Source organism: Juglans microcarpa x Juglans regia, chromosome 3S, assembly GCF_004785595.1.
Source record: "Juglans microcarpa x Juglans regia isolate MS1-56 chromosome 3S, Jm3101_v1.0, whole genome shotgun sequence".
In the NCBI taxonomy this organism is placed as follows: Eukaryota; Viridiplantae; Streptophyta; class Magnoliopsida; order Fagales; family Juglandaceae; genus Juglans; species Juglans microcarpa x Juglans regia.
The window spans coordinates 19,680,450-19,820,380 of NC_054599.1; the positions used below are offsets into that span (position 1 = coordinate 19,680,450).

The 139,931-nt window shown below is 35.4% G+C and overlaps 17 protein-coding genes and 1 pseudogene across 30 annotated transcripts; 6 read left to right on the plus strand and 12 right to left on the minus strand.

The window, feature by feature from the left end:
* Positions 1-411: 411 nt before the first annotated feature.
* On the plus strand, positions 412-1,311 carry LOC121258762. The gene is made up of 2 exons (XM_041160301.1): positions 412-465; positions 561-1,311. The coding sequence occupies exons 1-2, from the start codon at positions 412-414 to the stop codon at positions 975-977; spliced, it is 471 nt and encodes a 156-aa protein (XP_041016235.1). The 3' UTR covers positions 978-1,311.
* A 2,607-nt stretch (positions 1,312-3,918) lies between these two features.
* On the minus strand, positions 3,919-8,556 carry LOC121258210. Of its 2 annotated transcripts, none has more exons than XM_041159611.1 (7): positions 8,372-8,556; positions 6,777-6,897; positions 6,582-6,641; positions 6,445-6,492; positions 6,258-6,311; positions 4,355-4,412; positions 3,919-4,217 (listed from the first exon to the last, which is right to left on the minus strand). In XM_041159611.1, the coding sequence occupies exons 2-7, from the start codon at positions 6,867-6,869 to the stop codon at positions 4,174-4,176; spliced, it is 357 nt and encodes a 118-aa protein (XP_041015545.1). In that variant the 5' UTR covers positions 6,870-6,897; positions 8,372-8,556; the 3' UTR covers positions 3,919-4,173. The 2 variants fall into 2 exon arrangements, with proteins under 2 accessions (XP_041015545.1, XP_041015546.1); XM_041159612.1 differs by having other exon boundaries at positions 8,395-8,551.
* A 1,328-nt stretch (positions 8,557-9,884) lies between these two features.
* LOC121258295 (rhamnogalacturonan I rhamnosyltransferase 1-like) lies at positions 9,885-16,098 on the minus strand. Its single transcript, XM_041159762.1, has 9 exons — positions 15,877-16,098; positions 15,390-15,784; positions 14,690-14,757; positions 14,520-14,608; positions 14,197-14,359; positions 12,659-12,948; positions 11,118-11,322; positions 10,405-10,562; positions 9,885-10,324 (listed from the first exon to the last, which is right to left on the minus strand). Exons 2-9 carry the CDS (start codon positions 15,640-15,642, stop codon positions 10,051-10,053), a joined length of 1,500 nt encoding a protein of 499 aa, XP_041015696.1. The 5' UTR covers positions 15,643-15,784; positions 15,877-16,098; the 3' UTR covers positions 9,885-10,050.
* A 12,680-nt stretch (positions 16,099-28,778) lies between these two features.
* On the plus strand, positions 28,779-31,113 carry LOC121258427 (transmembrane emp24 domain-containing protein p24delta9-like). Its single transcript, XM_041159937.1, has 4 exons — positions 28,779-29,130; positions 29,236-29,445; positions 30,674-30,750; positions 30,858-31,113. Exons 1-4 carry the CDS (start codon positions 28,924-28,926, stop codon positions 31,000-31,002), a joined length of 639 nt encoding a protein of 212 aa, XP_041015871.1. The 5' UTR covers positions 28,779-28,923; the 3' UTR covers positions 31,003-31,113.
* A 695-nt stretch (positions 31,114-31,808) lies between these two features.
* On the minus strand, positions 31,809-40,116 carry LOC121258054 (integrin-linked protein kinase 1-like). The gene is made up of 11 exons (XM_041159399.1): positions 39,656-40,116; positions 38,991-39,065; positions 36,170-36,286; positions 35,452-35,546; positions 34,598-34,718; positions 34,396-34,475; positions 33,999-34,058; positions 33,628-33,749; positions 33,438-33,523; positions 33,236-33,351; positions 31,809-32,270 (listed from the first exon to the last, which is right to left on the minus strand). Exons 1-11 carry the CDS (start codon positions 39,950-39,952, stop codon positions 32,144-32,146), a joined length of 1,296 nt encoding a protein of 431 aa, XP_041015333.1. The 5' UTR covers positions 39,953-40,116; the 3' UTR covers positions 31,809-32,143.
* A 1,407-nt stretch (positions 40,117-41,523) lies between these two features.
* On the minus strand, positions 41,524-43,935 carry LOC121258462 (vesicle transport v-SNARE 12). Of its 3 annotated transcripts, none has more exons than XM_041159968.1 (6): positions 43,718-43,935; positions 43,458-43,567; positions 42,707-42,765; positions 42,424-42,612; positions 42,052-42,222; positions 41,524-41,807 (listed from the first exon to the last, which is right to left on the minus strand). In XM_041159968.1, exons 2-6 carry the CDS (start codon positions 43,552-43,554, stop codon positions 41,652-41,654), a joined length of 672 nt encoding a protein of 223 aa, XP_041015902.1. In that variant the 5' UTR covers positions 43,555-43,567; positions 43,718-43,935; the 3' UTR covers positions 41,524-41,651. The 3 variants fall into 3 exon arrangements, with proteins under 3 accessions (XP_041015902.1, XP_041015905.1, XP_041015904.1); XM_041159971.1 differs by having other exon boundaries at positions 43,458-43,621; positions 43,718-43,918; XM_041159970.1 differs by having other exon boundaries at positions 43,458-43,586; positions 43,718-43,917.
* Positions 43,936-45,457: 1,522 nt separating this feature from the next.
* LOC121257938 (26S proteasome non-ATPase regulatory subunit 11 homolog) lies at positions 45,458-49,362 on the minus strand. The gene is made up of 3 exons (XM_041159222.1): positions 49,205-49,362; positions 45,621-46,923; positions 45,458-45,506 (listed from the first exon to the last, which is right to left on the minus strand). The coding sequence occupies exon 2, from the start codon at positions 46,896-46,898 to the stop codon at positions 45,630-45,632; it is 1,269 nt and encodes a 422-aa protein (XP_041015156.1). The 5' UTR covers positions 46,899-46,923; positions 49,205-49,362; the 3' UTR covers positions 45,458-45,506; positions 45,621-45,629.
* A 2,664-nt stretch (positions 49,363-52,026) lies between these two features.
* On the plus strand, positions 52,027-53,883 carry LOC121257698 (probable xyloglucan 6-xylosyltransferase 5). Its single transcript, XM_041158861.1, has one exon. It carries the CDS (start codon positions 52,280-52,282, stop codon positions 53,648-53,650), a length of 1,371 nt encoding a protein of 456 aa, XP_041014795.1. The 5' UTR covers positions 52,027-52,279; the 3' UTR covers positions 53,651-53,883.
* Positions 53,884-55,902: 2,019 nt separating this feature from the next.
* Positions 55,903-58,811, minus strand: LOC121257699. Its single transcript, XM_041158862.1, has 2 exons — positions 58,096-58,811; positions 55,903-56,157 (listed from the first exon to the last, which is right to left on the minus strand). Exons 1-2 carry the CDS (start codon positions 58,624-58,626, stop codon positions 56,071-56,073), a joined length of 618 nt encoding a protein of 205 aa, XP_041014796.1. The 5' UTR covers positions 58,627-58,811; the 3' UTR covers positions 55,903-56,070.
* A 987-nt stretch (positions 58,812-59,798) lies between these two features.
* LOC121257740 (CSC1-like protein At1g69450) lies at positions 59,799-76,957 on the plus strand. 9 transcript variants are annotated; one of them, XM_041158924.1, is made up of 12 exons: positions 59,799-60,167; positions 60,256-60,343; positions 61,718-62,050; positions 62,871-63,026; positions 63,804-63,867; positions 64,260-64,469; positions 71,673-71,864; positions 72,188-72,486; positions 74,001-74,277; positions 75,302-75,577; positions 76,162-76,395; positions 76,531-76,957. In XM_041158924.1, exons 3-12 carry the CDS (start codon positions 61,770-61,772, stop codon positions 76,684-76,686), a joined length of 2,145 nt encoding a protein of 714 aa, XP_041014858.1. In that variant the 5' UTR covers positions 59,799-60,167; positions 60,256-60,343; positions 61,718-61,769; the 3' UTR covers positions 76,687-76,957. The 9 variants fall into 9 exon arrangements, with proteins under 9 accessions (XP_041014858.1, XP_041014857.1, XP_041014855.1 ...); XM_041158923.1 differs by having other exon boundaries at positions 59,800-60,167; positions 61,690-62,050; XM_041158921.1 differs by lacking the exon at positions 60,256-60,343 and having other exon boundaries at positions 59,800-60,167; positions 61,690-62,050.
* Positions 76,958-81,034: 4,077 nt separating this feature from the next.
* On the plus strand, positions 81,035-82,150 carry LOC121258763 (ethylene-responsive transcription factor ERN1-like; the record flags this gene model as incomplete). The annotated part of the gene is made up of 1 exon (XM_041160302.1): positions 81,035-82,150. A coding segment is annotated over exon 1 (1,116 nt), but the record flags the coding sequence as incomplete, so codon positions are not given.
* A 1,245-nt stretch (positions 82,151-83,395) lies between these two features.
* LOC121258633 (protein UXT homolog) lies at positions 83,396-87,811 on the minus strand. The gene is made up of 7 exons (XM_041160177.1): positions 87,613-87,811; positions 86,938-87,036; positions 86,468-86,497; positions 85,951-86,052; positions 84,989-85,096; positions 83,990-84,044; positions 83,396-83,674 (listed from the first exon to the last, which is right to left on the minus strand). The coding sequence occupies exons 2-7, from the start codon at positions 87,027-87,029 to the stop codon at positions 83,606-83,608; spliced, it is 456 nt and encodes a 151-aa protein (XP_041016111.1). The 5' UTR covers positions 87,030-87,036; positions 87,613-87,811; the 3' UTR covers positions 83,396-83,605.
* A 1,610-nt stretch (positions 87,812-89,421) lies between these two features.
* On the minus strand, positions 89,422-91,564 carry LOC121258485. Of its 2 annotated transcripts, none has more exons than XM_041160009.1 (2): positions 90,196-91,564; positions 89,422-89,546 (listed from the first exon to the last, which is right to left on the minus strand). In XM_041160009.1, exons 1-2 carry the CDS (start codon positions 91,123-91,125, stop codon positions 89,535-89,537), a joined length of 942 nt encoding a protein of 313 aa, XP_041015943.1. In that variant the 5' UTR covers positions 91,126-91,564; the 3' UTR covers positions 89,422-89,534. The 2 variants fall into 2 exon arrangements, with proteins under 2 accessions (XP_041015943.1, XP_041015942.1); XM_041160008.1 differs by lacking the exon at positions 89,422-89,546 and having other exon boundaries at positions 89,601-91,159; positions 91,269-91,563.
* Positions 91,565-97,218: 5,654 nt separating this feature from the next.
* On the minus strand, positions 97,219-100,886 carry LOC121258484 (probable WRKY transcription factor 4). The gene is made up of 4 exons (XM_041160007.1): positions 100,234-100,886; positions 99,064-99,692; positions 98,801-98,959; positions 97,219-97,913 (listed from the first exon to the last, which is right to left on the minus strand). The coding sequence occupies exons 1-4, from the start codon at positions 100,714-100,716 to the stop codon at positions 97,631-97,633; spliced, it is 1,554 nt and encodes a 517-aa protein (XP_041015941.1). The 5' UTR covers positions 100,717-100,886; the 3' UTR covers positions 97,219-97,630.
* A 7,993-nt stretch (positions 100,887-108,879) lies between these two features.
* LOC121257914 (isopentenyl phosphate kinase) lies at positions 108,880-117,218 on the plus strand. Of its 2 annotated transcripts, XM_041159185.1 has the most exons (12): positions 108,883-109,122; positions 109,580-109,813; positions 112,332-112,429; positions 113,083-113,125; positions 113,859-113,920; positions 114,056-114,112; positions 114,816-114,851; positions 114,930-115,007; positions 115,590-115,656; positions 115,761-115,820; positions 116,693-116,796; positions 116,880-117,218. In XM_041159185.1, the coding sequence occupies exons 1-12, from the start codon at positions 109,065-109,067 to the stop codon at positions 116,973-116,975; spliced, it is 993 nt and encodes a 330-aa protein (XP_041015119.1). In that variant the 5' UTR covers positions 108,883-109,064; the 3' UTR covers positions 116,976-117,218. The 2 variants fall into 2 exon arrangements, with proteins under 2 accessions (XP_041015120.1, XP_041015119.1); XM_041159186.1 differs by lacking the exon at positions 115,761-115,820 and having other exon boundaries at positions 108,880-109,122.
* A 2,377-nt stretch (positions 117,219-119,595) lies between these two features.
* On the minus strand, positions 119,596-121,575 carry LOC121258261 (cell division topological specificity factor homolog, chloroplastic-like). The gene is made up of 3 exons (XM_041159715.1): positions 121,440-121,575; positions 120,977-121,286; positions 119,596-120,355 (listed from the first exon to the last, which is right to left on the minus strand). The coding sequence occupies exons 2-3, from the start codon at positions 121,061-121,063 to the stop codon at positions 119,762-119,764; spliced, it is 681 nt and encodes a 226-aa protein (XP_041015649.1). The 5' UTR covers positions 121,064-121,286; positions 121,440-121,575; the 3' UTR covers positions 119,596-119,761.
* Positions 121,576-128,395: 6,820 nt separating this feature from the next.
* LOC121258439 (uncharacterized protein At5g01610-like) lies at positions 128,396-131,424 on the minus strand. Its single transcript, XM_041159949.1, has 3 exons — positions 131,241-131,424; positions 130,149-130,203; positions 128,396-129,040 (listed from the first exon to the last, which is right to left on the minus strand). Exons 1-3 carry the CDS (start codon positions 131,340-131,342, stop codon positions 128,661-128,663), a joined length of 537 nt encoding a protein of 178 aa, XP_041015883.1. The 5' UTR covers positions 131,343-131,424; the 3' UTR covers positions 128,396-128,660.
* A 5,680-nt stretch (positions 131,425-137,104) lies between these two features.
* LOC121258632 overlaps positions 137,105-139,931 on the minus strand; it is a 4,914-nt pseudogene continuing 2,087 nt past the window's right edge.

Below are 139,931 nucleotides of genomic sequence, written 5' to 3' on the forward strand. Positions count from 1 at the left end.
AGGGAATCCGAGTATCCAGGTTCCGAACCGGGCCAAGAAAAAATTCGGCCCGAATATACATAACCGATTAATCTAATCACTTTTAAAATTACAATATATCATATTTTTCATAGGAGTTTCCGTCCAATCTCTTAGTCCTAAATGGGAGAAACATATAAAGTAGATTTTCAAGCATTTAGAATTGTAAGTGAATTTATCGAACAACATTAAAATTAAAGTACGTAAATCTCCTCTCGAAGTTCCGACAAAACTCCAAGAAATCTAAATCAGGAGTTTAACAGTTAACGAATTTACAAGGCAAAGAAAATTAAAAAAAAGAAAAAAAAAAAAAAAAAAAAAAAAAAAAAAAAAAAAGGAAAAAAAGCAGAGCTCGAAGGGTTTTAGTAGGAGCCAGGAGGTTTTTAATCAGCCATGGGGGGTGCGCTCTCTTCCACAGCAACGAGCCGCAGCAACGCTACAACCACTGTTACTCGTCTTCTAACTCTGCGATTCTCAAAACCTCGACTGATCGCCGAACTCAGCAAAGTCCAGCATGTCCGGTTCTGATTCTAAAACCCTAGACCACGAATCGACAACCCCCAAAACCGACGACCTGGAAAACTCAGCTTCAAACAAGCCCTCGATCCCTCAATCGGAGGTGCCGAAGCCATCCAAAAGGATTTGGGCCAAGCGGAGATGGAAAATGGGGAGGAAGGGGAAGAAGAGGAGAGTGTGGGTTTTGCTTGTTCATGAAGGCGGGCGGTTGCAAGGAGAGCTTTATAGCGTGGGAGCAATGCATCGAGAAGGCTGAGAAGATGAAGGAGGACATTGTCGAAAAGTGCGTCGAGGTGACGGGGGCGTTGAAGAAGTGTATGGAGGCTCACGCCGACTACTACGAGCCGATACTCAGGGCCGAGAAAATGGCCGAGGAGGAGGCCATTAGGGAGTTGGACATTGAAAAGGAGAAGGAGAGGGAAGCTTCTTCCGAGGGTTCGTAGCAATATGTGGTTTTGGAGTCAATGGGCTTCTGACTGAATTGAGACAATAGGTGCTTTTTTCTCTTCTTTAAATCATGATTTATCAGGCATAAAAAACTTCTTATCTGCGGCTATGAACGGCGGTGAAAGAGAATAATTTTGGACTTTTCTGCTCTCTAGTTTTGTTTTTCTTAAGAAATTAATTTGCGGATAAGGAGGCCTGCTTACAGGCAATTAAGCAACCCTGTTCAATGTATGGGTGTCAGCTTATATCATTTTTTGCTTCATAATAATTGGTTGATGAATTCTTACCTGTACCAACTGTTCCATGATTACGTTCTCTATTTCAGTGTCAGATTCTTCATCTTACCTTATTTCCGCTTCTCTGTTGGAGTGTTCTGTTACTATTTCCTAATCGGAATTGTTGTATTTGTATCTATGGAATTCTTAGTCTCGGTTGGGCTGACCTTGAATAATGAAAAGTTCGATTATCAACATCTGTTTTCATTTCTTCTCCTAGATATTTTGGAGTGTTGAGGGTTGTAAAAATTGAGCTGAACGTGTATAGTTTGGGACTGCTGCCAGACTGCTAATCCTGGTATTTTATCAGAAATTCTTCAAAATGTCAACCAAGAAACACATCATCTACTCTCCATTATGTTAACAACAATTCTATTTGAACCTCATCATCTACTCTCCCATTATCTTATGAAATAAAATTTTAATAATATTTTTAATATAAGTTACAGTTATTAGATGAAAAATAGTATATCTATGAAGTTAGTACTTTCATTAAGTTAGTAAAAGTCTTTTAGTTTTCCTAATGCATTTCTTCTTGGTTTCTCAACTCATGCCTTTTAGTATTGTAATCAATAGATTCATAAACAATAGGTTCATGAAGGTCAATGAATCATTATTGTGATGAATTTTTACTTCTACCAATTATTACAATACATTCTCTCCAGCAGCCTCGGATTTTTTAAGCTTACCTTATTATCGCTTCTCTGCTTAAATGTTCTATTATTTTCCTTCCCACTTTTTTGGTGATTTCCTTTGGATTACTGAAAGGAGCTTCTTTTTTTAATAAAGGAACAAAAACTTTATTGATAGTCAGAATAGGCAAGCCCCAAGTACATAAAACCTAGACAAGAGTGTCACCTATGCATGTTGATCTAGTGATACAAGAAATTCATGAAAATTCATGCCATTAAAATAAATTATAATTAACAAATGGGGTAAAATATTAAAAAAGAAACTTCTAAGCTCTTCCATTGACCGCGCATGATCTTCAAAGCTTCTTTCATTCCTCTCCCGCCAAAGACACCACCATAGGCAAAGTGCAACCATCTTCTAGATTGCTGCAACCTGTGAATTACCATAAAGGCCTCTCCAAGATGCTACAAGATTGATCACCCTTCTCGGCATCACCCAAGCTAGTCCCACCCTAGCAAATAATTCGTTCCAAAGGGTCATGCCAATCTCACCGTGAAGTAACAGGTGATCAACAGACTTCCAACTCTTTTGCATATGCAAGTTTGCAACACCAATCCATGACAATGATTTGGAGGTGGTCTATACTAAGAAGATTGCCTTTAGGGGAGCCTTTGTCTTCCAAATTCTCTTCCATGGAAATGGACTTGCATTTTGCATACCAAGGACTTTTAGAATTAGCAGACAGTGAACTTCCCTTTTTTAGAAGGGTGCCACAAGAAATCTTATCTCTGTCTCCCCCCCCCCCCGCGGTGTAATAAAAGGTCCGCATAGTTTGGTTGCTACATTGTGGCAATTCGCTTTCCCCGGCTAGTCGATACATCTTCTTGTTCTGTGCATTGACACAACTCCCTTGATACTTTTATGATGTTCTTCCATGTTAATTGAGTTTTTGGTTATGGTGTGTGGTTTTGGGTATTCTATTGTGCAATTGTTTGATTGAATATTAGATGTCCACTTAGTAGAGATTAGTATGTGTTTTTTTTTTTCAAAAAATTTCAAACAGCACACTTCACCCGTTTGCTGGATTTTATGTGGTCCTTCTGCCGCTTTCTGGACATGGTGGTTTACACAAATTTTCAAGTTGACCTTTATTTATTTTATACATAACGTTTCAACCTGAATTTGTTATCGAAGACTCTAGTTAGTTCATGAATTTGTGCGAACCTTTCCGGTTCCTTCCATTATAGTTGGAAGTATGATTAATATGGTGCTCATTGTACTGATCTGGATTCGGGTAGATATGACTACAGTTATAGGATGGGTTTTTGCATGACAGCACTAGCATGTCTCTCTTTTTCCCCCACCAAATGTTCTCCTTTTAGGTTGAAACTAAGACAGACTTAGCTTGGGTATTTAAGGGCATAATTTGTTGAAGGGGTTCTGAAATTAGTCTATTATGCCATATTGCTTCCCTCTGATAGTCTTTGCAAGGACTCGGAAGATCTCTAACGGGCTGTTTCCATTTGGGAGTGTTTTTAATATCATTCTAGATTGTGAAAAGATGCGTGTCCCCTTTAAATTTGAGTCGATGCATTTGTTTGTAGCAACAAGAAGTTCTTGTTGGCATTGTCGAGAATGTTATATGCTTGTTGGTTTGACATACCCTTTAGGAAATCTTGGCGTTTGGGGTTTTCGGGGTTTTGAGAATGATCTGTCAAGGCCTCTTTTTTTTTTAAATGTTAGTGAATTAATTACCCTTTGTGTGTGCTAATTAATTAATGTAATGTTTTGATGGGAATGCAAATACTTTATAGTAAGAACGCAATCAGCTTGATTTGAGAGATTGTAATAAAGTTCCTCTAACCTGTTCGGAACATCTAGGATTATGTGATTTGAAAAAATCTCTCAAATTCAATATCAAAAGAAGGGATGTAGAGGATTGTTCATTTGATACGATCAGACACCCCAATAACATGCAAGAGCAGCACGAAAAAACAATAATTTATCTTGCAAGTCATTAGTAAGCCTCTTTTTCTTTTTTCCTTTTTTTCTTCATTTACCAAAAAATAGGCAACAATGTCCCGCATCAGGAAAACACGTTACAGCCGAAAATAAAGCTCCATAAATCTCAACTGCATCATTGTTGTTTGATCCTTTAGGCTTACAACGAAATATTTCACCAACTTTATTCTCTAGAACAACATAAACGTACACATTACCTATGTAGGTATCAGAATAACAATCAGCAGTCCTTACAAGATTATAAGAGCACCAGCAGTCTCTTTCATACATTGGCAGTTCCATCCTCAGACGGAGCACTTGCTCCATCTACAAAAAGAGAACAAGAGTTTATATATATATATATATATATATATATATATATACACACACATATATAATATGGTAAAGGGGAGTTCTTAGAATGAGCCGTAGAGCTTAACGGAATTTCAGCAATCAATGCATACCTTCCCCATCTGATGGAGCATAAGGAGATTTCCGGTATCTTGTTTGCTGTTGTGTGGGCTACACCACATAGAGCACCGAGAATAACATGTCATCAGCAGTGTGTATATATATATATATATATATATATATATATCATATATATTATATGTTGCGTACAAATTTCAAAACCAAAATTATTTCACTCATTTTAGACGCTAGCTTCTATACATGGTCGGTAGATTGCAAAGTATTTTTTTGTCATGAGGTAGACCTATATCAAATTAAGCCACCTCCATTTATTTATTAAGTGTCTTTTTGAAAGATCACTTTGTAAATCTAGCACTTCCTATAATTCTAATACCATCATAGATGCATGCTCAGTAGCCTCAACGCCATTGGACCTACCACCTTGCATTGCTTGAAGCAAGTCTTGTATGCTTGACGCATCCTGTGCCTCGAGTACGAGCTTGTACATGTATGTGTGCATGCATCACAAACACCCTTCCCAAAGGATGGTCCATTTCCTTTCAACTAGACTGCGGCTGAATGCTAGAATAACTTCCAAACTCTAGGAATCATTCAAGAGTCATGAATAGAATGAAATTGACACCGTAGAAGTAGGGGAGTGCATCCAAACCATCAATCTGACCGACTCAACCCATGGGTTGGTTTTCCTTGGGTGCATGGGTTGCTTTTGAACCAAAACTTCAAAAACTGAGGGGGCTATCCCTTTTTGTTGGCGACTTTGCACAACTTGATGAAACTGAACTAATATGACACTTTATTTATGTATTTTAAAATATTTCCAACCAAAATAGGGACATTTGCTTTCTTTTCATTAACCAATATTCTAATGTCCTCCTCTGCACTTGTTTTTTTTGCCTAATTGATCTAAAATGGTAATACTGAAAGTTATGATTGTTAGCGAAAATGATTCATTTCTGTAACAAAATAATTCAAGTTGGAATCAGCAATAAAAAGCACGAATGGACTGGACAGTACTTTCCCAAACCAACGACCAAATGCGAACCAACCACTTGCGAACTAGTGATTTGGTTATTCAATACCAGTTTCTTTTGGTAAGGATATTTCTCTCAACTGGTTAGATTAGTTTAGCTTGAACACCCCCACCCCCCCCCCCCCCCCCCCCCCCCCCCCCCCCCCCCTCTTCTCTTTCTTCCACACACCCCAAAAAATAGTTAAAAAAAGGAACCAACCTAGCCCGCGCATACCCCTAACTGGAACCAAGAAGAACAAAGTAGCATCGTCAGAGGGCTCCCCATGGCTTAGTAAACAGAGAGATTTTCTCTTCGTCCTTGTCTCAGAACTCAATCCTTCCCTTTGATTGAGTATGCAATTTTTTTTTATTCATCAGTCACGGTATTTGTGAATAAAAGAATGATTTTCAAAGTGGTGCAACTTCATCAGGGAATCACTCCCTCAGTATGCCTTTCTACCAAGAAACCAGTTAGTTTTAGTTGGTTACAATTATATTATATATTGATTAACATGTAATAACTGCATAATAAGATTAACGGCATAATTGATTTTGCCAAAACTTGTATGCTGATACTGAATTATTATACATTACTTCAATACTCTATATACTCCAAAATTGGTGATTCAAGGCCGCCTAAGGTGTAATTAGCTTTACGAATTATAACCAAAATATACTATACTTAGGTATCAGCAAGCAACTCACAAAACTCAAGTCTGACAGCAATTTAATGAATCAAAAAGGTCAATGCCAATGCAGTGTAGCAAGTAGTAGCAGCAGTAACTATGTATTATTGTCCATGACATATACATACATACATACATACATACATACATACATACATATATGTATTGAGAGAGAGCGAGAGAGAACAACAATCATAGCAATCAAAGCACAACCATAAAATAAGTCAAATAAATTAGCACCTGCAATTTGGGCCGAAGGGCTTCAAGTGGTCCTTTGGGCTTCTCAACACCTTGCTGTTCTCGAAAAAAGCATAGAAGTTTTTTTTAAAAGTCCAAAGCATTCAAGATATTAGTTGAATAACTTAAATCTGCTCCCCAATGCTGTAAAGGACAAGTAAAACTGAATTAAAATACAAGTGCAAAGTACCTTTCCCAGAGCCCAATCAGCAGAATCAAAGTAAGCACGTTCATGGTCCTGGCATCAAAGCCAAATATAGATGAAAACCAACTCAAATAAACAACCAGACAGAGCAAAACAATCACAATTTTAAAAAACAAAATCACCTTCGAAATAAGTGGCGGCTTCTTGGGCACTATTCCCCCATATTTCTTCTTTAATACATCCTACATATAAACAGAGTAAACTACGAATTTTGAGTAATTGCTGCAATTGTAAGTTAGAAACTTTCCAAGAATACAACACAAGTCTTAAAAGATCAACTGTGTACAGAAATCCAAAAAAAGAAAACAAAAAACAACCTCCTCTTGAGATGAGAGTGTGGGTTTTTCAGACTCCTCATGGACATGTCCATCCACCCGTTCTTGCTCTTTGATATCCTCCACACCTGACATAATGACCTTGCAGCACCCAACCAAACAGCTGCAGCAGCAAAACACTTATCCACATTAACATTTTGGTAGACTTATTTATTTATTCTGATTGGTAAGTTTCACACTGATACAGGAGCAACTAAGCCCAAAGCAAAGAAGGCCCCTAGTTTTTTTATCCTGCCAATTAGCTAATACAAGATCAGTCTTTTATTAGTATAATTTATACTATAATCTTTTTAGTATTTTTATAATGTTATGTGACTTCTAATGAAGTTGGATGGTAAAGATTTATTTTTTCTATAAAAGATGAAGGGCTATGATTCTAGGATTAATCAAGGATATTATGATATCCTCTTTTGAGTCATTGTACGTGCCCTTTTTCTTTAATAATAGATGAAATTTCATATTCTCATTTTTTGGACTCTTTGGAGCCTCAAAAGTAATAATTTATTGTTACTACTTCGGTCCTACATTCTCTCTCTTTGATATAATCTTTTTCATTGTTGGGATTTCTTCTGAACTCCTACGTAAGCATCATCAGGTTGGTAGTAAAAGCAACAAATGATGATAGACACAATACCATGGCTTCCTTAACGAGCTAAAACGTCAACTTGCTCAAGTTTCTCGTAAATTTCCACATTGAAAGAGGTTCTATATACAGATGTGTGTGTGTGTGTGTGTGTGTGTGTGTGTGTGTGTGTGTGTGTGACTTCTTAACAGCTAACACATCAACTTGCTTTCATAATAAGACTAATGAAATTAAAAAAATGTAATATATTCCAGGTTATAATATGTAATATTTTCAAGTAAAAGTCATTCAAAGTCCCTGGAGAAGGTCGCTAGAACAGACCAAAGAAGTACAGCCTAATAAATTGATCACATCACAGTTTATCTTTTTTTTTTTTTGTAAGTATATCACAGTTTATCTTTCTGGTACCACAACAGCCATCCTTCTTTTTCTACCCATACAGCCCAATAAATTGATATAAATCGATTATTGCAGTAACTATATTATCTTTACCAGAGCATTTCCAAAATTGTTTAAGCAATATATGATATCATATCAAATTAGTGTATCCATCAATGTCTTCCAGTTGTCAAATGCTCTTAGAAAAGTAAAGACATACAACTAAGTTCCCAACAGTTTGACATTAATTGGGTGCAATCAAACTTCTCATTCGATAAATCATCTACGAGTCACAAAATAAACGTGGAAAGAAATCCAAACAAGAACTTATCAAGAAGAAAAAAAAAAAGAACTCGAAACAAGAAAAAAGGACCAAAAAAAAAAACAAAAAAACACGAAAGACATTCGAATTCTGTAACATTCAATAAATTCAATAGAGAAATTCCGAGCAGTCAGCTAAGTCAAAAAATCTTTTGCCATATAATTTCATTACTAATATTTCATAAACAAAACAGCAATTGAGCTGAGATAGCGCAAGATCTAGAGATTATCCGATGTCACAATTCCAAACAGGAAAACAATTATCGGAAAATATCGAATAAAAGAAACTACTGACCGTGGAAACCCTAGGGCTCGTACCTTCAATTGAACTAGATCGAAACCTTGAGAGAGAAACCAAAATCTAGATAGAGATCGAAAGAAATGGATTGTGTAATATTACCGTTCAGACAGAGCGCGATAGACGGCCACGCGATTTCTTATATAGGGTTGGATGCAAGGAGAAATGCTCAGCTGGTGAGAGCTACATTAATAGATTAGTGGTCCTGGGTAAAATCGACGTCGCCTATCAGTAAATGGCGTGTGATATATCATAAACAGCCGTTAAAATAATGATAAAAGTTTTATCAACGCTAAAAATTTTACAAAAATAAATTTATAAATTAACGTAATTTAATATAAAATATTAAATTATAAAATTAATAAAAAGTGCTACAATTACAAAAAGATCTCACAAAAGTAAACCTACAAATTGATATGACTTTATATGATACATTATATTTATTTTATAATAAAAATAATTTACAATATGACGTATTATATCAAGTCGCATTAATTTATAAGTTTAGTTTTGTTAAATCTATTTACGACTAAAACATTTCAATCCTTTATTTTATCTATTAGGTCTCATTTGGATTCAGAAAGTGTTTCATTTCATTATTACAATTTTTTTAAATTTTCACACAAAATATAATATACAATTCAACTTTTTAAAATTTTAAAAAAATAATAATATTAAAAAATAATATTTTAATAATATTTTTTAAAACTTTTATCTAAAATCATCCCATATCAGAATCCAAACCAGCATTTAATCATTTTACTTATCTTAGGTCATTTTATAACATCAAAAGTAGTACTTTTTATTTTTTTTTTAAAAAAATGAGTTGAGCACAGGAACATATGATATATGATATATCTAGGTTTTTGCACATTTTTTGTATCTTAGTTTTTCAATCTTACCAAATCTTAATTATTGTTTTTCAAATAAAAGACTGTCAAATTTTCGTTAAATCTCGCATGGATCTTAGAAGACGTGATCTCTGGTGGGGTAAAGACCAAATAAATTATAGCTTTTCAATAATAATAGTAATAAAGGATAAATCAAATTCCGTCCACGCGAAACATAGAACCCCACCCCCCCCCCCCCCCCCCCCCCCCCCCCCCCCCCCCCCCCCAACCCAAAATGAAATATTCCATCATACGCACTACGCAGCATTTATTGGCTGAGCACTTTTAAGAGTTTTCCTTCGAACAATGATCTACCGCAAACTTGCCTTTTTATTTTTTTCTTCCCTTTTTTTATATTTTTTTAACATATTTAAATATTTTTAAAAATTAAAAAAATGCAACAATACACTAAAATCACTTCTTTAATCACCAAGTAAAAAAAATAAAAAATAAAATTTAAATACACGAGGGCAAAGTTAGTGGGCAAACTAGCATTTTCCATCTTTCTACTGTACAATTATATCAAGCCAATGAACACATCAAGCAGACAAAAGAACCAATAAATATATATATAAATAAATAAATAATTAATTAAATAAATAATAATAATAATAATAAAGGCAAAACTCTCCTTATCAGTGGGGTGGGGCCCGTGGGGTATGCATGGGCATTTTAAAATGCCTTCTCTTATGAATGTAACGCTCACCATATTCTCTCTGAAAAATACCGTGGTTTAATCAATGTCCAAGATAATCTGATCTATCTCTCTATGTTGAACGATTGCAGTCACCTTATTCTACTTGAGTTGCCAGGGCCTAGCAAGTCATCACAATTTGTACCCTTGCAAAGGCACTCCTGCGGATTTGCATAGAAGTAATCTTCCTCCTTCGGCTTGTCGATAATAACCTTTCGACGCATTGGCTGTCCCATTCTTTTCTCATGAGCCAACCGCACAGCAACTACAAACTCAGTCCATGAAAGTGTTCTATTCTGATGCATGTCCAGCAAGTCTACAAGCCTTTTCCGATCCAATAGGATGGTCTTTTTAAACCCGAGATACCTGCATGAGATTAATCAGATATGTCATCAACATCTTCCAAACGAAGATAATTTAGCCTTTGTAAGAGCGGGTATACAAACCTGCGGTGACCTTCCACAACTTTTGCCATGTTTCCATCATAGGTGGGAATAAAAGTGCTACTTGCTACCGAAACCATAAAATCTAAAGCTGCCATTTGTGATGAATGATTCTGGAATTGTTGCAACTCCTCTGGGGCTAGCAACATTTCTTTTTTCACCTGAAATTTTAATGGGGTCGCAAATATTAGAAGAATTCTATGCAAACAGACGTGCAAGAAGCCAACAAACTACTGTAAAGAAAGCTTCTTATGAAAACAGAAAGGGAGATGACACAGGCATTATTTTTTCTTGGGTAATGCGTAAAAACAAAAAAGCGTATTCTAGGGTTAGGTATAGCCATTGATGGGGCCTCAATGGCTTTCTCTAACAATAATATGTGCTGGGAAAAATCATCTAAATTATCAAACTGTATATCATTTATCTGGGTAAATCTTACTTACCAAAAAAAAAAAAAAATTATCTGGGTAAATCTGACAGATCACCTTAGGCAATAACCTAATAAAGCACCATGACTTAGGAAGAGTAGTGATAGAAACACAACCCTTTTCACAACATGTGAAAAACACCATGACTTTTGAGAAGATTTCAATTCGTTATTACTCACACCATCTTAACTAAAATAACAACCGGACACTGGACAACAGTGGAGTGTTCCACTACCAGAGAGACAGAACAAAAAAGAAAGGAAAGATGTAGAATAGCAGTAGACTCACAATCTGCGGAAATGCAGCTCTTAGCGCCACAAGCCTCCGTTCACTGCCATAAATCTCACCAGCTGCAATATAAATCTGTGTGTCCTTACCGAAACCCAATGCCTGTAAAACTAACGCTATCTCCTCTGGTGTCAGAGGACACAAACCTTGTGATCTTCTCGCTTCCGACACTATCTCTTTCTCTCTCCACCAAGGGTAAGCATATCTGAACGAAAGGTGAATAAGATGAATACCATTTGTGAGCATGTGTTAAAATAAGTGGTTGAGTAAAAACTAGACTTAACATAATATATCCTTATAGATTTGAAGGAAAACAGTAGACAAGCTTTGGTCAGAATTGATCAAAATAGGGCTGGGAAACAAGGGCCCACATCTTGGCTAACCCCTCAAAGTCACCCAGCTCGTAGGGCAGATTTTCCACCCATTATCCCGAGTGGACAGGCAGATCCGGCCCCTCAGTTATAGATATGATATTATTTTAATATCTATATATATATATATATATATATATATATATATATATATATATAAAGAAAGAAAAACGTTTCATTCAGAACATACATTTTCTTTCTTGAGTTTGCGACACTGAATTCTCCTCATTCTTCTCAAGTTCAAGATTTCTTAGGCTTTCAAATTTTCGAAAGCTCCTTCACCCAGCCTGACTCTGCATCTCTTTCTCTTTCCTCCGTCTCTCTTTCTCTACCTTCGTCTCAATCTCTCCCTTGTTTTGGGTTTATATTTTGCTTGGTTGGTGATGGTGAGAAAACAGGAATTTTGCGTCTCAAACCCCCCCAGACAAAGACAAAACGAATAGATTTCACAACAGATCTAATTCAAGGGAGAAACAAGCTCTGATGTGCTTATTGCACCCGACCATGGATTCCTTGGTAATATTTGTGCTCTTCTTTCTGTTACTGTTTTTGGTTTTGGTTTGGAGTGGTTCAAGGCTTATGTTTTGGGCAGTATAAATGTAGTTTGTGGGTGACAAGCTCAGGAGGAATGAATGCCACACCTGTCCACTTGTAGGACGGGTGGGGGCAAAATTGTGTGGCAGTGGGGCTGATACACCCCGGCGCGTCCACCCGCTAGGGGTGTGTAGCAGCCCTAGATAGTAGGTAAACTCTTTCCTCTGCCAAGTGCTAAAACCGTGAGTTCAATTCAGAATCAAACAAGGCAGGAACGAACCATATTACACTGGCCAGGAAGTTGCTTGATTAGGCCATTTCAGATTATCCCATGCAATCATCACATATTTGGCATCCTTTCTAAATGCATGAGGTATTACAGTAAAGCAAAATTTCCTGATCCTTTGACAATAACTATGACTATTTCTATATCTTTCCTTCTCCTTTAATCTATATGTAAGACATATCTTTCCTTCTCCTTTAATCTATATGTAAACAAGCAAGCATTCAATGGATGGGTCCCTTCTACAAGTCAAGCAGTTCCTAAACAAAATATACTTATAAAGAACATTTCTCAGGTTCTTCAAATGGGCATTCAGAAGTGACAATAAATTTTAATTTTTGAACACAACAAACCTCATCCGCTTGAGGTCCTCAGCTTCTTCCTTGGTGCAGCCATGAGTGCAACCTGAGAAAGCCAACATGTCCATCTCATATCTAAGATGCAGAGCCACGAAAGGTCCCTTTTCTTGAAGCATACGAACCAATTTGTATCCCAAAGTCTCAATCTGAGGAGTAAATTTCAGTGCCTGGAAATTAACACGACACCTGAGTTTCTGAAGATCAGGTGGGATCCCGTTGTTTGCCAAACGTGCATCCGTTTTGTTGAAGTGCAACACCTTATACTTGCCAAAAAGTGGAAGAATCTGCAGAATGGGATCAACAGTGTAGGATCAGGATGCATGACTCAAACAAAATGGATCACCTCAGTCATTCATCAAAAGAATTTGTACTTTTTACTCGGCACTCATTTTTTTAGAGGGTTATAATGATATCCCATTTTTTGGTTCTCAAGAATTCATGCCTTTAATACTGAATATAAACTTAATAGGTGTTCACACCATAACTTGGTAATGTAAGTCCTACTGATACAAATTAAGTGCATAGAAAAACAAAATATGTGATAAATGATCTCGCCACTGTTAGAGGACCTCCTCAAAACTATCTTTTGCAGCTCTAAAAAATTGAGAAGAGAAAAGAAACTTTCAAAAGTTTAAAATCATCCTTTTCAGAGTGTAATGATTCAAACTATCAATGTAATCCTTAACTAGTTGCTTTCTCTTATATACATCCCGTGCACTTGGGCAAGGCCTTCTTATTTTTATCAATGAGGTTTCTGTTTAACTATCAAAAAAATCATTCAAATTATTGATGTCCATGCATGTCCATGCATTGTACATCTGTTTTCTTTTTTATTACAGAAATCAACCTAAGTAAATTGTAATTATGTAATCAGTTAAGCACTGCATTAGAAAGATTGACAGGTATCTTCATCGCTTCTTTTCCTTTTCTCTGGGAGACAGGTAGCCAAAAAGCAACTACAGAAAAGCCATGATAAAAAGGGACTAAAGCTACCCTTAATTCCTTTTAAGCAGCATCCCCCTTCCACGTTCATTATGCAACATCTTTCATTCAGCAGAACAAACTGATAAAATCTATAATCAAAACAAAAAATTTCAGTATTGGCACTAAGAACATGACATAATATGATGTCTGTTGCATGAACATAAAAGCAACACAAGTCAAGGGGGCCTCCTCCTTTTCAAAGAACCTTTAAGATAGTTGCCCCCTTCCCCAAAAAAATTAAGTGACTTCTCATATTTTCAGCACTCATCAAGAGCCTTGGTCATATAAATTCATATCAAATAAGGGAAGTCAAGCTCAAGTTTCAAATTCAATTCTCCTCTCTTTTTCATAAGTAATTGAAGATTTTATTAAAAAATGCAAAATGCATAGCCCAGTTTCAAATTAAATTCTTAAAAAACCTAGAGGCAGAAATATCTTCAGTAACCTAATATAAGACAAATCTACATACAAGCTGTGAAGCCAGTGAAGTTGATAAGTAACATAAATTTTCATTGCTCAAGTACAAACTAATAAAAAAGTACACAAACCTGTTGTAAGTAGTATTTTTCATTTGACCAGCTAACGGGAGGCATCTTGAGTGGAATGAGTCCATGTTTCCTATTAAACCTCTTTGGCACCCTTTTTATGATTCGAACTTCATCTCTTAGTGAATTAATGAAATGTCTCACATCAAAGATGTCCTCAAAATTACTGCAGAAAAAAAAAATATTAACGGTTAGAATTTTTAAAACAGCAATAAAAGCAGGTAACAAAGTCTAAAGTACTGCAGACAGAATGCTAAGACTTCAAAGTTTTGATATAAGCATAAAAGAAGAAAAATAAGCCAGTTCTTTCAGAACAATGAATGCACCTAGGGTCAGCCCAGAAAGACATCTTGTCGAGCTCTGGAACAACCAAAGTGAGATTCAAAAGCCGAGCAACAGTCACCATATCACATATCTGAAATTCCAAAGTAGTTGAATCAGCAATTTGACATATGGAAACAAAAACAGGCAAAGAAACAGAACAAAAGGTACCAACCGCTGCACGCATTTGATTCAGGCCTCCATTGCAGGACACTCTTAGATAACCATTACTTTTATACTTTCCTGCAAGATTTCAGGGCTTAAGGTTCTATTAAGCAAGAGAAATATATCTTAACTTTCACCGGTCAAAAGCATTTCATATGCCATAACACCACATAATTTACTAGTTGATTATGGTCTTGAAGTAAACCTCCTAGAAGAGAGTATTTTGGACTTTCAAATTGCACCTGAACATGTTTAGAAATTAATTAAGACATTCGATCAAGAATGATTATTTGGCATTATTAATATGTTGAATGCATGCAATAGACAAAAAGGATTGTTTTTCTTTATCCAACTTGGCAGAGCTTTCAAGGGAGAAGAAACTAGATGACTGCATGACTACTTGAACTTTTGGCCCCTGGGGGGGGGGGGGGGGGGGGTGGACGGTTTCCCGAGGATTAACTCTCAAATGAGATGGTGCTGTAACGTTCTTTTTCTCTAATCAAATCAAACTGCACATCCATTTTTTATAAGTAACTATACATCCAAAATTTACGTTACACCAAAGTGAAATAGAAGTTTATTGTCTTCTACAACTTTCTACTGTCCAAATACGCAATATATTGCCTGTAATACTAAACTGAGGCAAATTAAGTAGCGACTATATTATGATCCAATAACATTATTGTGGCTTTGGGGGATCAAGAACTCACTTGCGGGAAGAAAAGGTGGCGGCGATTGCACCTGTTCGGCACGAAGCTGAGCAACCTGCGTCATCCGATTGGTAATCCCGGCCAGCAAATGCGGATGCCATAGCTCCCCGACCGCCGCCAGCTGAACCAAGCACGTCCAGAGCACAATGCTCGAGCAGACGCGTATGAACCACACCTGCAATCGCGTCCTCGGAATCACCGGAGCCGGTAGCTTATCGCACCGCACCTGTACATTCTCCGATCTAACCTCCATTTCCCCGCCGCACACCTCATTGCCGCTTCATCGAACCTCTCCGCCACACCAATTTTTACGCACCCCAATTTTCGCCACTCAATGGTAAGACCACACCACCAGCATGAATTTCACAAACCACTACGCATTAGCACTGTAAACCCTAAGATAAGCTAAAAAAAAATTGAATGTAGGTAACAGGATAATGCGATTAGGATGCTGTGAAACAATCAAGAAAAATAACAGGATGAAAACCTTAAGAGAGCAAGAATCACGGGCGGAGAAAAGGGTGGAACAAAAATTAAATAACTCTCAACAAACCCCGCACAAACCGGCCAAGTCATGTGCTTCTTTCTGAACCCTTTTGGTTTTCCTTTTCTCCATTGTTTTTCAGGGAAAATTTCCTTTTCTTTATTTTCTCTCGCTTTCTCTCGCTTTCCTTCTCGATCTCTTTATGATTATATTCATAAGACTCCGAATCAAAGATACAGTTGGAAGATTCTGAGGCTTTTGAATTGATATTGATGGTTACAATACTTTTACTTTTTTTGTAGATTAATATGGTTATTTTTATTTGAAAAATATCTTTCACATAAGACATTTTAATGAAATGCTAGGATGACTACTAAATATCCCATCAAATGTACACACTAGTATAAATAAGTATTTTTATTTTCTTTTTCTTTTTTTTTTTAAGTTTTTTTTAAACATCCTTAACCATGAAGAAAAAAAAAATAAAAATTCAATAATAATCACTTCACTAACCATTAAGAAAAAATAAGAAAATAAAAATAAAAATAAAAATATATGAGATGACACATTTGGTAGGCATATTTGATAATCATACTATCATTTTCTCATTTTAATAGACTGAATTGTAGGAGACTTAGGGCCTATATTATGAGCCTTAGGAAACCCTAGATATTCAGCTATTGTCTATGGGTTACGTGGGCTTGGATAATTCCGAATGAATGGGCCATTTATGTAATTTATATTTATTGCAGTTTATTTGGTTGCAGTTGAATTGTGGGTCACTACGTGGGCTCATTTGTCGTGGGTAGTTGTCTGCTTAGTGGGTCAGTAAGTATTATGGGTTTGTTATTTGCTTTAAGCGTTATTAATATTTTGACTGAGTCCAATCTCATTTCCTATAAGTATTGTATTCTGTTTATCAATGAAGGCAGTCATTTATTATCAATTATTTGAGTGTTGGAAGAAGGGCCCTTCGAAGTGCCTTAGTTACAATTCACTTTGCATAAATACAAAATACAAGATACAAACAGGACCATAACAGTAGTCTCAGAGCCACGTTCCTGCGGAACTCGGCATGCTTAGTTGGCCGAGGCTGTGTCGGCGTTGAAAGGGGAATCATTGCATTTGAGAGAAGAACGTGAGAGACAGAAGCAGATGTTGGAGGCGGTCTTGCAGCAGCTCAAAAATCTGGCAGCAAGTTATGATCAACTAGCAGTAGCAACTGGAAATCAGAATATGGGAGAGAGCTCATCAGGTAATGCATTTAAGCTAAATGGGAATTCGTTGTTTGATAGTCATGGGGGGATTCATGTTAGAACCCTTAGGCTAAAATTTCCTAAATTTGATGGGTCTGAACCAATGGAGTGGGTCCTTAAGGCCCAGTAGTTTTCCACTTACTTTAATACACCTGGTGACCAGAAATTACAAATAACATTCTTCCACATGGAAGGCAAGGCCCTTTCTTGGTACTGTTGGTTAATAGAATCTAGGCCTATACACAATTGGGAGGAATTTGTTTCAGCACTTAAAGTGCGTTTTGGTCCCTCTACTTATGACGATCCAATAGAGGCATTTACTAAGTTAAGACAAACAACCACTGTGGAGGAGTACCAGGCCCAATTTGAGGCCCTATCCATTAAGATTAGTGGGTTAACAAAAGAATTCTGTATTAGTACATTTATCAGTAGATTAAAGGATGACCTTAGACTTATAGTAACCATGTTTAAACCTACCACCCTCTCAGCTAATCTACCCAATTACAACTCCACAAATCTACCAAGAAAACCCAACATACCTATTAGAAGGATCACACCAGCACAACTGCAAGAGAGGCGCGAAATGGGCCTCTGTTATTATTGTGATGATAGGTTTCAGCCAGGACATAGATGTAGTAGGCCAAGGATATTTTATTGGAAGGATTGGAGGGAGAAACAGAAGAGGCTGAAGCACCTGAATGGACCTTAGCCATGAGAGTGGATCCATATGTAGCAAGGAAATTGAGGCTGCCAGTGGGAGAAAGCCAGCTGACAGTTAAGGTGACCAATGGGGATAACTTTCCTTGCCAAGGTTTCTATAAGACAGTGTCTATTCAACTACAAAACCTAAGGGTTAAGTCTAATCTCTATTTATTAACATTGGGAGAATGCGATGTGGTTTTGGGACTAGACTGGCTAAGGAGCCTTGGCTCTATTTTGTGAAATTTTGTTAACCTTGCTATACAATTCAATTTCAATGGTGTAGTGATTCAATTAGAGGGATTACAACCCCCAAACGAGACTTTAGAAGAAGGAAACCATTTTCCCAAGTTAACTAAAGGGTCGGTGAAAGGCATTTGGTTGCAATTGATACGAGAGGGCGCTATGGAGACAAAGATGACCATTGACCCTAATGTACAGCAAGTTATAAATGAATTTGGAGCATTTTTTGCTGGTCTACCCCCACTTAGGAGCCACGACCGCAAGATAGAATTTCAAGAAGGATCCAAACCAACTTGTGTACATCCTTATAGATACCCCTATTATAAAAAGGCAAAGATTGAACAACTAGTGGTAGAAATATTGAGAAGTTGCATTATTAGAGGCAGTCAAAGCCTCTACTCTTCTCATGTCCTCTTGGTCAAGAAGGCGGATAAAAGTTAGAGGATATGTGGATTACCGTGCCCTCAATAAAGATACGGTGAAAGATAAGTACCATATCCCGAATATTGATGAATTGCTAGATGAATTACATGGGCTGAAATTTTTTCTAAATTAGATTTGCACTCTAGTTTTCACCAAATCAGAATACATTCGAAGGATATACCCAAAACAACATTTAGGACCCATGAGGGTTACTATGAATTTTTGTCAAATATGAATTTTTGGTGATGCAGCTTTTTGCAAAGTGGTCTAAATGTGTGTTTGGTAGCAAGGAGGTGGAGTATTTAGGGCATCTAATATCTTGGGACAGAGCCAAAGTTGATCCCAGAAAATTGCAGCTATGCAGAGTTGGCCACTGCCAAAAACCTTAAGGCACTACGAGGTTTCTTGGGACTTACAGGGTATTATTGCAAGTTTGTACAGAATCATGGTACTATAGTAGCTCCTTTGACTGCACTACTCAAAAAGAACTCTTTCATTTGGTCTAACAAGGCACATGCAACATTTGAAAAACTCAAGGAATCCATGGTTAGTCCACCAATTTTAAGGTTACCTAATTTTACTAAATTTTTTATTGTGGAGTGTGATACTTCAGGGGAAGGATTGAGAGTTGTTTTAATGCAGGAATGACAACCAATTGTCTATCTCAACCAGGGATTAAAAGGAAAAAGTTTGGCTCTATCCATTTACGAGAAAGAGCTACTATCCTTGTTGATGGCTATAAGGAAATGGAGGCACTATCTAGTGGGACAACACTTCACTGTCCTCACTGATAAGCAAGCCCTGAAGTACCTATTGGAACAAAGGGTAGGAACCCTTGCACAACAGAAGTGGGTCTCAAAGTTGCTAGGCTACGACTTTTATGTGGAGTACAAGAGTGAGAAAACCAACACAATAGCTAATGCCCTATCCCGTATACCCTATGTCAACCAACCAGAACCAACAATCCAGCCAATATCCCAAACAGAACCCAGTCTCCCAACTCAACCACAAACCATACAACCTAACACTACCATCAGTCATACCAATACCACCAACTTCTAGTTGCAAGTAGTAAGTCTTATACAAACACAATGGATAAAGGAGTTATAGAAGTCTTACCCCAAGATCCACAGTTGAAGGAGCTTATTCGCAACTACCATCAGGGAATCTTGGACCTAACTCAGTACCAAATCCACAATGAGTTGGTATTCTACAAGGGTAAACTACACCTTAGGAGTTTGGTGTCATTACAACAACAGATCCTGCATCAATTCCACAACAGTCCATTAGGGGGCCACACAAGTGTGTAGGAAACTTATTCAAGAATTAAAAAGGAGTTTTTATGGCTTGGTTTACGTAGGGATGTCAAGGCCTTTGTTCGTGAATGTGACACATGTCAAAGAAACAAAATGGAGGCCATACAACCCACTGGACTGTTTCAGCCACTACCCATTCCTACAAAGAATTGGGAAGACATCAGTATGGATTTCATCGAAGGACTACCACCTTCTAGAGGGTGAACTGTGATTATGGTTGTAATTGACAGATTGAGCAAATATGCCAATTTCATGTCACTTTCACATCCATATGCAGCTCTCACAATAGCACGTATTTTTCTTGACAATGTTTTCAAATTACATGGTTTGCCTCAATCTATTATCAGTGACCTGGACCTAGTTTTTACAAGTCAATTTTGGAATGAGTTATTTAGGATTAGTGGCACGGAGTTACTTCTCAGTTCGGTTTACCACCTTCAAACCGATGGTCAGATCAAAATCATGAACAAGGGTTTAAAATGCTACCTGAGATGCTTTTCTGGAGACAGACCACGTGCCTGGGCACGATGGCTATCACTAGCTGAGTATGCATATAAACTTTAGAGCATACCTCATCACAGGTCTCACCTTATGAGGTCGTTTATGGGCAACCACCACCTCGGATGCTTCCTTATGAACCGGGATCCACCAAGGTACAAACGATATAGGAAGAACTCAAGAGCAGGGAATTCATCAACAGGTTAGTTCGAGAAAACTTACAAGAGGCACAAGAAAAAAAATGAAGATGTTCACAGATCAAAAGCGTACTGACAGAGAGTTCCAAATCAGGGATAGAGTTTACCTAAGGTTACGCCCATACCAACAAATATCAGTTGCCTTGCGAATGAACCTCAAGCTCAGTCCCATTATTATGGGCCTTTTATTGTGTTGCAACGGGTAAGGAAAGTGGCATATCAGATAGATCTATCGAAGCAATCATTATTCAACCTTTCATGTTTCGTGCCTTAAGAAGATGCTGGGAACACACATACAGCTCTTGACAGAATTTCCCAAACTCACATCAGAATGAACCCTAATTCCTGAGCCCAAGAAGGTCTTGGTAAAGAGGTTAGTCAAGAAGGGTCGTAGAGCAGGAGTGGAGCTTTTGATTCAATGGAAAAGAATGGCTATGGAGGATGCAACTTGGGAAGATCGTGAGAACTTGCAGTGGTGATACCCAGACCTTGCGGACAAGGTCTTCTGAAGAGGGGAGATGTGTTATGAGCCTTAGGAAGCTCTAGATATTCAGCTATTGTCTATGGGTTACGTGGGCTTGGATAATTCCATATGAATGGGCCATTTATGTAATTTATCTTTATTGCAGTTTATTTCGTTATAGTTGAGTCATGGGTACGTGGGCCCATTTGTTGTGGGTAGTTGTTTGCTTAGCTGGTTAGTAAGTATTATGGGTCTGTTATTTACTTTAACCGTTATTAGTGTTTTGACAGAGTCTAGTCTCATTTGCTATAAGTATTGTATTTTGTTTATCAATGAAGGCAGTCAGTTATCATTCATTATTTAAGTGTTGGACCCTCGAAGTTCCTTAGTTACAATTCACTTTGCAAAAATATAAAATACAAGTAGGACCATAACAACCTATTTAGGATTACGGTAGGAATTCTAAAACGTGCTTAAAAAACGTTAAAAACTCTTTAATGAAAAAATTAGATTGTTTGAGTGTTACATATTAAAGCATATTTAACTCAAATAAGCTAAAAAATACGTTTGAGCTCAAACATAATTTTCCGGATAATGCGGAATGTAATTAGAATTTTAAAAAGATTGTCAATGAATGAAAATATTCATACAACTGTAAGATAATTACAGCTTTCAAACTTTTAAGAATACGGTCATAATCTTTAAAAATTCAAATAATCGTTATTTCTACTTCAAAAAGTATTTTTTTAATTTTTTTTAAACAAACGTAATATGTTTGAAAGTGTTTTAAACATATAGTTATTAAACAGTAAATAATTTTTTAATAGTAGAACTTATTACTTAAGTTATAAGCCATAAGCTATAAAGCTATAAGCTATATTTCTGACCGCAATCTCAAACATGCACTAAGGGCCTACTTGGGGTTGGTTAGGAGTTTTAAAAAGTGCTTAAATAGTCTTAAGTTCTTTAATGAAAAAATTAGGTTGTTTAGGTGTTACATATTAAAGTACTTTTTAATCTCAAATAAGCTAAAAAGTCTATTTGGTGCTTTTCCTCAGACATGTTTTTTTGTAATGCAGAATGTAATTCAAATTTTAAAAAAACTGACAATGAGCGAAAATATCCTTAAAAATTTAAGATAATTACAACTTTTAAACTTGATATGGTCATAATCTTAAAAAAATCAATCATTTCAAAAAAATCAAATGATCATCTTTTCTACATCATAAAACACTTTTTAATTTATTTCCAAACAAATATAACATATTTGAAAGTACTTTAAACACATGGTTACTAAGCAGTAAATAAGTTTTTAATAGTAAAACTTTTTACTTAACCTATATACTATAAGCCCTAAAAGTATAAGTTATATTTTTCACCACAATTCTAAGCATATTATGGTGTGCTTGGGTGAGAATAAAATAATTATTTGCCCTATCTTGACGTGATTTTGTCATTTATTTTTTTCTATTTAAATAAAAGAGTGTGGAGACGAATAATAACTTAAGAATAGTCAACACATTGTTATAAGAAACATTTAAAAATTTTAAATTGACCTAAAAATTTAAAAAGTATATATTCTGTTAATACTAAAAAGTTTATTTTTCTATATATTAATTTAATCTTGAATTTTAATACATTTCCTCCTTTTTCGTTTGATTACTATGAAATGGTCTCATGATTTATCTATTCGAGTTATTTGCTTATATGAATCCTCCGCTAAGTTGAAAATAGATATGTCGTAGTGGCAATGACTTCCTAGATCTAGATTATCCTTATTATTTTACTTCGGAAATAATTTTGTAACGTGATGTCGGAAAGAATTTAGATTAATTTTGGCAACTAATTTTAACAGATGATCAACAAGGATTCACCTAAAACACATAGAAAACTCTGAATAATATTGATTAATAGTAAAATTTAAAATTATTTTATGAAACCAACAAGTCGGACTTAAATAGCTGAAAAATTTGAAATTATGATTTTTTTTAAAAAAATAGAAAAATCTAAATTATTGTATGAGATATAAATACATATATAAACAAGAACTCAACAAAAAATTTGGTCAAAATCGAAATTAGAATCACTTTCAAACTTGAAACCAAATATTTGCTAACAAGTCAAGAATGAGTATAAATATATGATTTGATGGAAAATAAGTAATATTGCCCTATTCCAAGGAAGATATTAAGTTTTTCATTCCATATTTGTACAGATTCATTTTCTTAAAGAAGTACTTCAATGTAGTCAACATAGAATCTGGATCTAGATACCCATATTAATTTGAGTTTGCACCATTCTCACCAGGTTGGAGAGAATTTATCCTCGAATTCTAAACTTTCTTGCATCGATCTTTTAGATGTCCAATTAGACCAATTTTTCTTTCATTTTGTTGTATTGTCCTGATGATTATGGAAAAATTAAAATTGATTTGATCTGCTCAAAATAAAATAATATTGAGCATTTTATACTCCAAATTTAAGTTTCTTTCCCACATCTCAAATCAAAAAAAAAATATATATATTTTGCATATGAGGATTTGAAAAAGAAAAATCTTCAACTCCAAGAAAATCAACATAGTTAATTATCTCAAAAGTTGTTTCATGATCTTCAAACTTCAAAACTTCACCACCATTTTCTTTTTCCAAATTTTCTATGTTTTCAATAAAAATAGTTACCCCATCCACTAAGTTACCTTCATCAAAATAAGTATCGTAGATTGGTATAGAGTTTCATCCTATGAAAGAAGGTTCATCATCAAACTCTTCTTCATTAGAGTAGTAAATCCATTCAACCTCATGCAATAAATCAATGAAACCTTCAGCTTGAAGAGTACTAGGAAATTCTAGTAAATCGACTTTAAAACCGAGGTTTCCATGACGTTCCTTCTTACCACGATACTCCCAAAATAAAGCATGATTGTGATACTGGTTCTCAAAACTGGAATCGAAATAGTGATATTTTATCCCACCATCATCGATATCCTACGTCGTTAGACGCCAGGTTAACTCTGTCATTTGTCTATGCAAACTTTCAATCATCATATCTTGAACGCTACGATCATGGTACGGGACTTCCTCCTTTGGAACCTGCCCATGACGACCACGACCACAACTACTAGTCATGGAAACTGATGAGATATAACCCCAAGAAATATGCTTAAGCTATGATGCCAAACAAAATTTAGATTAATTTTGGCAGCTAATTCCAACAAATGATCAATACAGAGAAGATAAGAGATTCGCCCAAAACATATATAAAACTATGAATAATATTGATTAATAGTAAATTTCTAAATTATTTTTTAAAACCCACAAGCTAGATTTAAATAGCTACAAAGTTCAAAATTATGAAGATTTTTCCCAAAAAAAAAATCTAAATAATTGTATAAGAAATAAATACATAAATAAAGAAGAATCCTACCAAAAAATTGGTCAAAATCAAAATCAAAATCACTTCCAAACTTGAAACTAAATATTTACTAATAAGGCAAGAATGAGTATAAATATATGATTTGATGAAAAATAACTAATATTGCCATAGTCCAAGGAAGATATTAAGCTTTTCCTTCCATATTTGTATAGATTCATCTTCTTAAAGTAGTACTTAAATGCAGCTAACGTAGAATCTGGACCTAGATACCCCATATCAATTTAGGTTTGCACCATAACGTGATATACCACACTCACTTTTCATTTTCATTTTACCATGACGAGATGGTATTGCCCATCAATTTTCTTTATTGTTTATTAAAAAATAAAGAATAAACCAAATGTGATAAAAATGTCACATTTTATATATGAGAAATGTTTTAATTATAAAGAGATGTCACAAAAGTAAACTCACAAATTGATATAATTTAATATGATATGTTAGATCTAACGTATCACATGAAGTCACATCAATTTATGAGTTTACATTTATAAAATCTCTTTATGATTATAACACTTCTCTATGTATATTAGGATAAAAACAAGATAAGAATATGATATACAACATTACTGTGTTTGTCTCTTTTGTAATTTATAATTTTTTTTTTTTGTTTCTTCCACTTTTAACTTTTATTATATTTTGAGACTAGAATTTATGACTTGTCCAAAACCAATATGACAAGATAATGCCATTGTTATTTTACTCTATTTCAAGGAATCCTAGAGATTTCAGTTTGGTTTCTTGGATATGATTGAGGTGTGTAAGCTCCTTTCAACTCTTGTAAGTATGTTATGTTTTCAATGATTTTTCAGTTTATTAAATTTTTTTTTCAAATTCTTCTATTTATAAGTAAGCGTTAACCACTTGTTGTAAAATCTATTATAGCTAAATAAAAAATAAAATAAACAATATTTACATCAATACTATATTGACTGTATCTTTAAACAAACTTGCCATTATGTCATCAATTACGGTCCTGTAATTTTTTTATTTAAAACAAATGAGCAAATGGTCTTGTAATTGAGGAGTTTATCTCATCTTCTAATAAAAGGAAAAGAAAATTGTGAATTAATTTTAGAATTTCAAGTGAAAAAGACATAGACACGTTAATTAAGAAGGTTCTATAACATTTTGTTAATACCTGTATGAATTTTTCGAACAAAATTAAATACTCAATAACTATTATAGTTTAGTTTGTATGTTTATCTTTCTCTCACTTAAAACATTTAGATTCAAGTAAAAATTTAGAAAAATCTGAATCTCTTATAAAAATAAATATTCGAAGATTGAGTTTTCATATCCCTTAAAGTTTAATCCATTTATAAATAAGAAAATAATAAACGACGTGTCCATGTACATCACTTATGACAGATATTTTTTCCCATTTACTATCCAATTTTTCCTTTCTCACATGAAACTTCATCTTCAAGCAAAGTTTGCAGCAAAAGGGGGAGAAACTATTGAATGGTCTTCTTGGGAGTCATAAAGATTGACGTTGAAAAAAACAATATAAAGGAAGAAGAGTCAAGCGAAGGGAACGAGAAGGTAGAACAAGAAGAGACAAGAATGTGCAGAAGGTGGGAAAAAGAGGGCAGAACTGTATTTATATAAAGAGGAAGCGACAGTTGCCCTTCCATACCCACGTAACAGAACAGGGGATACGAAAGGGCTTAGATCCCATAAAACGCGCAACACGATACGATGTGAGAAACAAAATGGTAGCTCCAGACAAGTCTAAGGGGTCTAGTTGCTAGGATATGAAAGGCAAAAACGTAAAAGAATGAAGGAGAAAGGCAAAAAAGGGGGCCCCGATGACAAGGGAAAATTTAAATAAACGGTACCAACGATTAACATCCTAAAGTTGTGGGAACGCACGTGCTCAACAGAGTTGGCAAGGCGTGGTTGCATACCAAAGTACGTACTGTGCGATGCGACATGGAGAGAAGAAACCGCCTGACACCAATAATGATGAGAGAATTGGAAGGACCCTACCAAGTATGAACCCAACCGTCCGAAAATGTGCCAATAAAATTGGGAGGAGAACTATCACCCGGCATCATTAAAATAACGAAAAAGTCGTATGAGCATAATCTTGAGCTGGGGACCTCACAAGTAGAAGAATCGGGAGAGTAATGACTGCCCATTTCTAGGGAAGAGGATCTCAATAACAAAAACAACAGGAGAGTATACAACATGGAGACCAAGGCAAAAAGGAATTCTTATTGGACTAGTCCGATAAGAATTGGCGAGATAAATGTAAGGAGGTTCTTTCTCCCTATTGGCCCACAGGGCAAGCCCACGAGAAGCCACTAGGATGTAAGTCAGAGAGCCCGACCTGGGCCAAAGACCCTCCTCTAAAAGGAGTCACTTGGTTTTTACAGAGTACACGGTCCATGAGCGAAACCCACCCACGAAGTAACTCGCACTTGGGAAAAGCGGAAGGTAGGGGTAGATGAGACTCGCCGCTCTGACACATCCCGATGATCTACTCTCGAGAACCTACACAGGCAGGTGAGCGAGAAATACAAGGAACCCTTGATCTCCTAACAGCAGGCATGGAAGGGCTTAACAGGAAGCGTCCAAGGGAAAAGTGAGTCAGAGAGCCGCATTAATGATGTCGCTCTAGAAGCCACACCGCATTGAAGGATTCTGACAGAACGAACAGTGGAAAAGACATAGGCTCCTCTAAGCCAAGTACGAGCTATCCCTACCAGAAACTCAGTATAAAAGTCAATTCCCTGGTACGAAGAACTCTTTTTGATTCTTCTAAATTTACGCACAAATTATTAAAGAGATATACTAATTTTAATATTGGAGACTCCCTGGCCACTACCAAGGACCCCCTTTCTCAGTGTTTTTTTTTACATGTGTAGGTGAAAGCTCTAAAACTCGAGTTGTTGGAACTCAGTCCAAAGGCGTGCGAAACACGACGTTAAGGTAGTGGATTGAGACTTTGTACAATATTCTTATTCAAACATTCTTTATAATTTGGGAAAATATATGCATAATATGTAGATTTTGTTGCATTAAATGATGCCTAGGAGGCTAGGAGCAAGATATATTCTAATATTTATGCAGTGTAGTTAATATGCTATGTTAGTGGGGAAAATTTTTCAATCTGAATTGGAAAAACTGATTGGATTGGACCAAAAATAATGTTGGTCGGTCTCGATCCATGGTGTCTGAGAAATTCAATTCTCGATTCAATCTTGAGATGTATTTTTTTAAACCGAACCGGATCAAAATGTTTACATAAAATATTTGTATAAATTAATTATGTAATTTTCATCTAATCTATCACTATTGTCCATATAAAATATAAAATAATATATTCTATTAATTAAGTAATATATTATATAATAATATATGTTATTATATGTAGATACATAATCTACTATTTATACCTAATTAAAGTAATTAGGTAATTTTTTGGTAAGATACCTAAATTGCAAGTAAGTATGAATAATCTATAGATGATAAAATTATTTAATATTCATTAACAATATATAAAATGTTAGAATTTTTAATATAGGCCATTATGAATACTAAAGAACTATGTTAGTAACTATTAACATAATAAATATAAATATAATTAATTATTTCTAATGAGTTAGTTACATAATTCACATTAAAGAGCTCACTTAATTTTAATTTTACTAATTTAATTAATATTTTGTATTAACTTATTTGCCAAAAAAAGAAAAGATGAAAAAAATGTTCCTAGCTCATATAGACTGATTTGACCGATCGGATTGATAGCTAGCGATCCGATCTAAAAGGATAATCAGTCTGGTCTGGTAAAAAAAAAAATATAGATCAAGATTTTCAGTCCATGACCCCCTAGACCAGACCCATCACACCTATAGTTGTGTTTATCTCTTTTTAAATTATCTAAAATACTTGATTAGAAAACTCAATTTTGCAAGCGGTTATATGAATAACCTTCCATGCCATGATAACATGATTTGATTTGTAAGAAAATCTAAATTTAAATATTGTAAATCAAATCTTATCAGAAGTGAATGACTTGTCTCTATTCTTACAAATAGAAAAGTTTTAAAAAATTATAGAAAAATCTACCATGATACAAAATTAATTTGATAAAGAAGATAATGTTAAGTTTATAATTATTTTACAATTCATTTTAAATCAATTGTCACTTCATTAAAAAATAATTACAATTTTATATACTAAGTATAAAGTTATCATTTTACTCCGATACATGTACTGAATGTCTCGTGAGATTTTTATTAGAGAAATTTTATTTACAGTCTCTAAATGAAAACTGTATTTACAGGCAAATTATTAAATGAGAGAAAATTTTATTTTAGGGGGATAGTTTTGTAATTATTATTATTATATTTTTTGTTTTTGGGGTAAAAAGTCATTTTAATACGTAGAATCGTTAATCGGGATGCATTAACATCAGTACCTACATCCCATCCCCTCTAGCTCGCTCACTCCGATTGAGATTTCTCTTCCAAAGTCCAAAGGTCGCTCTCTCTCTCTCCCCGCATGACCCAATGTTTCAATTCCAGAACCTACATTTTCTTCTGATCTTATGGCTTTTGTTTTCTACATCGGAATCGGTTCGATTCGACCTGCAATCGGGTCACACAAAGTGCATCGCCGAAGACATTAAGAGCAAATCCATGACGGTGGGCAAGTACAGCGTCGTTAACCCCAACGAGGGTCATCCAATACCTGATTCCCACAAAATCACCGTTCGGGTATTTCTTTCTCCTGTGCTTGGCGTTGGGGGTTTGGGGTTCTTGGATTTGATTTTACTGCTTGTCATAATTTCGCGAATATTTTGTTTCTGCTATGTATTATAGGTGACTTCGGCTCATGGGAACAGTTTCCATAACGCGGAGCACGTGGAATCGGGGCAGTTCGCGTTTGAGTCGGCGGAGGCTGGGGATTACATGGCCTGCTTCTGGGCACCCGATCACAAGCCCCAGATCACGTTGACGGTGGATTTTGATTGGAAGACCGGTGTGGCCGCCAAGGATTGGTCTAAGGTTGCTAAGAAAGGCCAAGTCGATGTGAGTTTTCTTTTTTCGTTATTATTCTGCCTATCACTTCCGGGCCTCCGGCAGTTTATATCTGCGATAATTAACCTTTTAATGTGATCATGATTGATTTTTTTGTCTTTGGGCGATGAAATTATAGAATTATTTCCTTTGCAATAGAGTGTCTAGAAGCCTGTCTACCGCTTGTGGAATCTTGAATTCTAGAATTTTATGATGTGGTATTTAGGAGGAACTTGTTAAATTTTGGGAAAAAGAGCTTCAAAATGTAAGCATTGATTTTCGAGGCAACAGAACTTAATTTCTAAGGCTTATTAATTCGTTAGGATATCAATTCGATGAATTTTACTTTCAGATAGATAAATAGAGAACCCCATTGTTTTACTGATTATACCCTAAATCTCTAAGAATGAATGAAGAAGTGATCTCTAATAAATTCGAGCTGTGCAAAACGACTGAAGACACTCACTAAAAATTCTGCCTGCATCTGAAATATTGTGGTGGTACAATTGAGGTTTGGCTTGTTCTCGGTCTTCTCAAGTTCCTGAAAAAGTGAAAGGGATGAAAGAAAATGGGACTTATCAAAATTAAGGAAACAAAAAGGAGAAAATAGCATTATGGTAGTGGCAACTTTCGGTGTCCATCGTTGCGATGAAGTTGTATTGCAAGTGTTCCAGAAGTAGAGACTCTGAGCTACTTGTTTGGTTTGTGAGTGTTGCCAAATGCATTAAGAGTGCGTACTTGTCTCTCATTTGAGAGCAAGTATAATAGAAAAAACATCAGATGCAATCTTCGAAACATTTGTTGGTTATAGGCTCAGAGCTCACTTTTGATAGTTCAACAACAAAGGTCCAGTTGGTGCTCTTTATGTGTTGGTACTGGAGGGATTATACATTGGTAGCTCAATAATGAAATAGGTGATGAGGTATGGTTTTCTTAGCAGGAGTCACTGCCCTTTAAGTGGCATGCCCGTAAGGTAGTAAACTTTATTGTTGTTTTATTCTTATGCTTATAAAAATGATTGAAATGATTGTTTCGATATAAAGTTTTGGAAAATACTTTCAAAACAAAATGCTTCTTTTTAGGGAAAAGTGATTTAGTTTTCCTTAGTTTGCTTGAGACAAGCGATTTAGTTTTCCTTAGTTTGCTGGAGACATTGAAAATAAACCTTTTTCCACGTTTCTCAACTGTCAGGGTTGAGAATTGAAAAAAAACCTTACATTGCCATTGTTTTATATGCCAGGCCATGGAACTAGAACTGAAGAAGCTGTATGATACTGTTATTTCCATCCAAGATGAAATGTTTTATCTCCGCGAAAGGTTAGGAAGCATCTTTTTATCTTGAACAAGTCATAAAAAAGATACACACACACGTGTCTGTATGTATGTTTGTATTTAAGCAGAGCTTTTTTTGCTTGATGTTTCAGAGAAGAAGAAATGCAGGAGCTCAATAAAAAAACCAATTCCAGGATGGGCTGGTTGAGTGTTCTTTCACTGTTTGTGTGCTTATCAGTGGCAGGCTTGCAGCTATGGCACTTGAAAACCTTTTTTGAGAAAAAGAAGCTCATCTAATCTTATTATTGGCAATTTGTACCATTTTTTTTTTTTTTTTTTTTTGTCTCGGTTGTGCTTATGTAGAATATAGAACGTTGTACTTTTTCAAATAGATTAATTTTCAGATCACATTGTTAGATGAAGTGGAACTTTGAACAATTGAATCTTTGTTACAGTGTGCGTATCCTACATTACTTAAACCTTAGGGTAGATATGGGAGCAGCAAACCTTAACTATCAGTTATTTCGTTTCTGTTGAAGTTGGAGCTGTTAGAGGCTTAGATTAATGTTCACTATTTCGCTCGTGATATGTTCACAGCTGCTAATTATACTTAGGAGTCATTTGGATTGAGAAATGCTCTCAACCCATCTCATCGCATCTTATTATTATAAATTTTCACACAAAATATAATAACCAATTCAACATTTTCAAATATCAAAATAATAATAATATTAAAAAATAATATTTTAACAATATTCTATTTAATTTTCATCTAATACTATTTCATCTCATCTCAATATCTAAATAACTCCATAAAATGAATGTCAAAGAGACATGCTAACGTGTGCAAATTATTAGGTATTCCATAATACTGATGTAATACTCTTTATCTTATCACAAGATGACATGTCATACAAAGAAAAACTAGTACTTATGCGGGCAATTCGAATGACATTATCGGCAAAAATACAATTTTTTTTTTTTTTTTTTGGAAATTAATAGAAATACACAAAATCTTTAAGATCAGCAAATACATCCTCTACATAAAAGGATAGGAGGAGCTTGAAAGCCTCACCCAACTGTTCAAAGAGAACAAAAAGAGAGCAGATAAACGTAAGTGCTTCATAAAGATCTATTCTCAAATTCACTTCGGGACCAGAACGAAATTACAACAAATAGATGAACGAGAGAAGAAAGTTCCTGTCAAAAGATGAACGTTTTACACATGTCAATTTGGATGAGACTCTTAAACAGGGTTGTTCAGATCAAGATTCCGAGCAGAATATTGGTAAAGCAGTCGGAGAGATATTTTCCTAGCATATTACCAGTTGAGTCCCATTCACAATCCCCTATGCTCGACTGGAAGTACAGGAGATTTGCCGGCAGAAATGGCAAATATATCATCCACATTCTGATCATATAACATTTGTCTTGAATATTATGTATTGAAGAGACTCCAGTGATGGTCGGTTGGTAGATTTTCCTTTATCTTTTCAAGCCTCTTGAGGATTTCCAAGAAAGAAGGTCTTTGGTTCATGTCAGCGGCCCAGCACTGCTCGGTTAACCTAAAACCATTCGAAACTAATGGAGATTAGCAGTTTGATTCTTCAGCTCTGTATATTAAAGATGGATAATTTCCTAAATAGGTTTTTGATTAATCTAATTAATCTATAGCACAGCACTGCTCTTCCATACAATAATTAGTGATCAAACTAACAGAAATCGGCATACAATAATTGCATGTTGAACAACATGAACAGTTTTGGTCGAAAAGATTACATCCATGTTGAATATGACGACAAAATGTATTGAGATACCCAATCTTGAAAATGGCCAATTAGCTGAGTGCCATCTCTTACAGATTCTCCTCCCAAAGGAAAGTGGGGGCCCGCAAGGGGGGGGGGGGGGGGGGGATTTATAGGAAGAAAAAAATAACGTGTTATAAATTGTATGATTCATCTGATATCTTATAAAAAAAGTTCATCCGATATTTTTATACCAAATGAAACTTGCAATTTGAGTTGTGGGAAAACAAGGAGAAAAGAAGAGAATCTGGAAGCAATCCTCAGTTAATTAGCACCAATGGAAGACAAGATGAGAGAATATCAACAACGGTTTCTTGTATGTGCAACATGATTAATCGATGCATAAGGAGAGATTACTCAAGTCAAAGGCATTATAAGGATGAGAGGTGAAAAATAACATGGAGCAAGGCTGTGAAGACGAGATGGCTGACAGTTTTTAAAGTAAATATGCAAAGAATTATATATATATATATATATATATATATAGAGAGAGAGAGAGAGAGAGAGAGAGGCAAAAATATTTTGTGCAGCTGAAGAGTAGTTTGCATATATCTTTGTTAAGTTAATTTCTTATCGCTCACACTGCTGAAAATTCCAAATTGAATTCCATTCATCAGAGATTAAAGAAACAAAAGAAAAAAAGATTCAATTTTTTTAAGTGGGTCATGCATGCATGAGAAAAAAAGCAATCTTTTGATCAACAGAAAAATTTAGACCTAACTTACTCTCTCAGTTCAGGGATGTATCCCTTTGAGCGAAATGAAGGTCTGCGTCCTTCAGCCACATATTTGGCTGCTTCATAAGCCTCATAATGTGCAAGTGGTGGTTCTGCTTCAAGCATCTGACCAGTTGGGAATGCCACAGATTAGAACTGATTTTAAATATTTTTACATCTTATCTTGAACTCCATATAGAAACCAGCATTACCTCATATAGTATCATTGCGAAAGAGAAAACATCAACCTTCTTATCATATCTCCGATGCTTGAAAACTTCAGGAGCCATATAACGGTCTTTTATTTTGTTCCATCCCAAAGAAAAGAAAAAATAAAAAATCATTCAGTATTAAATTCACATTCACTTAAAAAAAAAAAAAAACTTTAATAGAGATATTTACAGCTTCCGGTCTCTCCGGTCATTTTGTACACATCATGGGAATTCTGAACCTTGATGAGCTTGCTTAGTCCAAAATCTCCAACTTTTAAATGGTCTGCACTGGAATTGACTAGAAGAACATTCCTGAAATTGATAACAAAAGAATCAATGGGTAAGAAGGAAAACCCAATATGAAGGCCACTTCCAAGTTCCATCAGAGAAAGAAATGGAAGGTGCCTTTTCACTCGGGTAAAGAAGCATTTCATCCTAAGCAGAGTAATCTCGTTTTTAAGAGGATATATTAATGGTACTCATTAAAGAATATCATCATAAGTTACCAGTACAACATGACAATAGAATAGACCTGGAAAATTTAAATACAAATAAATTCACCTTGGTTTTAGGTCCCGGTGAATAATGACATTTGGCTCATTGTGAAGATAAGCCATGCCTCTGCCCACATAAGATTTACAGAAAATTAGCATCACAATTGAATACCCTTAGGCTATGTCTTGCTCTCAGTAAAGAAAAAAATCGAGCTGTAATAAATGAGTCAAGCAATGCTCCAGTAAGATTGCATAAACTTAGATTGGGCATTCATCAATACACAACTGATTCTAAATATGTACATTTACTCTCAATTTAGCCCCTTACCTTTCCAGGGAAGATATCTCTGAACATCTATCTCTCCATAAAAAATTATTTCATACGGCTTAAAAGACTATTGCTTAAATGAATTTCGCCACTTATTTTACAGCTTAGAATTACAGATGATAAGACCTAAAAGTACCTCGCTATGTCCAGTGCGAAGTTGATAGCCGTTGAAGTACTAAGTGAACTTTTTTCCTTGAGGTATTGATGAAGATCACCCTATAACAGCGTATAAATGTAGCATTTAAGTCTCTTCAAGTACATTTTTCAGATCACTTACAAGGACTTCAGCGAACATAAATCACAATACAAAACATAAAACAACTACTGCATTTACTCACCCCTCGTAAGTATTCAGTAATTAACATAAGGGGCTTCTTCTCTGTGACAGCTCCGAGAAATTGGACTATATTAGGGTGGCGGAGCTTCACAAGCAAATTAACCTCATGCCTGAAGTCCTGACTGAAATAAAGAGAACAGGTAAGCCCTTTGCATTCTTGATTAATTATAAGCTGGATCAGAAAGGAAAATATGATTATAGGCAAAAAGCACCACATTAGTAATTTTCTTGAGTACGCTGGCCCTCTGTTTATGTGGATATATAAATAGTAAAGGCCTTTCCAAATCTAATGGACTCACCAACTCTTAAGAAAGAATGCTGAGTGAATCATTAAAGAAAATCTTTTGTGCTCCAAATAAAATATATCATCCATTATTTTGGTTCTGATTCTGTTGGTATATCAGAACAGTTCCTAACACGTACACAACCATAGCTCAACTCAACTAAACCTTACTCCCATCCAATTGAGGTTATTAAAACAATCTTTTTATGCCACTTGGTCCATCTAGGAGCATATCCCTAGTTACTTCTTAAACAATCATTGATTTTCTATGTTAGTTGGGAATGCTTCAACTCATATCCAAATAGGATCCCTGTTTTGCAAGATGTGACAAAAGATATGCACAGGCAATCAACCTGCCATTACTGCCTGCCTTTATCCAGGCTTGGGACTGGCTATCTAAAAGGATATAACAATAAAGTATGACATAAGCAAAGTTAGCTCATAACTAAAACATACACTTATACAGGAAAGCATATACGATTCCTCCAAAATAATCAGCTTACAAATTAAAAAACGCAATCAACAAATAACAAACCCCTCATAGGAAAAAGTTATAAGAAAATGGATCTTACATCACCAATCTGTCATCTGAAAGTGATGGAAGAATGCGTTTGATAGCTACAGGTGTTCCACGCCAATAGGCTTTTAAAATCTCACCAAAAGATCCCTGCTAGCATCAGCCATCATCAGTTAAAGCAACCCTGCATATGGACTAAAAAAGTACACCAAGAGCCAAATGCTGACACCCAGATTTTTAGCAGCATATTCAAGTTCCAAACTAAATGACCGACAAGTGAAAGGCACAACAGACCAACAGAGCAAAACAACAGTGAGAAACTACCAAGTAAAGATGGAATTACTTTTTCCAAAAGAAACTACCCTCTCTTACAAAGAATCAAAGATCAACTTCAGAGGTACTGTATATACTGTTTCTGTGGTAAAAATCATCTCGGCATTTTACCTAACCAGGGGAAACGAAGTATACGGTATATAGGTGGCACACTTGTAATGGGAAGGAAGTTGTGTGATCAGTAATTGCATAATCCCTAAATCAAAATATCACAGAACGGGCAGAATCTAGAAACTCTTAAATTAAAATTAGATTCTGGAGGGAGCAAAATAGGAGACAGAAAATCCTAGTGACAGTATTTGAATGGTAACATCAGACTCCGTTACACTCAAACAAGAGACTTCATAAATCACAGTGTAACTACTCAGAATAGATTGCATGACTTGCCCTTATACAGTTTGTTTACTACCAATCTTTAAAAAAAAAATAAAAAATCATACCTTCCCAATAATAGCTGAGTTTGAAAAGTCCAACTCAGAAGGGTCAATTTCCCAGTCACACTTGTTTGGCAGTGGGGGTGGAACGGGCTTTGGTTCAAAATGGCTTCCATTTTGGCCCTGCAAATGAAGAATCATAATTAGAGCCTGCAAAAGCAAATAAAACAAAAAACTCACAAAATGTAAACAAGTCTTCATAAAGAAATCTTATTTACTTGGCATCGATAGCCAAGTCATGAGATGCTAGTGCATAAATAACAAACAAAGAATATATTTTCATGTTGAAACAAATGAATCATTTATGACTTATAAATCGTTTCCATATCTACAAACAAAACACGTGTATACATATTGAAATTGAAGCTCCGCACATATACAGTACCTTGCCATGATACCCAAATTCTATTTGACAACCACTACATGGAAACTGTAAACACTATATGATTACTTCTTTAAGAGTCACAGCCAATCACCACTTGACATGTTTTTCTAAGAGTAATCAATAATTTATTAAAAATGCAAAGCATAGCCCAAGCGCATGGGTTGCATACAAGAGAAACACCTAGCTAGAGTTAGAAGTGGCATTATTACATGTTCATTCTAGAGAAAGACAATCTGAAGCGGTCCAAAGTCTAACTATTGTGGACCAAATACAAAACAGAGCTACTCTCACAGCCCCCTTTGGCAACAAGCATAGCTAAGTTCTCTCTCCCCCCCCCCCCCCCCCCCCCCCCCCCCCAAAAAAAAAAAAATCATAAATTATCTAACCTTGAAACATGTGTAATGTCCAATTATCAGCAACTCCATGGGATGAAATAATTAAAATGGTGTTATGCCACACTACAAGGGCTTAATAGAAGCTAAAATCCCTAAAACCCATGTCCTCAATTTATCGCTCATACTGAAACCAGGGTTAAAACTTATGGTTCTCTCATGTTATGTTATGAGAGAACTTAGACTCTCTGTCAATCCATTAATAAAGTCCCCATTTCTTTTACTGATATTGATTACCGACTGTTAGCTATTATTTGAAGAAGCAAATGTCATTATCACATTGTTTATTAAGATTAAACAAATAAAAATCTCCATTGTAAAAGAGGTTTTGTAAGCTCATTAGCGCAACAGTATACAACGTTCTCATACTAGAAATAGAAATAGAATATATCTATTTGCAAGCATATTTATTGACACGGCAAACAAACCGTTGATGTGGAGGCCTGCCACATCAGCTTACCTAAAAAGTATTGGTGTTTTGAATCTCTTTTTCATGAACTAGCCCTACACCCACGCGAGGCATAGAAAATTATTAAGTTTTTAATTCTATTATATTCCCCTATCTCTCTCATAGTTATGAGAAACTCAATATACTTGTCAATATATACAGAAAGAGAGGGGAGGGGTGGGGGGGAAGCTCAAAAGAGAAATAAATCATCATGTTACCTAATCTATGTTGGTCATTGGACTTAGATCACTATAGCTCTAAAAAACAACCCAAAATAAAAATCCCCACTGTAAAAGAGGTTCTGTCATCTTTGTGCAAAGAAAGTGGGCACAAAGACGACAACTTTAGACGTCGGGCTTGGCACCAGAGTCTTAGTAGTAGCAGATTTTTGCGCAAAAGAAATGGCCACTAACACCACCAACATTGCCACAAAGAGTTTCATCTCATAGAGAGAAACCGGTTTTGGAAACTTTCTTGAGCACCAAATCAGATGGATTTTCGAAAAGAAGCTGCAACGTTGTTTGGAGTAACATTAAGGGCTTCCAAGATGACAATCGGATATTCCTCTCTAAGATGAGAACAAAACCAAAAATGATACCTTAAATAGAAGACCAAACTCTGCAGAGAAATAAGTGGAAGTGTAATAAACTTCCAATTAAGCCTGGAAACCGAACGGTGTTTAAGGAAATAAATTAATGATGAGATGATTGTCCAATTCTTTTAATAACCTTTAATAACATGGAAACTTAATAGTTATGACAACCTGGGAACCGGGTGGTTTTAAGGTAAAATTGAAAAAAGAAAATAGAAAGTGTTAATTGATAGGAAGTGCAAGAGATGGAAAGTACATGAGATAGCCAACGAAGTGGTATTAAAGGGTGGAAGTTGACGGAAAGTGCAAGAGACAGCTAATAAGTGAGTAATAAAGGGCGGAAGTTGACCAGACTGGAAGTACAAGAGACGGGGTTATAAAGTGGTAATAAATGTTGGAAGTGTAAACTATTAGGGAATAAAAGATAATTAAAAAATAAATTAAAATAGACAAATGTTGAAGTGGCGCAATATTTTACAACGAGGATGCTTTAGCTTTTATATATTTGAATAGATATAATGGGTCTCACAGTAAGTGGTGTATTACACACCATGCTTAATATATATATATATATATATATATATATATATATATATAATAGATCTCATAGAAATTACAACATCTTCAAAATTAAAGAAAAAGGGAAAATTTCCATTTTCAGGAGTCATCCGCACTGGGATCACTGCCGCTTGCCCTCAGAATTGCAAGTGAAGATCGGATAAGGGAAAATGACATAATTGAACAAAATCATCATCTAGTTCCCATTCCATACACTACATGTTTCAGGTTCAACAGTAAGGAAAAACGCGTCATTGTGGACTCAACAACTTGGAGAAAGAAAAGAAAAAATAAAAGACAAAAAAAGAAAATGCTTATAAACACCAGTTGCAAGTAACATTACATGATAAAAGGGGTGGGGGAAGAGCTACAATTATATGCTTGCTTACATTTTTCCCCCGGGGGGGGGGGGGGGAGGTGGGTGGGTGGAGGAAGTGGAGGAATAGACTTACATAAGACAAGCCACCGTGTGATTTTAACAACTCAATCATGCTATTCTTCTTCGCTCCTTCTGCATCAGCTAGAGGCTGTCATAAGAGAAACTCCAGCTAATTATTCCAACGATGGCAGCGTAAAACAAATGAAATAATAACAATAAGAAATTTATATTCAGTCCCATAATGGGCAAAGAAATCGCAGCATTGCATTCAAAGTTCAAAGAATGTAAGATAACACATACATAATGAAGCAGCGCATCAGTAACCAAGGCATAATCAAATAATGCTTCATCGATTCAACGCATGTTCTGCCCTCAACGAAACTCAATTCGCAAGCTCGTGTTAACAACCATACTTTTAGCTAATGATTTAAGGTCCAGCTTCTGGAAGCCGAAAAAAAAATATATAGTATTTTAGCCTTGCACACAATTTATTCACCCAAAGTCGCAATTCCATTTTTAAGCTTACTCACTCGAACAACTCCACGCTCCTTTGACCTAAGCTTCTGCACAATCTTTGGTATATTTTGCACCAGGTTATATGGATATTCTCCTCTCTATAACTAAAATTAATAGATTATATATTTGGCATAGCATATTAAGTAAACATCGAATTCAATAATGGAAACCACAGAGAGAGAGAGAGAGGAATAGAGAAAGCAGTAATTGAGAAGAATTTACGGTGTTCTTCCAGCGATCCTGGGAGTTGATGTCGGCACCGTACTCGATCAAGCACTTGGCGACGTCGATCCAGCCGTGGAGGGAAGCGACGTGAAGCGGGGTGCGGCTGTCATAGTCCCTGGCGTGGACAAGGGAGCGATCCTCCTCGAGAAGCTTGCGGACGGCAGCGACGTCGTTCTGGTGGGCGTGCCAGAGAATCAGGGAGGTCCGGCTCACCCTCGCCTTCTCCTTCTGCTTGTCCAATTTCGAGCTCCCTTTAATAGCTGCGGCATCGGAAGAGGACGCGTCCGAGCTCATGACCAGCGATGGGAGATCGGATCAGATAATAGGAATTAAACTGTCCTGCTTGTTCGGAGAGATTTTATTGTGTGCTGCTTTGCTTCCTCGGCTGTGCGACTTCGCTGAATTTGGTAGTCCCCGTTTTTCAGGGAAATCTAACTGCGTTGGAATCTGTCTCCCACTCTCCTCTTGTTTCTACTCGCGTGAGTACTCTCTTCTCCATGCAATTTATTTATTTATTTTCAAAAAATCACATTCTAGAATATTCCCATCTCATATAATATAGTCAATATATGATGATTATAATTTTTTAAAATTTTTGCATAAAATATAATAACTAATTTAATTTTTTAAATTATAAAATAAAAATAATATTATAATAATATTTTATTTCACTTTCAATAAAACATCACATCTTAACTCAACTGCGTAATCAAACGAAGCATAAAATTTGTCAAAGAGTTATTTTTGTTCTTTATTTAGTTTAATGGCCAAGATTGGAAAATACACAGTTTAAAAGGCAAATGAAAGGTGTAATGTGTAAATTCTGATAATTTAAATTAAGTTCAATGCTAGTATTAATTAGAGGATACAAAATGTATTTTACAATTCATTGTATTTTAGATTAATTATATTTTTATTCTTACTATGATTTAAGTCTGAGATTTTTTGTCAATACATGATAAAAAAAAAAAAAATACACATTTTTTTCCTACTGACACCATATATTTTCAATAATTATTAGTTGAAGGTATTAAATGTAACATGTATAAATAAAAATTAATAATAAAATTTTTCTTATTAAATGTAGCATGTATAAATAAATGATAATAATAACATCTTTTAAATATGTTATTAACAAGAGAAGTAAAATATATGCATCAGAGATATTTTTTTATAAGCATATGCATTAAAGATATTTAAAATATTTTAAGTATATTTAATCAATACATCTATAAGAATATGGTATCCCAATCACATCAACTATATGGAGGAACAGATAGACTTGTTTAATGGTAGTTCTTGTAGTCTGGGTTCGATCCACCATAGATGTGGGATTTGTGGGATGAAGGGTTAATCAATTGTTTGGGAGAGAGAAAAATATCTAGAGGGCAGAACAGCCATGCAAAATAGAGTTGCCCACCAAAGTAGATAATGATGACTGCAGAATAAGACATAACAAAATGCCATATAATGTTGAGGTATGCATCCCATTTATTCAAAATAGCATCATCTTTTGGTTTTGATAGTAAAAAACAACCATAGTGAGACAGTAGAGTACCAAGAATTAAAGAAAAACAAAAGGAGCAAATAAGATCTTGGTAGGAATAACCTGTTAATTAACTTCGAAGATCCAGAATTCTTAATCACATCAAACATCAAATTGGGAAGAGTACAAATGTTTTCTTCACTTGTTCTGTAAATGGATGCCTACACAAGACTGAGGCACCTACCATCAGTGCTTGATTCACAACTCTAAAGCATGTAGTAGATTTTGAAGTACATCAAAGAAATGCCGCCTGTCGAACATGGGGCACTTATTCGATGCATGCTAATGCACCATCTACAAAATGCTAAGAAAAGGGTAAAAGCACGCCAACTATGATATAATTATTGAATTATATCGTTCGTACAAATCGGACATGTTTAATTAATATATACAAACAAGCACACGGAGTAATGGAGAATATCATCTGTACCCCAAACAATGTATAAGTCAATGATGTGAAAACTTATAGAATAGAATAAAGATGATAGCAACAACAAGAGCTCCAACTATTGAGCCAACGATCCATTTGTTCTTGGTCATCCTGCGCGACATGGCGGTTAGAACTTTTTTACTCTTGTCGATAGCATCATCTACCCCATGAAGCTGCAAAAGAATGAAGTCATTAGTTGAGAAATGTACTCAATATTGCTGTATCATACTCATGTTCTTGGAAAATTGGTATAGATTACGAACAAACTCTTGCATTGGTCCTCCGCAGCGCATGAATTACATACGGGAGAGGCTTGCTAATGGAGTCCCATTTGACAAAAAGAAAAATGAGGGAGAACTCAAGTTTGAGCCACAAGGAACCCCATGTAAAAAATATGACATCAAGTAGAAAATATACCTTTTTATGGGAATGTAGGAGAGTCTCACGCTGTTGGTGCAAATCTTGGAGGATTGAAACACCAAGGTCTTCTGTCTCCAGCATTGTTCTTCTACTCTCCATAATCCTGTCACTTGATTGATTCAATCTCTCAACTGACATTGCCATCCTTTCCCTTTGATCAGCAGAAGCCTGTACATCATCCATAAATGAATAAAATAGTATTTACCAAATATATGAAAAATAAACCATATATGCTACATCTGATGGGTAAATTATTTAATAATTTTGAGGACAAAGTGCCTTCCCCAAACATCTCATGCCACAACTTGAAAACATATATATTCATATTTCTAAAATAATGAAAAAGTGAGAGGCGTGATCCAGACATACCATATGCGCACCTGCCATTCCAGATTCCAACAAATCTTCACGGGAGGCCTGATCAGCATTAGAAGATGCTATTCTTTTAAATTCCCTTTTCAACTTATTTAGATCAGATTTATATTCCCTTAACTTAGCAAGCAATGCAGCCTTTGCACTTGGCTGTAGACTTCTAGCCTCAAGGTCCATTTTTCGGATCTGAACCCAAGAAAAAACAAAAAAGTTACATGATGAATTTTGGAAAAGAAAGAACTAAAATATTACAGTATAGGAAATAAAATGGATACATTACCAAAACATCAGCATCGTCCAATGAAGCCTTAATCTCAGAAACCTTCTGCTGCTTCTGCTCTGCACACATTAGTGACAACAAATGGTTCCCAGGTCATGGAATCATAATAGAAAGAGTATTTTACAATTTGTTATCATGAAAATGCAAGCAAGCCCCATAGCACCAACTCTCATGACGGGACTTGCTAGAGATTGTCCAGTATAATAACCGCCTGAGCCTCTCATGATAGCCCAATCTCTATAACTCTTTCGTAGTGCGCGATCATCACTTGCATAATTACACAGATTAAAATGATAACACAAATGAGCTTATCGAATCCCATGTTCTAGATACATTTCAGAGTGCTTCCTGTCAGAGATCAGGAATGGTTAGGGCATCTGAAATTGTAGATCCCACACAAGTTCATTTTCCACTTCATGCTAAACCATACAATCTCGTCCAACATCATCCCATTTATGCACATAAAACTGGAAACATATGGTATCAATAATCTAGAAAAAAAAATCATATAAATGTTATGATAGGCGAGGTTATTGTCTTATCGTCCTTTCCCACAAATTTTTAGCAACAAATACAATAATCTAGTCTGAAAAAACCAACTGTGGAAATCTTCCAAGTAAAACCAATATAAAAATAAGCAAATAAAAAAAAAAGGTCGGTTGGGGGGGTGTTCCGAACCGTATAGTTGTTAGAAATTTGCATGGTTGAGATAAAGAAAAAGCAAGACATAAAGAGGGAAGTTCAGTCTCACCACCAGGAGGAAGAAGACCAGCCGAGCTACATTTACGGGAGAGATTAGCAGAGAGCTCGCAGTACTGTCGCTCGTACCCTTCGAATACCTCACTCATGTTTTCTTTTTCCCTGAGAGAGTCAAACCCACCTTCAAAAATAGTAAATAGTTTGAAGATCCAAACCCTAGTTTTACCATAACCGAATCAATATAGAAAGAGAAAAAAAAAAATTGACAAACTGAAAGTTTGTGGAAAAACCATAGGGGAAGATAAGATCTACCTTGGAAAGAAGATCGATCGGTCCTTTGAGGATGTGAAGGGGATCGGATCGGATCGGGTCTCGTCAGGCAGTTATAGTTGGTGTCTGCGACGTTGCTTTTACAGGAAGAGAATTAACTTTGAGGTAGAAGGTAGAAACGGATGCGTACAACGGTTGATTCACCAAAAAACATGACAGTGGCTCCTTTCGGATAGCTCTAGATTCTCGTTTGTCTGTTCACGTTATCTTAACGTTGACCGTTAAATTTTTTTTTTTTTTTTTTGGGGGGTGGGGGGGCTAATTTTTTGAAAAATTAAATTAAATTAAAACGAAAGTAAAAATCAAACATTAAAATCTTGAATAAAAAAAAAGTAAAAACAACAATTCTTGGTCTTCACGACGTGTATGGAACGCGTGAGGGGAGACCCTCACCGCCTGGTCCCACCTTCAGGCTGAAAGATTTGTTTTTTCTTTCTCTAACAGCCTTTAAAGTAGGGGTGCGGCGGGGCTTCGCATCTGGCCAGCCTGCCACCCCCGTTCAGCCCTCGCCTGGATGGGCGGGGCACTCGTCTCGGCTGGACCTAAGTCTGTCCGACTCAATATATATATATATATATGAAATAATTTTTTTTTAATAGGAAAACTCGTTTCGACTTTTCCAAAACGATGTTACTTGGTCTTATGTTTTGTTTTAAAATTCTCCTCCCTTGAGTCTCCCTCTTTACTCTTTGAGTCCTTATTTGTATTTAAAATTTATCTTAACTTATCTAAATACATCTTATCTTATCATTACAATTTTTTCAAATTTACACACAAAATATAATAAACAATTCAATTTTTTCAAATCTCAAAATAAATTTTCTAAATTCTCACACAAAATATAATAAAAAATTCAACTTTTATTCTACTATTCACAAACCATCTCAATCCATCTCATCTCTGCATCCAAACCATTCAATCTCTCTTCCCAGATGTCGTTGACTCGTTGCCCCTAGTCCCGTCCGGTTGCTATTGCCCATGGTCTTAACTATATCTCTCTTTCTTGCGGCCTCGTCGTGGGCGATGGGCGAACAACCTTAGGAGCCAATCAACTCTTGCATCCAAACGAAAACACCCGTCCACAGGAGGCAGGGCTGAGGGCTGCCCACCCAAGAGATGCGGATAGCACCCTTCGCTTAAAGTTTATTAATGTAGAAAGATTAATGTGATTACTATTAATATTTTCAAGAAGTTAAAAAATGAAATGAGAAGTATTGAAAAGAGTAAAGGTAAAATTTAAAAAGAGATAAAGATGAAAACCAATTTTGGGTATAGAGAATTCAGCAAGTAGATTTCATAATTTGTAGGCATGTGCTAGACACTGAAAATTCTCCGAATTATCAAAACTTTTCGTAATTTTATACCTAAACATCATTCAATCACAAAATATTTTTTAATTTCAAAATTTCAATTTTTTCATCTAATTATTACCTAATGATTATTCAAATATATATATATATATATATATCAATAAGCTTTTACAAACTTCAAAATAAAAATATTATTAAAAAAATATGTTCAAATATATGAAAGTAGCAGGTCCATGTGAAGCCTACATTGTCCAAGATTTTAAACGAACAGTATTAAATATTATGAAATATGGTCAAGCCTATGGCCCTATATACTTCATCTCTCTCCAAATTTAAACTTTCAAATAGCCAATTAAATCCAAGAAACTGGTCAGCTCTGTTGGCAGTTGCAACTTCTGTTACTAAAGATGAATGCTCTCTAATATAATGGTTCCAAAATTAACCCACAAAAGGAAATCAGGCTGAAAACAACAAAGCAATCAATCTAGGATGCATCCCAGGTTGGAAATCACAGTAATTTCTATGAAATAGAATCAAGGAAAACATAAGTTACAGTTTGAAAACTGCCTACTTACTCTAGAACTTCATGCCATTATCTTGGCAGACCTAACATAGAGGCTATCCACGACCTTGCCAACATTAGAAATGGTTTCCAGTGTTGCTGGGTATATTGCATCTGTCTTAGGATCATCAAAAATGACGAGGCATCCAGCACCCTGATCTAGAGTTCCTGCAAACTTCTTATCGAGAATCATCTGAGATAATTTCTTCTCCACATGATCAACAGGCAGCTCAATCAGCTCAGCAATATGAGCAATCTCAACCCTGGAGAAAGGTTCAATCAACCTGCAGAGATTCTGCTCCAACAAAGTGTCGTACAGTGATGAGAGGTGCCTGTGGACAATAGGGTCTTCCTCTAGCTGGGCCCTAAAATCCCTGAGGGCAGTCTCAAAAAGCTTCAAGGACCGTTTCGAATGCGCATCAGCCACTGCCTTCATGGCATCCAACTCAGGCCCCACATATTGCAGTCCAGCTTTAGATGATATTATTCCCGCCACGTCATCAGCCTGGTTCACCATTATCTTGCACAATAACATATACTTCAGGCTAAATACTGCCCTTGGATCTTCAAGAGCATTGAAAGCTTCAAAAGCTTCAAAGAAATAGCTATAACCAGTTTTGTAGTCCTTTTCTTCTGCATGGAGGATCCCACTCTGCAAATCTATAGTACCCTGTTGAGCTGGGGGCACATATATAGCATTGGCAGCAGTTCTTGCAGCCGTCAGTGAAGCCTTGGCTTTAGGGAGATTCCTCAAAGAAAAATGGAGCTTACTCTCCAACAAGTCTATATCCACAAGCAGAAGCTTGTCATCTAGCCTTCTCACTTCCTTTATTAAACTTGAAAGGAGAGTTAAAGCTTCTGAGAAGTCTTTGTTTTCCATCAAAAGAGCTGCAAGCCTTGCCTCCACTCTTTGCCGTAGGAAAGTTCGCTTTTCGGCATGAGTCCACTGCACCATTTCTTTGCAGAGGGAAATCTGGAGATCAGAAGTGCCTGGTATTTTAGCTACTGCATCTATTATCCCACGAACAATTTTGGCAGTCTTTGCCTTGGGGATCAAGTTAAAAAAGGGCCTCAACTGGGTTAGAAGGTTTCTGAGATCCTCTGCCCGATTTTCTTGTCTAAGAAGATCTGAAAGATTTGTGATCGCCTGTTCCTTTATCCGTAGGGCTTCAGCAGACGATGATGTGTTTTCAAGTATGCGGTAAAGAATAGAGATGGCTTCAGCCGGGTTTTTGGCTTCTAAAGCCTGAGCAATTGAATCAGTTGTCGCTGGGAGATATGAAGAAGACATTTTCGGGGTTCGGATTAATCAAGTCCTGAAAAAATGAAAATGATCCAACAACTTAATTTCATAATGATGAATCACATCAAGCGCTCCATTTTGTATGAATGCATCAAGCAATCAAGAAACCACCATAATTGCACTCAAAGATATAAAGTAACTCATGCCTGAAATGGTTTCAAGCTAATTTGTTGATAGGTTAGTTTCAAGCTAATTTGGCAAACAAAACCAACTTCTTAAACTTGGAGAGACTATAAAAAGCCTCCAACCCAGCAGGACCGAATTGGTAAACTTGAGCGGTCACTTGAGTGAACTGGAATATGCTAAGACCAACAAATTTTTTTTTTTTTTTTTTTTTTTTTTTTTTTTTTTTTTTATAGTAAATGAATTTTTATTAATCAAAAGAGTAGGCAAAAGACCAAGTATACGGGACATATCACTGTTTTCAATTTCGTACCGACTGCTGGGCCGGTACAGGTACCACACAAGTTTCGTATAGGCCTAAATACCGGCCGTTTTGGCCTATATTTCGACCTGTACTAACCTATATTTTGGCCGGTACCAGCCGATATTTCGGCCTATAGTTTTTTTTTTTCATTTTTTCAAACTACAAGCTTATTTTTTAACTCTCAATTCAGACTAGACTATTTATAATTTATATATATGTATTTATATATAATTTATTTATATATAGACCATTATTTTGTAATATAATTTATATATATAATTTATTTATATATCGACTATCTCGAAACGCTATCCCAAAGCGGTACACGAAACGGTACCGATATCGAAATATTTCGTTCCAGTGCCTTGACCGGTACAGCGTCCGGTACGGTATTCAAAACATTGGGACATATACAAGAGCAATGCCTAAGTGTGCTAGTTTAGTGATACCAGGAAATTATGGAAGGTCATGCCATGAAAATCAATCAAAATCGACTAATGAAGTAAAATATTGAAAAAAAAGTTCTAAGCTCATCCATTGACTGCTCTTGGTCTTCAAAGCTTCTTTCATTCCTCTCTCTCACTAAGACCAATAAATTAGACCCACTAGCATTCTAAATTAATTCCAACTTGGAAGATGTTACACTCCATTCTCCATTTATAACTAAGAACAGCTTCAACATGGAATTTAGTGGCACCCAGCAGATAACCATTTCATTCCTCAAGAAAGCTATCAAAATTACCAAGGAATTCACTATTGTTACATAATAAGAGAGACTTGGGCGCTTAATGACATCAGACTTTACTATGGAACTTGATTGTTTAAAGGAGAGTGTCAAATTCTCTGTTATTTCTCTTTTTACTCTGAGCTTTAAACTCCTTCGCTCAATTGCCTAAGTAAAGGTAAGCTGATAACAGAGCCCTCAAATTGGGGATGACACATTTCAGTTAAAGATTCCCCATAAAAGGGATTATCTCAAAGCCAGATTGCTTGAATTGTATGATTAACTAAGGATTATTTTTCATGAGTGATTTAACGAAGGATTTAACAGAAAATCCAAAGTAGCATTTGAACCAAATTAAAGTATCATAAGTTGTGATGGTTAAAACTTAAAACCTCCTACGCGCCAAGGCCTAGCTACTAAGATTTACCATGCAGTAATATGAACCCAAACAAATTTATTACAAAACATCATTTGTCCCCTAGGAGAAGCTTTACACACCATTTCAATTAAAGGAGCTTTACACATCTTTTTTTTTTTTCCACTTGAAATTTGCATCGGCCAACTTTTTGAGAACAAAATTTAAAGTTCAATTCTCCGCCTGTGAATACTATTTTGCAACCACCAATTATGTCTATTGATCATAAATTGAAACCAACATTTGCCCCCGACAGCTTGAAAAAAAAAAGGCACCCTTGTTTCCAGTAAACATTCTCAAATTAAAAAGAAAAATCATTTCAGGGAAGATATCAGTTTCGTGCCCGAAAACAGAACAGGAATTTCGGGAAAAATGAAAAAATCCCAACGGTTCACAGCAAATATTTTCAAGACTCTTCTAATTATCTCAATCTACCATCGAATGAGTTTGTTAAGTCGAGTCTCACAGGAAAAACGTTCTACTCCTTTCCATCCAAAATTTATCGATCCAGCTTACAAAAAAAATTCGGAAGCTAACAGAAAATCAAAACCCAAGTGTTCCTAAAAACTTCAGAAACTGATATTTAGACTCGAAACAATAAAACACTAGGAAAATCAATTGTTAATGAAGGTACGAGCAAGCAAAAATTGCCCAGAAACTCGAAGCGAAACCCTAGCATTAATGATGCAAGACATTGAGGTGAATGCTGATCTTCAAGTAGAACGTACCTTAGATGGATGTAAGAAGAGGGCCGATTGAATCACTTCAGTAAAATCAGAAGCCCCCCCCGCTAGCAGAGATCCAGAATGGGAAGAAGAAAGAGAGGTACGAAGCAGAATCTCTGAGTGCCAAGTCTCAACTAAAGTATTAAGCCTCGAATAGCGTAAAGCACAAGTTAAAATCCCAGCCGTCGCCTCGGGAGTCCACTTGTAATGTACCGCTGAAAAACTACCTACGTACTATTGAAAAAATATAATTTTATTTTTTTTTTCATTTAAGTTATTTGTTATTTTTGCGATTAAAATTAATAACAAAATAATAAGAAAATAAAATCATAAACGGAAATAACCACATGCGATTTGTTGTTACTTTTTAAATTTTTTTTTTTTTTTTTTTGTTGAGCTAAACATTTGTCTATAAACTAGTGAGTATATAAATATCACATAATCGTTTTAAAAAAAAGTAGAGTTTACTATTAAAAAATTAATTTTTTTCATATAGATCTCATATTTTATTTATTTTTTTTAAAATAATTACGTAGCGATTACACAATTCATAATTATAAATATCTTTCTCAAAACTAATATTGCCCAAACAAAAATTATAATGTCTATAATTGCTGGGCTAGCATTGAAGTGGCCAATTATTATAATAGCTCGTTTAGATGATGAGATGAGATGATATAATTTTAGATGAGTTAAATAAAATATTATTAGAATATTATTTTTTAATATTATTATTATTTAAAAATTTAAAAAAATTGAATTATTTATTATATTTTTTGTAAAAATTTAAAAAAAATTATAATAATAAAATAAAATAGCTTTCAATGAACCTTAAAAGGTAAAATATTGGTTAATTAAACTCAAAAGTGATTTGCATTCGGTTTGGTATCCAATAGTATTATAGTCATCTAAGATTTTAGCTAAAGCCAAAGTTTTGTACTGCGGGAGAGGAACACGAGCAGGCGGAGCTATCAAATAACATAAAAATTTAAAGTTAAAAATTTAAAATTTGAAAAATGTTTATGTTTAAATAATATTTGAATATTGAAATTAAATAAGGTAAATAAGATATAAAAATTATTTTATCTTATTTCATTTTATTATTAAAATTTTATCAAACTTTTATATAAAATATTATAAGTAATTCAACATTTTCAAATATTAAAATAATAATAATATTATAAAATTATATTAATTTAAAGTTAAAAATTTAAAATTTGAAAAATGTTTAAATAATATTGGAATGTTGAAATTAAATAAGTAAATAAGATATAAAAATTATTTTATCTTATTTCATTTTATTATTAAAATTTTATCAAACTTTTATATAAAATATTATAAGTAATTCAACATTTTTAAATATTAAAATAATAATAATATTATAAAATTATATTTTTAATCTTAACACGTTATCTACTTTAATGTGATGGCCAATTACATGCTAATGCTCTCTTTAAAATTTCAAGACTCGTTGGGCTACTCGCCTGCTCAAATTTACCGCCCTCACTTTTTGGGTTTTTTTTTTTCATTTTTTAATATATTTAAATATTTTAAAAAAATAAAAAATACATCAATACACTTAAAATCGCTTCCTTAATCATTAAGTAAAAAATAAAATAACATTGGCAAGTGGTCAAATGGAGCGGTAAGGGTTCGTTTGGTTCATAAATCTATCTCAACTCATATCAATTCATCATTACAACTTTTTCAAATTAAAAAGTAAAATATAATAAATAATTCAATTTTTTCAAATCTTAAAATAATAATAATATTAAAAAATAATATTTTATCATCTTAACTCAACTCAATTCAACATCCAAACACAACCTAAAGGTGAGAGAACAAAATAGTTTTTTCCTTTGAAGACTCAGGATACGTTTGGAAACTAAACTAACTTCAAGTCATCTCAACTCATCATTATAATTTTTTTAAATTTTAATACAAAATATAATAAATAATTTAATTTTTTTAAATTTTAAAATAATAATAATATTAAAATATAATATTTTATCATATTAACTCAATTCAGTTCAGCGTTCATATACAATTTCAGAGGCGGCGGGTTGGGGGCACCGGCATGCCCTATTTCTAAGGATGAGTGTGGGTGGGCTACTTTTGGACAAGATGCATGTTAGAACCTTGATCCCATTACCCAAGATGTCTCTTTTGGAGCCTCCACCTTACGCGCCACTCGACCTTTAAGGCTGCGCAAGAGAAGTGCCAGCTTGCACAACATGAGTGCCAGCCTGCGCAACATGAGTGCCAGCGATACCATGGCTTGTGTGACTTGTGTGTAAAATGGTTCCCCAACAAAACGAAAATTAAAATTGTTATTATTGGGGCTACGTATAATGAATCGAAATGTTCTCCGGCTACAAAATTATCAAGGAATGATTACTAACAAAGACACCATTTTTTCACAATTTCTTTTTAAATAATAATAATAATTTTTTATAATAAAAGAAAGATATTCTTGCAACTATATTTTCATATAAAAATAAAATAAAATCTATAAATTGACGTACTTCATATAATATATTAGATCTATTTTAAAATATAATATAACACATCAAATTATATTAGTTTATATTTTTATTTTTATAAAATGACTAAACTATTTCTCTATTTTATTTTACGTAGAGTTATAAAATAATTGTTAAAACACTTGTAAGCTTATCATTTTTTTTAAAAAAATATTGTATTTATATTTTCTGAATGAATAACTTGTGTTTGCACTTTGAAAACATGTTTTTTTTTTAATAATAATTTCCTGTTTTTTAGCTGCTCATCAATGTCTATATATCTACACTACTTTGCTAATAGAAAAAAAAAAAAAAGAATAAAAAAGGAGAAATGATTTTGTAACCATGACCTAGTTGTTGTTGTCTCCTCCTCCCCTTCCCCATGACTCTGAAATTAAACCCAAACTGAAACTCAAGCATCTCCCCACGTCTTCTCTGAATCTCTTCAATCATTAACTTATTTCATTTCCTTCATCCGGCAAAGGCGCACGCACACGTTAATCCAAAAAGAAAGCTAAAAAGAAGAGAGAGGTCAGAGATAGATAGAGAGAGAGAGATGGGCCAGGATGCCTTGACGGCCCTGAAACGAGGCTCAGCTGCTGGCCTCCCTACTAGTACTACTACAACAACTGCCAGAGGCCGTGCGGCGGCGGTCCCACGCGGCCGGCAGATCAAGAAGACTTTCAACAACTTGAAGCTGACCCTCCTCTGCGGCTTCGTGACCATACTCGTCCTTCGCGGCACCGTCGGCATCGGCAACCTCACCGGCTCCTCAGGCTCCGATCTCGACGCCCAGAAGATCGCTGAGGAGACCAAACGGATCCTCGACGAGATCCGATCCGACGACGAACCCTCCGACCCCAACGAACCGCCCGAGCCCGAGATCAACCCCAACATCACCTACTCTCTCGGACCCAAGATCTCGAACTGGGACGAGGAGAGAAGGAGCTGGCTCGCCAAAAACCCGGAGTTTCCCAGCTCTGTGAGGGGGAAAGCTCGGGTTTTGCTTGTCACTGGGTCGCCTCCGAAGCCTTGTGATAACCCAATTGGGGATCACTACCTTTTGAAGTCCATTAAGAATAAGATTGACTATTGTAGGATTCATGGGATTGAGATCGTGTACAATTTGGCTCATTTGGACAAGGAGCTCGCTGGGTACTGGGCGAAATTGCCGTTGATTCGGAGGTTAATGTTGTCGCACCCGGAGGTCGAGTGGATATGGTGGATGGACAGTGATGCTTTGTTTACGGACATGGTGTTTGAGCTTCCTCTGGGGAAGTATACCAATCATAATTTGGTTATCCATGGTTACCCAGATTTGTTATTCGATCAGAAGTCGTGGATTGCGTTGAACACTGGTAGTTTTTTGTTCAGGAACTGCCAGTGGTCCTTGGATTTGCTTGATGCTTGGGCTCCAATGGGCCCCAAAGGGCCTATTCGGGATGAGGCCGGGAAGATTTTGACGGCAAATTTGAAGGGCAGGCCGGCTTTCGAGGCTGATGATCAGTCTGCATTGATATACTTGTTGATTTCGAAGAAGGATGAGTGGATGGATAAGGTGTTCGTGGAGAATTCTTACTATTTGCACGGTTATTGGGCCGGGTTGGTGGATAGGTACGAGGAAATGATGGAGAAGTATCATCCGGGATTAGGGGACGAGAGGTGGCCGTTTGTGACACATTTCGTGGGTTGCAAGCCTTGTGGGAGCTACGGCGATTATGCTGTCGAGAGGTGCTTGAAAAGCATGGAGAGAGCATTCAATTTTGCGGATAATCAGGTGCTGAAGCTGTATGGGTTTAGGCATAGAGGGCTGTTGAGTCCTAAGATCAAGAGGATTAGGAATGAGACTACCACTCCTTTGGAGTCTGTAAACCAGTTTGATATTCGGCACTCAACGCGCGGTGCACAAAGTGGGCAAGAATTGTGAGTAACCCATTTTGCTTGTGATTGTTACCTTCATGGTCTTCCAATGTACTTTTGTCAGATTACTGCTGATTTCAACGCCATCTGATATCTGAGTTAGTGGCTTTCTTCTTTTGTATTATTGGCTTGTAACACCGGTATGTATTGAGAATGGAATCCACAGCGACTTTAGGATTCTTTATGTTGCTTTATAGTTTATTTCATTTAGCATAATAAAAAAAATAGCGTTTTTTTTTTTTTTTTTTTAACATAATAGTGCTTAATCGTTGCATTCGCATGCATAACTGTCTAAATTGGTTTTTTCCTTCCTGTTTGCAGTATAATCTCACTAAGTTGTTAATTTCATTTGAGTAATAGACGATGTTTATGATCTTGGATTCCTGGGCTACTAACTTATGTTTGTTGCAATGAACAAAAGGTATAGTACAGTACATCTACTTCAAAGTATTTCAACATAACTAGCGTTCCAGTTGGGTATAGCCTTTGGTTGTTCGTTTGTGCTCCGTTCGCTGTAACCTTCAAGCCACAATTGGGACTTCTTTTATGTAACTGATACAACTCGCTGCTATGGTTTGGTGGAGAACAGTGTTGGTAAATCCTATCTCCCTGAAGTTCCCTAACAGGAATTCTGTATGAGCAAATGTAGTGTATATCAGTATATAGTCTAGTTTTCAAAGATTTGCAGTTCTTAAAGAAATTGAAGTTCTGGACTTGTAGCAAAAGGAAGCAATTCTCTGCCAATACAGTATATATACCATCAGTATGGTCAAATGTACAAGACCTTAAATTTCTTCATGTTGCCCCTGCCTTTACGCTGCCGTGCTTCTAAAGGATTTGGAATTCATCATTTTCTTCTATCGAATTGCTGTAATTGATCTTTCAATATCTGTGCTTCATGATGGCATTTTGTTGAATAATAAATAATTGCATTGTTTCTGATCTTATTTAGTCTGGCTTTTCATCCACCCGGCATTCTTACATTGGTCTCATTTTTTTTTTTTTCTTTCATCTACTGCCGCGTTTCTACTTATCAAATAGACACCTACATTGTTTCTTGGTTGCCAAACATCCTGTTTAGAAGCATTGCTAATGTTGTTCTCTTGATATGCTTCTTATTAAAAGGTTTACTATAATGTATATCTTGTTTTTTTTTTATTGGTACTGGGTATCCGAGAACAAAGTCTTGACTAATCCAAGAGATGCACACGCTCTCGGCAAGGAGTTATGTACGTCTTGTTAGTGTTGAAAATTTTATTTATTTCAATATATTTTCACGAAAAGATAAAGATATTTGGAATTTAAAATATATAATACAAAATATAGAGAACATATGAAAACTTCAAAAAACAATTGTTGTTACATCTCTCTCTCTCTCTTCCTGCGACTAGTTTTAGACTTTAGTTTACAGAGGCATAGGGTAAATTTGATTTCCCCTTTTTACTGATCTGGCGTTAGTTGACAACCTAGGTTGGCCATGAACTCTTGACAAATATATTTCATTTGTTAAAAGTCAACTTCTTATTCAACAATTCCTGTGGTAGTTACATATGTCACTGACAAATTGAAAAGTTTGGCTGGGTAAAATCTGGTCTCATGAACAATCGCTGAAATCATTTTGCAGTGGACCAGGTTAGAGAACTTTGTGGCTGATTCCTTCCTATTTGGTTTCATGTTCTCTATAAATCAGCTAAGAATATTGCTGAGCCCACCCTGTTTTCTTTTTCCATATTCACACTTTTATCTCTCTGCCCCATCATGGGCAAAGAAACAAGTATAGAAAAAGGTGCTTTCTTTGAAATAGAATGTTCTTAATCTAAGTAAAGGGATGAACTCTTGTCTGATCTTGATCTTCAAAAGAGGCTAATGTAGGTGCAGGGGGTGACAAAGATAACATAGGAGGATCTCTTTTTATGTCGAGGAACCTCTTCAAGGTAAGTCCCTTTGGACCCATCCTTGCAGAGCAAAACCTCACTCCCAAACATCGTACCTTCGAAAATTTTTCTACATAGAATTGGTCAAATCGTTGACTTTTCATCAGGAAGTGTGATCTTAAAAGATTGTTTGCACGCATGAAGTGTTGAATCTTGGACCTTAAAGGAAGTGATACTCCAAGACCAAGGTCTTTACTATTTAGGCCAATCCGTGGGATTTATAGCATAGAAGGAATTCATGACAATATTGCTGGCTTATGCCGTAATTACGCACCCACCCCGAGAACACAGTTATGCAGATATAGTAAATAGGACATGCTTAATCTGATATGAAGAACCGGATGCAGTCACGAGTACGATATATTAGCATCTTTCTTATAAAACAATTATATGTATATCTCTCTCTATTTCTAATTTCCGATGCTCAAGAAGATGCTGGCGAGATGCAGATCCTAAAGTAGATATCTGGTTGCTGGATGCTGCATATGATTATTCAACCAATGCGGAACACGCGAACCCTGCGGCGTGCCAATAATACTTCATCCATTTGCGCAATGTGGAGCAACAGCTGCCCGATTTTCTGCAAGAAAGAGCAAGTATAAAGTCGTGCAGAAGTAGATGGAGGTAGTAAAAACTAAACCGACACAATGGATTCCCTGCCCGTACCGAGACAAAGGGCCTTTTTCATCGATTTGAATGATACAACATTACATGAAATCGATGATGAGACAACATTACATGCTTCTACAGGGTTTACACCGTCTCCGAAATTTTATACGAACAGCATTTAAAGAGTCTTCTACACTGTCTCCAAAATTGAACACGAACAGTACTAAGGACCTAAGGTTTTAAGGACCACTTAGATAGTGAAAGGATTTTATTTTATTTTATTTTATTTCATCATTATAATTTTTTTAAATTTTTATATAAAATATAATAAACAATTTAACTTTTTTAAATTCTAAAATGATAAGAATATTAAAAAATATTATTCTAATATTATTTTATTCAACTTTTAACTTTCATTTAAAACCATCTCATCTCACTATCCAAATCGCACTTGTCTCATCTCATTTCAACATCTAAATATTATTCAAACACAAACATTTTTCAATGTCAAATTTTCAAATTTTTAACTTTTTTATATAATTATTACAACTTTATCAAACTTCTAAACAAAACACAAAAATAATTCAACTTTTTCAAATCTAAAACAAAAATAATATTTTAACCCTCTAACTTTATAATTTTTTTTCTCCTTTCCAAAAATTTTCATAAAAATTTTAACTCAAAACATTTATTACTATTCATAAATTATCTCATTACTATTCACATATTTCTCATTTAATTTCATTTGTGTAACCAAACAAAAGGCGGGCTTGTTTGGCAAGTGAGAGTATCTCAAGCACTCTCATTACTATTCTTTATTTTATTATTACTTTTCACATACTTTTCTATTATTCATTACTTTTCATCTACTTTTTATTACTATTCAATATTTTATTATTACTTTTTCATTATTTTTTTACTACTATTCACAAACATTCTCAACACTTCTCATTTTAGAATTTCAGCATTGAATTGAGAAGCCTTACAGCATTCTCATCACATTCCCCATAAAATTTTCTATAATTTAACTAAAAATCACATTCTCTAAATTTTTTCTCTAAATTTTACTCATTTTTTAAAAATCTCCTACATTTTATTCCTTATCATTTTTCTATTCTATTCTATTAAAATAATATTTTTTTATTATTTTTTTATTACTTTTTTCTTTCACTTCCATTTATAAACTTAACTACTCAATATTTTTTCTTATGTTTTGAACTATTACTCTGTGAATATTTTAAACTAAAATTTAAATTATTTTTTTGCAGGTATGATAATATTTTTAAAATTAATTTTTTTCTATTTTAGTAATTATTTAAATTATTTTTAGAATTATTATTTAAAATTATAATAAACATGAGCATTCGAAAAAATATAGATGATTGAAAGAAGAATTTATTTTATTTATTAGAATAAAATATTACTGTTCATCCCATAAACCTTTTCTCTAAAATAGAAATTCGGATGTAAGAGGGATTTTATCCAAAATCGGAAAATGAGTCTCAAATTATAGAAAAAACAGTATTATGGGACACCGACTGCCAATGCTCTTTGGACATAGATGAGAACCCTAGAATGTGTCCCGAGTTATTAACTGTAAGCATAGTTAATTCGTTAGAGAATTCCCAATTTTCCACTCAAAAATTGAATATCTGATATAAGACATTTAAATCCTAGAATCCTCGATCATGCATAATCTAGGTGTAACTTAGAAAGTTAAATTTTGAACAGTATTACCACTACAGTTTTTATTTTTTTATTTTAATAAAAGTATATTCACAGACCGTGACATGGTTATAAAATATAGATATTTTATGGTTAAAATATTTATCTAAATTTATCTCCAGTAAAAAATAACTAGATTTTACCAAAAATAGATTTTAATTTTAAGGTTTTTTCATGAACGAACCTCGTCTTTCTCTCTGATAAGAGAGAATAAACGAAGCTTGGTCTGTTGGTGGACTCCTTGACGCCGCCGCTGCACCCTCACGTACAAGAAAGACAGCAACACCGCCGCCACCACTCCGGTCACCGATGCAATCGACCAAAACACGCCGGAACACACCGCGCAGCTACGAACCCTGGAAGCCAAATGGAAGACTCCAGTCCTCAGAATCTCAAAACGCACTCTCCAACGCCTCCGTATCTCGTTAGTGGCCACCTGGAGCGACGACAACCTTCGATTTTCCTCCTCTTCACCTTCAGAACCCGACGACGACGACGACGAAGAACGAGGTTCTGAACTTGTGTCTTCAGGGGCTTGAAGATCCTGTTGAGTTACTTGCAGTTGTAGGCCTTCGTGGTGGCTAGGAGGGAAGACGAAGGAGCGGTCTTTGCTGAAGTCGAGGTAGTTGTCTCTGATAACCGCCATGTCTATTCCCACGGGGGATTGGATTTGCTGCCATTCGTCCAAGGATTCGGTAACCTCGGCACCGTTCATTTCTTGGAATGGGCGGGGTGTAAGTGAGATTTCATAAATTCATGCTTATCAGCTAGTTCTATAACTCTAAAAATGCCATGGGTTTATGGATATAGATATTCCTCTGGGTATCTGAGGATATTGTGTAAGAAAATATCTAGGATGGAAGATTTTCCAGGAAAAAGATAGCAGGAAATACAAAAATAAAAAAAAAACCTCAAAGAGCCAAGAGGTCCCCAAAAAAATGTATGTCTTGAAAGTGACCGGAGGCCAGAATTTGTTTCTGCTGCGAGCCTCTTGGGCCTTGGCAGTGCTCGGCTTTGGGTTTAGATATGGTGCGCCACTGCTTTGCTAACATCCAGCTCAACTTGCATTTAAGGATGGTTGCACCATTCTATAAGCTGATGTATTTTAGCGTGATTTCACTTGTAAAATTATTTTTATTATAATATAGATATAATAGTTTATATAAAATTACGTCAATTTATAAAATTATTTTTATTTTTTTATATATGTATCACTCTATATTCAGAATCTGAATAAATTTAATTTTTTTAAATTAAAACGTAGGTTGAAACGTGTTCAACAACGAAACACACCCTTGCGACTGAATATGGTTGTAAAAGGCAGAAATACTCACTTTACAGCACTTGCGTGTCTTTGAACTAGAGTAGTGTTATACATGTCAGAAGTGAAGATTTAACTCTGATTGTATTTTGCATCTAGAAAGTACAGATGTCATTCCTAAAGAAAAAGATTAAAATTAATGAGATTATGAAATATACCAACAACATTTTTAAGTTGGATTGGAGGTAGTTTTTTCTGAACTATTTAAAAATGTAATATATAACTTTTAGATACGTGACAAATATGTATTTTTTTAATTATAATAAATAAAAAATCTTGTAATCCGACTACGTGTGCTTGATGTTTGATGTAGGTGCCGTTTTGATATAGAAACAGTTTTATCTTATTATTATAATTTTTTTAAATTTTTATATAAAATAAAATAAATAATTTAATTTTTTCTAATATTTTAATAATATTTTATTTTATTTTTAATTTTTATCTAAAAATAATCTCATCTCTTTCATATTATTAAACAAATTGGCTTGCCGACAAAATTTGAATTTCTAAAGGAAAAAAAAAATGACAACTAACTCATGTCGCCCGTTGACTGGCAGTTGTAACCCGTTGACCATTACCTGCTGTTCGTTTCGTTCCGCCAAAACCGAACTCCCCAAAACAACCTCGATCGATTCGAATGCACCAGAATATATCCGATTCGTCCGAGTCACTTACTCCCATCGTCAGGAAATAAACAAAAATAATTGGATTAATTATACGCTAAACCGATACGATACGGACTACGGAGCCTCTACATGGCGTTCTCTTTCGGTCGGCAAGATTGCAGGGACATTTTTGGCAACACGAATCAGCAGCAACTAACACAGAAATATGAAACAGCTGTATCCTAAGAGTCGGTTCTGGAACTGATTTAGATTTGCTTTGCATTGGCAAACAGTAGTTGGGTTCACTTCGCTGCACACGAACAACACCAGGTTCTAATCTCTCTCCCGCTTTTGTATACTTGCAATGCTTATTGTTGTTCTTTTTTCTTCTTTTGATTGGTTGCTGTTTTTTTTTTAGGTTTCTTTCTTTATTGCATTCGTTTCTTATGCTTCTTGAACTTGACCCTGCATAATCATTGAGCTCTGAATCCAAATCAAGTATATGGGTATGTTGGCTCTAGCTTGACTGTTTGAGATTGACAGAAACATTGAGAGTTATGGATTATAAGCATGCGATTCCACTCGGAATTTCTCCTGTTTTGAAATGAAAAGCTCCTCTGACCTTACCAATTTTTTATACTTTTACTCCGGCATATTGATCCTCATCGAGAATCCCCGTTGCTACTGGGTTTTTTCAGTAGTTTTGCCTGCAAGCCATCTTGCTTATAAACTTCAGTGAAAAGAGTAGAAAAAGGAAAATGAACAAGCAAGATCTCTCATTATAGATACTGACTCGGATTTATTCCTTGCACAAAGAGTTGATAGATTTGTTGATCGCTTGCCCTTTTGTTTTGTGAAGTTATCTCACAGTTTGTGTTGCAAAATGCAGAACAGTCATGTAATCGGGCATGATGGATGCTATCTAGTGAGTTGTGGGGGTCACCGTCCTAGAATTGTGTTGCATTATAGATCATTAGAACTTAGATTGTGCAGATATCAGCTGTTACCGATATCAGGCATAGGCATACAAGTATTTACTAATGACGTCAATGCTAAGTCACACTTTTTTTTTGAAGTATTTATTTTCCCTAAAATGGCATTGATATAGACTAGGCTCCCTTCCTTGAGCATCATCTATATAGGTTTTGTGTTACTTGAATCTTAATTAAGTTGCACTTGGAGAGTTCCAAAATCCAATTTAATATGGGTCACCATGGTGTGTGTGTGTGTGTGTGCACGTCATGTGTGATACGCACACACATAACAATACACCATATAATTTCTTGTGGCTATTTGATTGTGTGATATTGCCAACATCTCAGTTCCAAGGTAACTTGTTTACCTTTGTCAATAATTTTAGCTTCCTTATTATAAAATGTGGATTTCAATTACCCATATCGTATATTGGTGGTTGATTTCATTCATACTACCGCATTAATATGTCTGTGTCATCAACTTAGTTTGGCTTCCCTTCTGTGTCAATGGAACATGTAAATCCCTTACAAGTTACAGTTGTTGAGTCTAAACATTCCTTGTTGCTTTCATGGTGAATTATGATGTAAAGGCTAATTAGGTTCACTTCCGTCTGTTTGATGAGTTGGATAGATTAATTTTGCTTGGAAAAGCATCTCTAGGCTGTATTGATGACAATGGTTGCACTTAACAGTAAACACACCTCCTGCAATTTTTCTAATGTATCCATCCGCTTTAGTTTTTGAATATATGTTCATACAGCAACACCCTGCTGTATCTCATAAATTTTCATTTGTGCACTTGCACACACGCACACACATATTGTTATTGTATGCTTTTTACAGCTTTTAACTTAAGTTGGATGTGAACTTTATACCAGTATCCTCAAGCATTCATGCTTGGTGCAGTTTGGTGGATGATAGATCATCTAATTCGAGGCCTTGAGATTTCTCTGAAGAAATGCTTGTGTCTGCTCTTTTAACATCTGTTGGAATAAATTCTGGGCTATGTGTTTTATTCTTCACATTGTACTCTATACTGAAGAAACAACCAAGTAATTATGACGTTTATATACCCCGCTTACTGGTTGATGGAACTTCTAAACGGAGAAGTCATTTCAATCTTGAAAGGCTAATACCTTCTCCTGGTTGGGTGAGAAGGGCGTGGAATCTTTCTGAAGAGGAACTACTGTCATCCTCGGGCTTGGATGCTGTGGTCTTTATGCGCATCATAACCTTCAGGTAATATGGGTCGTTCACAGCTGTTTTCTTCTCATTTCATTCATCTAATTTTGTTTTTGGTTTGCATGTTTACTTTTTGAGGGGAGAAGGAATTCCCTTTGCTTAAAGTTATTCGACTAGATTGAATTAATTTCAGGCCACAGTGGCATGCAAATACATTCAGATGTACTGTTGTTGACCACATGAAGAGAGGTGCTTAGTTAAAGACTCCATGTCTTAACAGAATGCAACAGAAAGAAAGGTTCAGATGCTAAAAATAGATGCTTAAGAATCAAAAGAAAAATGATGAAGAACCAAAAAATAAAAGGCGAAGACCCAATTCTCATTTGTGCCAAATGGGGGTTGACAAGACTGATATGGGTGGCACCTTCTGTTTACTGTGACTCCTCATTTCCCTACGCCATTTTCATTCTCTTTTTCATCTGTTCAATAAGGCTTGTCAATTTCATAAATGAAGTGCCATTAACCCTTGCAAATGAATTTTCCATTAAAATACACACACATGCACTCACACTCAAAATAAATGCAATTGATCCATAGCTGCGCGTTATCCTTGTCCAGACAGATGCACATGTATCTATTTGAAAACACAGGGATCTAGCTAGAACTTTACCACTACTGTCCCTTTAGGCTTTTAGAATTTGTGTTTTTTTTAAGCAATTGAATCTCAGCAACAAAATTCTATTTTCAACAGAAAGTGATAATGATATTTGCTGTTTTATACACAGCACTTGAATTGGTTTTTCGATTTTTGCTTTTTCACCCTTTCTACTTCTATTATCTTTGGCTCAGTGTTATGCTTATTATGTGAATGCTGCAGCTTGAAAGTATTTTTGGTTGCTGGGATCATTGGGATCTTTGTTCTACTTCCAGTGAACTGCACAGGAGATCAGCTGCAAGATATTGACTTGGTTGATATTTCAAATAATTCTCTGGATGTATTTTCTATCTCCAATGTAAACAGCGGCTCAAAAAGGTGAATGTTACCTCAGAATTTAAGTTTTACATGAAGCAGGGCCTAGAGGGAAGTAGTTCAGAATACTGCTAAAGCCTACTAAAGAGTGAGGGAAGCACACATGCATTTGACAGTGGCTTTCAACCCTGTCAAGCCCAATCTACCGCAGTCCTTTTTCTGATTCTAGTGTAGCATGTATTGGTCCAGTGTCATGTAGCTTGACAAGATTTTTATTTTTATTTTGTGTGAGAGTAGGTTACTCTACCATGCTGTTCCCTTTTTCAATTGCTTCAACATTATGAGCTCAGATACAAAATCTCAAAAGAAGCAGTCTTGGGTCCATGAACCATAATTTACTATATATCACAAATCTTATTTGTTAAATGATGAAGATTCTCTTTTTGTTTTTTAACTGTTATTTTGGAGGATTGAAAAAAAGACTTTGATGGTTAAGTTTATGTTTTTTGTGTGGAAGGTTTCCTTTATAAACATCAGTTAGATGCACTTATAATCATTTTCCATGTTTAGTTGTCCAATTGTCATTTTGGATGTTGCAATCTTAGCAGTTGACTCCTGTTTTGATTGATTCCAGCTGCCTTTTCTTTATAATAAATCAACTTCGATTTTATTTATTATCAATGTTTATATTTTAACTCATGCAATAGCAAACATCAGGTTTAGATAAGTGCTTCGCAGCCCGGTGATCTTGGGTAGTTTTGTTAAAAAAAAAAAGAGCTTCATATCTTCTTCAAGTATGAAATATGTTGGGAGAAGCTTAAAAACTTTTGTTTTTTGCAGGTTATGGGCTCACTTCTGCGCTGTGTATATCATCACCATTTTTGTCTGCTATCTACTATATTATGTAAGTAAAGTTTGTGAGGTTCTACTGTTCTATTGCAGTGACTAGATAATAATCCAAAGCCCTATGCCTTTTAATTGAGATTGGAATTTTAACAATTTTACAACTGGGACATTATCATGGGGATAGGGAGTGTCGAAGCCGGGGTGACATATTAGTTTTATGTCCTGGTGGTAGATCTTTACACATCGCATATTGGAAAGGAAAGTATTGACCACAGTTTCTGAATGTGATGGTATTGACCTGGCATTCTTCTAAAGTTACTAGTTAAATTGTGTGGACTCCTAGCAAATGAAGAGAAATGGAAAAATATCTAAATGAAGGCAACTACGGTTATAACAGTTCTACAAGAGCCAAAACTTGACTTAGTTACTGATCTTCATCTGTTTCTGCAGGAATATAAATATGTTTCTTCAAAAAGGATTGCATATTTTCATTCATCCAAGCCTCAGCCACATCAGTTCACCATCTTAGTTCGTGGTATCCCTGTTTCTGTTGGGAGCAGCATCAGTGACAGTATTCAGAGCTTTTTTACAGAGTATCACCCTTCAACATATCTGTCACATATGGTTGTTCGTCGAACAAACAAGCTTCGGGCTCTCATTGTAAGCATTTAGTCTAATTTTTGTTATCCTTTCAGATGCTCGTATGTTTTGAGGTTTCCTCCCTTCAATTAAATTCTTCTTTCAAACTAATCCATTTTATTTTCAGGGAAAGTTATGTTTTATCTTCTGGAATAATATGGAATCATGTGTGCTTGATCTGCTTCTTGGTGATTTTACTTTTGATACCTGGTCAATGTGATGTTACTTGTGATTTATGAATCTTTCTGTTTTCCTACTTCTGATATATATTATATATATATATATATATATATATATATATATATATATCTCAGGAAACTCAATTTTCTGATTGGGGAAGTAATAAATGAACAAATAGTTGAGCATTATGACTAACATTTACTTGTATAAATCTTGAAAATGGTTACATGAAACAACATCCAGCTGCCAACATGGAACAAGGAGGGTATTGCAGCTCACAAGTACATGAATTGTGAAGCTGAGTGTTGAATTTGAATAATGCAGTTGGGGGTGCAGTACAATGTATACCTATGTTGACCTTCCCTTGAAGCACATATTCTTAGAGGAAACAAAGGGGAACCACTTTAGGGCGCTGAGAAAAGATAAAAAAGCAAAATCATGGAGTTCTAAAAGAATTAACGAGCCAGAAGAAATTTTGTTGATGGACAAAGTCATGAGTCCATTGTGAGGTTGTCACAGTCAGAGAAAAAGAACCTAAAATTCTGTTGACATTTTTTTGATAAATAAGTAAAGATTTATTGATTTTTTTTATAAGTAAGAAGTAAGTTTCATTGATATGAATGAAAATAGGCATAGTCTATGTACACAGGGAGTGTACAGAAGAAAACACCTAAATACATTCTAAAAACGCTAAATTAGAGATAAGAAATCATGCACATTATTTCCATTAAGGACAATGGCTGAAAACCATAGGAGTAAAGTATGTAGAAAAAAATTCTGAAGCTCCGCATTTGTTTGCTCCCTATCTTCAAAGCACCACGCATTCCTTTTTGTCCAAATACACCACATAATGCATAACGGGATCATCTTCCATGCTACTGCCCCCGGGGACAGCCTTGGATACCCTTGTAGCAAGCAAGCAGGTCAGCCACCTTTGACGGCATAACCCAAGTAACATCCACTCTACTAAATATCCACTCTACCTACCTAACAAAAAAAAAAAAAAGAATCCCATTCCACAACTCTCTTGTCACCTCACAATGCAATAATAGATGGTCCACTAATTCTCCATGTTTTTTGCACAAATAACACCAATCCATCACGATGAGACCCCTCTTCCTTAAGTTGTCCGTGGTTAGAATATTTCCAATGGCAGCAGTCCACACAAAGAAAGTCACTTTGGAAGGTAAGCGAGACCTCCAAATGCTTTTCCATGGGAAATATACATTACCTTGTGAAGCCAATATTTTATAATATGCCTTAATTGTGAACTTCTTGCTGCCACTAGACCTCCATTGTATCAAATCACCCTATGCCGTTATACTTCCTGAGGAGTATATCAAGCTGAAAAATTCTGAAACGGTAGACAATTCCCAGTTATGGTTATCCTGAGTGAATAGGATATTCCATTGATGAGAGCCATGGGCAAACACAAACAAATCCGCCACCAAAGCCTCCCTATTAGCCGCAATACTATAGAGAGTAGGGAAGACCCTCTCCAAAGAGCACTTTCCACACCAAACATCCTGCCAAAACCTAATTCTAGTGCCCTATCCAACCACAAATTGGATATTCTTTTCAAAACACTGTCAGCCCCCCCAACATATCTCCACAAACCCACACCATACCCCCCTCACGACATTAGTACACCAACCACCCCAAACACCTCCATGTCTAGAGTCAACAACTTCCTTTCACAATGACTCCCCCTCCAAGTAATACCTCCATAGCCATTTTTTCAATAACGCTTTATTGAAAGTCCTCAAATTGTGCACACACAATCCTCCACTCGAGACTGGGGAGCAAACTTTATTCCAATTAACAAGATAGAATTTGTTTTCCTCCCCCCAGACCACCCCACAGGAAAGCTCGAAATAACTTTTTGATCCTATTCGCCACCCCTGCAGGCAGCGGAAATAGAGATAAGAAATAAGTTGGGAGATTAGATAAAGTGCTTGTGATCAGTGTGAGCCACTCCCCTTCGATAGATACAGCCGTTTCCACCCAGCCAACCTTTTCTCCACTTTCTCAATAATCCCTTCCCAAATAGCTCTAGCTTTGAAAGTCGCCCCTAAAGGAAGGCCCAAATATTTCATAGGCAGAGAAGACACTTTACACCCCAAGAGATCTACTAGACTACTGATTTGAGGCACCACACCCACCACCACCATCTCAGATTTACCCAGGTTTTACCTTAAGCCCTGACACGGCTTCGAAGCATAACTTGCTGCAGATTTTGTTTGATATTGAGATTCAGCTGGGAGAGCTGAATGAAATGGTATGCTGGTTAAAACGGTGTGTCGAAGTAAAAGGGAAGGTGGGCTTGGGCTTGGGCTTGGGCTTGGGCTTGGTCGGGGAGTGTCTGCTGAAGAACCAAGAGACAGGGCTTCAGCCTAGCCCAGTGAGCCCATCCGTAACGCAATAATGAAGGGAAAGGAAAAGCTTCAGGGCCATGAAGATGGGCTTCAGCCCAAGGGGAGGGTTTTGGCTCAAAGGAAACCAGGCCCTATCTGAAGGAGGACTCATGTGGAAGTTGGCCCCTCAGGGGGTGGGGCCAAGCCACCGTTCCCAACGAGGACTCAGGCAACCTCGCCGAAGGTTGTGGTTTCTTCGACGGAGGCTACAATGCTGACAGTAACTTCAACAATGTATGGTGCCTTAGAACGTGCAATAACGCCGTTGTTTTTGCCCTAAATGCATCGGAACCTGCACAGAAAGGTGCAACGGTGGTCGTTGACACATCTTCAATGTCAAAACAGAGGATTAACTCATTGGGGATTGAAGATTCTGTAGTTAAGGTTGCGAACTCACTCGTTGGGGCCATTCCCACATGTGGGCTGTTTCAGGATACATCTATGTTGGCTGCACAGACCTCTTTGATGGTCGTCAGCGACCCCCCAGGCATGACTCAGATAATGGCTGGAGAAGTCTTTGCTGGGCAGATGCTGAAAACAGTTGATAGAGAACTTGTGGCTGGGCAGATCCAGACGCAATTAGCACAGTCGGCACCTGGAGAAGTCTTTGTTCCAAACAATGGTGTCCTAGCACCATTAACTTTAATGGAATCTGGAGAAGCAAGCCCTGGCAAGAAAAAATAGGAGCTTTCTGTGAAAGGTCCAGAAGGGGTGGACATGCAGCTGGTTATCTGTGAAGGGGAATGCATCGATGCAGCTAAACCTATACGCATGCTCCCTCCTAGTCCCAACTCAAAGCGGTTTATTTCGGATTAGGTGTTTAAGAAAGTGGAGGAGATGCAAGCCTGCGTTGGGGTGTCTTATATAGGCTTTAAAGAGCAGTTTAGGGCTCTTCTTGTGGCCATGGAAAATAGTCAATCGAAGCCTGCCACAAAGAGAGATAGGGAACTTAAAAGGCTTAAATGCTTTATAAATTATGAAGTGAAGGAGAGGAGTGGCGGAAGGGATAGAACGAAAGGGAGGGGTGTTACCATTGTCCATGAAACCTAAGATTCTCTCTTAGAACGTGAGGGGGCTTAATGATCGCAATAAGTGCCTTCGCATAAAATCTTTATTGCGAATGTGGAAGGTTGATGTGGTGTATCTTCAAGAAACAAAATTGAGGTTCGTTGATAGAATACTTATTCGCAGCTTGTGGGGGTGTTTGTATGTGGGCTTGTCGTACTTGGCTTCGGTTGGAGCATCTGATGGTATCCTCTTAATATGGGATAAAAGAGTGGTGGAGGCGGTAGAGGAGTGTGTTGGGACTTTTTTGGTTGCTAGTCTATTTAAAAATGTAGTAAATGGGTGGGAGTGGGCTTATGTAGGCATTTATGGGCCAAATTTGTACAGAGAGAGGAGGAGGCTTTGGGAGGAGTTGGCGGGCTTATATTGTTTATAGGATGTGCCGTGGTGTATGGGTGGGGATTTCAACATCACTCTCTTCTCCAGCGAGCGATCAGGGAATTTTCGCACCTCTATAGCCATGGAGGAGTTTTTTGAGTTTATGTTTGATTTAGACCTTATGGATCTTCCCCTTGTTGGGGCGAGTTCACATGGTCCAATAGTAGGGGTTGGTCGAGATTGGATAGGTTTCTTGTTTCTCCTTCTTGGGAAACCCACTTTCCGAAGCTGTGTTAGAAGAGGCTGGCCCGGGTTTGCTCGGATCATTTTCCTATTTTGTTAGATTGTGGTGACATTCATAGGAGTTGCCAGTATTTCAAGTTTGAAAATATGTGGTTAGCAGTGGATGGTTTTGCCGAGAAAGTTTGTTCCTAGTGGTCTTCTTATCAGTTCATGGGTACCCCTAGCTTCATTCTTGCAAGTAAGCTTAAGGTTTTAAAGAAAGATCTAAGGAGGTGGAACTTGGAAGTTTTTGGCAGTATTGACAACCAGAAGACTACTCTATTGGAGGAGTTACAGTAGTTGGAAGGACAGGTATTGATGGGAGACACTTCAGAAGAGGTATTGTTGAGGAAGAGTGTGGTGGTGACTGAATTGGAGAGAGTATTGTTGATGGAGGAGACCTTGTGGCGATAAAAATCCAAGGCTCTTTGGTTAAAAGAATAGGATAAATGTACGAAGTTCTTCCATAGAGTGGCTAATTCACATAGGCGCAATAACACTGTTGAGACACTCAAGGCAGGTAATCAAGTTCTCTCTTCCTCCCCTGAATTAGAGAACGATATTATGAATTATTATGAGAACCTGCTCATGGAGCTGACTTGATGGTGGCCGAAGCTCGATGATTTGTCTTTTGAGTCAATTGATATGTAGCATGCAAGCTGGTTGGAAAGACCTTTTGAAGAACGATGAAGTGCATAAGGTCATTAGCAGTATGGCCAAAGACAAAACGCCTGGGCCCTAGTTGCCAAAATCAACTCCTTACAAGGAGTCTTCTCAATTGCTGCTATTCACCATTGGCCTCTCCATCAGATGGGTTTTCGATGGGGTTCTTCCAACAACCATTCGGCCGAGTGCCTCCATAACAATAACGAAAAGAAATGGAGACAACGGGTCCCCTTGCTGCAATCCGCAAGAACTGTTAAAGAAGCCCGCAGGGGTACCATTAATTAACGTTGAGAAATGAGCAGTAGTTACACAATGTCAAATCCATGAAATCCATCGATCACCAAAGCCACACCTCCCAAGTAAGTAAAGGAGGAAATCCCAATTTACATGATCATATGCTTTCTCCATATCAAGCTTGTATAGAATGCTTGGTGTGCCCTCTTCTTCAACCTATGGTCCAAGCACTCATTGGCAATAAGAACTGAATCAAGTATATGCCTCCCCCAAACAAAGGCATTTTGAGATTTTGAAATAATTTGCTCCATTACCAAGCTTAACCGATTAGCAAGAAGAACCTTCGAAATAATTTTGTAAACCCCCCACTCACCAGGCTTATAGGGCGGAAATCCTCGACTTCCATCGCCCATGTTTCTTCGGTATGAGGGCTATGAGCGTCACATTGAGGCACTTCTCAAACTTTTGGAAGGCATGGAATTCAAGAAAGACTTGCATAACATCACATTTCACAAAATTATTTATAATTATAAGTGTTATTGATAATCACATTTCAAACTTTTGGAAGATTTATTGATAATCATAAGTGTTATCAGTGTACACAAGGAATAAACAAGATAAGCACCTAATCAGGAAATTGGAACAATAATAAAAAACCTGAAAACTAGAAACTGAAATACAAAAGTGAGCAGCCATCCATTGGTATTGGGTTCTAAAGAAGAGATACTTCACTTTTGCTACTGCCATCTCACAAAAACCGTAACTCTTAATTAACTCTAGTCCTAATCAGGTGAGCTAGAGTGGGTTTGTCCAGCAATAAGTACATTTTACAAATAGCTTGCTGGTCCTAGTTATGATTAATTTGGATTTTTAGATAGCAAACAAGTAGAGAAGGCAAAAATGAAATGAATAAATTACACACGGACAGATTATTTATGTGGGGAGAGATTTCACTAACTAAAGATGGAATATAAAAATGGCGAGAAACACTCAAAACCTTAAGCCTCAGAATACCAAAAAATCCTCACGCAATTTCCAAAAGTTCCCTGTCATCCCATCCAAAGAGGAAAATGTGGCTAGCTAATTTCATGTGGCGTAGCGGTATTGCAGTAACATGAGGGCCTTTTCAAAGACACGAGGAGTGGGAGGAATTGTAATGCCTCAAATTATAAAAGCATTGTATATGGGTAATGAATCCTGGATCATGACAGATTATTTATGTGGTTCGACACAAACACTTGTCCATTAGCGGAGACGATCAAGGATAAATTTCTTTAGCAAAATATGGAGTGCAATATAGTCATGTGATGCTCATAACCTTAACACTCGATCCACCCAGAGCCTTAGAATTTTCAAAATCCCCTAAATGATAAAAGATCTCTCCCGAATATATATATATATGTATATATATTAGATCATAAAGCTGGTCAAATTTCATGTCATGGAACTTCCCCTGATGTAGAGGAAAAGCCAAAGCTTAGCCATGGTACACGCTGTGGAGAGAAATAACAAAGAGATGTAATATGGGACTTTCTAGAGTTGGTTAGGGAGCTAACCAGTATAAAGGGTTGATGTAGGATTCTTATAGTTTTGAGCCTTGAAAGTTTTGTAACTGGTTAAGTCGTGGCTATTGCACTTTTGGTTCTGGGCTTCATTGAGATATGTAACCTCCAAGGTATTTGAGTTTGTTACCACGGTATTCTTCCAGCACCAAGTTAGGGCTTGATCATAAAATTAGGTTATTGTCCTTTAAAAAAAAGGAAAGAAAAAGTGTGGTGCACTGTACATGTACCCACCCACCAATGCAAGCCATGTTTATATTCGTGCATCCATTTCTTTCAAATAGTTGCATGTGAATGAAAAGGTGTGCCTTTATCTCTGTTTGACTCAATGTAGATTTCATATTAGTCAACCACTTTTTTTAAAAAAATGCGTATCGTGTGAAGACAAATATTTAGGGTCTTGTATGTGTAATGTTGGTGCTACATTGTAGTTCACATGCTTTGATCTCTTACATTATCTTTCTGTACCTTTTTGCTAAGATTGTTTCATTCTTGCCCCCTAGAATGATGCAAAGAAGTTGTACAGAAGGATTATTCACTTGCAATCAAGCCCCACTCAAAACAAGTATAGGCCTGGCAATTGCTTTGGACTGTTTGGACATAAGGTTGATATTGTGGATCAGTATGAAAAGAAGTTAGAAGATATACAGGAAAATGTGAGATTGGGGCAATCAGAGGTTTCATTGGCAGGAGAAGTATGTGCTAAACTATTCTCTCATCTTGTTGTAGAAATTTTTTTCTTTTGTTAATTTTCTCCTTGTTGGTTGGAATCTTTTCGCAAGTTCAAGTATTCACGCATTCTAGTGGTGAGTTTTGCTTTGTTGTGTTTAAGCTATAAATATCATGTAGTACCACCCACCATTGGGCATGTCAAAAAATGCATTGTTATACATCATTTTTCTGAATTCATTAAGTTCGTAACTTGTTTGTTACAAGTGTTGTCCATGAACTATTATGTTTCAAGAGTTATCCATGAGTTTGAACCTGTATAACATCCATTCTTTCTTTAATGTAAAAGGAAATTCCAGCCGCATTTGTGTCCTTCACGTCTCGATATGGTGCTGCAATTGCTTTTCACTTGAGACAATCAATCAATCCCATTCAGTGGGTCACAGAGCAAGCTCCTGAACCTAATGATGTTTACTGGCCCTTTTTTTCCTCATCCTTCATGCGGAGATGGATTTGTAAGCTGGTGGTTGTTGTTGCATGTATTCTTCTTACAATCTTATTCCTTATTCCTGTTGTATTTGTCCAAGGTCTTACTAACCTGAGCCAGTTGGAAGTTTTGTTTCCGTTCCTGAAAAGCGTTCTTACCATGTAAGTAGTCTTCAGACTTATTGTTAAACTTACTTTATCTATCTTTTATTTCCAAGTTTCACCTCTCTCTAAATTAAATTTCCAATAAGTAATACAAGGTGACAAATGTTTATAGACAAGATGAATATTAACTTCCAAATAGATTTTAAACATTTCCGGTCTTAGGGATGATATTGGAATATATATATATATATATAATGAAGTATTCAGTACTTTCTCTCACTACATACTTAAAGATTAATCTAGGGTTACTGAAATTTAAATTAATTGTGAAATGTAACGGTTGCTGGTTGACAACGACAGCATAAACTTTCTTCAGTCAAGAGACCGTCTATCTATAATGCAGTTTTCAGAACTAGAAAATTTAGTGTAGCAATACTTGTGATAGAAATGGTTCAGAATGACCCTACCTCTAATTGAATTAACAGAATAAGCATGAAGTCCTCAAATGAACATCTAGATGTATAAAAGAGTCAAATATTGCACATCTATGGCATCCATGCCCACAAACAGCAATGAAGAATTTGGTTTGGCTTTAGCATTTGGCTGAAAGAAATATAATTACTCGACTTCCCCATAAGATCTTGTTTAAGGCACTATGTTTGCAGTAGTCAAAATAATGGTGAAAGGCCCTATCTAAACCCTATGGTTGAAAGCTACAGCTCAAATGCTGGCCTTGACTTCTATTTTTCGCAAAAGGCTTTCTTATTTTTTTCTGGCTCTTCCTAATGTGGGTATGTTCATACTTGTTTCCTGTGTAATACCTCTTATTCATGTACTTTAATGCTAATCCTTTGTCACTGTCCTTGTTAAAGTAGTATTCAGACAAAATTAAGTTTAGAATCGCTAAATAAAGAGGCTGAATTTAATATTGTAAAATTTTTCTGAAATAAATGCAGCCTTTCACTAAGGTAAGTCAAGAAAAATCTGCTTCATTGTATAAATATCTGCTTCAATAATTTTTCAAACGAGGTGGGGGAAGTTTTATGTCAGTTTAATTAGTTCTTGGGGGCGTACCTATTTATGTGAAGTCTTTGTGGGAGGAGGGGGGGGGGGCTGTACATCAGTCCAGAGAGGCTTAACTTCATTTTATTATGTCTATTTTAATGTTCTCAAGGAATAACTTGCTTCTATGGAGGTTGATAACACGATTACAGAGTATGATGGTTTCCAGTTTGGAGCAATATTGTTGCGAAGTTTAGCTACCATTTCATGTATCGACTTCTTATATATCATTACATTTATTGCTTAAAGTACACAGAGCCATTAGGAATTGAAAACAAAAACTGCAGTCACGTTGACTGAATTTTATTGGTCAAGGAAAATTGCCTTTGTCCTAATACAATGATCTTTGTGGTTATTTGTGATACCATCTGATTCGTGGTTATCCGCATGTAGCTTAACATGCTAATATGTTGAAATTTGAACCCTTCATGTGCAATCTCAATTCCTGTCTTCTTTAAATTCCTGATTCCTGACAGTGCAAATCACTAACTTTATGCGTCTTCTTCCAGAACATTTGTCAGTGAAGTAATTACAGGATACCTTCCCAGTCTTATTCTTATGCTGTTTTTGAAAATGGTGCCCCCCATAATGGAGTTGCTTTCTTCCATTCAAGGATACATTTCCCATAGTGGTATAGAAAAGAGCGCATGCGACAAAGTACTTTGGTTCACAATATGGAACATTTTCTTTGCAACTGCATTTTCTGGATCAGTTTTATATCAGGTTTCCATAGTCCTTGATCCGAAGAATATTCCTGCCAAGCTAGCTGTTGCAGTTCCAGCACAGGTGAGATCAAGTTTCCGGGAAATTTTTTTTATAATTCTACCTGATTTAGAAAAACAAAATGAAGAAAAATTGGCCTGGCATAGATAAATTCATGAAGGCGAACCTTTCTTAAGAATGTTATATTTTTATATTTATGGACTTTCTGTTTGACAGATATATATACACATATATATGGTTGTACTGACTGTTAAAATACATGAATCATATGACTACTGAATTTAAACTAAATAGCACAAGTATAATGATTCACTGGCTATATACGATTCTATCTTCAATTTCCTTGCTCTTTTAAAATTTTGAATTTAATTTACTAAGTTAATTATTTTCTGTTCCAATCCCACTGAAGGGACAATAGTACCCTCCTGTACTGTGGTCATTTTTACGGGGTAATCTGACTACCTTACAGTTTTAGCCATTTTTCCCGAACCCCTAAAAATGGATTCAAATAGAAATCCATGTTTGTTTCAAGAACAGGTTGAGCTTTTCATTCATGCTATGTGGTATAATTGGTACTTGCAAAGTCAATTTACCAAATTATGTGATTGAAATGTTACAATCTGACAAATTGGACCCGAACAGCTTAAAATTGCTTCCCCAATAAGGAACTTTATCCTAGCCTCTTAGCACCTAGGAAACAGATATGCTTATGAATTTCTTATTAACACATGCTTGGCTTTACAACTCAATTTTTCCTTTTGCATTGATCTTTGCACTGGCTCCCTTGGTCACCACATCCTGGTGCATTATTCTCTTCAAACATATTCTTCACACAAAATAGCCCTAACTTGGATTTTGAAAAAAAAAAGAAGAAAGAAGTCTCAACTTAGTGCCTTCACACATTTGCATCTTTATTGATAAAGAGTCATTAGAATTGTCTGACGAGACAGTTCAGAATATAAATGGCATACCCATGTAGTTTAGACCTGTAATCCAGAAGGAAAATAAAATGCATCAATGTATATATCTAAGACAGTTATGTAATACTGTTTTTTCATTATTATGACATCATATTTTGTGGCTGCAGGCATCATTTTTCATTGCTTATGTTGTCACTTCTGGATGGACAAGCACTGCATCTGAACTCTTTCGCCTAGTTCCTTTTCTCTGGAGTCTAATAAGAAAACCATGTACCAGAAGTACAGATGATGAACTTGAAGTTCCTTCTATTCCTTATCACAGAGATATTCCAAGACTTCTTTTCTTTGGACTTCTTGGGATTACATATTTTTTCCTAGCTCCTCTAATTCTACCTTTCCTCTTACTGTACTTCTGTTTTGGATACATCGTCTACCGTAACCAGGTTAGTTGGCTCTCTCTCTCTCTCTCTCTCTTTCATTTTTCTGAGGGTGTATTTCATATAATTTAGCTAGTAGGTTTATCACATTGAGGAAGGTTCTTTAATCATGTCAAACTGAATATCAATGCATGACAGATCTCCACAACTGGTCAACATGCCCTAAATTGGAAAATCAATTTCAGAACTCTTAATCAGTCAGTGAAGAGTTGGGTTAATTAGATTTTTCTGGGTAGATATTCACTATGGACATAGTTATCTCTGTATCATGAATGCAAATATTGATCAATAAAGTGAAATTCAAATGAGCCGAACTGTTCATTCATCGGTTCGTGCTCCTAATATCATTTTATTACACATCTTTTATTTTGAGTTGATCAAAATTACTTACAGCTTTTATAAGAACAATTTTAAGAATGTCCCTGCTTATATATTCTGATTTTCCGTTTCTGATGAAAATAAAGGGAGCAGCAACCTGTCATCTTGTTTCTCATAATTTTTTTCAAAAGAGGTCATAATTTATTACGAAAACTTGGATATTGAGATCTAAGTAGCTACTAGTGCTGATGCTTGACAAACTTGCAATGCAGTTTATAAATGTGTATGCACCAAAGTATGAAACCGCAGGGAAGTTTTGGCCTATTGTACACAATTCAATGATATTTTCTCTGGTACTCATGCATGCTATTGCTGTGGGAATCTTCACACTGAAGAAGCTGTCTCTAGCTACGACTTTAATTTTCCCTCTTCCAGTACTCACGCTTCTCTTCAATGAGTACTGCCGGAAACGTTTCCTTCCCATCTTCACTGCCTACTCTGCTGAGGTATGTTTACATGTGACAATACAGTGATATCTTATGCCAGAGAGTACCAAAATTTTCTTCTTCTCAAAGAATTTAATATCATTACTGCCTTCAAATAGCCCACCTTGACATTGACCTTGGTTTTCATGCTTTTAGACTTTGATAAAGAAGGATAGAGATGACCAGAACGACGCTGCAATGGCCGAGTTTTTTGATAAATTGGTCACTGCCTACCAGGACCCGGCATTGATGCCAATTCAGCTCTCTGCAAACCCCGACAGTCTTAACAGCCCCCTGTTATCCTCTACTTGAGTTTGAGCCTGAGGTTTTGTTGAATTTGTGCCATATTAAGGTGACTGGTAATGGTGGTATTTTTGTTTTTTTTATTGCCACTTTCATATGTGATGGTTGATTCTTTTTCGTGAGCAATAAAAAATGTCCTGGAAAAGGAGGAAAAAAAAAAAAAAAAAAAAGGAATGCTTTTTGAGCATGCGTGTGCTTTTTGTTACCCTGTGTAGCATATATATGTCACAACTCACATATACGTATATTGGCATGTAATTTCTCTGAAGTTTTTCCTGAAGTTTTGAATGCTCGACCTGATTTTTCCTTAAAAGATCATGCAATAGAACGTCCCAATATTGCCCCATTGTCCAACTCCAACCTTTGCCCCTAAAATTCCTATGGACATTTAGGCATTTGGATGTCGAGCTAAGATGAGTTTTTAATGAATATTAGTGAGTTGAGTAGGTGGAGTGAGTTATATGGGGACTTATCTAAAAGGAGTTTAGATGTACTTAGATATTAGATGAGTTTAGTACTATTTATGAGAAATTGAAAAATGTTGTGGGTCCCACGTATAAAGATATGTTGAGTTGAAAGATATTGTGGGTCCCACTTGTAAGAAGGTTTTGAGTTGAGATGAGTTTAATAATTTGAGAGTTAGGTGTTTAGATATTAGACTCAACTTAAAATTAGACTGAACTGAGTTGATCTCAGCTAAGTCTTGCAACCAAACGGGGCCTTAGTAACCTGTTGGATGTGTATATGCTTCAATATGGTTCAGTCAAATCGTTCTCTAGTCTAGTTGTGGTTTTGAATGATCCTCCTAATCAAGAGAAGAACCCTAGGTAAAGAGTGCTGATTGTCAAAGGGTGATGAACCTGCTTGGGAGGTTGGGCTTGTTGCTAGAGGCAACATCACATTTTACAAGCCATTTTACAATCTACAAATGTGATAGTGTCATTTCATAAATAATACAAAAGTTTTTATCTTATTTGAAATTCAAATTTTACATAACTGCCCTAAAATACCAAATTGTAGGGGTTTCTTCTTTGTTTAGTTAGGGTCCCACCCATTGAAGAAAAATTCTGATTTCACCACCAGTTTATGTGAAATAATCTTGAGCATATCTCAAGGAATGATACTATTTGAAAATCAACCGTAATTAAATGTGTAATGTGTCCATTTTTATAAGAGAAATACTTTAGCTATAAAGAGATTTCATAAAAATAAACTCACAAACTGGCGTGACTTAATGTTTTATGCCAGATTGTAAAGTTATTTTTATTATATAATAGATCTAACAGATTATATGAAGTGACATTAATTTGTAAGTTTACTTTTATGAAATTCTTTTGTGACTATGACACTTCTCTTTTTATAATCCAAAATGCAAAGTGTAAAAACACATGTTCGATGGAGGATGGAAGTGTATTTTGTTAGGTTGGCGCGAACAATCCTTTGAATCATCAAAACATATTAGGACACAGTTTTTCTCCAAACTAAGTTGGACCATAAAAAAATTGTCATATGTATCTTGAGTATTAGACAAACACATGTATTTTAAATGAACCGGCACATGTTAGACTTCTAAAAAAGGTAGGGAAAAGCTTCTTTGCCCATCTAGTTTGACCGCCCTAGTTGGTTAATTTTTTTTTTTATTATTTAGTGATTAAGAAAATGATTTTAAGTGTGTTGGTATATTTTTTTTATTTTTTAAAAATATTTAAATATATTAAAAACATATGAAAAGAAAAATGAGAAAAAAATAAAAATATACATTTTGCCTATTGGTCAAGTTGAGCGCGCTACTCTAGGCGACTGAATAACCCGACAAGTGTCATTTCTATTGAACCAAATATTTAAAATAATTTTAACATAATTTTAAATTTAAAGGCTATGAATTTAAAATAATTTTAAAGGTTATAAAACCTCAAAGGTCAAGAATACTTTGTATTCTTTCATCTATTGATATTTCGTCTTCTTTCTTTTATATGTAATTTTCGAAATAATAAGTTTGCTCATGTGTCATCCATTCTTAGGAAGAGTAAAAGTAATAGAAATGATATTTATAGTTCTAGATTGTGTAAATATGGAACTCACATAAAAAAATTAATTTTTTAATAGTGGGTCCTTTTTTTTTTTTAAAGTGAGTGCGCGAGTCTTGCATACCCTAGAATTGTATTTAGCATTACTCTTTACTAAAACTAATGATAAAAAAAAAGTCACATTCAAACAACTTAATTCACAATAAGATTACAATCAAAACTAACGATATAATGGATCAATTCAAAATTAAGATTTTCCCTTGCATTGAGTGGGTGCGTGACTAGTAATGACTTGACCGTTAAGATCATCGCTTCAGTAACATTTAAAATTTTTTATTATTTTTATTGGGTAAAGAACACATTTTTATATTATTACCAGATCAAGATCAAGATCATCAATAACATGATCAGATCATTATGTGAGCATTGAATTATAGTGGGCGGTAATTTTAACATAAGAGCAATTGAACAAGCTAGAGTTAATAATATGGGTGATAATTTCAAAGATTAAAGCCAAACTAGCAAACAAACAAGCACGAGAAAAATCGCAAACGACAATATTATGAGCATTCGGGTCCAGCTTCGTCTCTTCTTTTGATTTTTGCCTTTCAAAACTCTCCCCCATCATATGAGTACTCATGCATAATATTTAGCTTTTTAGAGTGAATTTTTATTAAAATAAGTCCTATTTAATTTGATGTCAGCCAAATTCTAATTTAGAGGCAAATATTTAAGTGCATTAATTTGTAGTAAAATATGAAGCATTTAAATGGATTTAACTTTTTAGATTGAAATGTATGAAGCAGATTAAGATCATGAGTTTAATTTTTTTATATAAAGTTGAAAAACTAGTGGGTCACATCAAGGGCTGATTTGAAATGAGTTAAATTTAGTTCAACAACCTAGTTATTATTACGCTAGAGCCATGCTATACCCACGGCCAATTGATCTTTTTTATTTTTTTTATTTTTTTATTCATTTTATTCATATTTTTAAATATGTTAAAAAAATTCATAACATCATTAAAAAAAACTTCTTTAATTACTAAATAAAAAAAATTAATCGGGATGAGATGGATCCTCGATAGGATTAGCTTTTGATCTCATTACGCTAAGCAACATAATGTGAAATAATCAAAATATCTCATATTTTACACTAAAAGGATACAATCTATTGTAGATAATTAAAATGGAGAGATCGTATTCTCAATCGACAAAATAAATAAATATATAAATAAATAAATAAAGTGAGAGTACTATAGTCTTAATCCCATGCATCATGCATGCATGCATGGATTCCGGCTAGTAATTTTTATTTTATTTTACAAATCTGGCTTCTGTTGTTAGTAACGAAGATTGATCAAAATCATGTACGGTTAACTGTTTCTCTCCAATGTACAGCCACAATGATCCGTTATGTCTCTTTCATGCTATTGATCCCTCCAATGTTTCTGACTTTTGTTTTAAAAGAGTCTTCTGCTCAAATCCAAAGCCTAACATCACTCTCATCCCATTGTATTCTTTTTATTTCTCTTTTTTCTTTTAGAAGTGATTTGGACACTGATTCCCAATGCTAACAATATTCTACTGTTCACATAAACTGTAAATATATTATTCATGTGAGATGTCCATATATATATATATACAAAGAATCTGTAACTAGCATTACTTTTTTTTATTTTATTTTTTTAAAATTACATAAAGATTTGGGAACAGATTGTAATAAGTAAGATTTTGAACATTGATAAATTACACAAAATAAAAGGATAGAGAGGTTAGTTAATTGGGATTGATATTGGTAGAGTATTGGTTGATCAGTGTGTCAATAAACAGACTTGTAAATAGAATTTTTGAAAGTTTGGAGTTCGAAACCCCTAACTCAAAAAAAAAAAAAAAAGAAGAATTTTTGGAGATTAACAAAAATAAAAGGTACCCACAGTTTTAGTGTCATGTATGGATTGTTAATAGCTCACTGACTGTAATACTTTAGACTTTCTAGATTGCATATACAATGAATGACTTTGTCAAAAGAGGGAAAAAAACGAATAGGCTGCATGCACTTTCCTTGAACTTTCCTCAGGCAGTAAAAAGGAGAATCAGCTTTTAACAAGAAAGCCGAACTTAGCTATGAACAAAGGCATAACTACAAGGCCATCTCGAACCTCCTCTTATTCCACAGCATCTCCTCACTCTTATATATACATATCAAAACATAACATAAACTTAAACAACCTTGTAGAAGAGCCTTTTCCTGTAATGAGGCCCACCAACTTCAACCGTCATACAAAAGACACAGAAATGGAATGAATGGTAGAAGATTAAAAGAAGAATATGGTGAAAAAGAGAAAGGGAAGTGAGTGGGAAGAAGAGGAAGAAAACAGTGATAGGAACATGGGTTTGGAGCAGATGATGGAAGAGGCTGCTGCAGTAGCAGCACTGTGTGGATCTCGGAGGAACAGGAAACGATACATTGGGGTGCGCCAGCGGCCTTCCGGGCGGTGGGTGGCCGAGATAAAGGACACAATCCAGAAGATACGAGTATGGCTGGGAACTTATGACACTGCTGAGGAGGCTGCAAGAGCCTATGATGAGGCAGCTTGCTTGCTTCGTGGGGCCAACACTCGCACAAACTTTTGGCCCTGTTCTTCAAGCCTTCACTCAGCCCCAGCTCTTCCCTCAAAGATCTCCAATCTTCTCTTGCTTAGGCTAAAAGCTAGGCAAATTGCTTCTGCATCAGCAACAACCTCTTTGCCTGCTGACTTTCAGGAGCAGGAAACAGAAGTAAAAGACCACCACTTCGATAATTTCTTCAATGTGCTTGAAGATCGCACCTTTTATGAAAGTAGTGGTGCTAGTTCTGTAACTAATAGCGAAAACATTGCCCAAAGTTTTGCATCAAGCTTTTCTGGATTGGAAGGGGATTGTGTGAGAGCATTGGATATGGTGGATAATAACAAGTGCACCAATGTTGATGGAAAGACTAGTCATGGTGAAGGGAAGGATCAGGAAGAAAGAGATCAAGAAAAAGAAGATTTTGATATGGCTCTTATAGATCTGCAGTTTGTGGATGAAGTGGGATCTAATTGTTATTGCTCACCTTTTGAGATAGCAGAGGAAATGGTGAAACCAATGGAGCAGGAGAATCATGGGGATGAACCTTCAATGCTTGGAGAAACTATGAAGAGGTTGATGTTTGAACGTAAGTTCTCAGCTTCTCTTTATGCCTTCAATGGGATTCCAGAATGTTTAATGCTGAAGCAATCAGGGCTGGTGGCAAATGGAACAGAGAGGTCTGAACAATTATCCCACCACATGAGTAACCTCAGAAATAATGGTAATAATACCAGAGAAGATAAAAAAGAAACTGAAGAAAATCTTCATATGGAGGTGCAAGAACAGGTTGGGAGCCGACAAAAGTCAATGGAAATAGGCTCTTCTTCTTCTTCTTTTTCTTCTTCATCATCTTCCTCCTCATCATCTTTGATCACAGAAACTGGTGAACCGTCTCTTTGGAGCTCACTCAATCTTCCTCCTATATGCTTTATATGAGAGAATTAATGCTCCTCTATTCATTTATTAGAAGTCTATAGCATCTTAGGCTGGAATATTTCTTAATCTGCATTATGCTTCAAAGGGTATTGAAACAGTGTACTAATTTATTAAATCTGATTTTTGACATGATTGATTACGCATGGATCATTGCTGTACGTACGTACGTAGTTTCATGTGTCTGCATGCAGCTTTGACAACATTCAAAACCACAGATTCATGAGGGAAGGAGTAGATACCAAAAAAAAAAAAAAAAAAAAGAAGGGAATATCCCCAGCCTTTGCTGTTTATTCTTTAGAATCGAAGAACCAGTTGAGAAAACATTTTCGGCAATATTTCAAATCCACCAGGATTCTGCTTAAGTAAAATTAAAAGAACAAGAACAAGAAACATCTACGGCTCTTAGAAAGAGGTAATTATTATTATTATTATCATGCCTAGAGAAGCGTAAATTTCCGTTGATGGTGCCATCAGAAGAGTTGAAAAGGAAATCAGTTTGATGTAAGACGTTGCAGCCTTGAAATCCTCGTGAAGATGGAATCCCCCTTTCACGCTTTTACAAAGATGAAAGTGTCAAATGGTAACGAGCATTGCACCAAAAGAAGAAGTTCCAAGAACAGTATTATTTTTAAAAAAAAAAGAACAGAATCTATTAAATGACTATTTCTCTAAAAAAATTAAAAGATAATGGAAAGATGTATCAATTATTTATATTATATATAATTAGCACTATTTCTTATGGGTCAAACTAACTCTCCCACCGAACATCAGCATCAGGCCACAGGCCTAGCTGCTGGCTTGTAGCGAGAGGATTTCTCTTCACCCCTCGGAGCCTACAAATAATATGAGAAGCACTACTCCAATGCCTCATCAAGAAGCTTCGAAACACTACGACAAAGATCTTCAGGGAATTGCAAGGTAAAAGATGGGCCAAAGTGCAGCCGAATTCAACTTGGGCATGAGCCGATTAATTTCTTCGGAGTAAAGTTTACCAAGTTTTGAAACGAACTTGGAGTAGGGCATGTCTAGATCGGCCCATGCAATCATATTTAATTTAATGTGTAATTTTCGTCCAATTTCCCTTCAATTTAGAAGGAATTCTGTGCATGAACATTCAAAGTGTTCGAAAGATAATTCATATCGAAGTTCTTCTGACCAAACTTTCTAGGGAAAGACAATCAGTCCAAGTGAAGTGGGCATACAAAGAAAAAGGTTTAACAACTGAAGCAACAACATGTTGTATTGACAAATAATTATCTGTTTTCACTTCCTTGCTTTCTGTTTTCTTTTCTCTTCATAAAATGAGTTCATGTAACAAAAGTAACCAAAAGGTATACATATTCACGTCAAGTGTTAAAAAACAGGCCCTTTTAAAGACCCATCTGCGGGAAGTTGAAGTAGCTCCCGAATCCCTTCACAAACCTGCATGCAATTAAATAAATTGATTCATTCTTATATCCCAGAAGAAAGAAAAAACAACAACTTGTTCCCGGAGGGGAAACTAAATCAGTAAACTATCATCATAAATGTCTTAATCATAAAGAAGAATCTAAGATCCAAAGTATCAAGAACACTACTGCCCTTGCTTCACATTTTTTCTTAATCGCTATGTATCAAATATTGCCTACTACAACATTTCTGATCTTCATTTTGTAACTAATATAATTTGAAAGACCACACATACAGAGAAAATGCTTAAATGAAGAAACGAAAAACCATTATCATAAATGAACATACCAGCTTTATATGGGCTTTAATAGATGCAATTAAGCGAGTATACTCCTCTATTTGCCTGCAAAATGGATTCCAGTATTATATTGAGTTCAAATGTAATTTACCCAAAATAGAAAAGAAGCTTAAATATACCCACCAAGCTATTAGGAAAAAAGAAAAGAAGTGAAAGAAAATATACCCACCGAGCTATTAGCTTAAGTATACCAACCAAGCTTAAGTATACTCCTCTAGTGTAGTTGATGACATGTGCGACATTCAGTAAATGATGGACTACCATATTGGTGAAGACAGTAAACATCAAATTCTAAGGGTTGGAATGCATGTATCAGATTCAGTGAACAGTACGCATCCAATTCCTTTTGACACCATTAATGTTAGAATCAAACTTGGTGGTGGTTGAGGAAACTTGATGTACGCAAAAACAAATTTCCAGAACCAGACCAAAAAATTGAGAAGAGCATTTCTGTAGTAGTTCAAAGTGTTACTTATATTGACACTGAGGACTCATTTGGATAGTGAGATGAGATGAGATGAGATGATCAATGAATAGTAGTGAAATGGTTTGAGTTAATATGTTTTATAGGGTTTGGGAAAATGAGAGAGAAAAAGTTGAATAAAAATATTATAAAGTTAAAATATTATTAGAACATAATTTTTTAATATTATTTTTATTTTGGAATTTGAAAATGTTGAATTGTTTCTTGTATTTTATTTGGAAGTGTGGGAAAGTTGTAATGATTAGATAATGATTAGATGAAAAAGTTGAACATTTGAAGTTAAAAAGTGTTTATGGTGTTTGGATATTGAAATGAGATGGGTTGAGTTGAAAGGACTTTACTATCCAAACCAGGCCTGAATATAGTGGCAACCAAATAGACCTCAAGTAGTATGTTAATCATTTTCAAAATTAGTTAAAACAAATAAACAAACCATGCATAAGGGTATACGAGGAGGCAACAAATGATACAATCTCCACTTTTTTATAAAATATACACAGTATACCTGGCTAACTTTTCTTCCCTGAGTGATATGAAATTTAAAGCTTCAGACCAGGTGAACTCCACATGGAATCCAAGTCCAATATCCACAAATATGCGCTGTGTATCTGGCCTGTCAACATGTAGAAACCAACCCAGAACCAAGAAAAACAAAAGAGCAGTATCAGGCTAAAAACAGCTGAAAATGTAGTTAGAAACTATTTAACCCACTAAAAACTGCCACAGCCACTTCAATGCAAAGTTTAGTTCAAAGTGATCGTCCTCATCCTAAAACAATACATACATAAAGTACTTATAATATCAAGGATAGACTTTTAAAAAGTGGCAATGTTCTCCCACACATTCACCCTCTCCCCAACACACACACCAAAAAAGAACAAAAAAAAAAAAAAAGACTTAACTAATTAGTTCATTTGCTCTAGTATTTCATGCATTTCAAATCTTTAAACACTTAACATGGCAGATGCAAATTCTATGCACTATACAGGTATCTAAAACCCCAATTTTGAAATAATTCATTCAATTCACAGGCCAGAACTATGTCTTGTTGGAGAGAACGAAATGATAGACTTTTTGAGGATCGTGAATGTTCCTCGGAGAATTTTAGGAGATTTTTTTGGAAGACTTTATTTATGCAGGCCATTGCTTTAGAGTTAAATGGTCTCAGCTTCCATAACTTTCTTGTAACAGTTTCTAGTTCTTAATTTGGTGTACTCATATGTATACCTCCGATATACTTGGGCTATGCCTATCTTTATCAATACAACTACTTATTACTTATTAAAAAAAACATAATCCATGATGATGGTGATTACCAAACTTATTACCATCATGAAACAGGAGAAGACAAATTAAAAAATATATATATATGGCGGATACAGATTGTGCATCAAACATGAAAACACATGTATAAGCGTGAAAACAGAAACATGAAGCATTAAAAAAAATGAGATGTTAGAGACTTACACATCAGCTTGCATGTATACTTCAGAGCCAAGATTGACCATTGTCCTAAGACTGGTTACGCTATTTTTCTCCAGATTCTCTATGTTCCTTCGCAAATCTGAGCTATAAGTGCATACAGTCAAGTAACAAGCATCAACAACTTGGGTTTTCATTCAAAGTAGAGTTTATTACCAATAAGTAGTTTCTGCTGAATGACAAAGATTATGATTCTGACCCAGCACCTAAGCAAGCAAGGAAATAGGAAACAAACTATATTCCACAAGAAATGTGATTAGATGAGCTAATGGCCCTTGGATCAAATGGCAATGCCTCCCCCATTAAAGAAGGGATGGGGTGTTTGGTGATAAATCCAGTCCCATGCAGGCATGCAAGACATATTACCTGTCACACATACACAGTCTACACAGACACAGAGGGAAGGGAAAAAAAAGAAAAGATACAAACTTTTTGAGTGTGTAAGTCATATGCTACCTATCACTCACACATAACGAGATGGAAGGAAAAAGTGAAAGGATACAAAGTTTTTTGTTGTTCAAAGACTTTGTCCCTGCACAATAAGAACATAAACAAAAGTGAACTACAAATGACTTTGTTGAAAGATTCAGTGCTTCTTCCCACTTATCATATCACCATCAACATATTAACAAAGCACTACCAAAAATATAGGGATTAGCCATTGAGAGACTTTTTCTTCTTCAACTTCTCAATTTTGAAATTATAATGAAACCAAGTTAAACCAACTCAAGTGGCTGAGTCAGAATGTCATGTTTCAAGCCAGGAATCAAATTAACAAACACATATATCGCCTCAAACAAGATAACATCTCCTATAAGAAAGAATAAGATATTTTTTGCAATTACATTTTCTGATTTAAAAACGTATCAACACCCACCCAAATGGCATTGTTTTCCTCCAAGGACTGGAGCGGGTAGATATAATTTTACGTACTTCAGCTGAAATAAGAAAGGCATAAGAGAAAACGCATACCGTTCAGCAATAGCCTTAACAAGATCTGGTTTCAAGCGTTTATCAACAAATTCCTCATATCTCTGTACTTTCTCCTGGCGGAAGCTGTCCATTTCAGTCCTGCCACATATTTCAGTGAAGTTAGGGTTCCCCAAGATCTCCATGAACCAGAGAGAGAGAGAGTACGTACGTTCTAGCAACTAACACAGTACATAATGCCCACTTCACCTCCTTAGTTGGGCTTCCTGAATACCCAAAAATACCAAAGCCAAATGCATTGCAATCACATTTTTTTTTATAAGCATTGCAACCACTTTTTGCAACTATATTTGATTTATCAGCAATATTAGTATCAAGTGTTGAGTTTAACATCTTTTTACTTTCCAAATAATAAAAATACAAGTCAACTAATTTTTTGAGGTAAGACGAGAGTGTTCTGCTCCAGTGTTGGTTGGTAATATTTCTTTCACGCATCTTATCAAACAGGTCAAATGCAAGAGCTCGGGTACAAGCTCCAACATCACAACAAGCAAGTATATAAAGGCGGTTCTAAATCAGGTTGGATAAGCTTTGGACCCGATATTCAGACCAAATCGGAAGTAAAAAATAACCCAAATCCGAAATGAAAAGCGGAATGGTATAGGAAGCAGAGGAGAGAGTAATCCATAAAGTTTCGTGAACGTTAACTTTGCTCACCTCCTCACTCAGTGACCAGTATGCTTTCGGAGCCGTAAAGAAGGCGACGGGGGCCAGAGGCCTAGAAAGTGTGGCTAATTAATCTGAGAAGCACCACTAGCTCGAGTTGTTTAGAGCGATTGACAGAACTTCTTGTTCAGTTTTCCCTATGCGCAAGGGAGCTCTTCTATATATAGGGAAGGACGGAGTTGTTAAAAAAGTAGTTGGAATTATGTTAAAAAGTATAAAAAGATATTGACCATATTATTAAATAAATAAAGGAAATGTTAAGGTCCAAGATAAATATAACGGAAAATGTTAAATTTACTATACACCCTACTATAAAGAATTTTATAAATTCAATGTGATTTTTGAAGCTATTATTAATATAATAAATGTCGGTTAAATTTTTTTTTTAATAAATGACACGTCAGTTTGTAAAATTTTTTAAATAAAACTTGCAATATTTCTATCATTATACAACCGCTAACTGTTGAGATGAATATAATATCATATAATGTGGTTAGTATACCCTTAGGAATAAAAGTGAGAACTACTAGGTTTTCCCTAAGGAAATTATAAAATTATAAAAATAAAGCTTCATGTAATGAAAAAACTACAATCTTTTGTTGATATAATCTTGTTAAAATTTTGGTTCACCAGTTTCTTTTTTTTCTTTTTCTTTTTTAATGAATGAAGATTGCCTATTCTTGTCAAAGAAAAGAAAAGCTTGAAAATCATGTGAGTTCATTTTCTATTGGACAATTTCTATTTTTCACACCAATATAACTGATCACTCTTTTATACTATTCTTGTATTAGGATCGGCTATTAGAGAAAACTTGTGGCACCATTCAATAAAAGGCATGAAAAGTTATTCACCCAACTCGTTATAACATATTTCATTGTGGAGTTTTAAAAAGAGTCATTTCTAGGTATATTGAAATTTTAGAGAGTATACAGAGATCATAAATTTTTTAGCAATGCTACGTACAGTCCCCATTTGAAAATTGCAATGCAAGCTTAGGCAATTTTATATTTAAAATTTTTTAAAATTACAAAAATATCCCTCCTAAAATGATTTTTTTCTCATTTAATAAAAGGTCTACACATACAGTCTCCAAATAGAGATTGCAAATATAATTTCTTTAAATTTTTTGACGGGTCATTCTCTATATTTATAGAATTATAAATAAAATTTAGGAGGCATTTTGAAATTTTAAAACATTTTGGGGGGTCATGACCCCCTAAGGCCAACGTCATCTCAAATCATTTAAGTTGGTCTGTGAATAGTACTATTTTATGAATCCCATTAAGATGTATTTGAATATATGAAGTATGTTGAGATACGTTCAACTCTTTATGAAAAATTAAAAAAATAGTGGGTCCCAACATGCTATAGATGACAGAAACAGTTGTCAAACGAATTTTAAGAACTCACACTTAATCGAGAGTTTGACTTGCTTCCAAAATACATACTAAATGAACGGACGAAATCGGCTGTGGTGAATAAATAGGTTAATTTCCTCTGTTACTTCTTTACACAATAATAACCAAAGTGATGGCACCCAAAATCATGCACCACCAAACCAATATTTGCAAAGTTCGATTTTCAAGGGGAAAGAGATGATAAAGACCTGACCAGTTTAATACATTGCATAGAACAATTATCGGATGTTCCACCGGATGGGTACAAATACACTGTCTTGGTGAGGTTTCAAGTCATTCCAAAAAAATCCGATGACAAGATTTTCATCAAATGCACACAACATGATATCATGGAATTCTTTCATCCCTGTATCCACACAGCATTATCCTAGGCCGACTTTTTCCTTAGCAATCAAACAAGCCATCATTTTTTTCTAACAAGATCAATATACAACAGTGATATTGTACTATTATCAAGCAAGCTAAAATTAAAAAATGAATCCCTGGAAACAATAATTATCCATAGCTAAGTTTTTTTTTGCTTGGTATTTCAATACTAAAAGAATATGTAGTCTCTACAAATGAAGTTGAAATGATTTTGAAGACAATTATGTATCATCAACAATGACAGAAGTATATCCATTATACATTCGAAGTCAATATGATCGAAATTTCCAAGATTTTTTGTAACAAAATATAGCTCCAGTAGAGGTACAGAGCTTTTTTGATGCCTTATTTCAATCCATATGCCTTGTTATCAGCAAGAAGCAAATCTATGTACTCGAGTCAAATATCCATCCAAGAATTGGGAACCACTAGAGGCTAGTGCCTGCAATATGTATTCTTTATGAAGATGTACCCACGAGCCAATATATTGTTCCTCATCACTGGTGAGATCATGCAAATCCTAATTGTTTCTTGGTGCTCCCATCATCATGTTATTCAATCAAAAGTATTCTACTGAGATTTGTAAACATCAGTGAGTGACCATCCTTTCAGCAGAAACAGCCATTGTTTCTAGTATTGAGTGGCCTTCACTGTCCAAAGCTTCCATGTTGGAAGATCTACAACTGAAGTAGAAAACTGCACTCATCATTGAATCAATGAGCACCACAAAGGAATACATGATCACTAAAAGAGGCCCTTCCCATATCCTCGAAGACCCATCTCCATAGCTCAGGGTCTTCACTCTGTGCTCAAACAACCCCTCAATAAAGGCCATCCCAATTGTGGATCCAAGAAATATCAAAAGACCCACTTGAGTCTGGCCCTTAATCAACACACTGGACCGCAGCATTGCCTGCGGTCCCGAAACATCCTCCAACACTGAGATCACAATAGCAATGTTGCAAATAATGATTGCATTGGCAAAAATAACAGAGAAAACAAGCCCAGCCATCATAGCAGCATAGACAATCAGATCCGGTGAAAACCCAATTACAGCAAATGCACTGCATACAACATCAAGTAGAACAAAAAACAATGTGACACAACCAACAATCAACATGCACACCCACACATACGTTGAAACTAGCCGCCTCCAAATCTTGGCAATGATCACATAAAACTTGGTCGCATCAAATTTTTTCCTCGAATAACTACAATCTACGGAGTAAACCACGGCAGCTTTTGATAACAACGACAGAGTGATGTACAAAGGGAAGCACATAACCGATGCAACAATCATCTCTGCGAAATGTTGGCACGACTGTTTGACAAAAGGCCTAAGAGGCAGTCCACTGGACTTGGCCACCAACAGAAGCCTGACAGTCAGTCTCTTCACAATGGACCGATTCACTAACACATTCGATAAAAGTACAGCAGCCACAGGGCAAATGAGCAGCGCGGTGATAATCATAAACCCAGACGAATTGTAGCGGAGAATCCTAACGGATTCTCTCAAGATCTCCAGGGCATTCATTGAACGGAACTGGTAATTAGACCCAGTAACGTCATCAGATGATTCCAGCTCGAGGTTTCGCAAATGGGTCTCTTCGGATCCTTCTTTTTTCAAGTGATCCAACCTATTTCTAGATGATGTTCCACTAGAAACTTCGATTTCCATCAAGTTTTTTTCCTTCAACAACTCAACAACTTCCAGAGACATAAACGATACGAAAGAGCTATAGCTAGCTCTGTATCTAAAAAATCAAAGGCGAAGGCAAATGTACATAATACTACATATAATGAAAATAAGATCCGAGGAGGTGAAAGAAATTGAGTGCCACGCAATTTACAAAGGTACAGTACCTGAAAATGTGGGTTCGGCGGCGATGATTATGCAGGGCAGGTCATGTTGGAAGGCAAGGTCACGAAGAGTGAAGGCAAGGCCCAGAAGAATGTCAAGAGCGGGTCTCATATGGCGGAAAATCACAGGTGAGATTTGGAAGAAAAGAATTTATGCGTGGCGTGTGACGTTTGGGGTCCTGACTTCTGAGTAGTGAAAGGGCGAGATTTTGGTTCGTTGGACTATTTTTTTGCGTGGACTGTTAATTCCGGGGGCTCCAAAAACCTGCATGGATGGATGAGATCTTGCGTCATGAAATGGGCTTCGCTTATGTCTACTAAACAATTCATTGAAATTATCATCGCATGATAAATTCGATGATCTTCTTATTGAATGTAAGCTCAATTTGTTACGAATTAGGCTCCGTTTGTAACTTTAGATTTTTAATTAAATATCTAATTTTTAAATCATTAAACTTATCTCAACTCAGAACCTCTTCACATATGAGATTCATAATATTTTTCAATTCAATACTTATTTATAGGCAGGATCTACAATATTTTTTAACTTCTCATAAATACATCTAAACTCATTTTAATATCCAAACACATATAAACTCATATTAAGTAGGCTCTACATAACTTACTCTATCATTTCAACTTACTATTATTTATAAAGAACTCAATTAATCTCAACTTAAATCAACATCTAAACGACTCTAATACTATTTATTGTGTTACTTTTTCCTTCAAACAATTTGTATATTGACTAATACTTTATATTTATTTTATAATAAAAAGAATTTTTACAATCGGATTAAACATATCAGTATGTAGACTTTTTTGTGTAAGATTTCTCTCGCAAGTATTGATACTTTGAATCTTGATGTAGAAACGTACTACATTAGTTCACATTAAAAAAATGAGTAATTCTAACGTATAATTGTGAAGTGCATAAATATTATGTAATCGTTTTGAAAAAGAATAGGTTTATTATTAAAAAAAATTATTATTTTTTATGTAAGTCTCATATTTTATTCACTTTTGTTCAAAACGATCACGCGGCAGTTAGACAATTCACGATTAGAAATATCTTTTCTCTAAAAAAATATTTATATTCCAACTTTATTTTATAAATGTAACATGTCTCATAATAAGTAGTGTATTTACCACCGGACAACTTGTAAATACATAACTCATTCAAAGTCTCTAAAAAGCACTCAAAGTTGAATATTGATTTTTCTATGGCAACGTGGTCTCGTTTGGTTACATAAATAAGATGAAAAATATGTAAATAATAGTGAAATTATTTATAAATAGTAATAAAATGATTTAAATTAAGATATTTTATGAGATTTTAAAAAATGAGAGAGAAAAAATTGAATAAGAATATTATAAAATTAAAATATTGTTAGAATATAATGATTAGATGAAAAATTTTAAAAAATTGAAATTAAAAAGTGTTTTTATTTGAATTGTGTTTAGATGTTGAGATGAGATAAGACTATCTATTAAACCAAACGGCCGTAATCTTATAGTTAGTTGTGGATCAGATTTAGAATTTCATTTTTGGAGTCTAATTAATATTACAATTACATTTTGGGTTAGATGTTGAAGTTTTTTAAGTTCTTGTATTAGATTTAGATTTTCATAAGATTTTGGGTTAGATTTAAATAACAAAAAAACCAAGGAAAATGCAGTTTTAAATAAAAAATGATTATTTTATTTGGTAGTTAAGGGGTTATATATTTTAAATTATCTAGGACTAAAAAATAATTTTTATCTTTTTAAAATTAAGGAGAAATGTATTTTCTAGAAATAATAATAAAAAAAAAATGGAGGCGGTGGTACGCTGCATTTTATAGTCCTATCTCATTGACTTTGTACGAGAGATGTTCAAGGATTGTCTCCATACTTTGTTTCATAATTCCCTCTAAGAAAAATTGGACCTTATTAAATTGGTAAGGTTTATACTTTATTGCATATAAACAATCAATAATCAGAATACTAATGTGATAAAATATTAATTATGCTAAGTTGTGTGTGTGTATTTTTTTTGAGTGGTGCTACTCTGGCTTCTCTGCCGCCTGAGTAGCACCGCTCTATTTGACTACTAGGTCATTTTGGTATTTTTTTTTTAACATATTTAAATATTTTTAAAAAATAAAAAATATACCGATATATTAAAAATTACTTTCTTAATTATTAAATAAAATAAAAAATAAAAAAATAAATACATACAGGTCAAAATGAATAGGTAAAGTGAGAGGATAAACTAATTTTTTTTTTTTTAATTTTTTAAGGCAGAGTAGGAAAAATGAACTGTTACCATTATGAATCGGTGAAAGCCTGAAAGGTGATATGGACTTTGTTTTCACAGATGACCCCTGACATGATAACATCACCCATTTTTAATTTTTAGAAAGGAAAATGATTTATACACATCTTTCACAATACTTTAAATAATTATATTTTAAATAAGAGTTATTTTTGTAAAACATCTTAAAAGGTAACATCCTCATCTTTTAACATTATTGTGAAATGTGTTGTAAAAATATATCACGTGTATATCATTACTTTTTTAGAAATTCTATTTTTCATCCCAAAGCATCACATTTTTTTATTTCTTTATATTTTTTTATCTTATCAAATATATGGTATATGAATGATGAGTAAAATAATTCAATTAATTTAAGAAGAATAAATCTAAAATAAATAAATAATAAAATAAAATAAAAATAAGTGTGATGTGTGGTGTGTGGAGAAAATGAGTAACATAGCTCAAAAACTCTTTAATAAAAAAATTAAGTTGTTTGGGTGTTATATATTAAAATAATTTTTAATCTCAAATAAGCTAAAGTACACTTGAGAATAAGTATTATTTTGATATTTTTCCTCAAACGTGTTTTTTTCAAATAATCCGGAATGTAGTTTAAATTTTAAAAAGATTGTCAATAGATGAAATTATCCATACAATTTTTAAATAATTACAACTTTTAAATTTTTAAGAATATGGTCATAATCTTTAAAAAATCAAACGTCATTTCTACCTTAGAAATTATTTTTTTAACTTGTTTTCAAACAAATGTAACATGTTTGAAAGTACTTTAATATATGATTATTAAACGGTAAATAACTTTTTAATAGTATAACTTATTATTTAAACTATAAGTAATAAGTGCTAAATTTATAAACTATTTTTTTCATCGCAATCTTAAACATGCACTGAGGATATAGGATTATTAAAGAACTTCTACTAATATCCAAAATAAATAACATTATTATTTTTTATAATAACATTGAATAATATTTTTTATAATATGTTTTAAATCATTTATATGGTTATCACTTAAATAAATAATCACTTAAAAATTATGACAGGTGTTTGGGTAAGGGCTGGTTATATTTCTTATTTTATGGTTCTAGCAATACAAGCTCATTAGTTGCCATATAGCAATGTAAGCTCATTAGTTGCCATATAGCAATATAATATTAATGCTATATAATCATATATTGTGTAAGCGTCACGTATTCTTTTTGAAAAAGAATGAAGTTTATTATTAAAAAAATATTATTTTTCAAGTGGATCTCATATTTACTAAAAGTGAGAAAAAAATTGACAAGAAGAGATGAGGTGATTCTAAAAGAGCTTAATGTTCTTCCTAAATGGTTAAAAGCAAAACATTGCAGGTGGTGAAATGGTTTCGGTCAAGCCTGGGTAGATATAAACTCAACATTGATGGTAGTAGCCGAGGTAATCCGAGGCAAGCTGGAGGGGGGGGGGGGGGTGGTGATTCCTCAAGATCTATGATCAGAGCTTTCTCGATTTCTTTGGGCAAATGAACATTGTCGTTTGCGGAACTCGTGACTGTTTTCCATGGTTTGAGATTGGTTAAAAAGTATGGAAATTGTTAATTTAGACATAAAACTGGACTCGAGTACTGTGATTAATTGGTTGAAAACATCAGTATGTGGTTTGTGGTATGTTGAATATTTTTTAGAAGAACTGATGGATATGATGAGGAGCATGAATGTAGCTGTCAGTCATGTGTATCGGCAAGGAAATGCCCCAGTAGATTTGTTGGCTAGACTGGGATCAGAGGGGTGCATGAACCCTTGGGTGTCTTTTTCTGAATTTTCATGGCTGCTTTGTGGATTACTGAAGATGGACAAAACTGGTTTTCAATATATCCGTAAAGTGTAAATTGTTATGGCATGTTTCTGTTTTTATTTATTTGGGCGATGGGACTGGTTTGTTTCCCATGAGATATTTGTTGCCTATTCGTTAAGTACAAAAAAAGCATACAGAACATTGACGAATAGGCAACAGATATCCCAAGGATTCCACTTATGATTTGTTTCATTGAGTATAATGTTTTTGCAACCACCATTTTTTTCCGTCATACATGAAGATTTTAATAAATTTTGGAGATACCATCCTCTTTTTATTAAAAAAAAAAACCATACAGGAAACGGAAACTAACAAGTAATAAACAGATAAAGCGTTCTTCAACTCACCAAAAAGGGTGGTAACAAAGACGAACACGCTGAATACATGGTAAAAAAAGGAAAAGAAAAACAAAAGAAGTGTAGAGACCCATCACAAAAACGTAAATATACACTGTTTATTATTATAATTACACTGTTATGCAGAGAGGCATGGAACAGTGAAAGGTGTTGAGTGGATCCAGCATGGTAGCCCAGGTCTCACTTAAGTCCATTAGGGCTTCTACATGCGGTTTGAATAATGAGTTAAGATGAAATAATATAAAAAATAAAAATTAAATAAAATATTATTAAAATATTATTTTTTAATAGTATTATTATTTTAAAATTTAAAAAATTGAATTGTTTATTATATTTTATGTATAATAAAATAAGATAAAATAAAATATTTTCATTATTTAAACGAGACGTAAAACATCCATGATGGAGATCTGTTACCAACTTGGTCAGACTATGGACTTGAAAGGATTAACACGAACAAATTGAGAAACAATAGGAAGCAATTTTGAATTTATGAGCCATCAACCACATTGGCATTTCCCTTCTTGAATTTCGGTATCTATCATTACCCAAAAAGTTATATATATATGTAAGTCAGCGTACATTAATAACAAGCAAATTTATGATTTAAGAGCTCATCTTAGAAATTTCTCATAATATCTATTCATAATATCTGTTAATAGTAAATCACACCTCCATCTTCACTGACTTTTCACGAGTCCAGATATTATACAGTTGTAAATTTATTTATTTTTAATAAATTTATTTGACAACCTCGTCCATTGCATCTCTGTGCTGGCCCTGGGCTGGACAATCTCATCCAAGTGGAGAGCTGTTTTATCTCTGTACTAGGCTGTTGTATAATAAACAGTGTGTAGACAAGACTTGTAGGTATTGCTTGATTACACAAATCATCTCAATTAATAATTATAATTTTTTTACTGTTTCACATAAAATATAATAAATAATTTAACTTTTTTAAATTTTAAAATAAAAATAATATTATAATAATATTTTATTCAACTTTTAACTTTCATAACACCTCATTTTACATGTTATTTCTGTTGTAGCAAGCTTGTGCTGTGTATAGCCCAAACTTGGATTTTGGCTAGTGGATGCCAGTTTGAAACATTCATTTTTGAGTGTTTGGTGTAGCTGTTCAGCTGCTGCTTAAAAAAGATTTCATTTTTCCCCCATCAACACTGATGTCAGGCGCCAAAACTAGAACAACCAACAGAGAAAGTCCCATTCTGTGTGCGATTGAAGAATATTGATTTTGCAAATCGTGCCCAAATGGCAAATACCTGTCAATGACTCCATGGGATCTTCTTGAGCCTAGTATTTGGGCCAGAATAACAAATACAACAGCTAAGCAACTGTATAGAATAGAGAAAAAAATCTGTTTGCAAGTCTGTTTCTTGACACTGCACACAGAAATAATTGATATGGAAGCTTGCCGCATTAGTTTGCATAAAAAGGTTTTGGTATTTAGACTCTTTTTTTAGAACTGTAAGAATTCTATAATAAATGGTATCATTACACACCAGCATATAAATACTGTAACTTTAAATCTAAAACACTCGTCTTTCCATGTACAAAAGAATGCAGAGAATCTAATGAAATATTGCTTCTTACACTGGTTTACATACAACAAGAATCAGAGTCTTAATCCAAGCAACCTGTCTTCAACTGACTTCTCCATCTTCTTTTCATTAATTTCCATTCTACTGTATATGGCGGTTGGATACACTCGAGATGATTTCGCCCTTACATACTGATGCAGGAGCCTCTCCTGCCGACTGTCACCTATGGCCAGAAACGGATCTAATGATCATCATGCTATTGGTTACCAACTGGCCTTCAGATTCACAACCAAGAAACTATGCTATCTGCTCTTCTTTTAATCGTAAACACGCAACAGATTGTTGATTATTGTTCCCAAGATTCATCATGCTTGTTAAGGCATGCTTCTCAGCTACTGCATTGTTTGGTTTTTGCTGTGATGCTATGTTTTTCACTGTGTTATGGCTGCTAGTTTTAGCAATTGGTACGTCATGATTATGTTTTCCCTCATATGTTGTAATAACAGCTTTAGGATCTGTTGAAGCCCTCTCGACGTGCTTACGGACATTGCATCCTGGGGTTGTGCATTTATAATAGCTCCTGCGGATCAGAAATAATGAGGAACTTGTGGAATAGATTAATGAGGTATAATGGAAATAGATTTCACTGCAAATTAATTCAAAAAGCCAAATGAAAAGTTCTCTTGGAACAAAAAATTCCAAAACATTATTTTTCCTACCCATCAAGGTAAATGAGGTAGTGTTGTTAAAAAAAACATAGAGAAATCAGGCTGATAGACACAAAACAACCATGAAGGTGATCACATAATGGTTCTCATATGACAAAATATGGTAGAGATGATGGAGAATTAAAGAGAGGAATGATAAGAGTCGATGAAAAAGATGCACTGTTATCATATGTGGTCAAAGACAAAATGAATCTATCCATCTTGAATCCATTCATCCCACTACATGGAAGGGCTGATCATAGACCTATACTAGAGACAACCAAGGATAAACCCTATACCTTTGAGGACAGATCAACAATGGCTTCTTTTTAAATGCACAATGTATACAATTGACTGGGAAACTAGGCATGGAACTCCCAGGAATTTGGAAGCTTGTTGCCTACTACTTGTACCGAGAGTAGCAGTAGCAATTCAACAACTAAAGGCCCCTAATAAAATTTCTATACTTTTTAAACCTATAACAGATTTTGGAATTACCACATGCACAACCACTTTCTTGAGAGGATTCTGAATTCTCAGGTAGTTAAGGATTTAAATGAAAGTTTCAGCAAGTTTCAACCCTTATCCTTTAAAATTTTTATATCTATATTATCAACCTCTTTCAGTAAATGGCTTTTACAAAAACGGTGGAACTTCTGCTGAGAGATAACTGTGTGGATATAGTTTTGATGAGCTACAAATTAACACATTGGCCAATGGGATCAAAACTCAAAAGATAAATAAAAAAAGTAGTACTTACCTTGGATAAGGGTTGCCTTTTACAACCTTCTGTCCATATTTTCTCCATCTATATCCGTCATCCAAAAGATCCACTTCACTAGTTGTCTGCACCACGATTCTAGGCTCTGCAAGAGTCCTGTGTGAAATGGCTGGCTCTGAAACCTTGAACTCTGTACTTCTACACAACAAAAAGAGATCTGTTAGAAATCAAAACAAAACTAACTAATAATCACCCCTTGGTCATGAGCTGATCAATATTTAGATAACAAAAAGTACATATACCGTCTCTTTGGGTCAGGTTCATCTTCATCTTTTTCATCTACTCCAGTTTCAGCATCGCCCACTTCCTCGCTGTCACTTGTCCCAAACAAGTGTTCAGGTGTAGCTTGGCTAGATTCGTGATCTTTCTTAGACATTGAATAAGGAGCCATAGAATTTCCAGTGTCCTTTCCTCGCTTATTGTTTTGGGGCGGTTGATGGTTGTGCTGGCCCTTGTAAATGATCTCGGTGATTTGGCCATCAAGAGAGCGCTCAACCTTTTTCTTGACAGGGCAATTTGGATGGGTGCATTTGTAATAGCTTCGAGGAAATTCACTACCTTTCACCTGCTTCTGCCCATATTTCCGCCAGTTGTAGCCATCCTCAGCAACCTTATCAACAACAAATGAACAAGGTTGGGAGACATCAGAAGATTCATTCACTGCAACATCAGAGTCAGGTATTGAAGGTGGCGCCTGCTGTTGCGCAGTTGTATCAGTAGTAAAGGGTGGTAGCTGTGTTGATAATGATGCAGTAGTTGCAGTTGATAATGAAGATGAATAATCAGATTGGATACGCAAATGGGAATGGATTTGTGCAATCTGAGATGCGACCTGTGCCAAAGCCTGCTGTTGTGTCGTTCCAAAGGGTCCCTACACGTTTCATTCACAACAAAAACAAGACAGCAACACAAATAAATTAAGATTTTGGATTCAATACCCGCCATATTCATATTTAATATGTACATGACACATGACACATGCATATCATATATATATATATATATAACAGTAATTGAGATTTTTTTTTTTTTTTTTTTTTTTTTTTTTTTTTTTTTTTTATCACAGATCGATCCAAGGTTTCTCGAATCATCCAGTCATTAATTTTCCATTTTCATTATTATTTTCAAAACAGGGAATAAAAATAAGATTGACCCTGCTTCCATCTCTGTTCACTGTCCTGCTGCATGCTCTGTTTCGCAAAAATAAGCATAATTTTTACGCATTAAGATGCAAACGAAATTCAACTTCTCAAAGTTGTGTCTCTCTACAACAAAAGAGAACAGCAGGAAAGATACTAAATTTTCGTGCAAAACCAAAACCGAAGGAACCACGTCTTTCGAAAAAACCCAAGACAAGACTGATAGCTACACATGCAAGTTCCGCCGCACATGTAAAAAACACCAAGAATCACCTGACCCGGAGAGAACAGCCCCGGCGAATCTAGCAAGCCGGCGGAGCTCGTCCCCGGAGGAACGGTAAAAATCGGCGGCTGAGAAATCGCCAAACCCGGAGGTCGATTCTGGCCGAACCTAAAATCGTCATCTCGCGCGCGGGAATTTGATTCCTCCGGCGCGGGGACGCTGGGGAGGCGGCGGGAGGGAATATCCGCAGGAGGTGCCATGGCACCGGCGAGGAGCTGAGAGAAGGACCTGCAGTCGTCGGTGTCGGAGAAGAAACTGGAGACAAGGGTCATCGGTCCTGGGCTGAAGTCGAGCCCAGCAAGCCCCGGCCCACCACCGCCACCGTTGAAGATCGTATCAAAGGAGGAACGCGGTGGGAGAGTGATGGTAGGGAGAGAAGAAAGAGAAGAAGAAGGAACCGTCGATTTGGAAGGTTCCAATACCGAAGGCACTGCTGCAGAAGCCGGCGGCGCCGAGTGTTCGTTCTGAGCCATTCGTTGGTTCTCGCCTCTCTGTGTGTTTCTGTGGCTATTGCATCTATCTATGATCTATCGATCTGTATTTGGTTTTTGCTTCTGCAGATTCTCAAAGTTCAGCAAAAAAAATTTAAAAAGTCAACGTTAATGTCCCTTCATTTCTTCCTTCCTTTAACCTCTTCTACATGTTTTTCCATTTGTCTTCGTTACGGACATGCTAAAAGCAGATTGGACTAACTGTCTATGGAGGTAGCAGTGAAATGACGGCTAAACCCTCCGCACACTTTTTTACTTCCCGTAGCTACTGTCACTTCGCCACGTGTACATACAGTACGTAAGCTCCTTTATTTTTTTTTTGTGGGCAAATGACAGTGTGACGAGAGTTGCCCAAAGGTGTTTTTTTTTCTTCTTGCCTTTCTTGAATTTAATAAATTGATATATAAATTAATTTTTCACATTGATTTTTTAAGAAAGTTCTATCCTAATGCTTTCTAATACTTCCTCCACGGTATATTAGAAAGCATTCATTCAATGTTAATAAAATCCTATCTAAAATTCATCATTTTTAATTAAGTAAATCTATTCATCATCTCTTTTTTTATTATTCTATAATATGACATTATGTTCATAAGTAAAATATAAATATTTTCCGATCATCTAATACTACATTATGAAATAATAAAAATTGAGATGATGAGTAGTATTATTCTTTTTAATTATATCAACCTTTTAAGCTTTTTTTTTTTGTTTAAATGATTGGATTATAAAACGATTTAAAATGTACTGCATTAGTTAATATGACTAAAAATAATAAAATTCAGGAAGAACGATAATATTGTTCGTTAAAAATATATATTGAAATGATTTATAATCCAAAAATTCTTATGGAGCGAGTCTTTGGTACTTGCAAAGAGATTATATATATTATGCTTGTAAATGCTTCGTTTGGAATGTTAACTTATTTCAATTTATCTCAATTCATCATTATAATTTTTTTAAATCTCAATATAAAATATAATAAACAATTCAACTTTTTCAAATTCTAAAATAATAATAATATTAAAAAATAATATTTTAATAATATTTTATCATCTTAACTCAACTCAATTTAATTCAATTCAACATTTAAAGTCACTCGTTGTAACCTTCACGGGCAAACACTTTCCACAAAACACCGCGATCCATCCTTATGTCCTGATCCCCTTTCTTGTTTTTTTGCTATTTGTTTTTTAAATGAAAGAGTTTTAATTTGGATACATATAGAACACAGAAAGACACAAACGGGTCAAACCAAAACCTTAAAAAGAGCAATAATTTAAGGCTAGGATGGGACAAAAAAGGGTTCAACCCAAAAAATGCAACAAAGTTTATCTATAATCCATTCAGGGATATAGCATGCGACACCTTCAATCTATGCTTACGGTAGAATGGAGACTTAGAGCATCATGACATGTAATATACGATTACATATTTTCATTCATGATAGATAACATGCAATGCAATCTAATTCATCTAACAGTATGCAATAATCGTAGCAGAAATATAATTTGTAAAAATTTTACACCAAAATAACTAAAAAGAAACATAATTTATTAACATTCATTCACGCCTCATTTAAAAATCTGTAACATGAAGCAGGTACATAGTACTTATAAACAAATGGAGAATATATCTCCTTATTCGGGTTGTGGTTAATGGGGTTTCAAAACAGAACATTTTCAGAGTATCGCTCGAATATACTGAATAGCTTGCACGACCATCTGTAAGAACATCATAATCAACTCCAATTGGCGGTTTGGGTCTAGTTCCTCCTTAATCATCCTCAACCAAGGGTTGGCATTCATCACCATTTTTGAGTCCTACTACAACTTCTACCAATCCTAATGGAATGGTAGTTGGAACTAATATACTAAGATTCCTTGAAATCTTAGTAAGTTAACAACCAACATACACAAAGATAATATAAGCATGACAGATAATAAACATGAAATGAATGCATGAGGTGCAAAGAAAATATTTATATATATTTCCATCCAGATTCTTCAACATCTTTCAGGAAAGACACATTTTCTTACAGAGAACATTTCATATTTTTTTACTTCTTTTCAATTCAACTTCTTTCTTTATTTTCTTATAAGCTTTCTTAATGTATAGTATCATCACGACTCCCCATTTTTTGCACCGCGAGTACCTACTGGTTACCGTAGCCTAACTTTTAGTTGAGACAACGTCATCAGAGCTGCACAGATGAATTTCAATGCATTGATTATAACTTTTCATAACATGTGTACCCATCAGCGTTAGGTTCCATAATTCGACAATGCACTGGAATCCTTTAAAGAGGAACATGTCGAAGTTCGTTGATTTGTCTTCGTCAATCCAAGGGTTAACTTTCCATTTTTAGTCACTCTAGAGTGGACAGATTAATTCCACTAGGATATTTCTCCAACCTAGCATTAGGTCGTAATAAAATGTTTTCATGCTATGCTCATAACAAAACACATTTTATAACGTACTTTTTTTTTGTAACAAGTGACATACTTCGTGTAAAATGTCATAATTTCATGCATCAAGTTAAATGGTACATGTTTATGCAAAAATAGTTAATATATGTTATGTAAGTGACTAAATGCTCATCATGTATCACAAAGCATTTCATGCTCAAAATAACATTTGTAACATGAATATAGTGTTTACACAAAGTTAGAACTTAAATAGTCACTAAAAGCCATACGCTTAATAAATTAGCACTTTAATCTTTTCTAACTTTCATCAAACCATTCAAATTCCTAACTTCCATGTTTTCAACTCCTAAATAACTCTCAAGCATCTTGAATCAAGTGTTTACCATGAAAATTCTTACCTAGGCCGTGGTATGTAATAATGCTAATTTCATAAAGAAATCAATGCCAATGTTCATGCTATTGCCTATATGTTGCTTCATATCAAACTTATACTTATTCATTAACCCGAGTTTTTCATGTGATGCTTATAATACTTAAACTTTATCTAGACTAAACCTTAATATGATCAGGAAAATGCATTTATAAGCAACTTTAACCAAACATCATGATCCGACTTTTAATTTACTAGTAGACCGAGGCATGCTTAATAATCAACCCAAGATATTAATTCAATACCTACCATGGCATGTCATTAGTTTTCAAGATACCATCCTTCACTTGATTTTCCAAAACTTTAACTAGACTTACAACTTCATATCATAGCACGTCAAGATCATATATTAACCATAACAAACTTATTCATGCTATCATCAAAGACCTAACCCGAGCATTCATCTCATTTCTTTCTCATTCCAGATCTTGAGCTTAAATTTCTCATGACAACAAGAATTCATACTTAGCATATTTGTTCATCAACCAATCAATATATCAAGATAAACTACTTACCAACTTAAAGCTTCCCTTCAATGTGCTCGACTATAGCTCTCTCTTTCACTCTTTTGAAACTTCTCTCTATATCACTCAAATTATCTTACTTGTGGTGTGGGATGAAGTAAGGCATGATGGGTGCTATTTATAGACTTCATTTGAAAAAGGAAAACATTCAAGAAACAACATGTACCATGGTTCATCCGACAACTCAATCCTAGGTTTACCATGATGAAATATCATGTCTTCTTATAATGATGTTCCTTCTTTGTTTTCTTATGTGCAGCTAAGGGAATCTCTTGTCTACCTTAGGATGAAGTCTTTCTGAGTTTGTGGGGCGTAGGGTGTAAGAATTTCATAAGTTTGAACATATTTTTCTGAACAAAGCTAGATCATGATCGGATTCCCTAACTCCTTCAAAACCATTGCCTAAAACCACTAGTTTCTCTTAGCTAGTTCAAATCTAATGACTTAGTAGGTGCAGAAGTGATTCTTTTCTTGTGAAAGAAAGAGATGAGAGTGAGGTGACACTAGCTTCTTGGTGAAAGAGATGAAAGAGAGGTGTGTGTTATGTTAGTAGCCGAGAAGAGCCATTTGGCTTCCTTCATCATCTATTCCACTTTCTTTCAAGTTCTTGAGGTCAAGTCAAGAATTATGTGTCAAGTAATGGCAAAATACCTTGTTGTTTCAATATTTGCTTAGGAACCAAGGGGATGGCGTGAGAATATAAGATGGTTTGTTAGCTTGTTCATGATGATACTCAGCTAGATGTTAGGTGTTATAGTTCCCTCTTTTGTATATGTTTAATGATGCAGCCTAGGCCTTCAAGCTATGTTTGATTTTCTCCATCAATGGTTTGCTATTAGACCTGTTTGACTTTAGAAGCTTTCATTCAAACTTGACTTAAACCAACGGCCTCGTTCAAGAGGACCCGATTGCACTCAATGGTCTGCTATTAAACCTGTTTAACTTTAGAAGCTTTCATTCAAACTTGACTCAAACCAATGGCCTCATTCAAGAGGTACTCGATTGCACTCAATTGATGTTTGGAGTGGGGAGCATGGGTTTGACATGTTGCTTGAGGGCATGACATGAGTTGGCACTTCTTCCTTGCTTAAGGTAACATGTAAGGAGTCTAGTTTGAGAAGGTAGAGGCTTGGTGGCAAATGGAAGGAAGAGAAATCAAGTTTTAATGCTAAGGGTGTAATTCAACCGAGATGGGTGTTTTGGTTTCTTCTAGTTTTTTTCTTCAATCTTTGTGTCCAAGTAAATTGTGTGGTTCAAGTTCAAGTCTAAATGCCTTGGAACTCCACTCTTTTGCTTGAGGACAAAGCCTATGGCCTAAAAGATGGGTTGACTTTGTTTGTTTGGATGTGTAAGGGAGTGGTAATACCCAGTTGGAAGTTTATTGCACTATTCCTCTCAGGAATGTGTAAGGGAGCGTCGCCTCTTGTCTTTGTTCTAAGGTTGAACTCCCGATTTGATTCTTGGGCGGGCTATGCTTGTTTCATGAATTTTATGCAAATTAAGCCAAGTACTCAATGACCTATATTGAAGGGTATTCAGTTTGCACTTAGTGAGTTATTTGTGTAGAGTGTTTGGTTTTAACTTGTCTCCTTTGGTCATGGTAGGTGTTGTTTACTTGAATTTTAATCTAGGTTAGCTAATACTTAATCTAGTTTAAAGAGATCAAGATTGAATTTTTAGAAATTTTTCTTAAAGGGATTGGCTGAAGTCTAGTAGTCGATATACCATTTCCATGCCAGTTAACTTGGTTTTCGTCATACGAAATCAGAAGTTGCCCTTTTGAATTCTTGAAGAGCAAAACTTGGCAGTAGTAGTTATTTGGGCGCCACTTAGAAGAGTCAAAATGCACAAGGTGTCAAATTCACAAGGTGAAAGTGAGGTGCAAGTACTTGTTTTCCACACGTTGGGTAACTTTGGCCCCAAGTTTTGTAGGTTGGGTTGGGTTTTGGATTGAGCTTTTTAATTTGGTACTTATTCCATTTGGTTGGGCCTAATCTTTGGGTTGCATATTGGGCCTTGGCCTTTTTGGGTTTGGGCTTGGTTAGTGGACTTTTCATTGGTCTTGGCCCATTTGGATTTAGGCCTAGCTGTTGGGCTTCCTATTGGGCCTTCTGCCAATCGGTATTTGGGCCTCTTTTATGGGCCTCGCCTCACCTTGGGCCCATTCTAGGTTCCCTCCTCAAGAGTTGGATCTTCTATCTTTTATACTTACACCCACTTCCTTTCTAGCTAAGACCCTCACAATGTAATGGGTTAGATTCCCACCAAGGTAGTAAGTTCTTCCTTGACCTTTTCCTAAGGATTAAAAGAATACTCTTTAAAAATTCTTAACTAAAAAATGATGAAGGTCACTTAACCCCATCTTACATCTCTAGGTGCCTCACATACTAAATTCCTTAATATGGTCAAGACTCAATGATTTTTATGGTCTCTTGGCATGATTTGGCGGGGTGTTACATAGCATTGTTCAAAGTGCAATGATGTTGAATGTCGACTTATAGCATGCATGCCAACTCTTTGTCGATAAAAGTTGGCTCGACTTTTTTCTACCAATCGGTGCCATTGGATGGGCGATTTTCTTTCATTAATGACATAAAATTTGTTGTAGTTGAGTCCAAATGGGGTATATGAATATGGCCGATCTAACTCAAATCTATTTAATTAAAAGTAATGTTAGGTAGTAGTAATTTCATGTGTACCCTATGTTTAAATAGACTCTACCATAAAAATAGACAATTTTTAAAAAATAGGTATTACTTTTAATTTAATTGTCTATTTTAAATAGACTATACTATAAAAAAATATGGTCTTTTGTAAAAAGTCATGCACACGAATTGCCTCCCATAAACCACATTTAACGTGGGCCCTTTCCCATAAAAGAAATTGCAATATGCATATTTTCATTTCACCTTACTTTTTTTTATTCCCTTCCTAAATTGGGAGAACAAAAAAGGAAATGATAAGCCACCAAAGTGTAGAGGAATCCCTTAATTAAACTTTGCATTCCCCACTCTTTCCACCTATCGAAACACAATAGAGGACGCATAAGAGGTTTGGTGTAATAAGCATAGCCAAAAAAGATACACGCAACACAATTAGTCTAAAGCTTTGGAGGCGCAATATCTACTTTGTAGAGCTATTGTTCCACCGTTCCAATATCAAACGATTACAAATTATTTATTATGTTTTTACTTATAAATCAATTATTTATTATCACATCAAAAAATGTCGAGAGGATAATAAGTATACTTTTTCTTTATAAAAATATTTTACAACAATAAAATTCCTCAGTTTAATCTATTTTATTAAAAAAAAGTTTTGTGATTTTATGTATTACAGTAAATTCTATCAGTTTGTAATTTTTTTATGAAATATTTTTATGAAGTAACCATTTATAGGCAAAGTTAACCAAAAAGATATTAAAGAAAAAAGAAAAGAAAAGAAAAGAAAAGAAAAGCCTTCTAAGTAAGGCAGTAAATGAATCAGTCCATTTGATAATCCGCTCGGTACCTGCCCGGTTAAACTCGAATCGAATTCAACTCGTAAAAAAAAAAGCTTGACCTTGAAGGCAGATATCCGCTCTATTAGTAAATGACACATACCCGACTAAATTCAACTCGACTCCACTAAAACTTGTTAAAGCCGGCTCGTTTATGTCCAAATCGACTCGTTAGCTCGACTCGATTAAAATTCATTCATATATTGATAAATATATACATACACCTATGTATATATACATATATATGTATGTATTAGCTAATAATATAAACATAACACTTTTATAATTAAATATGTAATATGTAACCTAATTACTTATGCTTATATATTGAATATGCTTCATAGTTATATTTTATAATTTGTACAATAATTAGTCTATTAGTATGTGAGAACCATATATGAAATAGATATATGCTATTATATTATGTGTATGTATTAATAATTTATATAGGCATATAATATATTGTTATTAAAAATAAATATCAACTAGCTACATATTAATTATTTATAAATTTTTAAAATCTTATAATTCAATAGAAATTTTACTTGTTAATTGTAAAAATTTAATTTTTTATTTATTTAATTTATTAAATATTAAATATTATTAAAAAAAATAAACAACTCCAGCCGAGAGCTTGAGCTCGGCTCGATTCGAACTAACGAGTTCAATTTAGAGCATTAGCATTGGTCTATTCATATGCATATGTAAAATCACCTCTTTTGCATATCCACTTTGTTATTCAAGCAAAATTCTCACATTGACTTATGCATATTTGAGACAAAATAATAATAAATTATTATTATTTTATTATTATTAATTTTTTGCTAAAATCAATTTTTTATATATATTTGTAATTAACATCCACTACATACATTTGACATTAATAATACAAATGTAATAATAAAAAAATATAATTTTTTTTTATATATTATATTAAAAATATAATAAATGAAAAATATATATATAATATATTATAATAATAAAATGAATGTACAAGTGAAGATTTGTTGTGTTGTTGAAAGAGGGAGAAAATGAAGTGATTGTGAGAGAGAGAGTGGGAGGAGAGAGAAATAATAAGTAAAATATGATTTGTAGGGTGAATAGTAGTTATCTAAATTTGGATAAGTACTGTTCATAAATAGCTAAATATTTAGATATATATAAGTTAATATGAAGAATTTTAAGGTCATATTATACAAATATAATTTTATATATATATATATATGCATAGATCACTACTAATACCGTTATAAGGTCGAAATAAAAATTTCGAACTCCAGCTTTTTTTTTTTTTAAATGAATCGAACTCAACGAGTCAAAGAGCGGCGCGGTTCGATTATAGTCCAGTTTATTCGCTTTTATTTGCTTCCCAACTCTGAGTCAAATCTCGGTTCAGTATACAGACTGCAGAGCAAAAGGTAAACGTAGCTGAAAAACAAACCAACTCAATGGAGGGGAAGCAAGAAAGGCATAAAACCAAGTCAATCCGTTGCATCGTAAAACTGGGTCTGTCTTTTTTGTTCTGTTTTGTTTTGTATTGGTTTTTTCTTGGGTACCACCCATCTCAATTCCTCTGATTCCAGGACAAATTCTCAATCCCTTGTGATATACGTAGATTTACACTACTACCTTGTTACTCTTTTTCCCTGTAAGTTATCTTTTATTAGCTTTATCAGCATGCCCAGAAGATGGCTTCAGCCAACAATGTTTATACTAGTTCATTCGCAACACTAGATTACTGGGTGCCTATTAAAATTTCGTTTCACCCATGTTCAAATTGATCCCTGCTTGAATGCGGGTCAAGCTAGAGGCATGTGTGCAAAGAGGAAAAATCGTTTTGAGCAATCTATACTTTATAGTGTATAAATTTTAGCAGATACACAAAAGGAATATGCAAATATAAAGTCTTCGATACTTCTTTGTTTGATGGATCAAACTAAGAAATGTGTTTTGTGTTGCGAAGGAGGTGCGGCAATTACTTGCAAAAATGAACTCGAGAAGATAAATAAAGAAAGCCTTGACATAGTCTCATCTCAGCTGAGGCAAGCAATGATTTCGGGGCGGTCTACTCCAACGAAGGGTCCTGGGATGGATTGGAGCAAGAGACATGGGGAATCAGAGGTGTTTTGTACCGAAGATGATTTTGGAGAGGATGCATTTGCAGATTCTAGTCGTTTTGTTGTTGTTCATGGAGCAGGTTAGTCGCATGGCATAAGGAACACACCTCGAATTTAAATATGGTTATTATGCTAGTAATGTTGTTTTTTTTTAACGCTAGTATTGTTATTTATTTTCAAGCAATGACATTAAAGTTTTGATTACACAAACAGTAAGTGTTGAGTGTGGCTTGATTCCTGTTGAAAACGCCATTGCAAAGACTTGGCTCGACCTTGGCTCAAGCTAAATTTGGCTTGACACTTCGCTCAAGAGAACCCTAGACAGATCGCTCTCTTGACATCTACTCGACAGTCCGCTTGAGCAAAATCCAGGCAGATTGTTGGCTCAACACTCCCTCGACAATCAGCTCAAGCGAACTCCAGGCAACTTGTTCGCTCGACACGCCGCTCGAGCGAATGTTCATAATTAGAGTTTTCTGCGTACATGTTATTTTTTCATTGTATTGTGACTTTGAGCAACCAGAACAGAGAGAAAAGAGAGAAAACTCATTTTGTGAGATTTTGAGAGCTCATTAGGTGTATTGGGGCTTTTGGGATTGATGAGTGATTTGTGATACCTCTCTTGTACTCCATTTTGTGAAAGTGAATTCCTTGAGACCGACTCTACCAGTGGACGTAGGTTTGTTTTAAGCCGAACCACGTAAACATTGGTATTCTTTGTGTGATTGTCAAATTTTCTTTTGTCTGCTTCCGCTATTATATTTCAAATTAGCTGCTGATAGCCAGTTAATCCCAATAGAGTGTAGGTACTCTAGATCATGCTATTGGAAAGTAGCTTGATTTTGATTTTTGGCATTGGTGCACAGTGAGAACAAGTGTAGAGTTTCATCGCGTAGATAGAGTAGGTAGTTTGGCCTCCTTCGGGATATGCTCATGCAAACTTTGTGGTTTTCTTACTTTGGTAGAGAATATTTGTTATTAGCCTTCCGCGGGCTTGTATTTAGAAGCTGTTGTTCAAGTAAGCAGTCTATATAGTGGTGTGTTGCTTTTGTGTGAAGAGATTGAATCTCTTCATTAGGACCAAGCTTGTGATTCGGTCAAGTTGTCTATGAAATTGAAGACTTTTGGGTGGAAATTGAGTTTTTCAAGGATAGACATTGTGTTCTGTTTGGGATTTGTGGAGGAGTTTGTTTTTTTATCTTTGGTGGGCATCTTTGATGTCTTTGTTGTTGAATTGTGAAATTCGATTTGGTGGAATTCATTTTATTCAAGCTTGATAGAATTCAAGCCAAGGTGGAGATTTGTTGAGTGTGGCTTGATTCCTGTTGAAAACGCCATTCCAGAGACTTGGCTTGATTGTGGCTCAACCTTGGATTGAGCGAACTTTGGCTCGACAATCCACTCGAGCGAATTCCAGACAGATTGTTCGCTCGACATCCGCTTGATAGTCCGCTCAAGCGAACCCTATGCAGATTGTTTGCTCGACACTCGCTCGACAATCAGCTCGAGCGAACGCCAGGCAAATTATTCGCTCGACACGTCGCTCGAGCGAATGTTTGTAATTAGGGTTTTCCGCGCTGTACAGTATAAATACATGTTATTTTTTCATTGTATTGTGACTTTGAGCTGCCAGAACAGAGAGAAAAGAGAGAGAACTCTTTTTGTGAGATTTTGAGAGTTCAATAGGTGTATTGGGGCTTTAAGGGATTGAGGAGTGATTTGTGATACCTCTTTTGTACTCCATTTTGTGATAGTGAATTCCTTGAGACCGACTCCACTAGTGGATGTAGGCTTGTTCTAAGCCGAACCACGTAAATCTTGGTGTTCTGTGTGATTGTCAAATTTTCTTTTGTTTGCTTCCGCTATTATATTTCAAATTAGCCGCTAATAGCCAGTTAATCCCAATATTAAGAATAATGTTTTTGAAGGTTTGGGTTATGCCTAGAAGGATAGTTGACTTCAGTACTGGTTGAAGAGGCTTATATGGATGTACACAAATTGCATCTGTATGAAAGAAGGTCCTTATCTGCTTGATGTGGTTTATTTGGAGAGAAGTGAACAATAAAATTTTTTGGGATCATGAAAGAAATGGACAAGCTTAAAATTTTATTGTTCAATGCATTGTTCCTTTGGACAGCCGCTATAGATTTTAATAGGCTGAATTTTCATAACTTACTGTATCTTTTCTTAATTCTAATTTGGCGTTTCTTTTGTATAGGCCTATGTAATTTGTTGCAACTTTTAATAAATATTTGACTACTTATAAAAAATAAAAAAAAATCTATTCATCATCCATTTTCTCATCATCCTATGATATGGCATTAGATGATAGGTTTACAAGTGAAATATAATAAATAGTCTCAAATCATCTAATGCCACATCATGAGATGATAAAATGATAATGAGAATTGAGATGATAAGTAGCATTACTTATAAAAAAAAGAGAATAATGCTTTTGAGCATACAGAACTTGGTCATTGATTTATACTAAAGGCCGAGGTCTGTGCATTCATCCAGGAGTTGATAGTAGTTTTTACAGGTATTTTCTTCTAAATATATGTTGGAAGTTCATTATATAACCTACAATGGTGGCCCTAGGTTCTTTTGGGCACTTTCAGGCTAGTAAATCTGGGGTTCATAAAGGAGGATTGGGCCAACCTCTTGTCAAGGCTGGTTTTGTTGCTACACGGATTTCTGTAAGATAAACTGCCCTTGCCTCTTCGTATGCTGTTACATGTTGATGTTTTGAGCTTTTTATTTCAGCTTATATGTAGAGAATTTCTTCCTTTTAGCTGGTTGAGATTATGAAGATGGAATGGGTATCTTTTTATTGGCCTGATAACACTAAGTAGGACATAATTGGGCAACCAGGTATAACATCCAGAAAGCATTATCAAGTTTCAATTGCCATGCAGTATTATATCAAACCTGAAATATTGCACCCATGTACCCTTGTATTTAACAGAACCGTTTCATCTGTTTGAGGTTTCTGTTAACCCTGTTATAGATGCCATACTATTAGGTGAGATTTATACATGGAATTGTCTGGGTCCTTGATTATTTGGGGTATATAATTACAATTCAACTGGAGAAAGAAAGAGGAAAGAATAAAAAGTAAAAAATTATTATTCTTTCAAGGGTGAGGCTGTTTTTATGTTCAAGCTACTATAGGTTTTGAGTTGTTGTTCATCTCAGCCTTTGTTTATTTTGGGAATTACATCTGAAGTTCTACAGGAACAAAATGTCAGATACTGAGATGGGATGGGCTGACCAAAATATTCAACTAAATACCTTATCTGCAATCTACATTCATTTGGTTTTCTTTGTTTTATTCCCATTTCTTTTTCAGGTTACGAGTCTCAATCTTGAAATTGTTAGAGCACTGGCCAGAGGTACCAGAGCTGTTACAATTGAACTTCTATTTGCATTTGTTAGCTCTATTGATATCTGTTCACTTCTTCCCCCATCAAGTCTAGTCTGTTACGTGAGTCAGTTTTGTGTGCCAAAAAGCTAAAGAAATGCCATTTTTTTGTTTTGATACACCCTTTGCTCCTGACAAACTAATCACAATCAATTTTCCCATTTGGCAACTATGCCACTGGTTCCCATAAGTTCTTTTAACCACATCATTGAGGTTGGATATTTGCCAATTTTCCATATTTTGTTTGTGATACTCTTTCGGTAGCAATTTTTTTTTCATGCTTGATATCACATTGTGTATTAATATAACATAGTAAAATCTACATTGACAGTGAATACAAGCAGTTCAGCAATTATTTATTTATACGATTTCTGTGAAACAGTTTTTGGTAGTGCTCATCATTTTGGTACAACAGATCAAAGAGTTCTAGAATTGGAGATGAAAATCTTGCTTGCTTCAAGACCTTATTTTCTTTCGAGCATGACATTCAAATTTCTTTTCTAGCATGGCATTCAAATTTGCATGAGAATGCTATCCGACTGTTGTGATTTTGATATAGGTGTGACCCACTACCTCTTGTGTTGCTTTTCACTGAATCTAGTACTTAATTATCTGCTTAGATGACCCAATTTTTCTATGCCACATCTTTGAGAAAGGTGAAGTAGATCAAATTGTCCTTATTGAAGCATTTTCTTTTTTCGCAGAGGGTATTCCATCGGTTGGAATGTCTCCATTTACGTGTGGATGGTCAACCTCTGAGAGAAATGTTAGAAGCCTCTAGACAGACTGCATTTGCTTCAATATAGGCACCGATAATGGAGACTTATTTTTTATTCACATATTCTTTCTTGTTGGAGATGCCTTCTTCTCTTCCTAACTTAAAACTTTTGTATTTGGACAGATAGCCGCAGCTGATTTGTCCATGGTGGCTAAGGCTATTGACTCTGGTTTTATACCTGTAAGTTTGAGTTCTTTGATTCATAATAATACTTCAAAGCTTGCATAAATCCTGTTCTTTTGAACATTATCCTTTGTACTCAAAATAGATGGCCACATTTTTTGTAGTTGCTAGTTAGAGTGTTTACCAGACACTTAAGTGCTTACCTTGGTTGTCAGGTAAATGATCCTTTTAACTGTCAGCATACTTAAAAGCTTGAGACACTAAATGGGATTTCATGAATACATATAAACTATTGAAACCCTAGTTTGAGTAAGTGAAAGTTTATGTCATTATTAATGCTTCATGGAGAAAGATAAATAGATCAGATTACTGAAGTTGCAGAATCATACAAACAAGCACTTATTATTCTTTATAAATCAGTATGAAATTTTTTGGGTACTAAAGATGTGTATGACTTGTTAAAACACCAAAGACAGTGTAATCACGAATTTGAGTGCAGAGAAATTTTTAAGGCAGCCATTGCCAAACAATTTCCCAGAGCAATAATAAAATTCCTGGGTGCCAAGCACAAGTTTTTTCTTTTTGGGGATAAATAGCATATCACCTAGTGTCGTGAAAAAGAAATGATTTGGTATTTTCTTTAGTAGTCGCTTTTTTTTGTGGGTTGTGGGGGGGGGGGGGGGGGGGGGGGGGGGGGGGGGGGGGGGGGGTCTCATGGATATTTCACATTGCTTGGTGCTTATTCTTACCTGCCTCCTAGGTTCTGCATGGAGATGCTGTGCTTGATGAATTACAGGTTTGGTCCATGTGAGTTATGTTTATCGGCTTTCTTTGTTATTAGTTGGTATTCTCATTTATTTACTTATTAAATCAGGGCTGCAGCATATTGAGTGGAGATGTTATCATACGCCATCTTGCTGCACAGTTAAAGCCTGAATATGTTGTTTTTCTTGTATCCACTGTTTATGGAATATATCCTTTTTCATGCTTAACTTTCTGTGGACGTTAAGATGCTTCTAATCATTCTATGCAAAATCAACTAGAGGGCTTGAGGATTGGTCTTCAGTCTGTAGTTATTATGAACTGGTAAATGACATTGAAATAAATGAATTTCACAACTATCCTGCATACCTACACTCTTAATTAATGTTCCAAAGCATTGATGAAAGCAGCCTTAACTTCTTGCCACTTTTGGCATGAAGTGAAAACATATAGTGTGAGAATGTGGTTTTCAAGGAAAGAGACTTGATAATTTATTTCTTTGAGTAAAATTCTAAAAGATGGAATTATATATTATGCTGGGATCTTGCCTATTCTTATGATCAATAAAATCTTGTTTACCGATAAAAAAATATCATGCTCTATTATGCACACAGATACAATTTTCCGATATAATGTATCAGGTGTATGAATGGTTCTTCCAGTTTTTGTAACTGACACATTTTACCCTTAGCGATACTCAAATTACCTTTTCTCTATTTGATATGTTTCAAACGATATTATATGCTGTTATCCGATTAATTTGGATTGAAAGACAGATGTTTTAGGGGTATATGATCGTCCACCAGTGGAACCTACTGCAGTACTCTTACAGGAGATTGGTGAGCATTTCTTATAAATCCTTGATCATATACATGGATGGTAACGGAACAGTTTCAGTTGGTTTTTTTAATGGATGGGCATGGCAATTTTTCTATAAAAACAGCTGTGCGTGAAGATGGGAGCTGGGATGTTGTTAAACCAGTGCTTCAGAACATGACCAAAGGTTGGTAAGAGGAATTAAGATGATTTATCAGAGTTATATGGGAGTAAGAAATGTCATTAGTCTTAGGGTATCACTCCCTTCAAGGTCCAAGGTTCAACACCTCATGGGTACAAACAATCCTTTGGGGCCACATCTCCTGGTGAAAAGCCAGCGATTTAACCAGTTCCGTATAGGGAAACTTCCGAGGGTGCGGTGCACGGCGAGACCGGGGTTTACTCTGAAGGGATGGGTCCGAAGGGCCCTGCCTTGGAGAGGTTCCCCGACATAAAAAAAAAATGTCATTGTTTCACGTTTACAATTTTATTTTATTTTTATTTTTTGGGGGAGGGCACTTGTTTTTAGTATGGCCATTTTGGATATTCGTGGATTTGTCTTCTTTCATCTATTGTTAGGGCTACATCAACCATAAGGACGTTGGTCTAAACATTTTTCCTGCCTTTAAATGCAGCATAATCTAATGAGTTACATTGATTTTTATGGTTGATGTATCTATTTTATGGTTGATGCCTTTAAATGCAGTATCTATTTTATTTTACTGAAATTGACTGTATCTAGTGAAGTTAAAACTAAGAAGCAGGTTACTTCTTCATGCTTTCAAGTATATTTCAGCATAGATTGGTACACGGAGGGTTTAGAGAATAGATATTTCTGTTTTCAACACTTATGAAATCTTCCCTGTGCCACTTTGTCGAGGTCACAATGGATTTAGATATTGAAGAATTAAGAAATGCTGAGCATGTTTTAAAATTACTCCTTTTTTGTTAACTTACTACAAGGAATGTATGATTCTGAACTGAAATGACCAAGTATGTATCTGCTGTTTTAAACCAGAGCGCCAAATTAACAAATGTTTTCCCATTTTCTATCGGCAGTTGAAACTACCGTCGCAGCTCATGATACCACTGGGGGCATGATGACTAAAATAACAGAAGCTGCAATGATCGCAAGACTTGGAATTGATGTTTACATCGTGAAAGTAATGATTGTCATATCTTCTCACATTCTTTTATCATTCAATTTATTGTTGGAGAACTTGTATTAAAATTAAGCTGGATGCAGGCAGCCACAAGTTACTCATTAAGGGCTTTAAATGGGGAACTGAGAGGCAACATTCCTGATGATTGGTATGGGACAGTCATCCGGTTTGTGAGCTAACTGTAAAATGTTGTTGTGATCTGTAAAGACCCGCCATTCTACCAATGCAATGTCTAATGAGGTATGCACAAACTTGATTGCTTTTGAGATTGTTTGACGGAAGTGCTCATGTATCTTCCCAGAACTGCTCACAAATTGATATTTTTGCCGTCTTGTAACTTATAACTCTTTCATTTTCAATATGACTTTCAGTACACTCATTCCAGCAGAAAAACTAAGCATTCTTGTGGTGTTTGATCATTATCCTATGGTTTAGTTTGCCAGTTGCAGTGGGTTTACTTGCAGTATGTTAGGCCTTATTCATCAACCCCAGAAACGATAACTCTATGCAAGGAAGCTCCAATGCAGGAATGGTTTCTGTGAAAATAATGCTTATTTTTGCTTCTTTTTTTTCTTCACTCATGAGACATTTGAGAAGGCATGAGATATGCACAAAATGACTTCCAATATCATGCATAGCACAGCATATGCAAAAACATAGAAAGACGTACAATAAATCACTCTTTATTCACCTGAAATCAATCCGTCTTACCAACATCTGTTCAAATTTAGCCTTCAAAATATACACAAATAGAAATCACATGGTTGGAAAAAGAAGACACCTTTATCCCTCCGTATAAAGTTTCCCTGTTATAAATAATTCACAAACTGACTTTACCATATATCAAGGATGGATAAAACTAAAACACCCATGTATAGTGTTAGCATGAATAAATAAAGGTATAATGCTGATGTTGTATTCAGAATGCATTCAGTTAAAAGTTCCTGAACTGAGTGGCCCTAGTTCTCAAACTTGCACAAGACATTTGATTGCAGGCGTAAGCTATATGATTATCTGCCTGATCAGTTAAAAGTTCCAGTTTAGCAGTATTATTTTCCGAGTAATGCTACATGCAGTTGTGGAGTGTGCAAGCGATGTGCAGTCGCTTTGAAAGAGAGTGGAGTCTACTATTAAAAAATTAACTTTTTCTCATGTGTCCCATATTTATTTATTTTTTTAAAATTGATTGCACAGCGCTTGGACATTCACGGCTGCAATTATCATTTCTCTTCTTCTCCATACATGGAAGATAACTATTTGGGGCCAATGTCCTTGAGGGCACAAATCTGCTCCTCTCCCATAGCAGACATCACCGAAACAACCAGATCTTTTCCCTCACCAAACCGACCCTTGATCTGCATGATAAAAACCCAAATGAATGAGATAATGTAACAATTTTTTTTTTCTTTCTGATAAGTAACGAGATAATGTAACAATTCACAACACGGGTGTAAAAAAAAGGATATCAATAACAGAAAACATATTGCCCAAGTACCAAGCAATATGGCCATGTCCAATGTAAAGAAAAATGTTGTGTCACCAAGCAATATGGCCATGTTTAATGTAAAAAAATATTTTAGACAAATAGATTTTATAAAAGTAAATTTATAAATTAATGTAATGACACATTATATTATAAAACTACTTTTATTAGATTCTTAGGCCTCGTTTGTTTTTACAGATAAGATGAGTTGAGATAAAAGTTAAAAGTTGAATAAAATAGCCAGAATATATTTTTTTTAATATTTTTTTTGAGATTTCAAAAAGTTAAATTGTTTATTTTATTTTGTGTGAAAAATTTAAAAAGTTGTAATGATTAGATAAGTTGAGAGAAGATGCGAAAAAAAAAATGAGGTCTTATTTGACAGATTTTGACAGATCCACAAACTACTTTTATTTGACAGATCCAACCCCAGCCCTCATGTTGCTTGGGAAAAAGAGATTTCAATTGTAAAAGGCAGGTGCTTCTTTATACACACGCACATACATGCATTATTCTGTATTGTGTTTGGATTGCTTCGCAAAGGATGTTGGATGTGCACGCTGCCTGCTACAAATCGGTTCACCATTCTACCCAATACTAAAAGGAATTCATGCATATGTGGTGAACTTGTATCTCTAGCCAACAAGTCAGTTTCAACGAAAATTGGATTCAAACCCTACCCCATTTGTGGTATATCAGAACGATAAATCTCTATAGATTAATAAGCTTAAAAAATAAGCAATGCTACTCTTCATTTTAAATAATGTGACATATTTTAAATAGATTTATATGCCAACCACTTAATATATATATATATATATAAATCAATATCAACCAATATAATTGAAGATAACAAAATACAAAATGAATAACCACATCTCTCTCAAAAAATGAATTAAATTTGCAATTATTCCTCAAATTGCTTTTTTAGGAATTTGGGAGATTGGAATGAAACCTGAATCAACCTAAAAAAAGTAATTGGTTTGAATGCATTCGGTTTCACTGAAGTTTTGGTTCCATTCTAGGTCTAGTTTTTGGAACTGAATTAGATTAGTACGGTTCTAAAAAACTCCTTGAAACCAAACTAACCCAAATCAAGAGGCACCCCTGCGTTCCACTAGAGTTCAATTGACTATTGAGAACAGAGAGATCAATCTTCATAGAACTCAGTAAAATTATAGTCGAAAAACATGCATGCATAAAACCTAATGTGATTGTGAGAAGCAAATACATGCATGCCGCCATGATAAGGATCTGACATGAACATCCGATGACCAGATTAGCATGCAATAGAGTCATTATGCCAAACATCAAACTAACCACAAACTGGAAAGCAGCAAAACTTTCGATCTTGTTTAAGGCAGTCGCATATATTTACAAATGTTAACGTTGCCTCACCGGCTGTGGATTCAAAGAGGAACCACCTTCGATACCGGCGATTATTATATGACGTTTTTTGGGCCTCTGAAATCATTATGACCTTTAATCTGGAATGAAGAAATCAAACCTAACATCAACAGAACCTGAAGTCTCTCCAGTATCTTTGTACTCTATATTTGTTATTGCTCCAACCTCGTCCAAATCTTGATACTCAGGTTTCACCCGTCGTACAGGCACAGTGACAGAATATATGGTTCCAAGGTCCGCATCGGTAGAAACACTCAGGTGAACTTTATCCTGCGATTCTATCTCCACAAAATCTGATAGAGCCTGCACAATGTTGTTGACAATCTTCCTTTTTGCCTCATCACTCACTGCACATCGATCAGAGAAGAGAATCATCTTCAAGCGCTGCTTGGCAATCCTGGCATTAGAGCTCTTTCTAGATGCTGGTGATGGGAACATTATCTTCCAAGCCAAGTTTAAACGTTCCAAGAAGCTCATGTTAATGGCATCAAGGAGGAAGCCCTCAGATTCTTGACTGATGGACTTCGGCGAAAGCTTATAATCTCCACCGACACCAGAAATTTCCTTGGGATGACCACACATGTTGCGGTTATCAAGTACTATGCTGGGCCATTTGGGTATAACTTCACAGATGCTTGATCCTCTATTCAGGAAACCAGAGAACTCCACCTATAATAACAGCACAAAGTTTAGAGACTTAAGCAGGCCAAGGACAGTGCATGCCTTTAAACCCTCAACGCCATCCATAATATTGTAACATGCCTATGTTGCAACATAGAATGGGTGGTATATCTTTCAGCCCCCACATCCGTTATTTGTTGATTAGAATGATGGCTGTTTGATGTGAAACCATTCGACCTTCAGTAGATAAACCAGATCATTAACACGCAAATTATCATATGAAACAAGAACAAACCCCCGCGCTCCTCCCCCCCCCCCCCCCCCCCCCCCCCCCCCCCCCCCAAAAAAAAAAAAAAAAAAAATCGATTTTTGTCATAAACCTTAAACCTTAACAACAATCAAACATATAGAATAAATGGGAGGTTATTAAATGCCTCATTTGGTAAATCTGAGGAAAATTAAAGAAAATGAGGATTCTCACAATTACGACTAAAACCCTCAAAAGTAACCAGATTCCAGGATACCCTTTTCTTCCTTCGGGCTTCCATGGAACTCAGCAGAGAAGTCAAGGACTTGAAACAAAATGCATGGATCCCGGATAGGATCTAATAAATCAGAGATAAATGCAGGAAAATTAACACTGACAAACAAGAGGGTGACAGCTCAGACCTTCGAAGGACGTAATGAGCTTCGAAGAGGGTGCATAGGGTAGGAGCCCAGCGTTGCGGAGACATTCAAATCCCCAGAAATCATCATCGTTTTGAAGCTCCCGATTGCTCTGTCTCTCTCTCTCCCACCTAGGATTTTTGTGTGCCTGCGCTCACTTTACTCGGAATCTTCGTTTTGCACGAAGGATTCAGGTGATGGGTATCGGTTTCACAGTAGCGGACACAACGACGCCGTCTGACCTTTGAGTTTTGAGTTTTTAATTTTTTCTAGGCAGATAATCTGAATCATCATGTTTTAAGGATTTTTTTTTCTCTGTATATTACAAGAATCAAACTTTGATGATTATCAAAGGGATGGAAGTCTCATTCTAGCTAGTATGAGACAAGAAAATCAAATTGAGAGAGAGAGAGAGATATTTAGTACCAATAATTTGGTTTGCCGCCGCTCTCATAAAGGGAGATACTTGGTAGTTTTGTTAAGGTCTCAATATCGGATTGTAATACCATGATATGTCGATTTGATTTTTGCTACACTTTGATGTTTTGGACGTTGAATGAGAGTTTCACTCCACCTTTTCTTATGATACTTGGTTGGAAGAAGTGATAACATGAAAAATATAGCATGTGACAAATAGTTCTAATCATCGATAAATGACATGTATGTGCATGGGAGCTATGCTCAGTCAGGTTAAGGTGAAATCAGTTTGGATCTAAAAGATTTGAGGGTGCAGCATCCAATGGTGCCGCCCTTGGAGGTAGAAAGTCTCCAAGGCATAGTAGCGCATGGATGTTGTCTGTAGCTTAGCGTGCGTGAGCCTCATGTGTCACTCGTTTGGACGATCTTCTTCTTCTTCTTTTAATAAAATGATCGACTACTGTTTATGTTCATAATGTCTTGATTCTTAAGTCATTAGAACTTCTTCTCTGACTTCCCAATTAGGCACCAAATGAAGTGAGAATTATGTGCACCTTCTATGGCTTGGCTTTACAAAGGTTAGATATTCTCAAAATCAGTTCCTTAGAGTTGGTTACTAGGGAACATATTTGAAATTAGCAAACTTTCCTAATCTTTTCCCTTTTTTCAGCATTTTGAGTACATGATTTTAGCTAAATATGCATCTTTCAAATCAACATATTTGTTTTGTTCTTTCACTATTCAGATCAGAAATTGCTTGGAGGGATTCAAAGTATGCTCAAATATATGAATATCTTTGCGAGGAGTATGAGGTGACCCAATGCTTTGGAAACTAGGATTTCAAATTAAAATTTGTGGAGGTATGCCTGTCATTATGTGTAACACGCAAAGGGGAGGGGAAGGGGAATTTGTAGGCTCACTTTGAGGGTGAGCAGCCTCCAAAGAAGAAGAATAACAAATAACAGAAACTTTATGCATTCAATTCATGATTATTTCCCCGTTGGGTCTTAGTACATATAGGCTGATAGTAGTAACAAACCATACAAAGTATTCTCCTTAGGTCTTGCCTGGTGCACTACTTAACAGAACAAGTAAAGTAATATTAAGAAGCATTCTAAGTAATTCTAAGCAATTAGAGCCGGGCTCAGACCCATTTATTTAACTGCACTTAATTATGGAATTCCCAACCCATTTGTTGCATCTGTCCACAACAAGAGCCCATGGTATTAGTTGAGCTTGTAGAACTAAGGCCCACCAAATCCAGAAGCCCATCATGATTCATCTCTTCCTCTCCTTTTAATATTCTTTAAGCTACTAGATTTGCCCGTGACATTATCCTCTCAATCAAAATACCTTGCCCACAAAGTGTGGGTAGGTGTTCCTCAAATGGTGGTAGGGCTCCTAGGTGGTGTCTCCAGCCGTCTGCCCTTGCCAACGGACCAAGATCTTTGTTAGGGGTCTCCAATGATCATGTCTGAGGCGCTGATCTAAAACCTCATCAGGTTCTAGTTTGAAGAGGCATATGGAACCAACATGAGGTAGTTGCGGCACGGGAACCACCGAGTGACTGAGCCTCCTCTTGAGCAACGAGACGTGGAACACAAGGTGGATGTGGGTTGTTTCAGACGACATGCCACAGTGTCTACAAGTTCCTCTATGCAAAATGGCCCATAAAATCTTAGGGACAGTTTGGCATTACGATGTTGAGCTACGGAGTGCTCTTAGTACGGCTGAGCCTCAGGTAAACAAGGTCCCACACTGCGAATTCCCTTTCTTTTCTCTTCAAGACGGAATATTTGTTCATTCTACTTTGTGCTTTGTGAAGGTTTTGTTTCAACAGTTGCTTGATTTGCTCTGGTAAGTAACTCAACAATCTGGGAGGGGGAGTATCCGTATAAGGCTTCAATGGGTGTTAATTGGGTTGATGAGTGCTTAGTGGAGTTGTTAGGGGTGAAAAAAGAAATCGGTGAATCGGTAAACCGGACCGGATCAATGGGTTTGGTCCGGTACCAATTCCATTTTTCTCAAACCGGTTGAAATCAATCCGGTTTGAGTTTTTCCTTTTCTAACACCGGACCGAACCAAACCGAACCGGACCGGTTTATATATATATTTTTTAATTTTTTGTATTGTATAAAATATCTTTTATATGATCTTTTATATTATATATAATTATATAGAAAATAATTTTGTATTATATGATAAATTACTAATTAATATAACATTAAATTTTAAAATCTTATATAAATAACTATATATTATCACTATAGTAATATTAGTAGTTATACTAATACTATATCACAATATATTATAATATATCACTATAGTCTATAATACAATTCTAATATATATTATAATATACTACAATATATTATCACTATATTATTATATACTATAATACATATACAATATTATATATACTATATATATAATATACCGAAAAGACCGGATTTAACCAAACCGAAATCGATAAAACTGGAAGTACCAATTTAAGGGTATAACCAGTGCGATATCAGTTCTTCAAATCTTAAAACCGATATATACCAATTCGGTTATAAAATATGTCTAAAACCGGATCGAACTGGACCGATTACACCCCTAGGCGTTGTACCACTACTTAGTGGAATTCATAAGGCCAAATCTTTGGGCCTCTCATCCACAAAACAACATAGGTTTCAAGTGTTTTACTAACAGTTTCTAATTGGTCATCAGTTTGTGGATGGTATATTGTACTAAAGGCCAGATCTACCCCTTTTTGTTTGAACAACTCTATTCACAACATGCTAGTGAGAGTTTTATCTCTATTTGATACAATTGAGTAGGGCATGCCATAGTATTTGAATATGTTTATGAGGAATGAGTGGGCTAGTGATGAACAGTATAGGGGTGAGAAAGGGGGGTGAAGTGGCTGTATTTAGTGAGGCGGTCAACCACTACCCATAGGCAGTTAAAGGTTTGGGAAGGTGGAAGGCCTTCTATAAAGTCCATAGTGAGATGGGTCCAGGGTTTAGAGGGTTGTAAGGCCTCCTCGTAGCGAATGTTCTAGTTTCACATACTAGCAAATGTCACACCCCCTCACAAATTCACATACTTCAACTTTCAGGCTAGGCTAGTAAAATTCTCTGTTTATTATGTGGATGATTGTGGATGATTTATCAAAATCAGAGTGGCCCCTAGTAGGACTATTGTGTAACAGAAGGAGAAGTTTAAGTTTAAGGGTAGGGTTCTTAGGAATATATAATTTGTTATTGTAATACAAACAACTCTCTCTCGCATAATATTTAGGATTGGTATCCCCTTTTGCTACCTTTTTCAGCAACTATTGGACCTCTGCATCATCTATGTAGTAGTTATTGTTTAACTTCCTTTAGTAATTCCAAAGTAGGCACATAAATTATAGTAAGTGTCACAAGGGCTTTTTCTTCCTCCCCTCTCTTTGAAAGAGCATATGCTACTCTATATCTGACCCTTTTTTGTACTCCACCAAGAAATTGTAGCCCAGTAATTTACTTACCCACTTTTGTTGTATAGTTGTTCTTATTTCTGATCCAATAGGAACTTCAGGCTTTAATGATAATTTTTTACTATGAATGGCCATCCTAGAAGGTAGGATCTCCACCTTTTCATTGCAGACCAGTGCAAAGAGTTCTTTTTTATAGGTGGACATTCCCAATGCCCTCCCTTTTAAGGCCTGTTGTAGAAGGAAATAGGATGCCCCCTTTGCATGAGGACAGCTCTCATAGGTTTTCCAGAAGCATCACACTCGATTTCAAAAGATAATGAAAAATTGGATAGGGCAAAAACTAGTGGCCTTATCACTACCTCCTTTAGGTCATTAAAGGCCTTTTCTACTGCTACAGCCCACTTGAACCCATACTTCTTCAATAATTTTGTTAGTGGGATAGCCACACCCTTATACCCTTTAATGAATATTCTATAGTAGCTAGTCAAGCCCAGAATTCAGAATTCATCTTTTAAGGATTTTACAGAAGTAGGTAAGGGCCAATCCCACATGGCCCTTAATTTTTTTGGGTCAACTTTTACTCCCGGGCTGAGATGAAAAATGTCCCTAATAAGCTACCTTAGAGCTGCCAAATTTGCACTGGACATCTTGCATATAACTAGTGCTGTCTGAGAGTGTCCAGTGCAATTTTGAGGTTCTACACATGCTCCTTTTCACTCATGTTGTAGATTAAGATATCATAAAAAGAATTAGTATGAATTTTCGCAGGAATGATTTAAAAACTTGGTTCATCAAGCTTTGGAATATGAAAGAGCATTAGTCAAGCCAAATGACATGACTAGAAATTTATAGTAGCCTTCATGAGTCATAAAGACAGTTTTTGGTATGTCCTCTGTTTTTACTCTAATCTGGTGGTAACCAGATCTACGGTCCAATTTTGAGAAGATTATGGACCCACACAGCTCATCCAAGAGTTCCTCAACCACGGATATAGAATACCTATCCTTCACGGAGGCTTTATTCAAAGCACTATAATCAACACAGAGACACCATGTCCCATCAGCCTTCCTTACTAATAGAGCTGGGGAAGAGTAAGGACTTTGACTTGTTGTATAACCCCAGTCAACAGGAGCTCCCTCACAATCCTTTTTCTTTCATCTTTTTAGTAGTAGGGGTATCTATAGGGTCTCACAGGTATAGGTTTGGTTCTAAGTAATAAGGGCATGGAATGATCTTATGATCTATGAGGTGGTAGGCCTAATGGTTTTGCAAAAACATAAGAAAATTGGTTAAGTAGATCTTTTAGTGATGGTGAGGGTTCTGGTATATTTTTCTCAGCTTCCAACAGTTGTAACAAAACCCCCCTTATTTCCCCCACAACCAGACTTTGGTATCCCACCTACTTCAAGCAGCTTAGAGCTAGGCAGCCCTTTTAACAAAACTGGTTGGCTTGCAACTACACACTGCATGGCCAGTTCCTTGAAATTTTATAAAATTGATCCCAAAGTCTGAAGCCAAACTACCCCTAAGATCAAATCACAACTTGCTGACATCAGAGCATAGGCCTCGGAGGTGAGACTTGTATTTTGAATAGATATGTTCATCCTATCAATTTTTCCTTTTTTGGAAAGTTGCTCACCATTGGCAACCTTAACCAGGACTTTCTCAACCTTGTTTATACTCAAACCTTGTTTTGCATGCTACAATAGGATCAATAAAATTATGGTTTAAGGAGCTAGTGATAGCATGTAGGGAGATTTCTGGTTTTTCCTTGAGGGTTATTAAATCCATCATATTCCCTTCTGTATCATTCTTAACTAAGTCTCCTCCCACTGTCTCATCTATCGTAAGTCATAGATCTCCTCAATTAGATACAGCCTAGGCTTTTGACATTTATGGCCTAGGCTTAATTTAGCCTCACAGTAGTAATAGAGGCCTTTGTCCGTACGATCTTCCATCTAGTTTTGGTTGATTTTTCGAATGGGTAGTATGGTTTTACTAAGGGGTTTTTGGGGTTCTTGCTGTGGGTAAGGGTGTTTGGGTGTAGCAGTATCAGGGGGTAGGTTGTACTCCATCTGTGAATTTTTTTTGTTAATACCTAAGTTCTCCTCTTGTAACTTAGCCAAGCTAAGTGGATGAGGGTAGGAGGATTAAACATCCTCATAGGGAGACGGATTTCATTCTTGATACCATTCAAAAAGCAACTTAGCTTGTAATGTTCAGATAACCCCCTCAGTTTATTAGAGAGGGATTCAAAGCTGACCTTGTAATCCTCAATAGACCCAGTCTGCCTCAACCTAGTCATGGCCTCCATTGGCTCATCAAAGCAATTAGGGCCAAATCTAACAAGCAAAGCCCTTACATATTGTTCAAGTCCTGGAACAACACCAAGGCCTTGCCTTCCATGAGGAAGGAAGCTAACCTTAGCTTGTGTAGTGTCAGGGTGTTATTGAAATTAAAGAATTGTTGTACCTTGTACAGCTAGCTAGTAGGATCTTCACCACTAAACACATGGAAGTCAAGTCTTACTGCTTGAGCCTGCATCTCTCCCATCTACACCAACGCCAAGTCTTGCTGCCCTCTAGGACCATATAAAGTCTCACCACGGTCCTGATTCTTCTTTTGCAATTCCATGGTCAGAATAGTCAACTGCCTGCTGAAGGCCAACATCTCGGTCTCCAAACTTTTGAACTAGAACTCAGAGGTATTCTTCAATGAGTTAAATCATTCCTGCAGCTGGGAAAGTCTTGTACCTTCCACCATTATAACACTTTTGTAAGAAGGGGATGGAGGTATCTCTTATACCAAATCTATAACACGCAAAGGGGAAGGAAATTTGTAGGCTCACTTCGAGAGTGAGCAGCCTCCAAAGAAAAAGAAGAAGAAATAACATAAACTTTATACATTCAATCCATGATCATTTCCCCAACGGGCTAACAGTAGTAACAAACTTGTAACAAACCATACAGAATATCCTCCTCAGGTCTTGCCTTGCGCACTACTTAACAGAACAAGTAAAGTAATATTAAGAAACATTCCAAATAATTCTAAGCAATTGGACTCCGGCCCATACCCATTTATTTAACTGCGCTCTATTATAGAATTCCTAGCCCATTTGTTGCATCTGTCCACAGAGCGAGAGCCCACGGTATTAGTTTGAGCCCGTAGAACTTGATGTCTCTTTATAGACCAAGCATTCTTCATTTTAATTAAGGGCTAGGGTGATTGAGCAGCCAAGAAGAATTCCACTTTTGCGTGAGGCTGTTCAATTTTGCAATACATTGAAGCAAAGGACATTTTGCGAATTCAATAGTCCACATTTGAATTCTGTCATCTCAAGTGCCATCTTTATCAACCAAGGATCCAGAATATTATATTCTACGCCAACACAAAAATTACAACAACGATTTGCTTAAAATTTCAAAGGCACAAGAACATCATGAACCCATAGCATGGTCACCAATTGCAGGGTATTCACTCAAAACTTGTGACATATCCTCAAAGCTTGGACCGCAACGACAAACATTCAAAGCTGAACAACATGAGCTAAACCTAGAGCTGATGCATTTGAAACACTGAGAATCATAATAGTGCATCCAATCTTACACAGTGAGAAGTGAGGTTACCAATGATTTAGGTCATCTACCTCCGTAAATTTGATTTTTGCTTTACGACAATGATTTTTTTTTTTTTTTGAGTAATAAATCTTTTTTGATAAACGCAAAAGGCGCAACTCAAGTATACTGGAAGTATACAAGAGAGACACAAAAAGGTTACCTCCAAAGACAATGAATATCTACTCTCATTTCAAAATTCTTCTACTTTGACAGCATCACTTGGCATTTGATAAGCATCCTTAGGCCTTGACTTCTTCACACCAGCAGTAAACCAAACCTTATCAGACTTGTAGCCCTCAACTGCTACGTTTGTCACTTTAACCCACACCAGAACCTTTGTCTTCATTCCCTCTATGCCTGTAAGCTTTCCCCTCAGCAAAATTGCCTTGACCCGAGTAGCATACCTTATTGCCGAGGAGTCTTTAAAGCTGACCTCACATACAGAAGGCAAGTACACAATCAACCTGGCCTTGGATTCATCAAATTCATAACAGGTGATGTTCTTGGGAAAGAGGCCTCGTGGTAAGTTGTAGTCTTGAAGGAGATCTGGTAAACTTTTCAGTGGCTTCCCTGTTGATAGCCATTTTCAAGTTAGTGTTTTTTCAAGGTTAAATAAAAGGAAATAAAAATATACAACAATGTTCGGGCAGAACATAAATTTCGTGTTACGGTATTGTTAAATTTACAAATTCTTTGCACTAGCTGAAATGAAATGAAAATTGTATCTATTTCTTACAAAAAGTTTCACCTCATAGACCAATGACAAACTATTTAAAAGATTAGTTTGAAGTCGAAACATAGAAATATAAGGGGCAATGAATGAAATTAATCCAGTGAAAAAAATCCAAATGCTAACATTTCTGTAAGAGGGTTTATAAAAAGAAAGAATGAGGTTCACAAATGAAAGAACATGGTTTTTTACAAAGAAAACAAAGAAAGCTCATATTTTCACATGTGGATGCCAACGGAGTTTTCAGAAATTCATAGATATTTTCACTGTCAATCCAAACCTCTTTCAACACCAAAAGAAATTTCATCTCTAAAAAAATCCATCTAATCATTTGCCCCCAGCTTCTGTGAAAAGCAAAACAAAAACTGCGATAACTTTCACAAAAACCCAAAATAACACATCTGACAAATTTTCATCCAAACAACTTTTCAATTCTACCGACTCATTTTCACAGAGCCCAACACAAACATATCACAGAAAAGTTTTAACTAAACAACTTTCATTCTACCTACCCTCTTTTGCAAAACTGAATACAAAACTCCTCTCAACATTTATTTTTTTCAAGAAATCTAACAATTCGAGAAATTTTCACTAATCAAACATGCCCGTGCCAGGAAGATTTGCCACAATTAACGAGTTTGCAGGTTGATGGCCTAAATGTATCCACCTCTTTTGAGGAAACAATTGCAATCACTAAACATGCGGATGAGTTCACAAATATTTCATGCAGCTTCCATCAAATGATGGCACAAAATTCCTCCCAAATTGTATTTTATGCTAGGTTCGTGATGTGTGCTGCCATTTATTGACAAGTGCCAACTCTTATGGTAAGGGGTATGAAAACATTAAGGCTCTATGTGAAGGAAAATCAAGTAGCCTGTCAAGCATTTGCACATAAGGAATATGGATTCAGGCATAATGGAGCATGCTCAGTTCAAATATAGTCACCTTTTAGTTTGTTGAAAATCCACTTTGCCTTTTCTTCAACTGTGTTTGACAAAGTCTGCAACAGAAAGCAACCTTATAAGGAAAAGAGATAACATTAACGTCAAAACTAAGCACAAATGCTTCCAAAGTAGTATGAATACCACAACAAACAGATGTGTCAAGGTTCTTAGGATTATATAGTTTGTTATTATAAATGTTTATTAATATGCTTAGTATTAATAGTGTACTCTTTTAATACACAAACTGCAGGTTTTATACAGTCAAGAGGTGTTGAGAATATAAATGATGACTAACTCCTAAAAAAAGTACAGTCAAGAGGTTTACAATAAGCAATGCAATGTACAAGGATTATTTCACTGGTCAACTAGTATCTGAAAAATCTGTGTGATGTAAATCTGAAGAGGCAATGCTTAAGTGGGTTGTGAAAAACACACAGTTTTTGCAAGACTAAGTGCCTCTTCCATGTCATCACCATGTCTTTGCAGAGTTAAACTTCCAAATGTGGCCTTCAATCCTCACTACACAAATGCCTCCAATTATGTTAGCTATACATGATACCCTAATCGTGTTAACCGAGGAGCACTCTACCCAGTAATTTCAAAGCCGTTTAGAACATATCGAGACATAATCGAAATAATCTTATGCCATTTTGGACCGAATTCCCCCGCTCCATTCTAGAAGCTCAACCATAGAAAAAGCAATAAGAAAACAAAAAGAAATGCTATAGCATGCCCAAATTTTCACTTCCATCAACACAGGAGCTTTTCTACCCCAATCCCCATCATCGCGCAAACGTCCCTCCAAAGATATAATCGAAGCGAGCACAACATTAACAAATAAATATTTTCTTTTAAATTAGAAAAGCAATCTCCAACTCGTCTTTCCTGGGAAATATTCACAGATCTCACATCCTACTGCTAATTTCAGTGTCAATCAACGATTAACAGAAAATCAAGAGAGTGGGTACACTTCAATCGAGCCACATTATAAACATAATGACCAGAATTACAACCAAAACCATAAAAGGGAACCACCCTGCAAGGCCAACAGAAAGGAACACCAACGGAACAATACACAAAAGTCCACACTCACAGTGATGTCTTCACTGAGATTAGAGAACTCCTCCTTTGCTTTCTTCGAAATCCATGAGCTCCCAACCTTCAAGCTACCCACCTTTGTCAGAGCTTTCTCCATCGTCTCTCTCTCTCGGGGAAAGTACGATAGTGTAGGAAGGTAGTGGCTGACGAGTGAGCAAATCTGAAGCTGGCAGTGGCATGACGAGTATACAGATAAATCGAAATAATTTACGAATAATAGTAAAATAATCTAAGTTAAAATATTTTATAAAATTTTGAAAAAAGAAAAAAATTATAAAGTTAAAACGAGTAATAATATTTTTTTTTTATGATTTAAAAAAGTTGAATAATTTTTTATATTTTATTTAAAAATTTGATAAAATTTTAATGATTAGATAATGTTTAAATCAAAAAAATTAAAAATTTGAAATTGAAAATATTTATATTTAAATGATTTTTTTTATATTAAAATAAGATACGATAATATGAAATAGAATGAAATAATGTGTGTGAAACCAAATCAAGTCTACGACCTCGTTTGTTTTCATAAACTATTTTATCTAATCTAATTATTACAATTTTTATAAATTCTTACGTAAAATACAATAAACAATTCAATTTTTTTAAATTATAAAATAAAAATAATTTTAAAAAATTATATTCTAACAATATTTTATTCTACTTTCAATTATCATTTCATCTCATCACATCTCATCTATGTAAATAAATAAGTTTTGCAACATATAAATATGTTAAGAACTTAACACATCGCCTTTAAAAAAAACTAAATTACTAATAATTTTTTAGCATTTAGCATAATTGACGTGAAAAAACTTCCACATTAAAAGTTTATTGGGTGTTAAAATAATGATTTGTTAAATAGATTTTCTCAATAAATAATACTAAATATAGTAATTTCAAATGGACGCACCCTTTTTTAAAAAAGAGTGAAACTTAATGATTAAAAATTAATTTTTTATATATAGCTCATATTTATTGTAAATATTATTAAAAATTTAATTTTTTTTCTCGAAACAGCGCGCAACTGCAATTCACTCGATAGTGGTTATCGAAAATTCTCATTAATTTTTTTTATTATTTTATGATTAAAAAGTATTTTCTAATAATGTTTTGAATTTTTTTTAATATTTAAAAAATATTTAAAAAAAATTATTTAGCTTTTTGGTGAGAATTATCCCTGGTGGGTGTATGACACTTATTAACAGACAAACAAGAAAGAAGAAAAAAAAGACAGACATGCTACTGTCAAACTGTCCACGTGAAAGAGTAAAGCTAGCGTGCCGCTTTGACCGTTAGTGTAAAATTAGTATTTTTTTATCTAATTTTTTTTATATTTATTTTAAAATATTTTAAAAAAATAAAAAAATATTTTAATATATTTAAAATCACTTCTTTAATTATTAAATAAAAAAAAAATGACGATCCAACTGAACGGTATGATTAGGCGGCAAACTAGCTTTATTCTCAGGTGAAAAGCAAGTCTCTTGAGAAATATTTTAAAGTGAAATCGTTTTTATAATGAAAAATAATTTACCCATGATACTTTTTACAATATTTTGTATAATTATATTTTAAACGAGAGATATTTTTATAAAATATTTTATAAAAATAATATTATTTTATAAAAATATCTTTATTTTATAATATTATTGTATAATATATTGTCCAATGTGTTGTAACCGATTTACTTGTTTACGGCTGCTGTACTGCGACAATGAAAATGAAATGGCTACATAAATAATTAAATATAATTATTTCTATACACAATTAATCAAATAATTATTACGACTACAAAAAGAAAATATTTATAAAAATAAATTTATAAACAGTGTTATTTTATTTAATAATTTTATTTATAGTTAAATATTCTAAGTTATTTCAACAGTTACGATATATCGAAATGCTGAAATCTTTTTTTATTCTTTTAGAAAGAGCGGTACTACTCATAAGCTTTATACGTAATAAATACCTACTTAAAAACACGACATTTTACCATTTTATCTAATTTTACTTACAAATATGTATGTAATTATTTTCATTACGTGGATAAAAAAATAAAATGATATATTTTTAAATAAATGTGCAGGATGTGAAGTTTATATCTAAAATTTTTCTTTTAAAAAATATGTGAAACAGACCATTCTAATTGTAATTTAATTATTTTGTTTTATAATTCTGCGGAGGATCAATGGTCTACCGATAGAATGATCAATTTTTGTATTTTTTTTAAATATTAAAAAATATTTTTCTTAATGTTAAAAAAAAAAACCAATTCAATACATTTCTTAACATTTAAAAAAAAAAAATGCACCTATGCAAATGCTCGGAAGTTGGCAAGCAGCATATTGATATGGTGGGGTCATGATTGAGTGTTTGCCAGCTCGAAAGTGTGTTCCTTATTTCATGACTTTTCTTTCAAAGCATCAAATTTAATTTAAAACCGACAGATTTTATATTCATCCCTCGTCTAAATAAATATGTCAACATAGACCGTTGACAGGAGATCCGGGCGGGAGATACTGTCCCCAACAAAGGACGACGAGAGGTAGATAATTCAAGAATAGAAAGAACAGTGATCACTAGTAAAGGGGAGTATAAAAGCTTTGATACAAATATAATTTTGAGGTCAAGTTATCACTCTCTTTCTCTCCTATACACAAAAACTAATTTAAGCCTCAGAGGTGTTTTCTGATAAACAAATTTTATTTATTTTTTATTTAATAATTAAAGAAGTATTTTTAAATAAATTTATATTTCTTTTTTATTTTTAAAAAATACTTAAGTGGTTTAAAAAAATGTTTAAAAAAATGCCTGATCGGTGAGGATTCTCTCCTCAGTGGATTTAGCAATGCCCTTTTTCTTTTTCATGATCTGTGGTGAGATGAAAACGACTTATATAAGGGAAAAACTGGTTAAAAGTCCTAGATCCATAATGTAAAGCATCATTGTAAAACTTCAGAACTCCTTCAAGAAAACTTTTGTGGCTTTCTTGTCAAAGGGTTAAATTGGGAAAAAAGATTGAATACTTAGAGCATTAATAATGACCTAGCCATTTGCCAATACAAATTCAAATTAAAAGGGAATGTGAAAAAAAAACCCCAACATTGGCCTAACTAAATATATTAAGTTTAACATATCTGCTACAGTAAATGTTAGCAGCTCGCCAAGTATGGAGAGGGACTGTATACACACTAAATTAATTTTTTATCATTTCTCTACCTCCCGCTCTTTCCTTCCCTCGATTTTTTTCTTCTTCATCCTAAACCCTCATCTCATCTATTTTTTTTTTCTTTCTCCCGAAACTGTCTTCGCCCCTTTCTTCTCCGCAAGACATTTTCCTTCAGCCCCATTCTTCCCCAGCCCGCAGCGTCCCCTTCTCTCTAGCGGTCGCATTCTCCAGCCAAAAGTCGTCGTCTTTGTGGTCTTCAATAGTTGTTTTCTCTTTTTCGCTCTTCTCTCCCTCTTCTCTGTGTATTCTGTCTTCGCCCCTTTCTTCTTCAACCTGCAAGACATTTTCCTTCAACCCCATTCTTCCCCAGCCCGCAGCGTCCCCTTCTCTCTAGCCGTCGCATTCTCTAGCGATTGCCATCGTCTCGTGGTCTTCAACGTAAGTCTCTCTTCCTTGCTCTTCTCTCCCTCTTCGTGCTGTCTCTTCTCTCCCTCTTCTCCGATTCTCACTTTACCTTCATCGAGTGATTAAATCACCTGCAAATTTGCTACCCAGGATAAATAATTATTGAATCGGCTTGGCTCCACGAATCGTCCAAAAGGCACTACAAATTCATCCATGAATCGACTTGGCTTTGCCCTATACAACATCTGCCACTAGAAATCTGGTTGTGCGATTTGAGTGAATGCTTTGTTAATTTTAATTTCTTTTTTTTTTTTTTTTTCTTTTGAGGATGAAATGGTATGGTGGATTTATGGTGTATCCACAGATTTGCTTGGTATTTTATTGGGTTCCATGATCTAAAATTTGTGATTTCATCTATCATTGATTCTCGGTTTTGGCATATTGTGATAGGACAATTTTAGTATTGCGTTTGACTCTCTAAAATGGTATCGTGTATTGCATTTCATATTTGCTACCCAGGATAAATAATTATTGAATCGGCTTGGCTCCACGAATCGTCCAAAAGGCACTACAAATTCATCCATGAATCGGCTTGGCTTTACCCTATACAACATCTGCCACTAGAAATCTAGTTGTGCGATTTGAGTGAATGCTTTGTTAATTTTAATTTCTTTTTTTTTTTCTTTTGAGGATGAAATGGTATGGTGGATTTATGGTGTATCCACAGATTTGCTTGGTATTTTATTGGGTTCCATGATCTAAAATTTGTGATTTCATCTATCATTGATTCTCTGTTTTGGCATATTGTGATAGGGCAATTTTAGTATTGCGTTTGATTCTCTAAAATGGTATGGTGTATTGCATTTCATATTGGATATTGATTATCTACCATCTCTGTTTTGGCATATTGTTTGTCTATTGTTTGTTGATTTTGGCATATCTACAAGTCCGTGTATTTGTAAAATATTAAAATATATATATATGTTATTAAAATATATAATATTTTATTATTATTTAGACTTTAAGATAGCTAGTCCAATGTGGACTAATCTAGCTACAAGTCCATGTTATGACCAAAATCTAACATTCTAGCTAAATTTTAGACCTAGGCCATTGCCAATGCTCTAATTACAAGAAGAATAGCCAAATGAAAACAAGAGTGATAGTGAGATGAATTTTAAGTTTCGACTTGTCTCCACATATAAGATAGAGATATGCATTTCACTTTTTATTTTAGAAAAATCAACAACATAAACAAGAATAGGAACCCATCGTAATTTTGTTGGCATATAAAAAGCATTAAAAATTGTACCGACACTTTAAACTTACGCATTGACAATGGATAGTTAGATCTTAAGAATTCAAGTATAGCTAACGAACTTGTAAAGGTTCCACATGTTAGGGGTGCTACTCGTCCCCTACGGGGCAGGGGCACCCCTTCCCGCACCTCGCCCTGCATGGTGCGGAGGATGGGGTTTTCACCCTCTACACCGCCCTGGTGGGCGGGGCGGATTCCCAATCTGCCCCGCCTCTTTTCACTTAAAAAATTATTACATTAATTTGATTTAAAAATTATTTATAAATGCAAAAGTAATTAAAAATATGTTTTTAGATCCAAATTATAAATTTAAATTTTGTAAATATGACTATAATTTAAAAACTATGTAATTTTTAAATTTGCTAGTGCATATTTTGTGTAGATTGTAGTGTATTAATTTTTAAACTATGTAGTTTTTAAATTTGTCAATGCATATTTTGTGAACAAGTCTAACAAATTGTAATATATATTTATATATACACAATTTGTAAAATATAAATATATATTTAATAATATATATAAATGGGGGCGGGGTTGGGCCCTCCCCGCCACCCGCCCCGCTAGGCGCCCTAGATGCGGGGCGGGGTAGCGGGGGCGGGGTCCCGCTGCCCACCTCTACTACATGTAGAAGTGGGAGAATCGGTGATGGATAGCGCGTGGAACTCACACTCCACTTTGAGAGGCGCATGAGGCTCACACACCCCATTGGTTTGAATCACCACCTCTATATTGTTGTAGATAAATGGTGGGAGAGTAGTGGTTCAGCATGTGTTGTTCGCAGATAACCGAAAGACTATGACTCCGTTTAAATGCTAAGAGTATCTCAGATCATTTGTGAATAGTAGTGGACATGAAAACATATAATATCAGCCTTTAATACAACGACATCTCCACTATAAAGGGTGAGAAATAGTTGATTCTAATTCGCTGTGGGGTGGGGGGAGTGAGTCGAATTAACACACCAAGCTACGGCCCTAAACCAAACTTCTTTAAGTTCCAGACATGCAAGTTCCAATCAGACTCTAGTTTTTGTTAGTGCAACAAACAATCCTTCACATATGGGAAGGGGAAGGGGAAGGATATCTGCTAACCGGATCCGCTATCCACCCACTACTACGCAGGCCAATTATCTGACCTGTGTCTGGACATCCGGATTTCTGGTCCAGGCTGACCCGCATTGCACATCTTGGATGTCAAAGTGGCTCCCTCAAAGCTGTTTGATATTGATATTTAATCAATATTCATATCCAACAGACTCCGTGCTGAAAGTTAAAATAAGAAACAGCAAGCACATCCAAGATTCTCTTGTTTAATCCAACCTTCGCAGCAAGTATTCAACCTGAACTTGCTTCGTTAGAGGCATGATCGAATCCCTGAACAGACTGGCAACTAATCTTGGCTTGATTTTGTATGCAGGATCAACCTCATCTTCCTCTTGGCTGATCTTTACATCTTGCCCAAATATTTTAGCTTTCATCTCTACTCTCTTCTCGATTGCTGCTTCCACTGTTTCATATGTCAGCAATTCCATTAGTCGAGACCTGTCCTGCAAGACCCACATATTCCCAGAAAATGAAAAACGATTAAAATTTGAGGAAATCAATCATTGAATCAAAACAGAATTAACCAAACAAAAAGGAATCAGAAAACATTATGTCAGGCCCAGCAACACTTACTTGTACTCTAATTGCAGCCTCATAAACAGTAGGGGACTCGAGAAATTTTGCCTCTGCAACAAATTTACCTTAGTGGATTCTCTTAGAGAGTGCCTGCAATGTAACCAATCAAAATGAGTCAAGTTTCTTCAGTTCAAATATGGAACATACCCAATGAGCCCAAAGTTGACATATGTTACTACATATTCTTTCTGACGTGGTGAAAAGATAATTTGATTTCAATAATATGTTCTATACATTTTAGTTGTAGAAAAGAACGAGAAAGTTTGGAAACCAATATGATGAGAAAGTTGAATTGGAACAAGGATAATATTATTGGATTTTTTTTCTACATAATGCATGTCTGTAAGCACATCAAAGCTCCCTAAGGTAGGTGAGTCAAGAGCACGGTACTGTGGATTAATGAGGCTTACTAGTAAGGGAATAGTGTAACTATTTTGGCTTTGAGAGGGTGAAGCAACATGGGGTATGCGTTAGGCCTCATATATCTAATAGTCACATAATGAAATGCCATGCCTCAATGGGGGGTGAGGCCGGCAGTGGAGGATGATATTATTCTTACACATAGCAGCAGTGACACAAATATTTGTCGGTGCAAGAGAAAAAATATGGACATATTCTTTTGATGGTAATGCTGCTTTTTCCACTCTCAAATAATATAACAAACAAATATAAATATATACAAGCAGAGACTTGGTTTATTCAGAAGGTGAAGAAAGTAACCCATCAATTTCTAGAGGGTTCAAAATAAGAAAACTTCTCTTGCATAAGAGATAAATTTCGCAGCAGACTACCAACTTCCCAACACATGTTAAGACCCAAGTTTAATGCCTAGAAGCCATGCATTAGCTAACGTGTTGTGAGAGATCTCCCTTTAAGTAACTATCGGATGGCATACTCCATTGTTCTACATGTTTGGCAATTTTATGTGTGCATGAAAGCTATCAAAGGTGACCAGAGTGGCAAATTAAGAGTAAGTGAAAAAGGCACTTCACTGAAACTAAAGCTTAGTCAGATTAGTTGTACGAATATTTTTGCTTAATTTTCACACCAAAGAGAATTAAAAATAAAGGAAAGATCTAATCTTGAGGATAATTTTTTAACTCTTTAAAGGTAAAACCAGTCAAGAAGCAATGCTTGATTCTTTTCATGAAAGAGCTTGCATTGAAAAAATGCTCATTGATGGGGTTGCTTATTACCCATTGACAAAGCGAAAAGAAGATGACAGTTCATATCATAAGGCAGTATCTCTCCTTCTCCAAATAAAATTCAGTTATAGTTGATGACAGAGCGAAATCTCAATGCCATACCTGTAGACAAAGTGTGTCACATACAGCAGCTGATCCACAATTGCCATCATCGCCTACTATCACCAATCTTGGAAGAAGATCTCTAAAGTACATATTCCACACCTTTTTGTTTATATTTATCAAATCAGCACAGGGATGCAAAACCTAGTTGAATATCAGAAAAAGAGACATCTCAACAACATAGAATAAAAATGTAATCTAAAGAGATCTCAAGGAGGATGGAAGCTCATCATTTCCAATTAAATGGAGTAGAAAGGCACGTGCCAGTTTCAACTGCGGTATGTCTAATATGATTCCCTTCACAGAAAATTGCAACCAAGAACTGATTTTATAAGGTATAAACTAGAACTGAAATTGCTACAAATTCATTCATTGTCTTCAAGATTTAAAACTAGAGCTTGCAAACTAACTAGAAAGTTACATTGGCCTATGGGCCACTGTAGTCAACAAAATAAATTATTTTGTGCATGCTATTTCTTCAAGTGTTTGATTAGCTCTTGTCAATTGACTCCACGCAACCCATGTACAAAAGGAGTATAACAACCCCCTCCCCTCCCCCCTCCCCCATAAAATAAATCAAAAAGAAAGGAATAAAAGAAAGCAAATGAATTCCTGAAACTCAGAGCATCAAATAAATCCAAAAACAATCCTGAAGCTCCAACCATATACAACAGTCAAATCACTCAAATCATTCAAATGCAAAAATTTAACTCCCCCATTACTCAATTTCCTCCGAATATTAACTACAGCTATGGATTGCCAGGAGAAATTAAGCATTGAGTATAATTACTTTTGTTTACAGGTTAAA

What these genes read in the sequence shown, in the direction of transcription:
- LOC121258485 (XM_041160008.1), bottom strand. Translation starts at nt 91,125, where the DNA reads ATGTCTCTGGAAGTTGTTGAGTTGTTGAAGGAAAAAAACTTGATGGAA.
- LOC121258633 (XM_041160177.1), bottom strand. Translation starts at nt 87,029, where the DNA reads ATGGACAGCTTCCGCCAGGAGAAAGTACAGAGATATGAGGAATTTGTT. An exon ending in GTATACATGCAAGCTGATGT is followed by an intron (nt 85,097 to 85,950) that starts GTAAGTCTCTAA and finishes ACATGTTGACAG; the next exon opens with GCCAGATACACAGCGCATAT. An exon ending in AGGGAAGAAAAGTTAGCCAG is followed by an intron (nt 84,045 to 84,988) that starts GTATACTGTGTA and finishes TCCATTTTGCAG; the next exon opens with GCAAATAGAGGAGTATACTC.
- LOC121257938 (XM_041159222.1), bottom strand. Translation starts at nt 46,898, where the DNA reads ATGTCTTCTTCATATCTCCCAGCGACAACTGATTCAATTGCTCAGGCT.
- LOC121258054 (XM_041159399.1), bottom strand. Translation starts at nt 39,952, where the DNA reads ATGAGCTCGGACGCGTCCTCTTCCGATGCCGCAGCTATTAAAGGGAGC. An exon ending in CACACGGTGGCTTGTCTTAT is followed by an intron (nt 36,287 to 38,990) that starts GTAAGTCTATTC and finishes CTTCATTTGCAG; the next exon opens with GGCCAAAATGGAAGCCATTT. An exon ending in ACTCAGCTATTATTGGGAAG is followed by an intron (nt 35,547 to 36,169) that starts GTATGATTTTTT and finishes TGATGCTAGCAG; the next exon opens with GGATCTTTTGGTGAGATTTT.
- LOC121258210 (XM_041159611.1), bottom strand. Translation starts at nt 6,869, where the DNA reads ATGTCAGGTGTGGAGGATATCAAAGAGCAAGAACGGGTGGATGGACAT. An exon ending in CACTCTCATCTCAAGAGGAG is followed by an intron (nt 6,642 to 6,776) that starts GTTGTTTTTTGT and finishes GTTTATATGTAG; the next exon opens with GATGTATTAAAGAAGAAATA. An exon ending in CCCTTCGGCCCAAATTGCAG is followed by an intron (nt 4,413 to 6,257) that starts GTGCTAATTTAT and finishes TATGTGGTGTAG; the next exon opens with CCCACACAACAGCAAACAAG.
- LOC121257740 (XM_041158924.1), top strand. Translation starts at nt 61,770, where the DNA reads ATGCTTGTGTCTGCTCTTTTAACATCTGTTGGAATAAATTCTGGGCTA. An exon ending in ATGCGCATCATAACCTTCAG is followed by an intron (nt 62,051 to 62,870) that starts GTAATATGGGTC and finishes TGAATGCTGCAG; the next exon opens with CTTGAAAGTATTTTTGGTTG. An exon ending in AGGTTTCATTGGCAGGAGAA is followed by an intron (nt 71,865 to 72,187) that starts GTATGTGCTAAA and finishes TTAATGTAAAAG; the next exon opens with GAAATTCCAGCCGCATTTGT.
- LOC121258295 (XM_041159762.1), bottom strand. Translation starts at nt 15,642, where the DNA reads ATGGAGGTTAGATCGGAGAATGTACAGGTGCGGTGCGATAAGCTACCG. An exon ending in TGAATCAAATGCGTGCAGCG is followed by an intron (nt 14,609 to 14,689) that starts GTTGGTACCTTT and finishes TTGGAATTTCAG; the next exon opens with ATATGTGATATGGTGACTGT. An exon ending in GAGGACCTCAAGCGGATGAG is followed by an intron (nt 11,323 to 12,658) that starts GTTTGTTGTGTT and finishes CCTTTCGTTCAG; the next exon opens with ATATGCTTACCCTTGGTGGA.
- LOC121258427 (XM_041159937.1), top strand. Translation starts at nt 28,924, where the DNA reads ATGTTTCAATTCCAGAACCTACATTTTCTTCTGATCTTATGGCTTTTG. An exon ending in CCCACAAAATCACCGTTCGG is followed by an intron (nt 29,131 to 29,235) that starts GTATTTCTTTCT and finishes TATGTATTATAG; the next exon opens with GTGACTTCGGCTCATGGGAA. An exon ending in CTAAGAAAGGCCAAGTCGAT is followed by an intron (nt 29,446 to 30,673) that starts GTGAGTTTTCTT and finishes TTTATATGCCAG; the next exon opens with GCCATGGAACTAGAACTGAA.
- LOC121258462 (XM_041159968.1), bottom strand. Translation starts at nt 43,554, where the DNA reads ATGAGTGAGGTATTCGAAGGGTACGAGCGACAGTACTGCGAGCTCTCT. An exon ending in TGGACGATGCTGATGTTTTG is followed by an intron (nt 42,613 to 42,706) that starts GTAATGTATCCA and finishes TCTTGGGTTCAG; the next exon opens with ATCCGAAAAATGGACCTTGA. An exon ending in TCCTACATTCCCATAAAAAG is followed by an intron (nt 41,808 to 42,051) that starts GTATATTTTCTA and finishes ATTCTTTTGCAG; the next exon opens with CTTCATGGGGTAGATGATGC.
- LOC121258261 (XM_041159715.1), bottom strand. Translation starts at nt 121,063, where the DNA reads ATGATGATTTCTGGGGATTTGAATGTCTCCGCAACGCTGGGCTCCTAC. An exon ending in GCTCATTACGTCCTTCGAAG is followed by an intron (nt 120,356 to 120,976) that starts GTCTGAGCTGTC and finishes CTGTTATTATAG; the next exon opens with GTGGAGTTCTCTGGTTTCCT.
- LOC121258484 (XM_041160007.1), bottom strand. Translation starts at nt 100,716, where the DNA reads ATGGCTCAGAACGAACACTCGGCGCCGCCGGCTTCTGCAGCAGTGCCT. An exon ending in GGCTGTTCTCTCCGGGTCAG is followed by an intron (nt 99,693 to 100,233) that starts GTGATTCTTGGT and finishes TGAAACGTGTAG; the next exon opens with GGACCCTTTGGAACGACACA. An exon ending in AAAGGCAACCCTTATCCAAG is followed by an intron (nt 97,914 to 98,800) that starts GTAAGTACTACT and finishes TCTGATCCGCAG; the next exon opens with GAGCTATTATAAATGCACAA.
- LOC121258762 (XM_041160301.1), top strand. Translation starts at nt 412, where the DNA reads ATGGGGGGTGCGCTCTCTTCCACAGCAACGAGCCGCAGCAACGCTACA. An exon ending in GCAGCAACGCTACAACCACT is followed by an intron (nt 466 to 560) that starts GTTACTCGTCTT and finishes CTAAAACCCTAG; the next exon opens with ACCACGAATCGACAACCCCC.
- LOC121257914 (XM_041159185.1), top strand. Translation starts at nt 109,065, where the DNA reads ATGGAGGGGAAGCAAGAAAGGCATAAAACCAAGTCAATCCGTTGCATC. An exon ending in TTGTTGCTACACGGATTTCT is followed by an intron (nt 112,430 to 113,082) that starts GTAAGATAAACT and finishes TTTCTTTTTCAG; the next exon opens with GTTACGAGTCTCAATCTTGA. An exon ending in CTGTGCTTGATGAATTACAG is followed by an intron (nt 114,852 to 114,929) that starts GTTTGGTCCATG and finishes TTATTAAATCAG; the next exon opens with GGCTGCAGCATATTGAGTGG.
- LOC121257698 (XM_041158861.1), top strand. Translation starts at nt 52,280, where the DNA reads ATGGGCCAGGATGCCTTGACGGCCCTGAAACGAGGCTCAGCTGCTGGC.
- LOC121257699 (XM_041158862.1), bottom strand. Translation starts at nt 58,626, where the DNA reads ATGAACGGTGCCGAGGTTACCGAATCCTTGGACGAATGGCAGCAAATC. An exon ending in TTATCAGAGAGAAAGACGAG is followed by an intron (nt 56,158 to 58,095) that starts GTTCGTTCATGA and finishes TCTTTCTTGCAG; the next exon opens with AAAATCGGGCAGCTGTTGCT.
- LOC121258439 (XM_041159949.1), bottom strand. Translation starts at nt 131,342, where the DNA reads ATGGAGAAAGCTCTGACAAAGGTGGGTAGCTTGAAGGTTGGGAGCTCA. An exon ending in ATCTCAGTGAAGACATCACT is followed by an intron (nt 130,204 to 131,240) that starts GTGAGTGTGGAC and finishes TTTCTGTTGCAG; the next exon opens with ACTTTGTCAAACACAGTTGA. An exon ending in GATTTTCAACAAACTAAAAG is followed by an intron (nt 129,041 to 130,148) that starts GTGACTATATTT and finishes GGCTATCAACAG; the next exon opens with GGAAGCCACTGAAAAGTTTA.